Raw genomic sequence first — 121,896 nt, 5'->3', positions numbered from 1 at the left:
GAGACCCAGAAGAAGCCCCTGGCTCCTGGCTTCGGATCGGCGCAGCTCAGGCCGTTGCGGCTAATTGGGGAGTGAACCAGCGGATGGAAGACCTCTCTCTCTCTCTGTCTCTCCTCTCTCTGTGTAACTCTGACTTTCAAATAAATAAATCTTTTTTAAAAAAAGAATCCGGCCGGCGCCACGGCTCACTAGGCTAATCCTCCGCCTTGCAGCGCCAGCACACCGGGTTCTAGTCCCAGACGGGGCGCCGGATTCTGTCCCGGTTGCCCCTCTTCCAGGCCAGCTCTCTGCTGTGGCCAGGGAGTGCAGTGGAGGATGGCCCAAGTGCTTGGGCCCTGCACCCCATGGGAGACCAGGATAAGTACCTGGCTCCTGCCATCGGATCAGCGCGGTGCGCCAGCTGTGGCAGCCATTGGAGGGTGAACCAATGGCAAAGGAAGACCTTTCTCTCTGTATCTCTCTCTCACTGTCCACTCTGCCTGTCAAAAAAAAAAAAAAAATTTCCATGAGAAACCAGCCTCTGGTTCAAATGATGACTTTTGAACAAGGGACATCTTTAAAACCTGGAAAGGAGACGTTGACATAGTTTCAAGTTTGTCCTGCTGTTTGGCATTTTAAAAAAGATGTATTTATTTGAAAGGAAGAGTTACAGAGAGAGATCTTCTATCCGCTGGTTCACTTCCCACATGGCTGCAGTGGCCAGGGCTGGGCCAGGCTGGAGCCAGGAGCTTCTTCCAGGTCTCCCACATGGATGCAGGGGCCCAAACACTTGGGCCATCTTCTGTTGCTTTGCCAAGCGCATCAGCAGGGAGCTGGATCAGAAGTGGCGCAGCTGGGATTCAACTCTGCACCATATGGGATCCAGTGTTGCAAGTGACGGCTTAACCAACTGTGCCACAACGTTGGCCCTGGTTTTTTATTTTTTATTTTTTATTTTTTTTGGTCTTGTTTTTCTTTCCTTTGAATTGAGGTCTTCACATGGATAAAACACTTAGAAGCAGGGGAGACTCAATATCTCTTTAGAATTTCTGTTAAGTTCCCCTGTACAGAAGGGTGGATGTACAATACAGGAACACCTCTACGCTCATCCAGGTGATAAGCTTGTTCCTTGACTTCCCAGCCATGACTTGGGCGCTTTCCTAACATTGATGTTTCCACAATTGCTTGTGAGTAACAGTGCTGTGCTTTGTGTACTGAGGTCTGGACTTAGAGGTGACAGACATGTCCGTCTCTGCCCATTCCCTTTGGAGACGGTCCCAGGACAGTGGAACCCAGGACAGTGGTACAGCCTGCGAGGATGAAGTAGAGCAAAGCTTACAGAGCCACAAGGGAGCGGGGCCCGACCCTGGGCTCATCAGCTGCCTGCTGACGGCAGGGCAGCCACACAGTTGGCCGGCAGTGCACACTGGGCGAAGGTCGTCAGAATGGTGGCAACTGTCAAGGGCGAGACTCTGTTTCCCATTGGGCTGCAGTGACTTTTAATGATCCATGAGAGTCTTTGAAAACTACAGCTTTTACTTGACACTGGAGAAATGTTTGCTATTAAGATTTTTTTTTTCATTTGTATTTGAAAGACAGAGATGGTGTGTGTGTGTATCATCTGCTGGCTCCCAGGGTGTGCGTTAGCAGGGAGTTGGAATCAGAAGCAGAGTAGCCAGGATTCAAACCAGGTACTTTGATATGGGACGTGGGCACCCAAAGTGACAAGCTTTTTTTTTTTTTTTAATTAAAAATTTTGCATGCTTTAAATCTTTGCGCATACCATGTGTCTCCTGCAACTAGGACTTTTGGTTTGGTGTTAGCTTGATGTTGGTGTCTGTTGTTTTGCCTGTTGGCCTTGACTCGTTTTGATTGCGGTCTAGGACTGGGTCACAATGTATCTGTTGTACTGTACCGGGCCTCTGCTTCCTGTGCCTTGCAGTGAGACGTGTGTGTGGGCATGCTCGTCTCCCGTTACGCACCTGCAAGAACTTCTCCTGGGTGTGCAGCCCTAGTGGTGCCATAGCGGGTCCCCGGATGGATGTGTGATTTTGACCATGTCCAAGTTCATTTTTTTAATTATTTAATTATTTGATTGAAAGAGTGACAAGGAGGGAGAAAAAAAAAAAAAAACAGGTGGAAGTCTCCCATGTGCTGGTTCACTCCCCGAATGAGCCCCAAAGGCCAAGGCTGGGCCGTGCCCAAGCCAGGAGCCTGGAGCTCCATTGAGTTGGTGAGGACCATGTTCTTTGGTTTCATGGAGATGGAGGCCAGCGCCAGGCACTGGGAAGCCTGCCCCTCGTGTGCCCGTCTGCCACGCTGCTCTCAAACTCGGTCTCCCCCCGGGCGCGGAATCCCGGTGTCCATGGCAGGACTCTACTGTGTTGGTCTCCGTGTGGTTTCACAGCCCCTGCTCCCTGGTGGGGCTCTGCCCTCAAACGTGGCCCTTGAGCAGTGTTCTGGCCATTCCTGGCCCTTTGCCCATTGAGTTTATAATTAGGTAAGGAAGACTGATTAAAAAGTTGTTGCAATATTTGGATTAGCTCAAGTGAGAGAAACATGTTTGTTTACATGTATTTTGCTTGGTCCTAAAAATAAAGTTTACAGGGGCCGGCACTGTGGCATAGTGGGTAAAGCCACTGCCTGCAGTGCCGGCATACCATATGGGCGCTGATTTAAGTCCCAGCTGCTCCTCTTCTGATCCAGCTCTCTGCTATGGCCTGGGATAGCAGTAGAAGATGGCCCAAGTCCTTGGGCCCCTGCACCTGCGTGGGAGACCCAGAAAGAAGATCCTGGCTCCTGGCTTTGGATTGGCCCAGCTCTGGCCATTGCGGCCATCTGGGGAGTGAACCAGCAGGTGGAAGACCTCTCTGTGTGTCTCTATATCTCTCTGCCTTTCAAAGAAATGAAAAAAAGTTTACAGACTTGTGAAATGAGAACTGTTTGGTGCCCAAAAGTGTTTTCTTTATTGTGCAAGATCTACACAGATTCATACAGATCTGAAACCTGCTTGGTTGGCTGTGCTGTTCTTAATCACAAATGTAATTAACATTGAACTTGGACCACTTCCCTGAGCAGTAAGGCAGATGCTGCCTGGCCAGTGAAGTCGCAGGAGACTATAATTAGATCTCATGAAATAATGCTCCCAAATTATTTTAAGTGCTTGTCATTTTTAGTCCTACGCAGGCGCATGAACTAATATCCACAGGGAAGCTCAGCGGGGAGTGTGTGTGTCTGCTGCCGCTGGCTGTGGCAACAGGGACTTCTCATGTACACATTCAGCCTGGGAAACTTTGCATTGTTTATTAAATCAGAGAAAACAAGAGCGGAACCGCCTCGCTGGGAAGTAAGGTCACCAGATAAGGCTTGTTGGCTCCTGGGTTTCCTGTTCTGGGCGGCTCCCTCCCCATCCACTAGGGGAGTTTCATTCCCTTTACCCAGATTGCACATTTCCCATTTCCTGTCCCTTGTCCCCGCCACCTCCCCCCATCCCAGAGCTGCCAGGCCAGAGCGGTTCTCACAGATAAAGACCCAGTGAGTCCTCGGAGGAGCACGGAGCTCGCCAGTGGCAGCTCCTTCCTGGGTGTTGCTGTGTGAATGAGTGGAGCAGCAGCGGAATAAAAATTGCATCAACTCAGTATTGTTCTGCCTCGATGGCACCTGCACCCCTGCAGGGAGTCAGCTCAGCCTAGGTTTACTTCTATGAATGGGCTGGAGAAACTCTGAGAAAATGGAACTAACATTTGAGGCGTGAGGGTTATGCGTAGGGTTGAGGACAGCCGTGTCCCACACCAGACTACTCGGGTTCCAGTCCCAGCTCTGGTTCCTGGTTCCAGCTTCCTGCTAATGTGCACCCAGGGAAGCAGTGGTGATCATGGATCCAGGGACTGGGTACCTGCCACCCACATGGGACACCTGGATCGTGTCCCCGGCTCCTGCCTCGGTCCAGCCCTGGCAGTCAACCTGTGGCTGGGAGTTCTTTCTGCTTCTCAAATAACTTACTTGAAAATGATTAATGGCAGGAGATGGGAGGGCTGCAGGAGGGAGGGAGGTTGGGGAGGGGGGGAGGGGAAGCCACAGCAATGCAAAAGTTGCACTTTGTAAATTCGCATTTATTAAATAAAAAATGGCTAAGTTCGTTTTGAGATGAGCTGTTTGATCGTCTCCGTTTGTTTGAACTCTGGGACTCCTGGTGTATACACGCAGAGGGCGTGACTACAGTGGCTGCAGACACATTTTGGGGGCAGCAGGATGTTTTTGATGTGGCGTCTACATTTGTGGAATAAAGTTCACACAGACAGCAGCTACAGAGCTGTGCGTCCAGGAGAGGCGCCGAGTGTGTGCGCCCACACAGAGTCCAGAGAACCCTGCTCTCAGGCCTTCTGAATGAGCACATGGCAGGATGCTACCATTGACGTTTTTCTTAACGGACACGGGACAGTTCATGGGATACTATGTGTCGCCCCGGCAGGAAGTCACAGTTGCTAGTGCCCAATCAAGGTGACATCTGTCTCTTCAAACGTTCATCATTTCTTTATGGTGAAAACATCCAAAATTGTTTCCTGCACTATATTTATTTATTTATTATGTCTTTATTTGTTTGAAAGAGTTAGAGGGAGTGATTGTCCCTCTACTCACTGGTCCACTCCCCAGATGGTCACAATGCCCATGGTTCACAGGCTGAAGCCAGGAGCTTCTTCCATGTCTCCCAGGGTGGGGCCCAAGCACTTGGGTTCATCCTCTGCTGCTCTGCCAGGTGCATTAGCAGGGGGCTGGATCAAACCTGTGCCCATATGGGATGCTGATGTTGCAGGCAATGGTTTTACCTGCTATACCACAGTGCCAGCCCCTGTATTTTTTGTTTTTAAGATTTGAAAGAGTTAAAGAGAGGGGAGAGGCCCAGAGAGATAAGGTCTTCTATCCGATGGTTCACTCCCCAATTGGCTGCAACAGCCGGAGCTGCGTTGATCCGGAACTGCGTTGATCCGAAGCCAGGAGCCAGGAGCCAGGAGCCAGGAGCCTCCTCCAGGTCTCCCATGTGGGTGCAGGGGCCCAAGGACTTGGGCCATCCTCCACTGCTTTCCCAGGCCATGGCAGACAGCTGGATCAGAAGTGGAGCAGCCGGGTCTCAAACTGGTGGCCCCCATATGGGATGCCAGTGCTTCAGACCAGGGCGTTAACCTGCTGTACCACAGCACTGGCCGCAACCTTTTTTTTTTTTTTTTTTTTTTAAAGATTTATTTATATGAGAAGTAGAGTTAGAGAGGGAGACAGTGTTGTCTTCCATCTGCTGGTTCACTCCCCAGGTGGCCTCAACGGCCAGGGCTGGTCATCTGTGGTCACCTTTCTGAGCAACAACACCCCAGAACTTCTTTCCACGGAACTGTAACGTAATTCCCACTAAATAACCTTCCTTGTCTCTCTCTCCCCACTCTTCTCCCCAGCCTCTGGTAACCCTCATTCACTTTGCAACTTCTGTCAATCAACTTTTCTTGTTCCAAGATGTATTTATTTATTTGAAGTCAGAGGGGTAGAGAGAGGTCTTCCATCTGCTGGTTTACTCCCAGATGGCTTTAACGGCCAGGGCTGGGCTGGGCTGAGCTGAGCTGAAACCAGAAGCCAGGAGCTTCTTCTGGATCTCCCACGTGGGGGCAAAGGGGGCCAAGGGGGCCCATGCACTTGGACCATTTTCTGCTGCTTTCCCAGGCCATAAGCAGAGAGCTGGATCAGAAGTGGAGCAGCTGGATCCCATCCCATATGGGATGCTGGCACTGCAGGTGGCAGCTTAACTCACTATGCCACAGCACTAGCCCATGAGACCAACTTTTTAGATTCCTAGAGTGAGACTTGTCTGTGCTTATTTTATTTCACTTACCTTATGACATCCAGTTTCATCTATATTGTTGCAAATAATAAGATTACACTTCTTTTTAAACAAAGGATTTTATTTGAAAGAGAAAGAGCATTGCTTCCATCCCCAAGTGGCCCCGGTAGCTGAGGCTTGGCCATGTTGAAGCCAGGAGCCTGGAACTCCATCTGGGCCTCCCACATGGCTGGCAGGGACCCAAGCACTTAGGCCATCCTCCACTGCTTCCCCAGGCCATTAGCAGGGAGCCGGACGGGAAGTAGAGCAGCAGGGTCTCGAACCAGCACTTATGTGAGACACCGACCGGCATTGCCAGCAGCGGCTTAACCCGCTTTGCCACAACGCTAACCCCGAGATTTCACCTTCTTAAATAGTCTATTCTTTACATATACCACATTCTCTATCTGTTCGTCAACTGACAGGCACTTTAAGCTGTTGCCGCTTCCCGCTGTTGTGAATGGAGCGATTGCATTTCCACGGATACGTACCCAGGAGTGGGGCTGCCGGCTCACGGGGTAGCTCTGCTCCTGGTGTTCTGAGGACTCCCATCCTGTTCCCCGCCGAGGCTGTACTAGCCTACGTTCCCACCACCACTGCTCCAGGTTCCTTTTTCCCCACATCCTTGCCGGTACCTGTGTGTGTGTGTGTGTTTCTAATAGTTAATCTAACCAGAATAGTGATACTTGACTGTGGCTTTTTTTTTTTTTTTTTTTTGACAGGCAGAGTGGACAGTGAGAGAGAGAGACAGAGAGAGACAGGTCTTCCTTTGCCGTTGGTTCACCCTCCAATGGCCGCCGCTGCAGCCGGCGCACCGCGCTGATCCGTTGGCAGGAGCCAGGATCCAGGTGCTTTTCCTGGTCTCCCCATGGGGTGCAGGGCCCAAGCACCTGGGCCATCCTCCACTGCACTCCCTGGCCATAGCAGAGAGCTGGCCTGGAAGAGGGGCAACCGGGACAGAATCCGGCGCCCCGACCGGGACTAGAACCCGGTGTGCCGGCGCCGCAAGGTGGAGGATTAGCCTATTGAGCCACGGCGCCGGCCCTTGACTGTGGCTTTAATTTGCATTTCCTGCCAGTGAGTGATGCTGAACACTGCTTCATGTACCTGTTGGCCATCTGTGTCTACTGAGTAACGTCAGTTTAACATTTTTCGCTTTTTAAATGCAAGGACTTTTGAGAGGCAGAGACAAAGAATGACCCAGATGCCCACAAGGGCTGGGCTGGAGGTAGAGGCGGGGAATACGCCTCCCGTGTGGGTGGCAGGAACCCGACGGCTCGAGCCATCACCGCTGCCTCCCAGGCTCCGCGTTGGCAGGAGCTGGAGCGGGGAGAGGAACCCACGCTGTGTGGGACACAGGCATCTTAACACTGGCCCTGTTTTAAAGTCAGATTGTTGAGGTATTTTTCTGATTGGGCTCCTTGTGCATTCTGGTCTTAATCCCTCGTAGGATGTGTGGCTTGCAAACGGGTTCTACCATTCTGTGGGCTGCCTCTTCACTCTGTCGTTTGCTTTGCCGTGTAGGAAGGCTGGGGTCATGTTTTTAGGGATTAGTCTAAAAACAGCTACATCACTTTTCAAATGTTAAGTATGATGGGTAGGAATGACTGTAAAAGGCATCGGCTTGAGATGTATTCCAGAAGACAGGAGGAAGTAAAAAAAAAATGCACAAAATCCTCACATTTTACTGAGAAACCATTATGTTCACTGTAGCTACAGTGTAGAGGACTTAAGACATTTCACTGTGTGGTGTTTTTCAGACAAATTAATGGCCAGGAATCCGGGTTCACTTAATCCTACTACCTCAATAATTAATTTAAGGCGTCCCTGAAAGACTCGAAGATGAGAGAGAGTAGAAGGTGGGTACAGGGAACAGGGGGAGAAGAGTCTTTGTCTTGGGCTGTGACAGAGCTGGAGAGCCAAGAACTCTACGTGGCTTTTCTCCTGCAAAGTTCATGTTTCTAGCTCCTTGACTGAAGTTCAAGGTTGTGGAGAAAATATTTGTTGTGAGTGAGGATTACTAATTAACTACACCAGGGGCCTCTGGCAGGTCTCTAACCCGCTGCCCTAAGACAAACAGTTGGAAGGGAGCTTGGGCCGTGTCCAGTTGCCTGAGCTTTGAAGTCCACGTGAACCTGAGTTGCCAACGACAGAAACGGGAACCTAGGTCTCCGCAATGTTCTCGTCCCAGGCCTGCGTGAGCTCTGTAGAGAAGCCACTGCCAGTAGGTCTGTCTGTAACACAGCTAGAGAGGGAGCTGGAACCCTGGCTTCCCCCTGCAGCTCTGCCTGGGCGCGGGTTGGAGCGGTGTGACTGTAAGCAGTCGCTTGGCCTCTCAGGCCCTGTCTAGCAAAGGGGGAAGCTCCAAAGTGAGACAGGATAGAAACAAGCCTTGGAAACATCAGTATATCCATCACCGACCACAGGCTGCTCCACCCAGTTCCAAACCAATTGGGAGCAAGGCGTGTCCAAACCCTAACCACAAAAGACCCTCTACTGCCTGGCAGGGACTGTCCCAAGGCTTGCCCAGAATAGCCCAGTGTGACCAACACGTGACCCTCCTGGGGAGGCGGCAGTGAGCAAGTGACAGTGCCTGCACCAACACCGAGCCCGGCGCCCACTGAAGCCGCATGCTGCAGGGGATGAGCCCCAGAGGGTGCACACGTGCAGCTCCAAGCCAGCGAGAACCGCAGTGCAGCTCCTTCCGGGAGCCCAGCGGCAGAACTTCTCTCCACCTGCTCCTTGGGGCTCCGGCACGCCCCTCCCATCACCTCGCCTGGGTTAAGGTTTGGCCCCTTGTCAATTTCTATCACAAAGGAGTCGGAGAAGCTCGAGTTGGTATCAAAAGCACTTGGTTCCCGTCCTAAGCACTGCTGGTGTGCAGCTAACGGCCTCTGTATTCAGCTATTCTGAGGCTGTAGAAACATGTAGTCAAGTCATTCCTGGACTTCCAGAATAACCGTTCTATTCCAGAAAAAAATGGAGTCCCTGGCGTCTTTAGGGAGTTGTCTCCAGCACTCCTCGGGGTCCCAGGGCCCTCGTATGAAACGGTGCCATACTTACATGTAACCTACATGCATTTTCTATGTCATCTCTGCACTACTTAAGATACCCGACAAACATAAGACACGTAAGTAGTTGTTGTATTGTACTGCTTAGGGAGTAAGAAGGAAGGGATACAAGTTCAGTACAGGTGAAACTATTTTGGATCCTCCGCGTGCACTGTGAACTCAGGTGGGAGCTGCGGTGCTCGGACCAAAAGCAGTAATTTACTGAGGGCAGCAGGGTGCCACGCGCGCCCCGCAGGTCCGTGAAGGACCCACCCAACGGCAGTTCTGAGGAGGGGGAATTTTGGGCTGCAAGGAAATTTCAGTTTCAGGAAGGAGAGAGTGCTTTGAGCTCTTTCAAGTCAAAAATGCTCGAGAGATCTGAACCGGTGGAGGCTGAAGAAGGTGCAGGGATAAGGACACCCCCCGCTTGAGGGCTGGCATGGGGGTGGGGTGAGCCCTGTCGGGGGATCAGCTGGGAAGCCACAGACCCTGCAGGGACCTGATGGGGCTCCTGGGCTTTGCGAGTCATGAGTTGAGACACAGCCAGGGCTACGCTAGGCCTGAATAATCTTAAAGTCACTGGGAGGGCAGTGAGGCAAGCCGGTGACAGCCCACGCACGGGGTGTGGCAGCAGTGGGACTCCGGAGCCTCCGGTCTATTTCGGGCTTCTAGCAAGTGACGCCGGGGAGGAACTCTTCCATCTTGGAGCAAGGCTTGCTCCGAGTGGCTTCTGAGTGCAAAGAAAAGCAGAAGAGACTGGATTCAGAGGGAAGCGACAGTGATGAACGGACCCACAAGGCCTGGTTCTATGCAAGCGGTAAGAATAACGTTTAGGACTGAATTTTGAGCCTGAAAGAAGACTGATCCGCAGATGGCTCCACGGCCAGGGGAAGGCCAGGCGGAAGCCAGGTGTGTCATCCTGGCCTTCCACACGAGGGCAGAGCCCCAACTACTTGGGCCATCGTCTGCCGCTTTCCTAGGTGCATTAGCAGGGAGCTGGATCAGAACCGGAGCAGCTCAGACGCAAACACGTGCTCCGCTATGGGTTGCTAGCACTGCTGCCCCACCACCCTAGCCGTTCACTACATCTCTGAGGCTAGAACACATGAGGGCTGCTCAGCGCAACTGAGAAGCCTTGGCGGTGAAGCCCCTGTCTGTGTCACCGTGCAACACGGGCCACACGCAGCATCCCGTGTCACTGTTTGCATAGCTTTTTAGAAATAACTGCCAAAGAAATGTTAAATAAAAGGTTTTGCTTTTATTTAAAATAAAATGCATTTATACAGTCTTTAAACCATGGATTATTGGACAATACTGGTAATCCTCCCTCCCTGGCACCCTCGTGGGCTGTGTGAGCTCAGAGTTTTCTGACTAGCACCAATGCAGATTGTAACAGCGCAACAGACTCGGACAGGGCCAGTCCAGGCATCAGAGTTAAGGACACTGTGGCAAATCATGACCATCATGAAGTAGTTCTTCATTTAGCAGATATTAAAACTGCATATTAACCAGACTTTTAAAAGCATTGAATTAATGCAAAGATGCTGTTGAAGCCACTTGCTAGTTGAATAGTTTTTAAAAAACTGTACAATTTTATAAAATTTGTGTTTGTACATTAGTTACACAAAAGGCATACTTCATAGACCTTACTTCATAGTATAATGCAAAAGTTGCATATTTTATGCAGACAGTGATATGCTGGTGAATACTAAAAGTGTCATAATACAGTATGGTGTAAAAATAAAAACAAGACAATATACATACATGCTTCATCGAGGACAAAAACAAACCAAGAGTAACAGACAAACAGCATTTTCCTTCAAGGTCAAACATTGACGCTATTAAGTAACAGGCATCTTTTGCAGGCTTGATTTCTACTTTGGGGGGCGGGGTGAGGGGCCACATGGCTACCTGGGAGTAGGATATATTAAAACATGACATCAAATTAAACATACATTAAAACACATGCATTAAACATGATAAATAGACTTCATATCGGTTATGCCCTGGATAGCTTTAAAGTAGATGGCTTTTTCTTACAGTTCGGCTAGCTTAAATCAGTGACCATTTGTTCCTGATTTGCCCACTATTTCAGTTTGTAATTCATGGCCCTAAGGAATGTGTGCCGTATTCCACAGTCCATATACTGTATCAAGATAGCAGATTAATAGTCGTGCTCGTTAGTGCACATATCAACCGGTCTAGTAAGGCAAAAAGTTTTCATGATAAAATAATAAAGTTCAAGCTTACTTTATTAAGCAGCATATAACAAACAACAGCTTTTAAAGTTAAATATTGTAATGGCCGTGGTGCTTCAATACACGTATTTCTATTCACACCCAACCACTGGTGAGTTTGTAGAACATTTCTTCATCTAAACTCTCATTTTGGTCTTTTGCCCGTGTTGACAGAAAGATGTAGCCGCCAATGAATTCATGAACGACTTTGCAGTCGACTTCGGTACAAATAAAGGACAACCGTACTTCATCTGCGAACTCCACCGTGACCTGGACCGGGGACAGAGAAAGGAAAGAGGCGTCAGCGCTGCTGCAGGTATGCTGCCACCGAGCACTTCTCCAAGCTTTGGCCAGCGTAATGCCTGAGTCCACAGGAGCAGGCTTACGAGCTCCTCCTACGAGCTTCCATGCTCTGGAGAGGAGGACTGGACGCGGGGGCTTTAGGTCACTATGTTCCCAAGGGGCCTCTGAGTCAGTTACTGGGAACTTCTCCCTTCAAGTCCTGGGAGAAAACCTACTTCCTGTGGTTTAGCTCATATTTGCTTTAGGATATTCGACCTTTAGGTATCATGGGTGAGTTATTTGGGAAACCAGATTCTATCAAGTGACAGAAATTGATACCACAAATCCCACGTGATTCCGGACGAGCAGATGATGCGTATTTAGCATTAGTTATGCATCATGAAGGCAACATGATTCACGGGGTAAACGACCCAGGTTTTAGAGCCTAAGCCCCGAGTGAGAGTCCCGGCTGTCACTCAGCCGAGGGTGTGGTCAGGGACCAGGAGGGCTCTTTGTTTCCGTGTCCTCATTGCTAAAGCAAGTGTGACTCCATCCACCCTGGAAGACAGAGTGCGATGGAAACAGCCGGCACTGAGGCAGGCACGCAGGCGGGCGTGTGGTAGCAGCAGCTGCTACTGGGAGGGGAGTGGAAGGTATTTCTCCATCGCAGGGGGGAAGCACAAAAAGATAACTATTCTAAGCACACGATAACGAGTGCAGTGATTAAAATTCTAAGGATATAAATAGGCACGGTTAAATGAGAGTGAACACCAACCACGGTCTGTACCGTCTCGTCTCAATTTCCTGATCTTGGCAGAAGGAGGGTTTAGCTAACGTGGAACGTACCATCTTAATTTCCCAGTTTACGTTCCACTGCTTCATGTTGCTGAAACGCCATGTTTTAATAGCATCTCCCGTGCTGGCATCCATCCTAATGAGCCTGTTGTATGCAATTCCGATGAGTTCTTCCTTTTTGCCCCCTTGGAACCTGTGGCATCAAAACAAACATTTAGGGGCCAGCCCTGTGGCGGAGGAGGTGTGGCACCAGCATCTCATATGGATACTGGTTCGAGCCCTGGCTGTTCCACTTCTGATCCAGGTCCCTGCACCCACGGAGGAGACTTGGAAGGGGCTTCAGATCAGCCCAGCACTGGCCATTTTGTTTTCAATGTAAAAATTGAAGGTACACAAAATAGTTGCACATTTCAACACTGCTTTACTGTACAAGTTAATGGGTGGAAGCAGGAGCAGCAGAAATACATACGTTCAGGTGCACACGTAGACGCTCAGTGGGACCACTGACCTTGCAATGAAGTGTGTGATGCCAAACTCAGGTAATGACTGCCAGGCTTGGATAAATCGCATCTTGGCTTCAATCAGACTCATCTGAGCTACATTCTGATGGGCCTCCAAGATTCTTGCTGTTATCTGAAGGAAAATAAATAGCACCTTTTACAATCAAATTATTCTTTCACGGTAGAATCAAGATATAAACATCAAGGGACTGAATTATATATCAACCTGCACAGATGTGAGAGGCCTTCAGAAAGCATACGGGAAAATGAGTACTGCACAAAAAATACTTTTTGAAGTACCCCTTTGATACTATGTGTCAACTAAATACATCAATTTTTTGTTTAGGAGAGAGTCCCCCCACCACCACCAATTATGCAGTGTTTCCTGCACTTGGGGAACTCGCAGAGGTCAGCACATCTGGGGGGGGGGGGGCAACGGCTGAGCCTCGCCCTGGGAAAGCCACCTTCCTGATCCTGGGATTGCCCTGCCCAGCAAGTACTGAGGAATAGGTGACCCTACGCATTGTAATGAGTAATATGCACTGTCTAAGCATAGCACATTCCTGCTTACTGTGTATCAAGAGCACTGGGAGGTGTCTGTAACTGCTCTGTGCTGAAACGGGCCTTCTGCTCCACACACAGGAGTTTAAATGGAGCAACAACGCACGGATCAGAAGCAGCCCCTGGAATACAAGTTTCTAGCGGTTCGTTACAGCTTTAAGGTACTTAAAAGCACAATATACTGATCACTTTATAATTTTAAAAGTAACTTTAGAAATTTCTAGTAATTATATTATTCACTTTGAGGACAGGCTGTGGCTATGGTTTTAACATTTCATCTTTCTTGTTGTAAAATGGAGAACTTACCAAATCTCTTATATAGCCTGGCTGTAGATGGCAATGCGAGGAAAGAAAAAGGAAGCGGAAAGAAAAAAAAAAGAGGCAATCAGAAAAAAACGGCACTGAGGCAAAGAAAAAGCTGCGGTACCTGCAAACCAAAATTCCAGCCAAAAACCATGCAAAAATTACTGTAGGTGGAAACCAAGCAAAGTAAATGCAAGAATGAAAATGGAAATGCGGAAGCAGCAATTACTTTCCCTCTAGAATACCGAGGCCCAGGCCCACCCGACGTGATTTTAGAATGTTAAGTGTTACTAGAATTCAGGGTAGACATCTGTAGGGCGAAAATAAAAAGAGCAAGTACACCTCCCTCCTCCAGTGGACCAGGTTCTTCTGGTTAGGGAGAAGCTAATGATTTTAGTAGTGACGGAAGCTGCGCTCGCCACAGCCCCGCCAGTCTTCTGAGATTTAGTCAGAGTACGCTCCATGCACTGCTTCACAAGTAAGAAAACGCACAACGCGAGTGCAGGGCCTGTGCTGTCTGTTTACCCAAACACAAAGCTCAGTTACCATCTGCTTTTTGCATCCTTTTTCCTGGAAGGGAAAATACAGAGATGCCATACGCTACCAACAGTGGCTATGAACATAGCAGGCGTTCATCTGGATTAATAGATAAACATAAAGAACAAGCCTTTTATTTAGAAAGAGCCATAGCACGTTTAGCCCACGTATGTGTAACCGGAGAAAGTGAAGTCCGTGCAGTCTAACAAAGGTTACACTGATAGACCAGCGAGGGAAACGCCTGGAGCGTGCGGCAGCACTCGGCCGGCTGTGCGGTGGCCAGCGTGGTGCCCGACACAGAAGCCACAGGTTTGTCTCTAGGTACTGGCTGGGTGCCAGCCTCCAGGGAACAACCTGTGAGCCTAGCTTTGAAAAGAATGCGCACTTGGGGAGACGCCAACATGGAGAAGGCTCATTAACCAAGGACCACCCACGTGCTGCTGACCAAACACCCTCCTTAACCGCAGGAGAATTCTCAGCAGAGAGGGAGCACTAGTTTAAAGGCGTCTGAGCAAACAGGCCCGTGCATACGCTGAGAACAAAACCAACACTGGGCACCCTCCATCTACTCTGCGCGCTCTCATTCTGGTATCCGACAGTGAGTGATGAAATTACTAGGACTTGAAATTATTCCTTGCCTTTGAAGGCCGACGGATTCACTTGAGAAACAAGTACTTGTTAAGTGAAACATCTAGTAATAAAAAATGAGAACTAGTGCTTGCTTCACTCTCCCTTTTTAGCTTCCAATCCACATTCCACGCATCTCCCCAGGGCGGCACCGCCTCCACACTCCCGCGTGTCATATGACTGAGCTACACACGCCCCACGCAGCTCGCAAACACGCTGAGTATGACATCTGAAGACTTCCAGCTAAATAATTTCTGACCCATGATAACCGTTCCAAAAGTTAAGGAATCAGTTAAGTGTTCTTGGTATTTCAATGAACATTTCTCATATGTCTAAAAATCATTCCTGAATGAAGATAAAAACAAAACTAGAGAAAAAACCACCTTTAAAGGCTTTCTCTGCTCCCACCCCAGCCTCAAGTTCAGGGTTTGTTTGGGGCCTGCTGCTTGGCCTACAGGGTCCTAGGGCCGCCCCTTGGGGCAAGTCTCCTGCAAAGGACTCTTCTCTGATGTTAGGAAACCATTTTCCTGAATAGCAACCCTTTTATGGATTGAACTGAACAGGGTGGATAAAGCAAGTTTCCTTATAGGCTGTCAACTATTGCTCAATTATCTGTCCTATTAAATTGATATACAACTGGAAATTTTCTATTCTAACCAGCTGATAGGAAATTAAAAAATTTTATTTGAGGGGACATGAAACAAACCAGCACAAAACAATGGAGAAAGTGCGCCAGCTACCTGCTTGTTCTTGTACTTCTTCAGGTAGCGAGGGGACACCAGACACTCGGGGTTGATGTCGGTGGTGATCTGCTCCGGTATCAGCTGAGGGTCTGGGTTCAGGTGCTGCATCTTCAGGAAGGAGAGGATGTTCTGCACCTCCAGGTTGTAGGAGCTGTCCGCCATGGTCTTGCCCTTGGAGGCCAGCCTGCATGCCGCCATCCAGTGTGCATACTGCTTTTCCTGGTGGGAGGAAAGATCCACACAGCCAATCACTCATCCCGTGTGCACCCCACGGTGGGTCGCTCATGACTCGGGAGAACACTGAGGTTTATTAAGCTGGGAACTCACGTTGTCACAGCGTAGCCAGATTTCATTCATGCCCTCTGCCACTGGGATCAGGAGTTTAATGTTAAATTTTTGGCCTGAAATGTTTACATCTGGGGTAACTTCACATCCTGTAAAAAAAAATTAAAGTGCATGAATTTATTTTTAATAAGAAACCCAAGCCTACACAAGGAGGCTTACTGTGTGGGGTTTTAACCTGTCCAATCTTGCCGTAATTGTGCAGGCTCAGGTCTGGGGATGATGACCACTGAGCACGTCATTCGAGGCCAGCCCTCGGGAACCTACACACTCACAGCTGGTCGGGTCCCTAGAGCTGCCACTACGAGGCATCAGCTCAGGCTTCAAGGAATACAATCAGGCACCCGCCACAGCTCCCTAAAGGTTATTCCAAATGTCTGTGCTTAGCTCATGCCCCTCAGCGAGGGTTCCCAGATCCTCCGGCCAGAAACATCACATGGGGAGAATGATCCTGTCCCCTCTAGGTAAGTACAGTGCTGAACACGGAGGAGCCGCGCACCTTCGGCTACAGCGGGCTCTCTTCAAGTGCCCTCGAGAAGCAGGTCCTATCATCACCTTGCTGGGTTTCCACCTGCTTGAGATTCCTGCAGGACCACTTACTAAACAGCCCCTTTTACACAGGCTTCAGGAATGCTAAGACAATTGTGCAGCCATTGTTTAACCTGCAAAGTTCAAAACAAAGAGACGCCTGGTGAGGCAAAATCTCCTGCAGAAATGGCAATCACTGAGGAGGACCCAGAGTGCACAGTTCTGTAATAATTAAGGCTCTTTAGAAAAACCAGAGCAACTACACCGTGAGTGGGAACTCAGGGGCTAGCGTGGATACGAAGGCACTGAGCGGGCACCCGGATGACACTCGTCCCACGTCAGCCTGGCTGCCTGCTTCCACAGCAACACACCACACTGCTGCCGGTACTCGGCTCTGTAGCGCTGAACGCAAACAGCCCCTCCTGGTGACCCTCGCCCATCCTGACGCTTTCCAAACTAAAAGCTTTGAAACTTCATTTGAAAGAGAGATCTTCCATCTGCTAGTCCACTTCCCAAATGCCTCCAACAACTGGGAATAGGAAAAGCCAGGAACCTACAACTTCCTCATGGAGGGCAGGGACCCAACCACTTGAGCTGTCTTCACTGCTGCCTCCTAGGGTATTCAGCAGCAGGAAGCTGGACTCGGAAGCGGAGCTGGGACTTGAACCCAGGCACTCCGATGTGCCGTGTGGACGTTCTCGTCATTCCTAACCACTGTGCCAGAGGCCCATCTTCTTCATACCTGACGGCCTGTGGCCCCTCCACTTTCTCCCCATGTCTGTTTCTCCCTTCTTCCCAACAGAACCAGGAACCCACTCGCCAGACAACACAACACAGCCAGCTCCCTAAACTCGCCCGCCATCTTTGCATTACAGCCACTTCCCAAAACCTTAACTGTCTCAATCCAACCATCCAGATTTTACTCCCAAGAGATATCCCCAGGCACCTAAAGGATCTCAAAGTCCAGCTCATCATCCTTCCCTTCATACCCAGCTCGCTCTTCTACATTCCAATCTCAGCATCATGCTCTCTACTCAACTGCACGAGCCAGAAACATGTTCTCCCCTCCCTGGCCTCCTGCCGACGCCATCCCCCGTCTGTGGAGTGAACATCCTCTTGATTGAGTTTTCTCCTCCCCCCACTTCTCCCATATTGATTACTGTTATCTGGATTATTATCGTCTCTCTCAAATCACAGGAGAAGTACAGATCCTGCCACTTTTGTGTTAACACTCTTGCAGTGTTATTGCACTGTTACCAGTTAAAAAAAACATCCACCTGCCATTTTTACCACCCAATTCCTGCCTAATTGTCCTCCTGTGAGCAGGAATGCTGCAGTAGCTGCTGGGGGAGTATTGGCCCGCCCTCTCAGGGGCTGCGTCCCGGCGCCACACCCACCCCTGGAGGCGCTCAGCCCTCCCCGCCAGCCTCTGCCTGGAGGGCTTCCCCTCCCTTCCTTCTACAGAGCTGATTTCTCTGCAGATCGGAGCTCTCACATCACTTCCCCGGCAGTTTCCCCCACCTCACTGAGGACTAACGTACACAGAATCCTGAGCCCTCGGCCCTCTGAACCTCGTGGGGTGAGCGCTGTCATTCGTTCGTTCTTGTCTGTCTAGGACCTCGCACAGTTTGCAGCACAGGATTAATAATGTTAGCGGAACTGATTTTAAAATGTTTGCATTTTAAATCCCCCCAAGGGGCCTTAATCAGAGTTTAACATTCACTTTTCAGAGGAGGACACCAAGGCCCAGACCGGCTGGCTTCCCCAGATCACAGGGCTTGCTTAGCAGCAGAGTCTGGGCGCCGGGATTCCTAGGGCAGTGTCACTGATGTGCTGTGATGACGGCACCTGCAGGAGACTGGCAAGAACTCAGCGCCCAGCTTATCGCTCCGTGCCAGCACTTGACTTCGTGGTTACAAGGGATGAAAGCTAAGAACAAAACAGAGTCAGTGACGATGAGGCCGGAAGACACAGTCAAGTGTCTGAGGCAAGAGCGGATCATCTGAGCAGGTCCCGGGCAGCCCAAGAGGGAAGCAGGAAGGAAGCTACGCAGACTCTGAGAGTAATGAATAATGGTCAAAACCCAAAAGTGAAACTCCTGTGGCCAGGAGGGGAAGGAGGCGAGCTGAATGAGAAGTTTTGGGCAAATCACAGAACTCCAACATAAGGAAACAGCAATCCTCTCCCCAGGACAGAGGTTTTGTGGTTTTTAAAATGTGTAACTATAAAGCGAAAGCTCAGATGATGACTAGGCAGAGCTGACGCAGTAGCTTACACGTTTGGGTATGTTGCTGAAATACAATATTCTAGTGGACAATATACTAAGAAAAATTAAAACTTTAGATCAGCAAAAGTACATGTGTCTTAAGCTAAATTATTTGAGGAGTCATTTTTATGCAATGACTCCTAGAACATTTTCTTTCTATGCTGGTGCTGTGGTGTAGTGGGTAGAGCCACTGCCTGCAGTGCCAGCATCCCAGAGAGGCACCAGTTCGAGTTCTGGCTGCTCTACTTCCAATCCAGCTCTCTGCTATGACTTGGGAAAGCAACAGAAGACAGCCAAAGTGGTTGGACCCTGCACCCATGTGGGAGACCAGGAGGAAGCTCCTGGCTCCTGGTTCCTGGCTTCGGATCAACCCAGCTCTGGCCACTGTGGCCAATTAGGGAGTGAGTCAGCATATGGAAGACCTCTCTCTCTCTCTCTCTCTCTCTCTCTCTCTCTGTGTAACTCTGACTTTCAAATAAATAAATCTTTTTTTTAAAAAAAGAACATTTTCTTTGATGCTTCTGCACTAATGCGAATGCGAATGCTGTTAGTTATTACCATTGTTTCATATTATAATAAGTATGGACTTCAAAAACTGTTTCACACCAAACTAAACTTATCCATTTTCTACACACTTTCAGAAGTGCCCTTGTAGCTATCGGCAAAATCCAGAGAAAGTAGAGAGGGGCCAGACAGTAGGCATAACCCCTCAGAATGAATTCCAGCAGGTGCAGCTGTTGGGCCCAGAGCCCAGAATCACCTCACTTCTCTCCATTCGTTCTCCAACCCCATACTCAGCTAAGAATTCAGGCTTCACATGAGTGCATCTGACTGCCATTTCAATCACACTGGAAAGGCACCTGGAAAATGCACTTTAATCCTGCAGCCTTTGCCATAATGGAGATAGCGTGGATTCGACCACGAGGAGCCAACCCACTGCGTGCTCTGCAAGCACGCCAGACGTCAAGGGCACAGGAAGAACTGCGGGAGGCCCCAGGAGAGTGGTTCCCAGGAGACGCCCCTCCTAACTGCTAACCCGGTGACTTGAGTAACAGCAGCAGCCGTGTGCGTGCCCAGCGAGAGGCTCTGCCGAAGCATCACGGTGAGCAGCAGCACGGCATACACCGGCGGAACCAGATCCACCCGGGGAGTAACTTCTGCCACCCGAACCAGTGCATCCGCCAAACGACAGAGGTGCAGGCACAGTGGGAAGAACCAACAGTGCCACCAAAACAGGAAATAAAAATAACAAGCTAAGCAGTAAAGCTCTAACTCCCCAGACCTAAATTTAAAAAAATGAACAAAGCCAAGAGCTGAGCCCTCTTGCAGGCTAAGCTCAGACTGCAGGAAGACACACGGCAAAGGTAACAGGTGCCTCACACGGGCTAGCATTTGCAAGGACAACAAGAAATCAAGGAGACTGACCCCGAGGGTGCCAAAGGGACCAGCCTGTTTCAGTGGAGGTGAGGAAGAGAAGCAAGATGCCAACAGGGAAAAACCAGCAAAGCCTAGGAGATGACTCTAACACGGCTGAAAATGGGTGGAATCTGAAGCACCCATGAAGAACGAAGACAACCTAAATGTCCTCAATGCTGACGATCAGAGAAAAGACACCGTAAATTTACTTGACAATTGGGGAAAGCACAGTCACATATTTCAAATCAGACCTGCACACAAAGATTGCAACAAAATATTCATGTGGAGCTGAACACTCAACTTCAGGAAGACCAGAGTACAAACACATCTCAATATTTAAAACAGACCTAAACAGGGATGCTTGAATAATTCCTGCCCTTCCCCTCACCCCCAAATAAGAGAATTTAATAAATATCAGGCCAACAGATAGAACACAGGTCATTCAGAGCTTTCCTTACCTCTGAGGTTCATCTGATGAGCAGGTGTGCCACTGGATTCTTCTTTGCTCTTATAGCAAGAAATAGACGTATCTTTGAAGGTACACCAATATTGCTTGTAACCTTTTAGAGTCAGCTTTTTTGGTCTACGCATCATAGAAATAAGAGAAAAATCACTGTAAAGTCACTCTGATACCTAGTTTCACAATGTTAAAAATCCAAGGACGTGTCTCCGCCCTGATTAGTTCAAGTCCCACTGGCCAGTGTCTGTCTTTGTTCAATGTTGCTGTTATCGGATGTCCCTTCACTTCTCAGTCTACTCGAGAAGATCCCACCAACAATGAGCAGTGGAGGAGGAAGACAAGGGAACCTACGTTATAGAATTTCTCAGCCATAGCCATCTCATCCCTCATAATCATGTCACACGGAGGGAGAGATAGAAAAGGAAAAGCACTGTACATATCACTAACTGGAAGATTTCCAGGTCCCACAATTCCTTGCACGTTTCCAGGTGTCTACCGATTGCCTCTGGAGCCTCTGTGAAGTCTACCTGGCATGACTGGGAGTGAGGGACACTTTGCAATGGTGACATTAACTTGCCACTCCAATGCCAGTCACAGGCAGAAAAAGGTATGTAAAGGTGAAGGGAAACGGGGTGGCGTAAGTGGCACCTGCAGTCTTGCCCTTCTCTCAGAAATGTCAGTGTCTTGGAGCTGCTGCCTGTCCAGCTACAGTACGTGGTTATTTCATAATGGTTGATATCTTACACGGATACCAACTTACACACCACCTCCTTTTCTTGTCCACCTCTCTGCCTTAATGCCCAACTTTCTTGATTCATTCCACGGAATATAGCAGGATTGTTAGTTTTAAAAAATCAGGTAAAATGGAACCTTAGGTAATAGGACCTGGGGCCCTGAACAAGGAACACCAACTGCACTACTGGCTCATCACGTGCCCACAGGGGCTGTGCCACTCACTGCTAGGTTTCAGCATCTACACGACACAACCCAATCTATGAAAAATGTTTACCAGATAAAAGAGTGAATACTTTGATTTTAAAAATTTTACTCTCATTTAACTTCAAAGATAGAAATCTTCCATCTGCTGGTTTACTCCCCAGTTGCCTTCAACAGTCAAGGCTGGGCCAGACTGAAGCTGAGTACTTAAGCCATCACCTGCTGCCTCCCAGAGTGTGGGTTAATGGGAATCTGCATCAGAAGCCCAGGATGGGGAGTGAGGCACCCACTATGGGCGAGGGCCATCCAAGAGGCAACTTAAGCCCCCGAGCCAAACACCTGTCCCATGGTACTGTGAGTTCCATTTGGTAAAATGGCTATTTTCTCTCATTACAATTTAGTGCTGATCTAACTGGGGAATCCTTCCAGGGACTGATTTGCCAGTCACTAACAGCTGGGATCCTCCCCATCGTGTGTACTTACTTGAAGACTTTAATATAGTCAGCAAGCTCTGGAATGGAAGTGATGTCACCCTGGGGAAGAGGTAAATCGCATTCTCAGTTGTTTTAGGTGGAATTTGAAGTTCCTTCTACTATTTTATATTTGATATCAAGAACCAGCTTGCCACTTAACTGATAAGCAGAACTACATAAAACCTGGACTACATATATCCTTCTTGGCACAAAGGCATTTTCAAATAGCACAAAAAGTTCCTTTGATCAGAGTGGTAATTTACATAACCCACAAGAACAAACTGTTACTTCTAGTGTATCTGCATGCAGAAACTTTGCAAATCCTAACAATCCTGGGAAAAATATTTCTTCAGCAATAGCTGATTTCTAAGCTTTGAAACCAAACAGCATGTAACAACTTTCCTGAGATCTATTTTTTCCTTTTTCTTACACTATTTCAAATGTGCAGAGTAAGTGAATCTTACTGTCACTTGAGATTACGCGTTTCCCACCACGTGTAAAATGACGTGCAGGGGTATCAGGAGATCTACATTATGTTGGCAGCATTGAGACTAAGTACAACAGGACTTCTACAATACTTCCCTCAAAGTTCCTGGGGAAAAAAATCAGCATCTGACTTCTTCAAGCACTTAAATACTCTACATTTCTCTCTGTCCTGCCAAATACATTGTGAGGACCTAAATCCACAAAAAGGTACGCATCAATTTAAACGAGTAGCTAGAAGAGTCACCCTACCAAAATTGTTGATGTTTTGCCCCCTTCCAGAGTGATCTCCAGGTCTGAAAGAGCAGCGTCCACTTCATCAACTTCTTTGTCACTGTTGTTCAAATGATTCTCTGATGTCATGATTGACAGTTTATTGATATGATACTGAAATCAGAAATGGCATTTTATTAAAATGGCTGCTATAGTTGTAAAATTACCATTTGAATCTATACTGAATACTTTTCACTGTCCAATTTGAAAAGATAAAAGTCCAGCACCTGTCAAGGTAGGAAGATGAAGGGCACAGCACCTGACATCAACATCCTAAACCTGCTAATAAATCTTCATCCAAAAGCAGCAGCAACTTTGGATAAAGCGAATTAATTCATAGTTTGGGGGGTTGGAGTGGATATATGCATTCCAGGACTCAAGAAAGTTCATAGGTCAACATGAATCTCCAATGAGCAGAGATTTTTGCCTTTTTTTCCTTCAGTGCAGTCTTCCTTATGTCTAAGGACTTGGTATCAGTGATTACGGAATGAATGTAGATAGAACACTATGTAGAATATGCACAGATAACCACCCCCACATGTGGATTTTGATGTTACGCCTTGGAGATGTGTTATGCAGACCCTGTAACTTCAGTCAGCTACCCGTCAAAGCAGTACACAGCACCACAAATTCTGAAGTATGCATTCACTATTCATAGGGACATTTAATGAGGTAATCTAAGGTCAGCGATTACTGTTCCTCCGTGTTTTAAGACTGAGTGAGGGACGGTGTTATCGCGTGATGAGTTAAGCCACCACCTGCACCACCAGCATCTTGTATCAGAATGCTGGCTGGAGCCCTCGCTAATCTGCTTTGGGTCTACCTCCTTGAGGACGTGCCTGAGAAAGCCACAGATGATGACCCAAGTCATCTGAGCCCCTACCATCCACACATGAGACCAGGATGGAGTTCCTGGCTCTTGGCTTCAGCCTGGACAGGCCCCGCCTTTTCGGCTCTTTGAGGAGTGAATCAGCTAGGGAAAACCCGCTATACTGGTGTTACCAAGTGGGGTGAGTTGCAGGAAATGCAATTCCTGAGAAAACACATGTTGTATGTGTGCTCAGTCTGCTTTTTGGGACCTATTACGTGACAGACAATGCTGTTTGTGTTAAAAAAAAAAAAACACATATTTTTTAAAATTAAAAGATAAAGCAATAATATACAATAAAATCCAAGGTTTTCACATATATATTTCACACGTAAAATTATCCTGTGATTGGTGAAACTTCCACCAGAAAATTATGAGTCCACCTTCAAAATGAGAGGGATATAAGTAGAAAACTATAACCAAATGAGGGCTCCCAATAAATGACTCCAGTGTTTTAATTCAAGACAGTCTGAATCACGTAGAAACAATACAGAATTCTTAAAGAGTTGTAACTGAAAAATTTTCCTGGCACATAAAATGCTTTTAGAAGACAGAGCTTTTTTGGGGTCAGGTGTCATGGTGCAGTGGGTTAAGCCACCACCTATGCTGCTAGCATCCCATATGAGTGTCAGCTCCATTTCTGATCCAGTTCCTTGCTAATGCACCTGGGAAAGCAGTGGAGGATGGCCCAAGTACTTGGACTCCTGCTACCCATATGGAATACCTGGATGGAGTTCTAGGCTCCTGCCTTTCACCTGGCCATTAAGGCCATTTGGGGAGTGAACCAGTGGAAGGAAGATCTCTCTAACTCTGCCTTTCAAATAAATAAAATCTTAAAAAAAAATTATTCTTCTAAAAATACATCTATGCTTAGTACACTGGTCACTTCCAGTTATTTATGAAATTATGTAAAGAAGCTTCATTTTAGAAGTGTGATTTTTTAATATATATGTTTTCAAGGGAAAACTGAGTAGCTTTAAGCTAATACATTTGGGGATGGGAGGAAACTTAAAACTACTAACTATATCACTAAAATCAAGACAAAAAGTAAAACTAAATTCATTTATTTCTTTTGCTTAAGTGTCTTATTTTCTATATAGTAAAAAAAAAATCTACCAAACATTACTAGAATTATTATGCCCCCTCCCACTTTAAAAAAAAATTACTCATTTGAAAGTCACAGTTAGAGAAGAGATGGAGAGGCAGAGATCTTTCATGCACTGGTTCACTCAGGTGGCCCCAGTGGCCAGGTCTGGGCCAGGCCAAAGCCAGGAGCTTCTTCGAGGTCTCCCACATGGCTGACAGGGGTCTAATGGGGCATCTTCCATTGCTTTTCCCAGGCCATTAGAAGGGAGCTGAAGAGAACTGGAGCAGCCAGAACATGAACTGGCGCCCACACGAGATGCTAGCATTGCAGGTGGCAACTTCACTTGATACGCCACAACGCCAACCCCCACTATGCCACTTCACTATAAAAATATCCTCCTACCCTTTCTCCCAACAGCCCCATCTCCACAGTCTTTCAAGTACCTGCAAAGCTGCAAACATCATCATTTCTTCTTCTGTGCACTCAATTTCTTCCAGGAGAATAGCCCATTTGGCCTGCTCATAAAGCTGATTGATTCGAATGGCATCATACTGTGCCCCAAAACAAACAAACAATAATCAGTTCTTTTGTAATATTTCACCTTCACATTAAGAAGTTTTGCAACTCTTATTATTCACTTTTAAAGCTTGATAGGAAAATATAATACTTTTTTTCTGAGATTTTTAATCATTATCAAATACTTGATTATGAGTTAGTTATAGTGTTAGATATACATATACAGGCTCATATCTAACTTTCCATTAAAAATGACATTAAAACACGACAGAAGGTAATTTCTTCTTCTTCTTTCATCCCTAAAGATTTATTTATGTATTTGAAAGGCAGAGAGAGAAATCTTCCATCTGCTAGTTCACTCCCCAAATGGCTACTATGACCAGGGCTGGTCCAGGCATAAACCAGGAGTCTCAAATTCCAACTGGGTCTCCCACACTGTTGGCAGAAGCCCAAGCACCTGGGCCATCTTCCACTGCTTTGGGGAACTAACTACCAGATGAAACATCTCTCTTTGTCCTCCTCCTCCTCCTCCCTCCCTACCACTCTTTCATAGAAATAAACACATCTTTAAAAAAAAATTCTACATGCTATTTTTCCAAGGAAATGGCTACTAAATATTATAACTTTAATATAAGAAATCTAACTTGAAGATAGTAAAGGACTGCTTTTCAATAATGTCACTGTAACTGGCCAAACTAAAATGCGATCAGTGGGTAAATTAATCATTTTATAAACAATCTTCCTTGCTGTCCTTGGCAAATATTTTAACTTTTCCAAACAGAGGGTACATATATACTTGTGGAAAGTAGATTTACTTATATGTTACTGAGTTATCCATTTAATTATATTAATAAAAATCAATAGTAACAAACATCTTAATACTAACAATGTTAAAAAAGAAACCTTGTCCCATAAATGTAACTGTTTCCCAAACAACTTTAGTTGAGTTGTACTGAAAGTAGCTTTGATGTGACCTGAACATTTTATTATTATATACAAAATATTTAAGTATATAATAAAATATGATAAATACATGCTTTAAAATCTAGGCATGAAAAGGCTGGGAAGATATACAAGAGGTTTCCCCCAGGATGAAAGTAATGAAAGATCCAAGCGGCTGTGCCAAGTGTTTTCCAAGTGAGAAAATACCAGATCTTTGTAACAAAGTTAAAATCTTACCAAAATAGTGGCAAAAATGATGCTAATTATAAATTAAAAAGGTCACACTGTTTGGCTACTAAATTGGGAAGAAATACTTTTAAAAAGCATGTGATATAAAAAAATTTGAAGCAAGATCTTTTGGCATATAATGTCATCTAAAAGCAACTGAAAACGTCATTTTCCAGCAAACTTTCTTTCAAAGTACAGTTAAACCTCAGGGTTAAATTAAACTGCCATTACCAATTCTGTATCAAAGAACTAGTATCTTTAAAATACTAAACAAGACAATACTTACTGGAAACACAGCCTGTGCCTAAGAGCATTCTTCTCTTGCCATACACAAACAATTCCTCACCCTACTCAATACTAACATGTAACAAACATCCAAAATGATCAGAAAACAAACAAAAGAGAAAAGTTGTCCCTTTAAAGCCCTTGGTACCTTTGGATTCAAATCAAAAAAGCTGTAATACTTGAATCGGAGCAGCAAGGCCTCATTTTCCTTCACATCTTGCTCCATGAGAGATCTAGAAGAATCAAGCCACCTGGGCAAATCGGTAAGAGGAGGGGAAAAGCAAGACAGAATTACTCAAGTACTCTGCCTCCACGTGGAGTAAGAAGTTCTTCAATTGTATCTTCATGCTAAACATACCCTTGGTTGATTTTTGCTTTATCAAGAAGAGCTTGAGGCTTGAACATTTTTGCCAAGATTTCTGGTGATGTGATTGGCTGACTGACAGCAAGTATACCAGGATTGCCTTCTGACAGAGCACTGTCACCAAACCATGCTGAAGTTGGTGACAAGGGGCTTCCATCGTGAGCATCGTAAGTGGGGGTCATTGTCTTACTATACAGTCCTGGGCTTGAATATATACTACCTAATAAGTAACATGAAAAAGGAAGTAAGTATGAAGTACAGAATCTTAGTCTTCAGTAACACACACTATGATGCAAGGCACACAGTGAAACATACGCTTTGTTTTGATAGGAAAGCATAGTACATTACTTTACCTGTCTTGGAAACATGTGATGTTAACTCCACTTCTATACTATTAGAACATGTAATTACAAAGCCATGAGAATACTGAAGTTGGCAGAAATTTAAGGAGAAAAATCAGTTCACAGGAATTAGAAAACAAGGACACGGCTGCAGCAGACAGACCAACACCTGTGTTTAACTGTGCAAGGCTCACCTTTCAGAGGGCCAATGTAAAGAACGTCAGTGCCTACAGGAAAGGAAAGAGAGGAGTTCAGAGGTACAGGAAAGGCAACGATAGAGGACAGAAACAAAAGAATGGAAATGAAAAGAAAACGGGAAAATGAAGAAAAAGGTTCTTCCTAATTGCAAATCATTAACTGAAGTATATATTGTAGGTACATTTAAGAGTAAAGAATCTTATAGTGCTACAACTTAAGTAAAACAAGTTTTCTGTCCAACTTAAAAGAACGAGGTTGTACTCTAGGCCAGCATACAGTGACAAATGTATTTATAACACGGGCTACCATCTGGAATCCGTACCTTGTCCTATGATGGCTCAATGTAATGAACAAATTCACATAAACAGAAAGAACACTTTTATGTTAATGTTTCTCACTGAATAGTGAAACTGGTTTCAATATACTTAGATTAAAGCATTAATACGACAGGGTGGACAACATTTTGCTCTAGAAAAAGACCAAGAAAGATGTATTTTATAATTACACTCCTGAAGGCAGATTTTTATCTTCCAAGTCCCTCATTATTATAGGGCTAGGCATACAGTAGACACTTCATAAATAAAGATTTGTCAAATCACTCAACCAATGATATACTTCCTTTATTTTATAGAAACTAAGTAGATTTCTAAGACGTCTAATAAAGTATAGAATGTCATTAAGCACAGACCCCAAGTCTTAACTGTTCAATTATATTTTGTCCTGTAGTCATAATTTTTAAAAGAAAATGTGTGCTGGCGTGACAGTGTCAGTGACACGGATGCGGACAGAAAACGGCTTTTCCACCTCCTACCTCGGAGGACGCCCTCTCCTTTCCTGACTCTCCCCCATGCAATGCCAGTTTCCTGGGAGAAAGTGGTGCTAATGCTAGGGAGCTTTGCAGGCATCATGACCTAGTCTAGGACGAGGAAAAAACGGGATTTCTTGCCAGCCACAGGACATCTGATTTGACATCCGTGATATGCGTCCTTGCAATGCAGGACTAAAACAACTTGTAATATCTAAATATTGTTTGACTGACATGCAAAGAGGACTGGGAACTCTTCTTTCTCAAGGTTTAAAGAACACTGGGTTAGTCTTGAGGTTGTGACACCCTTGTTAATGAGATACCTCAGCATCCCACATTCCCTAAAAGGGCTGAAAACATTACCGGACTCGGCTTGGCAAAGAATAACTCCGCAACAGAAAGTATAATAAATAAGACAGTAAAATCAATAAGGTGTGCACGCACACCAGCAAGAATCTGGTTGTTTATTTCAAAGATCTAGTTAAGTATATATTTTACTAAGAATGTCAAGACATATTGGAAATCTGTTCCAGAAGTGAGTGTAGAAGCTCTTAATACAGAAAATATGTACCCGGAATCACACACTTAGTACCATCAGCCATCCTCTCTTCAACTTCCTGTAGTTTGTATAGTCCACATGTCACGCTTTACCAAGTCCTTGTTGCACTGTGTTCTGTGGGTACTGTATGGCAGTATCCATCTGGTGTTCCAAACAAGTCTACTGTTCTCATTTTAGAGGAGCAAGTCAGGCATGGAGAGGTTAAATAACTGGGCCAGGCTGAACCAAGGAGCCAGGAATGCCACCTGGGTCTCCTACACAGGTGGCAGGGACCCAAGTACTCGAGCCATCATTTGTTGCTCTCAAGGGTGTACATCAGCAGGAAGCTGGATCTGAAGCAGAGATGGGACTCAATGCACTCTGCTATGCGATGCAGACATCCCAAGTGATGGTTTAGCCTACTATGCCACAAGGCCGGCCCTCTTAAAGAATCTTGACAGTGCTAAGAACATTTATCTTCAGTGTTTAGAATCCAGATCTTTAAGTTTAGCTGCCTTTAAGATCCTTAAAAGAAAGTTTCCAATGACGTCATTTGCTATGTATACAGTAACTCCTAGCCCAAGCTCCTTTGTGAGTCTGTAACTATGCTGTAAAATCTGTTATTTGAAGCGGTTTTCCCCAGTCTTGGGATAACACTACAACAGTTCGACTGGTTCCCTCCTCTCAGAGAAATAGGGATTAGATATTGACCTGCTTATGGCTAGGAAGCGGCAAAGTATTCGACAGCAAGTCACCTACTAGCCCTGCAAAGCAAGGTATTTAAAAGCTCATATTTTATCATTATCCCTTTTAAGAATGTTTCTGAGAATCAGTAATTCTGGAAATCATTAATTCACTCATGACCCTTTACCTCGTCAAACATCACTGAAGAAGCTTTACTGAGATACAATTTACACACTAAATTCCTATTAGAACTCAAAAGACACTTGAGCATTATTTTTAGAGGGATGAGGTTATCTAATGGTTAGAAGCCCAAGCACTAAAGCCACACAGATCTGATTTTGAATTCTAGCTGTTCCTTATTAGCTTTGCAGCCCTGGCGAAATTACTTAACTCATGAAGGGTTCTCTTCTCAGAAGCAAAATGGGGACGCCACCAACATGCAGGAGTTTTGTGAGGATCAAGTGAAAGTAGTATTATGTGTTAACTAGTAGTCATGATTTACTGTGTTTAATTGTTGACTGTGAGTGAAGGAAAGCGTGACATTACATATGTCTGTTTAATCCTATCTGACTATTTTTTCATCTACAGTATAAATTCTTAAAGCTTATTTTGTTTATATATCAAGGATATATAGCTATCCTTCAACCACTATAAACCAAGAAGAAAACGACACAAACTCTAGGGCTAACTTGGAATTTTTTTATTTTTAAGATTTCTTTATTTATCTGAAAGGCAGAGTTACAGAGAGGGAGAGACAGAGACAGAGAGGTCTTGAATCTACTGATTCATTTCCCCAAGTAGCCACATGGCCAGGACTGAGCCAGGAGCTTCATCCGCGTCTCCCACATAGGTGGCAGGGGCCTATGTACTTGGGCCATCTTCTGCTGCTTGTCCCACACCATTAGCAGAGAACTGGATCAGAAATGGAGCAGCCAGGACATGAAATGGCACCCATATGGGATGCCAGCATTGCAGGTGGAGGCTTTACAAGCTATGCCACCACACCATCTCATCGTTCTGTGTTGCGGCCCACTTTGCTAACAGAAGCACCTTCGTGCAGGCATTTGCTCTAGTGGTGAAGACGCTGGCCGGGACGCTGTCTGGGTTCGACACTTGGCTCCAGCTTCTTTCTGGTGCACACTGTAGGAGGCAGTGATGGTGGCTCAGGCAGCTGGGTCCCTGCCACCCAAATGGAACACCTGGATTGAGCTCCCAACTCCAGGCCTTGGTGTGTCCCATCTTGGCCACTGCAAGCATTAGTGGAGCAAACCAGCACGTGAGAGCTCTCTGTTTCTCTCAAAAATAAAAAAAGCAAGTGTGGTGGAATGAGAAGGCCGTGCCACGATGGCACTGTTGAGCGAGCGTCAGTTACTCAGGAAATGGCTTCGGAAGCCACCTGGCAAAAGGCAGTGATTGGTTACGGCATTAACCAATCCTTGAACGGATTGGTTGCCTCGGCTATATGGCTACATAAGCTGCTATATCAACTGAAATAAACGAGTCTGCGCACTGCTCGCCTCTGGCCTGCTTTCACCCGACTCCCAGTGTCTGTGTCGTGACTCTGCACCTCTTGCCCCCACTGCACTTCTCTCAGAATGAATCCACAGCAACAAGCAAGCCAAAAAAAAAAAACAAAAAAAAAAAAAAACCACACACACACACACAAAACACCCAGGAAGTACCTTTAAAATATGGATTAATAATTCATATTAGAAGTGATTTCCAAAAAAAGGGAAACATGTATTTAATTGTCCAACCTAGATTACTACTAATATTTACAGTAGCTCTAAAGCATAAGAATTACATACAAAGACTGATGCTAATAACTTAATTGCTATTATTCATTAGCTGAAGTTATATACTAAGCTAACAGGATAGCTAGTTTTCCCACATTTTGTCATTATCACTACAGGTGAAGTGAAATAGGAGCAATAAACTACAGGAGGATAAACTATTACAAAATTATCCAATGCTTCCAATTTTGCAGTAGCTTCTTATCCATTTTATTTGTAAAATATAAATAGACGATTTTCTTTTTTTTGTACTCCTAGCCATTTCTGGGTAAGCTAAAAATTTCAAGGTTTCCTGCATATTAGATCTGTTCTCAAACACAGTGGTCTTTGCTCATGGTTTTGGGCAACAAAATTCTAGCTTCCCAAGTGCTAACTGTCTAAAACTCATAAAACCTTCAAGGTTACAGGTTCTAATTTGGAGACATGAAGCTATTCTGACTGCCACTACATATGTAGAATACAGTGTAAAGACCTCTTAGGGAATTGAAATTTTAACTAATTTTCCTGTTTCTTTATGGTTTAAAAAAAAGCTATGAAAATTAAATAAAAGCTAGTCTGTGGCTCTGCTCGCTGATATAACCACTGACATTAGGGATCTGTGTAGTACTCATCGAGAGAGCAAGGGCGAAAGAGAAAGGTACAGTGCGGTGCGATGGTCAGGGCTCTGGCTTCTGAGCAGGACAGACGAGGTTCACAGGTCAGCGCTGCCATTTCCCAGGGGTCTGCTCCCCGCCACGGGCCTCAGCTGCACTGCGTTTCAGAACTGCTGTGAGGACTGAATACGGTCTCACACATGTTGTAGGCTGAAGCTGCTTGATACACGTGGTTATTTTTAACAGCAACCTTTTAACACAAACATGGCTGTTCCTTCCTGAAAATTATGAGGTATCCCTGGGGGCACTCAAGCTGTTCCGAGGTTAAGCCTCTGAGGGAGGAGCCAGGAAGGGCACACTGAGCAGCTGCCCGACTGGGGAGGATGCTGCTCGCAGGCACAGCTTGGGAACAGCTCAAAGAACCACAGCGGTGCAAGTTAGCACCAAAAGTAAAGGCTGAGGGGCCGCGCTGCGGCGTGGCAGGTAAAGCCGCTGCCTGCAGTGCTGGCATCCCACACGGGCGCTGACTCGAGACTCGGCTGCTCCACTGCCAATCATAGCTCTCTGCTATGACCTGGGAAAGCAGTGGAAGATGGCCCAAGTCCTTGGACTCCTGCACCCGCATGGGAGACCAGGAATAAGTTCCTGGTTCCTGACAGGCCCGCCTCCAGCTGCTGCGGCCATTTGGGGAGTGAAACCAGTGGATGGAAGACCTCTCTCTCTCTCCCTCTCTGAAACTCTGCCTTTCAAATAAGTAAATCTTAAAAAATAAAATAAAATAAAGGTTGGTTAGATTCTGAAAATAATGGATATAGTAAAACGGTACAACCAAAGTTATCTTTGAAATCTCATGTACAGCCATAATACACCCTCCACCTCTGGGCACCAGATGAAGTACAGAGCTCAGTCATGCAGCAGACTCGCCCGTGGATCTGTCCACCTCACTGTTCCCCTCTACATCTGCTGGAACACCTTGAAATCTGCTGCTTGTAAATGACTCTCTGTAAACCCAACTATTTATGTCACTTTTATCTGAGATTAAAGTAAAGCTGGGAAATATTAATGAAAAATAGAGAAGAGTAGATCCTATGACAACTGAAGGCAAATGTTCTGGGAACTTAATAAAAAAGACTAGTTAAACCAACTTTTTTTAATCAGTTGAAGACTAGCAAAGACAAGAAGAGATGGTAAAAATCTCGGCTTTAGACTTTGCATTTAAGTTGTTTAGACTTTAAATTTTTACTCTATATACTTTAAATTTCACTTTAAAGACACCACAACTAGAAATAAAAAAGCACGTGATGTGGTTTATGCAGAAAAGACTCAGAACATCAATCAGCAGACAGCAGTACAAGAAAAGGCCCTGGGGCAGGTGTGTGGCCCAGTGGGATAAGCTGCCCCTTGGGACCCCCACATTTCACACTGGAGTCCTAGCTACTGTGCTTCCAATACAGCTTCCAGCTAACAAGCCTGGGAAGGCAGCAAAATATGGCGCGAATACTTGGGTCCCTGTCATTCACGTAGCAGACCCAGATAAAGTTCAGCCTTCTGACCCCAGCTGTTGCCAGCATTTCTGGATTGAACCCGGAGTCTCTTCCTCTCTCTGGTCACTCTGCCTTCCAAATAAATACATCTTATAAAAAACAAAAGGAAAAAAAAGGTCTTTAGCTGACAAAATGGAGTTGTCTCTTACTTGTACTTATGCTTTTAGGATACACTCTTCAGGATATTAACTTTTTTCTTGCTCTTTTAACTGACTTAAAAAAAATTAACCAAAAACTATCCCTTTGGGTTGCGGGGAAAAACCTTCTGATGTATCTTTAAACATAACTGCTTGCTTGCACTTCAAGAAGCATGCTAGGATGAGAAAACTTGAGTGCTTCCCCTTGGTAAAATGAGGATTACTCCTCACCCTCACCGCAGCGCTGCAGTAGAGGAACACCTGCAAAGCATCGGCCAGTCTCTGACTTTTTTTTTTTTCAGGTTTATTTATTTATTTGAAAGGCAGAGTTATAGAGAGGCAGAGGCAGGGAGAGAAATCTTCCATCCACTGGTTCACCTCCCAGATGGCCCCAACAGCTGGCAGTGCAGGTGGTGGCTTTACCCGCTAAGCCAGAAGGCTGGCCCCAGTGTCTGACATCTTGAAGCTGTGCATTGAGATAACATGCATCTGCTATTCATCATGAACACAACATGCAACTGATCATAATTAGCAGGTGGTACGGTGTAGCAGGTAATGCCATTGCCTGCAGTGCTGGCATCCCATATGGGTGCTGGTTCTAGTCCCAGCTGCTCCTCTTCCAACCCAGCTCTCTGCTATGGCCTGGGAAAGCAGCAGAAGATGGTCCAGGTCCTTGGGCCCCTGCACCCGCATGGGAGACCCGGAAGATGCTCCCAGCTCCTGCTTTCAGATCGGCACAGCTCCAACCATTGCTGCCAACTGGGGAGTGAACCAGTGGAATAAAGACCTCTCTCTCTCTCTCTCTCTGCCTCTGCCTCTCTGTGACTCTGCCTTCAAATAAATGTCTTTAATAAACAAAGAATTTAACATTTATTTTAAAATACTATTTTGCACAGGGGTATGGCACTCAGTGGACTTTTCCTCTACAGACTGTCAGTCCTTCATAGAACACTGGTGGACTTTTTTAGCATTTCATATCAACTTCTTAGTATCCTCAAATGCCTTTTTAAAAAAACACTGGGTTCGAAAACAACTTGAGTGTAGACAACCAAAACTAAATTTTTAAAATTTCCTCATTTAAAGCATAGTAACTTCACAGACATTAGACAGCACACAGTGTTATCAACCTACCCATATGAGGTTCAATAACAATCTGTGGTAATAGCAAACAGTGGGTATTTGGGGAAGGGGCATTATGGACGGGGTAGAAACATGTATGACAGCTTTACCTCATCGTAGTTCATCGTCCTGTACCTCTGAATCACCTTTCCTAACAGCACTGGACAAAACCTCTTATTTGCTATTCCAAGACCAATCCTGACTGAGTACAGCCACTCTGAAATCATCTGCCCCATAAAAACTTCCATGCGGCTCTATGTTCTGAGTATTAAATAGATTTCCATTTAAACTATCAAATCAGTGAAGACATACTCCAGCTTTCTGCTCATGCAGACCCTGGGAACAGCAGTGTTGGCTCAAGTAGCTGGGGCCCTGCCACCCAAGTGGGAGACCCGGACTGACCTCCCAGCTCCCCGCTTCACCCCCTGACTGTGGGAGCATCTGTGGAATCAACCAGCACATACGAGCTCTTTTTCTGTGTATGTCCTTCTGCCTCTTAAATAGGAAATAAAAACCAACCAAACAAAAACCCTTATTTTAATGACAAACTGTAAGAAAAACTTTTTTCCTTCTCTATTACTATTTCCAGTATTTCTTTTCTGACACCAAATGAGTGGGGTTTTTCCTCCATCAAGTAATTCTTCAATTATCTGCTGACACCAACTAGAGTGTCCTACCATGTCCCTCCATTTTGACACTGTCTACCTGAAGCTGGTGCAAACCAGAGACTGAGGGCCCCTCAGAGGCCAGTCTCAAGCCCATGCTACCACCTGAGCCTCTGACTGGCTAGGAACCAGAAGTTCCCCAACCCTTTCCTTGATAAAGAACAGGCTAAAATGGCTCAGAGAACCACAGAACAGTTTCCTTATCTGATTATGGGCTTATTATAAAAGAACACAACTCAAGGACAACCTGATGGAGGAGACGCACAAAGCAGGCTGGGGGGAGGGGCGTGGCACTTCCAGGCCCTCTCCATGGACAGCACCCTCGAGGTACCTCCATGATTCACCCACCTGGAAGTCCTCTGAATCCATGCTTTGGGATTTTAATGAGGCTTCACTACACAGGCTGACTGCTGAAACAACTGTCCAGTGGTCATCAACTCATCCTCCAGCCCCTCTCTGTCCACCACACAGCCTGGGGAGTGGGTGGAGGGGGAGGGAAAGGACCCCACCTCCTCTACACATAGGCTGGTCCCTGTGACAACCAGCTCCTGTCCTTAGGGGCTTCCCAAGAGTCACCTCATTCATGTCTAGTCAGCCGTTGCTGAAAGGGACTTGCTATGAATAACAAAAGATGGCTCTCCCACTTAGGAAATTACAAGAATTTTTGGAACTCTGACAGGAAGACCAAACTATGTTTCTTATGTCACAATATCACACAGACATCATCTTTCATTCCCTGCTACTTCCTTTCCCTGTGGGCTCACACTATTTAGAATCCCTTCTCCACATTCCTTCCTTTGTAATGACCGACTGGAAACAAACTGGATACTCTTTCTAAAATAATGATTTGCTCATTTTGTAACATAATTAGAAACCAATGGCTCTATAATACACTTGTCTAAATTCCTCAACATGGGGCCGGAGTTCTGGTGCAATGGGGTAAGCTGCCATCTGCAACAGTGGCATCCCATGTGAGTTGCAGGGTCGCATCCAGCCTGCTCTGCTTCCAATCAGCTCCCTTGCAATGCACCTGGGAAAGCAGCAGACGATGGCCCAAGCGCTTGGGCCCCTGTCACCCACATGGAAAATTTGGATCAAGCTCCTGGCTTCGGCCTGGCCCAGGTTCAGACCAGCCTGACCACTTGAGGAGTAAACCAGCAGACAGAGATTCTCTCTCCCTTTCCCCTCTAACTATGCCTTTCAAATAAGTAAATTAATCTATAAAAAAAAGAGAAAGAAATCCTTTAACCTGCCAGTGAACACCTTTCCCAAGTGCTATCCTGAAGTACCTTGGAGGTCTCGCACTCACAAACTGACCTAAGTCATTGATTCACATGTCTTGTGTTTTTCTCTCGCCAGGATGTTTGCTGTCAGTATCAATCTTTCTGCCTAGATTACCTTTGCCTGCCACTGGGACTCAAAAGCTTAATTTACACACTTATTTTCCTAACATATAACTCTGAAGATACAGGAAAGCACACAACAGTTACAGAAAAATTACAAAGTTTATGGCCTTAGACTCTGCTCATCTTACTGTGCCATAATTTCTTAAGTCTCACAACTTATGAGAGAACACCTAGCACAGTGGAATTAGGTATTCAAGCCAGGGAAGTGATGGACAGGAATCAGAAAATTTCTCAAAAAGTACAGGAAAAAAGGTAGATGGGACAAAGAAACCAGCACTTACAAAGCACAGTAATTTAAATAAGAGGTTAAGCAACAATATATTAAATAAACCATAGTTTGGGTTTTCACTTCTCATACAACTAAAGAATTTCCAATTTCTTCAAAGAACTGAGTCTAGTGATTCTGATGGTCTAAACAAGAGAACCAGGCTGCTTTATTAGTTCAACTATTGACACCTGACATGATATTTACATATAACAAACATAAATGACACTGATGGTGAAAGTGTCATTGGGGAAAGATACTGAAGGAGAGGTGGTTTTGTTTGTTTTTTTTAAGCTTGATCATTATCTTGACCTACACGTTCGTTCACCCTCTACCAAAAGATATGTATAATCTACAGTTTTCACTGTGGGCCCCTGCTTAGTTCAAATCTCACCTGATCCAGGAGTGATAAGTGGCCCTTCTAATTCAAGTGCCTCATCTTCGGACTGGTCATCTAGTTTTTTCTTTTTTTTCTTTGTTGGATCCCGGGGTTTTTTTAACAGAGAAAGTTCTTCAGGGTGTCTGATATCTGTTAAGACAAAAATGTATTATTTTACAAAACCAAAGAAAATGTAAACATATTACGCTTAAATTTGCTTATTAGTCTACTTCAAGATAAGAATCTGTAATTTCTTTCTGTGTGTGTCTGAATTTTGCCAGACTCATACCATGCAAAATACTGTAGTATGACACTTCTTTTAAAACACTCAGTAAGTAGAGAGACAAAACTCATGCCCCAAATGCTTGCAACTGTCCCCCAGCTAGGACCAAAGTCGGAGGGAGCCAGGAACCCAATTAGTTAAGCTACCTCCATAGCCTCCTAGGGTCTAAATTAGGAGAGAAGCTGAAGTTAGGGGGTCAGAGCCAGGAGCTGAACCCAGGTATTCCAACGTAGGACATAGATATCTTTTTTTTTTTTTTTTTTTAAGATTTGATTTTACTTATTTGAAAGATTTACAGAGAGGTAGATCCAGAGAGAGAGAGAGAGAAGGTCTTCCATCCACTGGTTTCACTCCCCAAATGATGGCAAGGGCCAGGGCCAGAGCTGAGCTGATGCGAAGCCAGGAGCCAGGAGTTTCCTCTGGGCCTCTCACGCAGGCGCAGGGGCCCAAGGACTTGGGCCATGTTCCACTGCTTTCCCAGGGCACAGCAGAGAGCCAGATCGGAAGTGGAGCAGCCGGGTCTCCAACCAGTGCCCATATGGAATACTGGCGCTGCAGGCCACAGCTTTAACCCGCTGCGCCACAGCACTGGCCCAGGACACAGACATCTGAATGGGTATCTTAACAAGCAGGCCAAATGTCTGCCACCTGACACTTAAAAAAACAAAAACTACAACAACAATATCTACCCAAACCATTCTTAATTCATACAGTAAGTGTAATGATTTCAAATGACCCACTAGGCTATAAAAAGAAAATATTAGAGCTTTTATCTATGTATTATTATTTACCTAAAATTGGAAGAAATTAAGCTTTGTACTATATGGCAGCCCTCATTCACTTTGAGCATAAGGTACACATGATACATGAAGTAAATGTAATGATAATTTCACTTCATTACCAAGTCTCAAGTTTTGAGCCTTGTAACAAATGGCTAAGAGTTGCTAAATTTTGAGTAGTCTGATGGGAGGCAAATGGTTAAAGGGACAAGAGAAACAAAGGAAGACTGAAACAGACGTATTACATTACAAATTTTAGAAACCACGTTCACAAACCTGCAATTTTCTTCCCAAACTGAGCGATAGATTCAATGGGTTCCCAGTCAAAATGACAGATTTTTTTTGGTAGAAATTGACAAAAAGCTTTTACAATTTTTACAGGAATCAGAACAATCCTAGAATAATAAGACAAAAAAATCACAGGAGGAGTGGGTGTCAGCGTACAGCTGCTTAAGATGCTCCCATCACGTCCGAGTAACTCAGCTCCAGCTCCTGATTCCAGGGGACCCGGGGAGGCGGCAGTGATGGCTCCGAGAGCTGCAGTCCTGCCGCCTATGTTTGAGCCATCCTGCTGCCTTCCAGGGTCCCCGTGAGTAGGAATGTTTGCGGGCACTACACTGTATGCCAGAGTGTGAAGAAAACAGACAATACAACACACATCGCACACGACTTGCAAAGCCACAGATGGTGACCTTACGGGGTCAAAGTTTCCATGTGGCAGATTACATCTTCAGGAGCCCACACAACCTCCAGAAAGAAGCAAGCTGACATAAATTCAGGAAGCTTTTTGTTGTAGAAAACCCAACACTGGAATCCCTCATACTGCTGCAGACAGAGCTGCCGAGGCACAAGTTAAGGCAGAAGTGTATCGTCAGACCACCTGGATTCACCTCCCAACCCCACTGTTTATTAGCTGTGTGACTGGTCGAGCTAGTCAGTCTGTCACTGCCCAAGTTTCCTCATCTGTAAAATGACAACAGTACCTGAGAAGGTTGCTGTAAAAATTAAATGACACATAACAAGTGCCACCAGTAGTGCTCCTCATCTTGGGGATAAGACCCCCAGGGGACGCCTGAAACTGTACACACTCAGTGTGGTACTGTATATATTAACTTTCCCTCCACACAAACACACCTAGAATAAAACTAATCAGACACAGCCAGAGCAACAACTAGTAAAATGCAATATATTATAGTAAAAATTATGTCAGTATGGTTTCTCTCTTTCTCTATTTACCTTACTGTACTACACACTCTTCTCGCAGATGATACTTAAGGGAGGAACTATACTGCCTCTCTTTCGTATATCCAAATTGCCAGCATCACTACCCCGTGCTTTGGGACTGGCCAGTACAGTAAGGGTTACTTGGACACAAGCACTGTGCTAGTTAAGCTGGTAACTGAGATGGCTACTACGTGACGAAGGAGCGGAAGTATATACATGCTGGACAAAAGGATGATTCACCCCCCCTACAGAAACGGCCCAAGATTTTATCCTACCACTAAGATCACATGTACTTTTTAGAACTTGCGAATTATTTTTACAATTTTCCATGTAATCTTTTCAGATCATGGTCAACAACCAGTAACTGAAATCATGGAAATCAAGACTGCAGATAAGAGGGAAATTTCTGTAAACTTTTTCTGAAATTATATAAAACAGACAATTATGTTAAAACATTAGAAATATATAACCCATTTAAAATCCATTTTTTAAAAAATGGAGTAGGTAGGACACATTATGGCCTGCTTAGTACACCCACACCCTATACCGTATGTGCTGATTCAACCCCCAGCTACTCCACCCTTCTCAACTAGCTTTCTGTTAATGAGCCTGGGAAGCACCAGATGATGGCTCAAGTGTAGGAGCCCCTACCACCCATGTGGGAGGCCTGGGTGGAGTCTGGCTTCAGCCTGGTTGTTAGGGGCATTTGCAGAGTGAACCAGTGGATGGAAGATCTCTCTCTGGCTCTCCCTCTGTCACTCTGCCTTTCAAACAAGTCCTTTGAAAAAGAAAAGGGGGAGGGCACGGATATGGACTAGGGAGGAAGTCGGGGGAACAACGCAGCTGAGAGGCTTCCAACCGTCTGTGTCCGGACTTGTAAGCCAATACAACTCACCACTTTCCCACAATGCACCTACACCACGTCCATCAGGAAGACCGCTCCACATGCACACAGGCACTGAGCTCCACGTGGAGGGGCAATGAAAACCTTTCCAGAGGACAAGACATGCACTGAGCACTGTCAATGCACTGGGGAAATCAGTGGAAGACAGCCCAAGTGTCTGGGCCTCAGACAACCTTCTGGGAGACCCAAATGAAGCTCCTGGCTTCACCCCCTTGTGTATATTCAATTAGGGCACCACCCCTACCAACACAGGGGACCACTGAACTGGCGGGCGTGCATTCCTCTTCTCTTGGCATGCGACTCTCAAGGGACTGCCCACATGCACAGGTGACTGTGTACCTGCTCTCTACCTCTTTAAACAAACACTACTTCCATTCTGGCACTTTACCTATGACTCGGCTTTGAAGTCCTATTTCATACAGAGGCAAGAACCTGGAATAAAACAGCTGAGGACAACATTCCAGTAACAGTCTGACTATTTAAATGACTACTTTAGTAGGTACCTAACATTCTGTACCACAAGTTCCTAATTGAGCCCATTGGAAGTAAAAGTCCTACAAACACGTATGTGCATCTTTTCCCATAATGTGTTTCTTTCAGAATTGCCAGAGAAATTACTGGACCCAAGATAAAAACCATTTTAAGGCAAAAGTGGAAAAGAATGAGAGTGTGTGTCATTTTTAATTTTTGTAATTCTTATTTGTTTTTAAATAACAAAGAAACAAAGACAGAAAAGATTTGCAGATATGGGAAGAACATTCACTCCCCAAATGCCTACAACAGTTGGGGCTGGGCCAGGTGGCAGCCAGGAACTTCATTTGGGTGTCCCACGTGGGTGGCAGGAACGCAAATACCAGGGCCATCATCTGAGGGTTTCATCCCTGGGCTTTCGTTAGCAGGAAGCTGGAATAGGAAACTGGGATAAGGGCATCCCAGCAGTGGTTGTTTGTTTTTTTTTTTTTTTTTTTGGATAGGCAGAGTTAGACAGTGTGAGAGAGAGAAAGGTCTTCCTTCCATTGGTTCACCCCCCAAATGGTTGCTACGGCCGGTGTGCTGTGCCAATCCGAAGCCAGGAGCCAGGTGCTTCCTCCTGGTCTCCCATGCTGGTGCAGAGCCCAAGCACTTGGGCCATCCTCCACTGCCTTCCCAGGCCACAGCAGAGAGCTGGACTGGAAGAGAAGCAACTGGGACAGAACCGGCGCCCCAACCGGGACTAGAAACTGGAGTACTGGCGCCACAGGTGGAGGATTAGCCTAGTGAGCTGTAGCGCCGGCCTCCAAGCAGTGTTTTAACTAGTGCTCCAAATGCGTGCCCCTGTGTCCATTTTCTAAAGCTCTGCTTATTTGAAAAATCATATTTTCATCTTGTTTTAATTTACATCTTTCATTAGTAGTGATGTATATCTTACCATGTTTTTAGTCACATGTATGTCTTTCCTTTGCTCGTTTTCTATCAGATTTTTTCAGTGCAAAATCAGTCTGCATGGGAGTAACTACAGCAAACCACATGAGACTTTATTTTAAAAAGATTTATTTGTAGGGGCTGGTGCTGCGGGAGGGGGAAGGGGAAGGGGAGGGGGCGAGGGCAAGGGCCAGGGAGAGGGAGGTATCTTCCATCCACTGATTCACTTCCCAGATGACTACAATGGCTAGGCCGAAGCCAAGAGCCAGGAGCTTCTCTCTGGTCTCCCAAGAGGTTGTCAGAGGCCCACTTGGGCTATCTTCCACTGTTTTCCCAGGTGCATTAACAGGAAGCTGGATAGGAAGTGGAGCAGCCCGGACATAAATCAGTGGCCAAACATCACAACACCCCACACACTTTACACTGGATTTAAAAAATTTTTTTTTATTCTGGGACTGGTGCTGTGATACAGTGGATTGGGCCACCATGCATGGTGCCAGCATCCCATGTGGGTGCTGATTCATGTCCTGACTGCTCCACCTCTGATCCTCTTAACGTCCCGGGAACAGTAGCCAAAGACGGCTCAGGTGCCTGGCCCCTGCCACCCTTGTCGATAACCTGGAAGAAGCTCCTGCCTCCAGCCTGGTCTAGATCCAGCCACTGAGGTCATCTGGGAAGTGAATCAGTCAATGGAAGATCTCTTTCTCTGTCTCTTCCCTTCAAATAAATAAATCTTTACAAAAAATTTATACACACACTGTCCCATGTTTAAATAAGAAATCAAAAACAAATTACTTTAGTAACTATATGGCCTTTTTGTGTTTCTGCTGGTTATCTGAATGTTACTACTAAGAAAATTCTAGCATGCCTTAGGATTTTGTTTTGTTTTGTACTTTACAGACTATTTTTGATGTGGTGTTTGACACCTGAAAATGGAATTAACAGAAAAGTTATTCTATACAGATGTGTGATCACAGAATAGGTAAATATAACTACTTTTTGACTATTAATAAACTTAAGGTAAGCATATCTTAAATACTATGCAAAATCACATTAAAAAGAAATGCTTGGGGCCAGCACTGTAGCGTAGTGGGTAAAGACACTGTATACAGTGCCAGCATCCCATATGGGCACTGGTTCGAGTCCTGGGGGCTCTACTTCCAATCCAGCTCTCTGCTATGGCCAGGGAAAGCATACAAAGATGGCCTAAGTCCTTGGGCCCCTGCACAGGCATGGGAGACCTGGAAGAAGTCCTGGCTCCTGGTTTTGGTTCAGCGCTACTCCAGTCGTTGCGGCCATTTGGGGAGTGAACCAGAAGACGGAAGACTTTCTCTCTGCCTCTCTGTAACTCTGCCTTTGAAATAAATAAATCCTGTGTTCCCTCAGCTTTCACTGCCATCACTACCATGGTAGAAGGAAAAAAAAGGCATTAGAAGAGGTGGCGTTGTGGCACAGCAGGTTTAGCCACAGCTTGTGATGCCTGCGTCCCATATCTGTGTACTGGTTTGAGTCCTAGTTGCTCTGCTTCCAATCCAGCTTCCTGCTAATGTGCCTAGAAAGGTACTCGAAGATGGCAAGTACTTAGTCTCCTGCCAGTGTAAGGGAGACCTGCACCTGAGTTTCTGCCTCCTGGCTTTGGCCTGGCCAAAATCTGGCTCTTGTGGCCATTTGGGTAGCAAACACTACAGTGGATGCAAAATCTTTGTCTTTTGTTCTATTTAAAAAAAAATAATTTGGTAGTACAGGGTGAAAACCCTAAAAATACGGAAGGATATAAAATGATCACAACTGAGACATCTATCATGCTTCTATTACAACTCACCAGTCACCGGCTAGTGGGAGAAAAAGAAGCAAGCGTGTGTAATACGAGAAGTCCTTACAAGTGTTTCCGTTATGCTCACTAGGCTTAGGAATCCCTGTACTACATGACTCAACACTTTGACATTTTTGTTCCTAGGTCACTTCCTGTCCAGCTCACAAGCCAGTTATTCATAACTAGAAGAATGAATATTGTTAACCAGCTTTGCAGTCTAAGTATATGAGACCACTACTAACTAAATGGGCCCATGAGAATTGTTTATGAAGTCAATCGTAATACTAGCATTAAAAAACACATGCTTGGGACACACTCTCAGATATTCTTGGTAGCTCAGGGCTCTTGTTTTTAAAAAGTCCTGATTCCTATTTCATAAGAACTAGTACTGCAGGCAGGGGGAGTGGTTGATAGCTCTATACTGAAAATAGCTGGTGACTGTGCATGAAGTGTGAATAAGTGTTTTTAATTCACTGAATAACAAAACAGTAGAGTCAACCTATCCCTACACATAAGTTACTAACGATTCGACTGATAGGAATTTAGGACTTACTGATTTACTCTAAGTCTTATATCAAGAGGGAACTAAGCCAGTGATGTTAGGCATCTGAATCATGTGAACAAGACTGGGGCTGGAACACTGTCTAACTAAAAAGATTGACACTACTGCAAAACTCCAAAAGGTCAATGAGACATGAAAACCGTATGTGGACATATTAATAAATAGTGCCATCCCTTTATGCTAAATTGTGCAGTTCATTAAAAAAAATAAGCTAGAGCTTACGAGGCACTGCACAAAGAGAGCAGTGTGCCAGAGCCTCTTCCTAACCAAAAGACCCACTGTGTACACAGCAATGCACGTAACATTTGTTATAGTCGATAGGATGGTGGCACGCAGGACGGATTGCTGATCTAGGGCGACAAACGACATAAACAGGGTGAGAGCCAAAGCAGGGGCGCCGCTTCAGTGCAAAGGATTCTCGGAGAAGGTAACACTTAAGTTTTAAAAAACCCTCCTTGAATTTGATTAAACAAGTACATTGGGCTCTTGTGTTTATTTTCTTTCACTCCCTTTTAAAATCACGCAAAAGATAAAGAAATAAAACATAAATCTAAAGGATAAAAGGTGTGGGGGGGATATTAGATAAAAAAAAGTCAGAAAAATTTTGAGACAGAAACCAGATAGAAGAAACAGTAAAGGTTATACAATGTGGAGAGAGAGAGAATACCAAGGTGCTTGTAGTAGCCATCAAGGGGAACACACGATTCACTGTTCCATGCCACCAGGCATGATCAAACACCGAAAACACAGACCACAGCTCATGAAAAACCGCAGTCCACTCCATTATTAGACAAAAACTCTTTGGAATTCTTTCAAAAAGAACCCGAATAGCCCTAGGGAAAGATCTTTTAAATACTAACATTTAAGAAAGCTTGGTCAACATGTAAATACCTTACAGAGGTGGTGACGAGCTAAACTCCATACAGTACAGGGCATCTGATCAGATATTCCTAGTGTCCTATCACATCCAACCATTACTAGACATTTGAGAAAAGCCTCTTGGGGTAGGCAGAATTCTACTAATATCCCCAGAAGATTCCGACTCCTAGCTCTAAATCAAACACTAACCTGGCCACTGCTACGAAGAAGCCGCAAACTGAATCAAGGTTACTAGTAACTCGATGTTAGGGAGATTAGCCTTGATTATTTGGGCGGGCCCATTATAGTAACACTGGGCCTTACCAGCAGGAGACAGAACAGAGAATCAGAGGGGAACTGAGACAGGAGAGGTCAGATGGATTCAGTGGTGAGGAAACTTGCCGTTGCTGACCCTGAAGAGCGAGGCGAGTCGCCACAGCAATGCATGCAAGAGGTCTGAGGAGCTGAGAGTGACCCTTGGCACATGAGTCAGGGGAAACCAAAGCCCAAACCCACCTGGAACCAAGTTCTCAGCACAGAATTAACTCTCAGAGCCTCCAGGAAGGAACACGATCCGGCTGACAACTGGACTTCAGCTTTCTAAGACCTGAAGTAGAAGATCCAGATGGGCCACGCCAGTGTGAAGCTCTGAGACACGCAGGTGGGAACAGAGCGGTGCTAGGGACGACCCGCCTGCTTCTGTGGCGTATGCCTGCATGAGGGAGTCTTTGAAGGCTGCGGAGATGGCGGGTGTCAGGGGGAGCACACGGAGATTCAGAGGGGGATAATCACGGGGCCGTTTCGAACACGTTCAATTTGGAAGGTTGGTGAGAGAAATGGTTCTGTTACCGTACCAATGCTTTGATGTACAAGACTAGAACATCTAGGAAATATTAAGAATGGAGGGTCTCAATCAAGATGAACAGGAACCTGATTTACCCTCCTGCTTTATTTAACCAATTATGAAAAAAAGAAAAAGGTTTGGGGAAACTAGATAACAAGAAAGAGAAAGGAAAGGCGGAGAGGATGAATGCTGGGTTAAGAGAAGGGGGCTGCATACGGAACATTACGGAGGTCCACAGAGGCGTCCCTGGAGTCTGGCTAAATCCTGGTCTGGGCAGCTGTGAGAGGAAATACCCGAACTGGGAAAGGACTGATGGCTGAAATGGTTAAAGTTCCCCACAGGGAGACTGGAAAGACTTCTACACAGGGCGAGCAGAAGAATCCCAGGAACTATCACTGAAGTAGCGAGGCCCTAAGGTTAATAGCAAAACGATCAAACTGATTTCCAAGTAATCTGACTGGTGACTAAAAAAAAAGCCAATGCTACTTAAAGGAACTTTTAAAACAATCCAGTCGGGGCTGGCGCTGTGGTTCAGCGGGTTAATGGGTTAATGCCTGGCCTGAAGCACCAGCATCCCATATGGGTGCCGGTTCTAGTTCCAGCTGCTCCTCTTCTGATCCAGCTCTCTGCTGTGGCCTGGGAAAGCAGGGGAAGATGGCCCAAGTCCTTGTGCCACTGCACCCACATGGGAGACCCAGAAGAAGCTCCTGGCTTCGGATCGGTGCAGCTCTGGCCATTCTAGCCATTTGGGGAGTGAACCAGCGGATGGAAGACCTCTCTCTCTGTCTCTACCTCTTTCTGTAACTCTTTCAAATAAATAAAATAAATCTTTAAAAAAAAAATCCAGTCACCAACCACATAAAATCAATAGAGCTTTGCACTGAATCAAATAGTATTAGTTATAAAATGAGTCAGGAAAATGGGTAAAATAAGAAGCAAAGGAAAAGGAAAAGGAAAGGAGAGAGGGAGGAACACAGAAATAATTCAGATGACAGAACCAGTAATCAATGATATTGGAACAGATATTAAAGTATGCTCCATATGTTCAAGAAAGTACAGGGACATACAGACATAATAAAGAGAAACATTAAAGATGAATATTTATTCCAGTGGCAAAAAATACATCTGAAATGAAAATTACGCTTGACAGTTTAACAGTAGATTAGCAAAAGATCAATGAACTTGAAGAGATAAGAGACATTATCCAAAACACAGCCCAGAGAATGCAAACTGACACAGCCTCAGTGAGTGACCTGTGAACAGTAACACCTGCACAACACACACGAAACCGGAGTCTCACAGGCCGAGGGGAAGGGACAGCAACAACCAGCTGAAGAGCTAATGGCTGAACAGCCTGCAGATGTAACAATCCAAGGAACCGAAAATAAAATAAACCTCAAGAAAACTGTTGCAGAACACATCATAATTAAACTGTTAAAGCCAGGATAAAAGGATACACTCTTACAGGCCAACAAAAACAACCAGAGGAGCAAATAAAATGAAGGCACATTGAGACTTTATACACAAACAAAAGGTAAAGAATTAATCACCAATAGACTTGTATAATAAAAAGAAAGATCCACGAATTTTCTTTAGGTAGAAGAAAAAGGCTGGGAAAAGGATCCTTAAATAGAATACTGAAAAATGACCAATCTGTAGGCAACGACCGTTTTCCTCCTTTTTGAATACTTTATTGCTTTAGGGTAAAAAAACATATTGTGAGTTTTAGTATAAGTAGGCGTAAAAATGTATGACAGCAGGACAAAGCACAGCAAGGGTAAAATGGAATGAAATACTGGAGGTTATTACACTATGCTTAACGTGGCACACTACTTGAAGGTATGCTGTGAATACACTGAAGTCATGTATTGTAAACCTTAGAGCAACTCCAAAAAAGGTAGAAATAGAAACTGCTAGTCACAGCTGGAGATAAATGCCATCACAACAAACAACAAAAACATGGACCCAACAGAAAGGCAGGAAACACTGGAACCACAGACATCTCAGACTGGTCTTCATCAAAAATTAAAACTGTTGTACCTCATAAAGGACTGTTAACAAAAGGTATGCCATAGACTGTTAGAAAAAATATTTATAAAACATATCCAATAAAGTATCCATATCAGAATGTATAAAAATGCCTTCAACTCAATCGAACAACAAAAACAACCTAATTTAAAGGAGACTGGAGGGTGGCTGAGACGTCTCACTGACGAAGTCACAGGGTGGCAGCATTAGTCATTAGGTAACGCACACTGAAGTCATCCCACATCCACGCCAACAGTCAAAGCTCAAGAACTCTGCAGGGACACGGCGTACCTGCAACTCTCACGTACGGGACTGAGAAGGCAAAATCGCACAGCCACTCTAGAAAAGAACTTGACCACATTTTATAAAGTTAAACTGCTTATCACATGGCCCAGAGTCTTACAAGTACTTACCAAAAGCAATGAAAACCACGTCCCCTCAGTGACCTCCAAGTCGGCAAAGGCTTTACTTTTAACAGCCCCAAACGGGAGAGAACACAAATGCCCCTTGGCAGATGGATTATCACATTATGCTATCTGTGTAACAGGATACTACTCAGTAATAAGGTGGAATGAACTGGTGTGCACAAGAACATGGAAGAAGGGCAAGTGCATTCTGCCAAGTCGAGGAAGCCATACAGAAAAGGCCACACAAGTAGTGCTTTGACCCCATTTACACGGCATCAGAAAAGCCATAGCGACAGAGGCAGACCAGTGGTTACCAGGGGCTGGAAGGGTAAAGGGGCTTGTAAAGGCTATAAGGGAGTGTTTTAGGGTGATCAAACTGTTGTGTACCATTCTGCTGGCACACCTGTCCAAACACTAAGTTTTACCATTAAGATTACTTTATCTTAAATTATGCCTTAGTAAAGTTGGTTAAAAATGTAAGTAAAAGCAAAAGATAGAGTTTATATAAGCCCTTAGATACTTCCTTTAATCAAAAAATTTTTAAGCTTTTGAGCATTTTCCTCAGGTGACCTCAGATAACGGGGGCATGTGACATGGCAGTTAGGACGCCAGCTGGGACGCCCACATCCCATATCAGAGTGCCTGGGAGCTCCTGCTGCTGTGCATCCTGGCAGGCAACAAGTGATGGCTCAGGTTTTTGGGTGCCTGCCACTGATGTGGGAGACCAGGACTGAGTTCCTTTCTCCTGGCTTTGGCCTGGCTTGGTTCAGGCCATTGCCATTATTTGGGAAGTGAACCAGTGGATACGAGATAGGTCTATTTCAAATAAACTAAATAAAAAAAAAAAATTAAAGGCAAAGGGCATGTGGCAGACCTGCTGATGGGCTAATTCACCAGCCATCTGCCTCCAATATAAGGACATTGGAAAATTTAAATATTCATATTTCCTCAGTCTCTCTTGCAGAAAAAGGCAGCCATAGGATGCAAGGTGAGTCAATACTATGTGAGGGAAGCTTTGGGGAAATTTTTTGTTTTCGTTTCTTAAGATTTATTGATTTATTTTAGAAAGGCATGGGGTGGGAGAGACAGATCAAGAAGTTCATTCCCTAAATGCCTGGCGAGCTCTGGGCCAGGCTAAAGTCAGGAGCACAGAATACATCCGGGTGTCCCTCATGGGGGTACTTAAGACATCAGCAAGGAGCTGGATCAGAAGTGGAGCCCTCTGAACTTGATTTGATCTGGCACTCTGATATGGGATGCTGGCGTCACAAGCAGCAGCTTAACCCACTGCACCACAATGCTGGCCTCAGAAGTTTTGGCTTTACTGACACAGATGTGAGAACACAGCTCAGCAGACCCTCTGCCTGCGGAATGTGCTGTAAGCCTGAAGCTCCGGAAGGCAAGCATCTCACAAACAAGAGGCCCAGTAACACGCTGAGTGTGTGTGGGGAGCTGTGGGAAGCAAGGCGCTCAGACACAACTGAGTGACCACCCCAGTCCCACACACCACTTAAGAGTTTTCTGATAGCCCAGCGCCGTGGCTCAATAGGCTAATCCTCCGCCTGCGGCGCCGGCACACCAGGTTCTAGTCCCGGTCAGGGCGCCGGATTCTGTCCCGGTTGCCCCTCTTCCAGGCCAGCTCTCTGCTGTGGCCCAGGAGTGCAGTGGAGCAAGTGCTTGGGCCCTGCACCCCATGGGAGACCAGGAGAAGCACCTGGCTCCTGGCTTCGGATCAGCGCGGTATGCCAGCCGCAGCGGCCATTGGAGGGTGAACCAACAACAAAGGAAGACCTTTCTCTCTCTCACTGTCCACTCTGCCTGTCCAAAAAAAAAAAAAAAGAGTTTTCTGATATAATTTCTTGTGATGGGGAATAGGCCCTTACTTGTTTAAGGCCCTAAAAAGTCTGGATTTCTGCTACTTGTGGCCCAAAACACTTAACTGATAGTAAGCAAAAGAAATCTAGACCAAAATAGTTGGGAATAAAGTAATAAGAAGCACAAACCAATCTGCAGAATTTAAGGAAAGTCTCCTGAGGGCACAAACAACGGGCTATAGGCAGACAGGGGTAGCTGCTGAGATTCCTCACTTCTTTATCTTCATAGAAAAACCGGCCCTTATTTTTACCACAAAAAGAAACAGTTTCCATTAGAGTCCTTATAGATAGTTCATCTCAAATTACTTTCAAAATTAAAAAAAAATTTTTTCACTAGTGAGCTTCAGTTAATTTGAGTTCCGTTCCACTAGCGCTATGTGCATCTCTACCCCTGCCAAACACAGATTCTTTTCAGAAAGGCAGAGCAGAGAGAGAAAAACTGAATGAATTAGTGTATGTAGAATGCCACTAGCAGAAAGGCTCAAATTCCATGTCCTATTAATAATTCATAACCTAATCAGATTTAAACACTGAATACATTATTTTACAGTAGCTCTACTTTAGTTCTCAAACCTTTAGAGACAAAATTTCCATTTCCTTTGAATAGAGCTTTCTTGTAAGCCTGTGTGCCAGGACACACATTACATAAAAGAACCCAGCATGTTTTGCCAAGGGTTTCCTTCAGAAGGAAACGGAAAATGCAACTAAAACCTCATTTAGTCATTACACAGAGCATTTTCTTAAGAATTAAACTACAAAACGAAAATAATTTTTAGTAAGTAAAAAACTTGGAGAGGTTGCTGGTGTTCAGAAAAATTAGCTATTTCCTTTTAAATAAGCATAGTGTTGGTCTTGCATCATTGTCATTTTTTAGGAGTTGGCATATCCTTCACAATACTTGGTAATCTCAGGTATCAATATACTTTCGTAGCAAAAGAAAATACTCATTTTTCAGAGTTTAAATTCTACTGTTAGACACAAGAGTGTTACATTAATTGTCACAATGATCAGTACTAAAGTGAATTCATCTTAATTTGAGGAAATAGTCAATTATTTGGCTTCAATATTAAGAAGCCCAAAATAATTAACTGGATAGAAGTATTAGTAAGAATAGTTATACATTGTCATGCCAGTGTTCATTCCACTGATTTATAAAAAGGCAAAACAACAACAACAACAACAAAACAGCAACAAAAAAAGAAACCCACGCCTCACTAAAACAGTCTCCCAATAATTTAATTCAGGGATTGGCATTTTCTGTAAACACCTGGGCAAAAACTACTTTAGGACTTGCAAGTCTATTCAACTCTACTGTTTGTAATGCAAAAGCAACTTCACTGGATACTCAAGAAAAAGACCCTAGAAATACAATTCTATTTATGGGCAGAGGAATCTGAATTTTTATAATTTTCACTTATCACAAAATAGTCTTTCTTTCAACCACTAAAAAATGCCAAAGTCTAAGCAGTTCATGAACAGTCAGAGTTTGTCAACTTGATTTAATCACTCTGTGAATCAAATGCCTTTCCCACTTTCCTAATACACACACAAAAATTATGGCATTTCTGAGAGATTATTTTACAACAACAAGAAAACGTCAAATTACTGGGCCTGGCACTGTGGTGCCTCCAGTGCCGGCATCCCATTCAGCCACAGGTTTGAGTTCCAGCTGCTCAACTTCCAGTCCAGCTCCCTGCTAATGCACACGAGAAAGCAGCAGAAGATGGCCCAAGGGCTTGGGCCCCCACACCCATGCAGGGGACCCAGAAGAAGCTCCTGGCTCCTGACTTCGGCCTGGTCCAGCCTCAGCTATTGTGGCCATTTGGGGAGTGAACCAGCAGATAGAAGATCTCTCTCCCTCTTCCCCTCCATCTCTCCTCTCTATATATATATCTCTTCCAAATAAATAGTCTTTTAAAAAATTATTAGTTACTAAATATTTATTACATTATTATTTAAGGGCAAGGAGCTGTTTTAAAATTTCTATAACCATACCCCGACTTTACAGTTATTTAACTAGATTTCTATGTTCTGGTTTATCCCTGATTTTCTCCAAATGGGGGCCCTGTCTTGGGAGGTCTGTTCTGTGATATCCACCCTCGCCACACCCCCAAATTCTCCATGATGCTAAGGAGAATGCAGCATAGAGCCTGCTCAGATACCATACTCCCCTGTTGTGAGGCCAGCACACAGGCATATCTGTCTATTCCCACATTTCAAACACTCACTTGGACTCTCACCACACTTTGTGATCATCTAACATTTACAGACTTGGACTGTGTCTTTACTACCTACTACTTCACATAGAAATAACTGGTCCATAAAGCTTTTTATTTTGGAAAATTGCATTATCATGTATCTTAGTTCCTGGGGTGTTTTCTTAGTGTATCTACAAATAAAATTGCCACTCATTAAGACCCTCACTTTTCTGTAGTCAAGACTCAGTCTTAAAACCTTCAAAACACTATATAAATGTCTACTCATTCATACTAACAGTTCACAGACCCTTAATAACTGTTAAGACTGTTGAGAGGAAGCATAGTTTAACCAGCTCTCTGCTGTGGCCTGAGAAGTAGCACAAGATGCCCAAGTCCTTGGGCTCCTGTACCTGCAAGGGAGACCTGGAAGAAACTCCTGGCTTTGGATGGGCACAGCTGGGGACTGAAACAGCAAATGGAAGACATCTCTCTCTCTCTCTGCCTCTCTGTAACTCTGCTTTTCAAATAAATAAATATTTAAGAGAAAAAAAAAAAAAAAAGATGGAGGGGTGAACAAATCCATACTTGCACAGATGAGTGCTCTCACTGGAAGGAACTACGGCTCTTCTGTCCTTGGAAGATGGATGCTGCTGACACTTATGCTACCAGAATGGGTTGTCTGTTCTGCCGGCATATTTGAGACACCAGCTCCTGTTTCAAAAATCTAAGAGAATTTTCTGATGTGCACGGGATCTAGGCCAGGCCAACAGCCTCCATCCCAACAGGTGATAAATCACTGTCTCGACTTCTTGGTTTCTGTGGAGGGACATGGGCTTTTTCTCATACCACAATTTGTAAAGTATGAAATTTCTAGAACACAGGGCAAGAGGTTCAAATGCTAGGCAGTCCAAAATTGTAACAATAATAATAATGAAGACAATAATAATAATAAAAGGAAAAAACAACAGGGGCTGGTAGTATACTGCATTAAGCCACCCTTGTGTAACTCACATCCCACATCACAGTGTAGGTTCAAGTTGCGGCTGTTTCCTATTAATGCACCTGGGAAGGCAACAGCAGACGGCCCAAATACCTGGAACCCTGCTACCCCTGTGGGAGACCCGGATGCAGTTTCTAGCTCCTAGCCTGGCCCTGACTGTTATAGCCAAATGGGGAGTGAAGTAACAGACTGAAGATCAGTATCTCCCTGTCTCCCCTGCTCCTCTGTTGTTCTGCCTTTCAAATAAATCTTAAAAACATAAAGAAATTAAAAACCTCATTACAGGTATATTAGGAAGGCAGAGTAAGTGAACAATTTGAAAATCCTCTCGACATTTAACTTCACTGGATATAGTAGGGTGTGAATGAAGTACTACAGCATAAGATATTTTCCAGGAAAAGGTCTATAAGATTTAATGACAGCAATGCAGTCAAACATGAGAGCATGATTCATTTTAAGGTTTTAAGATAAAAGGTTTCTAAGTTAAGACACTTAGGTTGGTTCTTGTCACTGCATGCATAACCTTGGTCAAGTCACCCATGCGCTTCCTAAGTTCATGAATTAAAACCATTAGGCTGGCATTGTGGTGCAGTGGGTTAATGCCCTGGCCTGAAGCACCGGCATCCCATATGGGCACTGGTTCAAGACCCGGCTGCTCCATTTCCAATCCAGCTCTCTGCTATGATCTGGGAAAACAGTAGAAGATGGCCCAAGTCCTTGTGCCCCTGCACCTGTGTGGGAGAACTGGAAGAAGCTCCTGGCTCCTGGCTTCAGACTGGTGCAGCTCCAGCTGTTGTGGCCAACTGGGGAGTGAACCAGCGAATGGAAAACCTCTCTCTCTCTCTCTCTCTCTCTCTCTCTCTCTCTCTCTCTCTGTAACTCTTTCAAATAAATTTTAAAAATCTTGGAAAAAAAAAAAACACATTAGGAATTAAAATAAAGGAAACACGTGGCCAAGCACGGAGCAGTGGGGACTTGAACCGGCACCCAAGTGGGATGCGAGCACTGCAGGCAGCAACTTTACCCGAGAAGCCACAGTGCCGGCCCCTGCCCAGGGATCTTTACAGAACATTTATTCAAAATGCTGAAGCAACCAAGATGTCTTTTGGCAAGTGAATGGGTAAATAAACTGATGAGCGCTGTGTTATGGTACGACAGGTTTAGCTGCTGCCTGCCATGCCAGTATCCCATATGGAAGCTCCAGTTCAAGTCCAATTGCTCTACTGATTGAGTTCCCTCTCATGTTGCCTGGGAAAGCAGCTGAAGATGGTCCTAGAACTTGGGCCCCTGCCACTCCTGCGGGGGACCTGGATGGAGTTTCTATCTACTGGCCTCAGTCTGGTCCAGATCTGACTATTGTGGCCATTTGGTGAGTAAACCAGCAGTTGGAAGATCTCCCTCTCTCTTGCTCTCACTCTACCTTTCAAATAAATAATTTTTTTTATTTTTATTTTTTATTTTTATTTTTTTGACAGGCAGAGTGGACAGTGAGAGAGAGAAACACAGAGAAAGGTCTTCCTTTTGCCATTGGTTCACCCTCCAATGGCCACCGCGGCCGGCGCACTGCACTGATCTGAAGCCAGGAGCCAGGTGCTTCTCCTGCTCTCCCATGCGGGTGCAGGGTCCAAGCACTTGGGCCATCCTCCACTGCACTCCCGGGCCACAGCAGAGGGCTGGCCTGGAAGAAGGGTAACCGGGACAGAATCCAGCACCCCGACCGGGACTAGAACCTGGTGTTCCGGCGCCGCATGGCCAAATAAATAAATTTTTAAAAAGATTTTATTTATTTATTTGGAAGGTAAAGTTAGAGAGAGAGAGAGAGAGAGAGAGAGAAGGAAGGAGAGACAGATAGAGACATCTTCCAACCACTGGTTCCTCCCCAAATGGCCACAATGGTCAGAGCTGAGCTGAGCTGATCCAAAGCCAAGGAGCCAGGACCTTCTTCTAGGTCTCTCTTGTGGGTGCAGTGGCCCAAGGACTTAGGCTATCTTCTGCTGCTTTCCCAGGCACATTAGCAGGGAGCTAAATCTGAAGTGGAGCAGCCAGGACTGGAACTGGCATCCATATGGGATGCCAGCATGGCAGGTGATGGCTTAACCCGCTACACCACAGCATCCGCCCCAAATATATAACTCTTTACAAACTGTGGTACATCCAGATGATGGAATATTATACAGCACTAAAAAGAAATGAGCTCTCAAGCCATGAAAAGACTTGGAGGAGACTTAAACACATATTACTAAGTCAAAGAAATCAATCTGCAAAGACTATACAATGAATAACTCCAACTGTATGAAATTCTGGAAAGGGAAAAACATTGGAAATAATTAAAGATTAGTGGTTGCCGGCCGGTGCTGCAGCTCCCTAGGCTAATCCTCCGCCTTGCGGCGCCGGCACACCGGGTTCTAGTCCTGGTCGGGGCGCCGGATTCTGTCCCAGTTGCCCCTCTTCCAGGCCAGCTCTCTGCTGTGGCCAGGGAGTGCAGTGGAGGATGGCCCAAGTACTTGGGCCCTGCACCCCATGGGAGACCAGGGGAAGCACCTGGCTCTTGCCATCGGATCAGCTTGGTGTGCCGGCTGCAGCGCGGTGGCCGGTGGCGGCCATTGGAGGGTGAACCAATGGCAAAAGGAAGACCTTTCTCTCTGTCTCTCTCTCTCTCACTGTCCACTCTGCCTGTCAAAAAATAAAAATAAAATAAAAAATAAAAAAAGGATTAAGGAGAAGAGGGATGAACAAGCCAAGTAGAGAATTTTTAGGTCCTATTATTCTATACAATGCTACTACAGTGAACACATGTCACTGTATGTTTTTCCAAATCCAGAGTATAAAGGCTCTTCAAAATGTCCAAGGAAAATACATATTGTGAAAAAAAAAAAGCACAGATTTCAACTTCTTTTGCAAAATACACTTATCTTTCAATTCCATCTTTTTGCAAACTTTTTGCAGACCCACAGTGTAACACCAAAAGTGAGCTCTAACGCAAACTATGGGCACTGAGTGATAATAATGTTTCAATATAAATTCATCAACTTTAAAACATGTGCCACTGTGGTGCAGGATTTTGAGCGTGAGGAAGGCTGTACATGTGCCAGAACAGGGGACATACATATGAACTATGTGGCTTTTGCTTCATTTTGTTGTGACTCTAACTCTAGTCCAAAAAAGGACAACTGCTATAAACACACAATTCCAAAAAAGAAACTCAGATTCCAAAAATAAAGAAAAACACATTTCACTTGGTAAACTAAAATGAAATACTGGGTTTTTGTTTTTGTTTTCTTAGAGAAGCAAACTATTCAAGTGTTAACAAGGGTTCGAAGTGGTAAGCTTTCATATACTGCCAGATGGAATGTAAACTGATACAACCACCTGGGAGAACAATCTGATGGTACTCTATAAATGAAAGCACAGCAATTCTTTCAGCTTCCAGGAAAATACCGAACAGAAAATCTTGTGCACGTGTATAGAACTAGTTAAGAAAATACGCAGACAGCAATGGCAGTAACATGTCTCATTTATGGATATTTACAGAGATACATGTGTTTATGTATTTTTTAAAGTAGTGAAGGGATACACACTACAAATGAGACTCATCAAGTTATTCCTACTTTAAAGTTTAGCAAAATGGTGACGTAGCAGGAAGGGACAGCACCTGTGATGCTGGCATCCCATAATGGCACCGGTTCCTGTCCTGCCTCTCCCTATGTTCCCCGGCTCATGTATGAGACACAGTCCGGGAAGAACATTCACTCGTGTGGTCCAGCCTTGAGCTTAGGTGCTGGTGTCAGCAAGGAGGACTGGATGCTCCATAGCTACCCCACCAAAAAAAATGTTTGCGCTTTCAACATGGAGGGGTGGGGAAGATTCCTGTTGAAACATTTGCGCTAACAGTGCAACAATCTAAATACACATTAACAGGGCTGGCATAGTGGCACAGCTCCCTGCTAATGATCCTGGGAAAGCAGTGGAAGATGGCCAACTCCTTGGACCCCTGCCACCCTTGTGGGAGATCAAGACAGAGGTCCAGACTCCTGGCTTTGGCCTGGCCCAGCCCGGGCAACTGCAGCCATCTGGGGAATGAATCAGTGGCTGGAAGGTCTGTTTTTCCCCCTCTCTGTAACTCTTTCAATTAAATAAATAAATCTTTAAAAAAAAAAAAAAGCCCATTAACAGGGAAATATGGTGTGAATTAACAGTACATCTGTACTCTGAATTACTATGAAAAGCTTACTTGAGGAGATGCCATTGTGGCACATGGATTAAGCATTGCCAGCATCCCATACAGGTGCTAGTTCAAGTTCCTGCTGCTCTGCTTCCTAGCCAGCTCCCTACTGGAGCACCTGGGAAAGCAGCAGAGGATGGCCCAAGTGTTTGGGGCCCTACCACCCTGTGGGAGTCCCAGAAGAAGCTCCTGGTTTCAGTCAGGCTGGGCTGCTGCAATCATCTGGGGAGTGAACCAACAGAAAGAAGATATTTCTGTCTCCTCCCCCTTTCTCTAACTCTGCCTTTCAAATTAAAAAAGAAAAGTTTAGAAGAATAAAGCATAGGGCCAGTGTCATGGTGCAGGGGGTTAAGCTGCCTCTTTCGACATCAGCATCCTGTACTGGGATCACACGTTTCAGTTCCAGCTGCCCTACTTCCGATCCAGCTCCCTGCTAATGTGCCTGGGAAAACAGAAGATGGTCCAAATGCTTGGGACCCTCCCAGGAGCCCACGTGGGAGATGCAGAAGGAGCTCTGGGCTCCTGGCTTCAGCCTAGCCCAGTCCCAGCTGTTGTAACCGCGTGGGTAGTGAATCAGAAAATCAAACAGCTCTTTCCCTCTTTGTCATTACCTCTCCTGGTTACTCCGCCTTTCAAATAAATAAAATCTTTAAAAAGTTTGTATGTATATGTACATAGCACATGGAAAAATTTCCAAACCTCATTGTATAAAGGAACCAAAATGATCCTATTACACCTCAGATCTTGTCACACACACACACACACACACACACACACATGAATATATTAATGATTTAAATTAAAACACAGAAAAACACCAAACTGCCAACAACGGTGACCTATGGTAGGGAGATTTACCATGTATGTATGTCTATATTGCCTGATGCTTTTACAACTCTGTATGTTCATGGATGTGTAATATAAAAACTACAGCACAGGGGCCAGTGCTGTGGCCTAGCAGGTAAAAGCTGCCACCTGCGGTGCTAGCATCTCATATGCATGCCAGTTCGAGTCCCTGCTAGGGCCTAGGAAAGCAGTAGAAGACAGCCGAAATCCTTGGGCCCCTGTACCCATGTGGAGACTTGCAAGAAGTTCCTGTCTCCTGGCTTCAGATCAGTACAGTTCTGGCCATTCAGGAAGTGAACCAGCGGATCTCTACCTCTCTCTAACTCTGCCTTTCATAAATAAATAAATAAATGAAGAAATAAATCTTCAAAAAAAAAAAAAAAAAACTATGGCATAAAAAGCTGCATTTCTTCTACTTAGAATTAAATCATGAAAAGTCATTAAGAATATCTTTAATCAAGAATTTTTTTAAAGAAGGAATATGATAGCCCTGTCCTACTGGTAATGACAACAGTTCACATTTTCCCTGATAGCTGAATACTTCCTGTCATACCGACCTAACTGGGTCAGCCAAAAGTAATCCACATCTCATTTCAGAAAGCATAAATAGAATTACTACAAGGGTGCTCAAACTGGAGACTGGGTAAGGAAGACAACACTCATAGTCATTTCCTCAGAAGCTGTGTCAGGGCTTCAATGAAGGGAAGTGACACAATCCGTCTGATTCACTAAAATCAAATAGTGGCTTACATGAAGGAAGTCCTGCAAAAAGCCATAGCCCTCTAAAATCCTCATAACGCTCATTCCCCTCCCGTATTCACACAAATAAAGTCATCAGAATAAGGTATTACATAACAATAAACACATGTAAAATAAATATAAACTACATAAATGTAAGGGAAAATCGCTCCTAGATTCTTCCTGTTCCACCTTAACACTTCTTTATCTTAAATTTATATATAAAAAAGTGGAAAATTCACGAAGACATACACACTTACGTGGCTCACTCCAATCTCCACCCCCTAGGATAAGCTAAATGCCAAGCACCAGTCGTTTTTACATCAGTGACTTGTACTTTAATGAAGAAATGAGCAAATACTCACTGAAAGTCTTACAGATGTCAGACACAGCTTTGAAGACTCTATCAGAGAAATTCACCTTCACCTTCACATACTTCATGTTGGGCAGCTGCAGGCGGAGCAGTTTGTGCTGGGGGGTGAACTGAAGCTTGGCATCTGCCTGAATGCCGTACTTATCCAGGGTCCAGTGTGTCTTAAGCAGCCAAGTTCTCTTCTTTTCCCACCAGAGAGCATGGTCAGACCAATCCTTTTTTACATCTAAAAATCCAACAAACAAGATGAACCATTAAAAATTACCAGGATTAACTTAAGAGAATTTAAAAGTAGATTGAATACTTAATGATTATTAAATAAATTAACTAAACATTAAATATCTGTTCCATGATAGGGACAAAAGAAATACTAAGAGCTGAGAAAGTATATAATGCTAATCAAGTCAAATTCAAACTGGGACAGATAAGTGACAAAGTGCTCTGTTACCAGTGAACAAAAGAATGCTGGCAGCTAGAGTGAGAAGGATCAATAATAACTGCAGGCGGCAGGTTCTGGGCTCAGCCTAGACGAACGGACAGTAACAATCTGGGTAACAGAGGTGAAAAGGCTTGAGTTTGTGAGGCTGCAGAAGTATGTGAAGGTACATAAAGGGAGGGGAAATGTGGAGAACCAACACGAACAAAAGTCAATATCCTAGTTGAAGAGGAGCAGCGTGGGAAAGGTACTATCTCCAAGGAACCCTCTATTCCCAAGAGAAAGCTCTAAAACCAAACAAAACCCCTACATGCCAACCACATGCACTTTCTGAAGTACGTCCCAAGAGAAGCGATTCACAACGTCCTATTGTTGGGGCACAGCAGATAAAGCCACTGCCTGCAATGCTGGCATCCCATATCAGCGCCAGTTTGTGTCCTGTTGTTCTGTTTCTAATTCAGCTCCCTGCTAATGGCCTGGAAAACAGCAGAAGAGGCCCAAGTGGTTGGGACACTGCAACCCACACGGGAGACCTGGAAGAAGTTCCAGACTTCAGCTTGGCCCAGCCCTGGCCATTGTAGCCATCTGAGGAGTGAACAGCAGATGGAAGAGCTTGTCTCTCTAACTATGCCTCACTCTAACTATGCAAATAAATCAATCTTAAAAAAAAAAAAAAGTCGAACTGTCCATCTTTTCCCGCTTTAACATATTTTGTAACAAGTATTAGACAACACGCAAGCAAACTAAAATAAACCAAATATGAAAAGAACATAAATTACACAAGATCTGGCTATTCCTATATAAGGCAGACGCTAACATTACACATGCAGCAATAAAGATCTAGCTTCAGCTAACTTTCAAAGTAGCAATAAAAGTAAAGGCTTTCTGGCTCAATTATATGTTAAATTTATTAAGTACCAAAAAAGGGCCGGCGCCGCGGCTCACTAGGCTAATCCTCCGCCTAGCGGCGCCGGCACACCGGGTTCTAGTCCCGGTCGGGGCGCCGGATTCTGTCCCGGTTGCCCCTCTTTCAGGCCAGCCCTCTGCTGTGGCCAGGGAGTGCAGTGGAGGATGGCCCAAGTGCTTGGGCCCTGCACCCCATGGGAGACCAGGAGAAGCACCTGGCTCCTGGCTCCTGCCATCGGATCAGCGCGGTGCGCCATCCGCAGCGCACTGGCCGCGGCGGCCACTGGAGGGTGAACCAACGGCAAAGGAAGACCTTTCTCTCTGTCTCTCTCTCACTGTCCACTCTGCCTGTCAAAAAAAAAAAAAAGTACCAAAAAAGGGAGAAGTGTTATTTCCAAAAAAGAACAATGGCTTAACAAAGTCTTCCAGGGGAAGAAAAAAGACCTGAGAGAAAACCATATCGCAAATAAAGACTATCATACTTTTTATACGAACTTATGTTTAATACAGTTTTAAAAAGAGCTTATTAACTTTAAGACATTAATCTGTAACTTAAACACACACACACACACACATACACACAAATGGTTTACCAAGTAAAAGTCAAATTCCCACAGGCATTGTTTCTTTGCCTTTCAAATAAAATGAAAATTAAAAAATTTTAAAAATTGTTAAAGGAGAAGGTCGGGGTATCTTCCCCCGTCTTTGGTTTAGGGTTGTTCCACAGCCACTAAACTTCTAGCACTTCTGAGCTGCCTGCCAGAGACTGGACTGGCTCTCCCGCGCTGAGGCAGAACAGGCCGAGCGATGCCCATGCTTGAGCAGAAGCTGACAGATGCTGGGCTCTGTGCGCCACAGCTGCAGTGGAGCAGCGGTTGAGAAAAGGGTCTCGACAGCACCTGTTACAAACCTGAAAGATTGCACAGTGGTAGGATAGCAAAATCCACGCTATAAAGGCATAATAAATGACAGACTCAATCACTGTGGTCCAGCAGCAGGTGCTAAAACACAAAGGACAAAGACCAACCTGCCAGAGCTCTTTGGAGTACATGTGACAGATAAGCTTTAATAAAGAGCCAGTTTGGGGGGCCAGCGTTATAGCCTAGTAGGTTAATCCTCTGCCTGAGCACCAGTTCCAGTCCCGGTTGCTCCTCTTCTGATCCAGCTCTCTGCTATGGCCTGGGAAAGCAGGGGAAGATGGTCCAAGTCCTTAGGTCCCTGCCCCAGCACAGGAGACCTGGAAGAGGCTCCTGGCTTTGGATTGGCACAGCTCCAGCTGTTGCGGCCATCTGGGGAGTGAACCAGCAGATGGAAGACCTCTTTCTATCTCTCTCTCTCTCCCTGTAACTGCCTGTAACTCTACCTCTCAAATTAAAAATTTTTTTTAATTTAAAAAAAAAAGAGCCAATTTGCCACAAGCACATTAACAGCAATGTGCTGTGTGAAAGGACTATTGGCCAAAAATTGGACTTCAAGTCAAAATTATGTAACTGGACCCTTGTTACTGCAAGAAAGGAGTTGGCAAAGAGTGACTCAGGACCAAATCCTGTCTTTTGTCTTTGTATGACCCTCTAGGTAATAACAGTTTTTTATATTTTTAAGTGGTTGGGGATAGTGGGAATCAAAACTTCATATAACTTCTACATAAAATCCAAATTTGTACATAAATATTCTATGGGGTGTGGTCACAATCACCCAGGCCCATCTGTGTTTGTGACTGCTTCTACACTACATCAGAGTAGCATACTCTTGCCAGAGACCTCAGGGTCCACAAACTCCCAAGTGTCAACTACCTGGATTTTTACAAAATGACTCTGCAGGCCCCTGCTGCAAGCAATGTCATCTTAAGACTTCACCAGGTAATCGTGCAGTAAAATCTCAACTGTCCAGCCATTAAGTCTCAAACTCTGACCTCAGAAACACATACCTCCCCTGATGTCTGTCTTTCCCTTCAAAACCTGAGCCTCCCCATCAGTTCCACATGTTTTTCAATGAAGGATCAGATCACTTGCACCCAGCTAGAACACACAGGCAGGAAGGACACAGGGCTCAAAGACTGTGTACTAGATGCCCTACAGGTGGTTGTATGCCCAAAAGTTAGGAAGCTCTCCTGCCGACTAGCAACACAGCTAAGACCAGGCTTTTTACTCAGAGAAATAACAGCCAAGTAACAATATGGGGGGACTACACAAGATAAAAGCAGAAACAGACACCAGAAAAATCCCAGAAAGCAAGCAGCCCTCATGCCAAAAGACACAAACCAAAAACATTCTGATGGCAAAGTGAAAGATTATGCTGGGGGCCGGCGTGCCATAGCAGGTAAAGCTGCCACCAGTGTGCCAGCATCCTATATGGGTAACCTGTTCAACTTCTGGGAGCTCCACTTCTGATCCAGCTCCCTGCTGATGGCCTGGGAAATGCACTAGTGCTTGGGCCCCTGCCACCCTCCCTGGAGACCTGGATGAAGCTCCTAGCTTCAGCTATCTGAGGAGTAAACCAGCAGATGGGAGAAGCTCTCTATCTCCCCCTCTCTCTGTAACTTCCAAGTAAATAAATAAATCTTAAAAAAAAAAAAAAAAGATTATGCCAAAATATGGACAGATTGGATTGTGGGAGCTTGTGATACACGAAGGCACTTGAAGAAATGTGAAGAAAATGGAATTAAAAGGCAAGTTGGGGCCAGCACTGTGGTGTAGCGGATAAGGCCACCACCTACAGTGCCAGCATCCCATATGGTGCCGGTTTCAAGTCCCCGCTGCTCCGCTTCTGATCCAGTTCTCTGCTGGGGCCTGGGAAAGCAGTAGAAAATGGCCCAAGTCCTTGGGCCCTCCCATACCCACGTTGGAGATCCAGAAGTTGTTTCTGGATCCCAGCTTTGCAGCACAACTCCAGCCAGGAGTTACGGGTATCTGGGGGAGTGAACCAGTGGATGGAAGACTTCTCTGTCTCTCCCTCTGTCTGTAACTCTACCTCTCAAACAAATAAGTATTAAAAAAAAAAAGTAGGTTTATTTTATGCAAAAGTATTTTAAATCCATGCACTGTAGGAATCTTCAAAAAGTTCACAGACAATGCATATCACAACAAACTATGTAAGGCCTTCAAATGTTTCACATGAAAATAAACTTTTTAAATTCCATTTTCCATGAGTTTTTTGAAGTACCTTCCTATGTTCAAAAAGATTTTTGGTACCGTACTTAAGACTCAGCACACTACCAACCTAGCCAGCATTAATTTTAGAAGAAGCACTACTACACAGTATGAACTTTGAATAGTGCCTATAAAAATAGTCAACTCAACAAACAGCTATTCCATACACCTACTATGCACAAAGAGGCACACTATTCTAGCACTAAGGCTATTTTGGTTTGTGGAGAGGTATCTAAACATGTTCCTTGTGGAGGGATGAAGGATGGCTTCTCCTACTCCATCACCTTGGTGATTTCTATCAAACCAAATTATGTCAGAAGCTGGGAAAGTGTTTCTGGTGGCCAGTTTTAGACAGGGGTGATTGATATTTCAAAATCATTACTGAAAATTTTGAAAACTACAGTGATGGGATATGCAAGACTGAAAACCACAGAGTGTGCGCAAGAAGTTTGTGTGACAGTAGAAATGATGAATGCGGGCTTAACTAACCATGGCTGGGTGATAAGAAGTAGAGAAAAGGGGGCCCGCACTGTGGCAGAGCAGGTGAAGCTGCACTTGCAGTGCTGGCATCCCATACGGGCACCAGTTCACAACCTGCTGGCTCTCCTTGCGCATCAGCTCCCTGCTGTGGCCTGGGAAAGCAGTGGAAGATGGTCCAAGTGCTTGGGCCCCTGCACCCACATGGGAGACCAGGAAGAAGCTGCTGGCTTCAGCCTGGCCCAGCCCTGGCCATTACAGCCACTTGGGGAGTGAACCAGTTGATGGAAGATCACTCCATCAAGAGAGAGGTCATCAAGGAGAGGTCTCTTCCTCTCCTTCTGTAACTCTTGCAAATAAATAAATAAATAAATCTTACCAAAAATATTAGACAACTGAATGCAACACGCATGTGCAGGCACCCAGAAACAGCCTGACGCTTGCCACGGTAGGAGTCAGCAAGTATCGCCAGAGCACTCATTCATCAGCATTACACCACCACTCAAAAAGGAGATCAAGCTCAAAACACACTCCAACAGTCAATTTTCCCAAAGTCGTGATTTCTAGTTCTCCTCCAGGTACAGTACAAACTTCCTTCATCTGATAGACTGGACTTTAAATTTTTTTGATTTTAGAGTTTTAGAAGCAACCACCCACAAATACAAGCTTTCTTGGAGTGAAAGACTAAGGAAGAAAAAACTATTCTATTAGAAAGATAGTTTATTTTCCTTATTTGAGAAAAGATCTCATGATTTATGAGTAACTTTGGCATCTTTCATAATTCTTCGGGAATCAAGAAATACTTAGCTAAGTTCTTACTTTTATATTAAATTTTAATAAAACCCATTAATTCTTTAAAACATTTTGCCAGGATTCTGCTAAGAATTATTCCTGTGTCTCTTATTTTACCAATCTAAATTGCACAGTACTTATGTTGCACATAATATCTGATAGGCATTCAAACTCAAATAATGAAAATTGCAAATTGCTAAAACATTATTATTTTAAAGATTTAATTTATGTATTTGAGAGGTAGAGTTACAGACAGTGAGAGGGAGAGACAGAAAGGTCTTCCATCCACCAGTTCACTCCCCAAAGGCTGCAGTGGCCGGAGCTGGGCCATCTGAAGCCAGGAGCCCGGAGCCTCCTCCAGGTCTCCCACATGGGTGCAGGGGCCCAAGCGTTTGAGCTATGTTCTCTTCTACTGCTTTCCCAGGTAACAGCAAAGAGCTGTATTGGAGAGGAGCAGCCAGGACTAGAACCAGTACCCAATGTGGGATGCCGGTGCCACAGGATTAACCTACTGTGCCACAGCACCAGCTCCCAATTGCTAAAACATTATAACTGAATTAAGCAAGATTCCCTCCATCAAGAGGAACAGGATGCTCCTCAAATTCAGGGAGAGGCTGTATATTTACTTTACAAATATACGGTCTGTGGGGCTGGTACTGTGGTGTAGCAGGTAGAGATGCCACCAACCATGGCCCAGCATCTCTTATGGGCACTGTTCAATTCCTCATGCTCTACTTCACAGATCTAGCTCCCTGCTAAGCTGCCTGGGAAAGCAGCAGAGACTGGCCTACTGCACCCATGTGGGTAATGTGGAAGAAGCTACTGGCTCAAAGGTGTGGGCCATCTTCTTTTTTAAAGATTTATTTTATTTATTTTAAAGACAGAATTACAGAGAGGTAGAGACAGAGAGAGAGGTCTTCCATCTGCTAGTTCACTCCCCAGATGACTCAACAGCCAGAGCTGAGCTGATCCAAAGCCAGGAGCCAGGAACTTCCTCTGGGTTTCCCCCAGGGGTACAGGGACCCAAGGACTTGGGCCTCTTTCATTGCTTTCCCAGGCCGTAGCAGAAAGCTGGATAGTAGGTGGAGCAGCTAGGACTCAAACTGACTCCCATACGGGATGCTGGCACTGTAGACCGGGGTTTTAAACTCACTGAGCCACAGCACTGCTCCATAACTACATTTTATTTTTTATTTATTTATTTTTATTTATTTTTTGACAGGCAGAGTGGACAGTGAGAGAGAGAGAGACAGAGAGAAAGGTCTTCCTTTGCCGTTGGTTCACCCTCCAATGGCCGCCGCGGCCCGTGCGCTGCGGCCGGCGCACCGCGCTGATCCGATGGCAGGAGCCAGATACTTCTCCTGGTCTCCCATGGAGTGCAGGGCCCAAGCACTTGGGCCATCCTCCACTGCACTCCCTGGCCACAGCAGAGAGCTGGCCTGGAAGAGGGGCAACCGGGACAGAATCCAGCGCCCCGACCGGGACTAGAACCCGGTGTGCCTGCGCTGCAAGGCAGAGGATTAGCCTAGTGAGCCGTGGCCCTGGCTCCATAACTACATTTTAAAAATAATTATTTCCAGGGCTGGTGTTGTGGCACAGTGGGTTTGGCCACCACCTGTAGCGCCGACACCCCATACAGGCACAGTTTGTGTCCTGGCTGCTCTACCTCCAACGAAGTTCCCCGCCAATGGCCTTGGAAAACAGTGGAAAATGTCCCAAGGGCTTGGACTCCTGTACCATATGGAGACCAGGCTCCTGGCTTTGGCCTGGCCCAGCCCCAACCATCATAGCCATTTGGGGAGCGAACCAGAAAATGGAAGATTTCTCACTGTCTCTTGTTTTCTCTTTAACTCTGCCTTTCAAATAAATAAATAAATCTTTAAAACAAAACAAACAAATATTTCTGAGGTGGTCGTGATGGCAAAGCAGATTAAACCACCACCTGGGACACCAGCATTCTGTACTGGAGAGCCTGCGTTCCAGTCCTGCATCTACTTCCAATGCAGCTTTTCATTCATGTGCCTGGAAGACAGAAGATGAGGACCCCAGGGACTGGGTTCCTGCCACCCATATGGGAGACCAGATGGACAGAGCTCCTGACTCTTGGCTTTGGCCTGGACCAGCCCCTGCTGTTGTGGGCTATTCCAGCTGCTGGAAAAAATCTGTTTCTCCCTCTGCCTTTCAATAAATGAATAAAACAAGTTTCTCTTAAAAAAAAAAAAAAAGGATCTCTTATTGGTAAGTGTTTGGAAGGAAGAACTGGTTAGATGTACTTTTAAGTGGCTTGAATTTCTGCTTCCAAATGTTTTAGGTATACATTTATCTAAGATTCATTCAGGGCTGGCGCCGCGACTCACTTGGCTAATCCTCCACCTGCGGCGCTGGCACTCTGGGTTCTAGTCCCAGTTGGGGCATTGGATTCTATCCCTGTCACTCCTCTTCCAGTCCAGCTCTCTGCTGTGGCCTGGGAAGGCAGTGGAGGATGGCCCAAGTGCTTGGGCCCTGCACCCGCATGGGAGACCAGGAGGAAGCACCTGGCTCCTGGCTTCACACTGGCACAGTGCACCGGCCGCAAGGCTCTGGCCTTAGCAGCCATTTGGGGGGTGAACCAATGGAAAAGGAAGACCTTTCTCTCTCTCTTACTGTCTAACTCTGCCTGTCAAAAGAAAAAAAAAAGATTCATTCAGATGAGAAATGCAAAATTTGTTCAGCATTCTCAAGCTTCTATAAATCAGACACAAAGTTCATATTATGTAATACATAATAGATATAATATATAGTAATATATATAGTAAAAAGGTATATGTCCCCAGTTTCCATGTACTTACACATCAAAATGAAGTTTCCTGTCAAAGATTACCTAATGTAATATAAACGTTGTGTCTGATTTATAGAAGTTTGAGATATATATGCATATACAGTATGACATATATATGTAGTATATATTTAGTACATACATACGTAGTATATATACATATACTATTTTCATTTCACTTGAAAAAGATACAGATTGATCTTCCACCTGCTGCTTCACTCCCTAAATGCCTGCAGCAGCCAGGGCTTGACCAGGCCACACACCAAGGAGCCCAGAACTCAATATGGGTCTCCCACATGGATAGCAGGAACCCAACTACTTGAGACATCATCTGTTGCCTCCCAGGGTGGACATCAGTAGGAACCTGGATCAGAAGCAGAAGAGCCAGGGCTCAAATCCGACATTCTGATATGCAATGCAGGCAAAGCAGCATCTTACCCACTGTGCCAAATGCTTTGTTTTTGCTCTGTGTGTGTGTCTATGTATTCTGCTAACTGAAGTATTGTTATTTCTGCTGTTTCCTTTGTTTTAGGATCCTCTTGAACTCAAGTAAGATAATATAACTATTACCATATTCAAAAGTTTAGCTATGGGGTCGGAGCTGTGGCAACAGTGGGAAAAGCTGCTGCCTGCTGTACCAGCATCCCATATTTGCACCGGTTCGAGTCCTGGCTGCTCCTCTTCCGATCCAACTCTCTGCCATGGCCTGGGAAAGCAGTAGGAGATGGCCCAATCCTTGGGCCCCTATACCTGTGTCAGAGTCCTGGAGGAGGCTCCTGGCTTTGGATCGGTTCAGTTCCAACCATTGTGGCCAATTGGGGAGTGAACCAGCAGATAAAAGACCTCTCTCTCTGCCTCTCCTTCTCTCTCTGTGTAATTCTGACTTTCAAATAAATAAATAAATAAATCTTTAAAAAGAAAAAAAAAAAGCTTACCTTGTCTTTACTAATCATAAAGCATACTACTTACCAATCCTACTGTGCTGGTAACAATACTGCTTGGCAATTGTTCTAACAAACACTACCATAAGCAAGCCATGCAAACTGACCAGGGAGCTTTATCAAAGGCTTCCGTCTTCCATTTACCTACTCACTCCTCTTTCAACTTTTAGCACTCTCTCCCTCTCACTTCACAGCCAGATAGTAAAACAATTGCCCTAAGTTTACAATCAACAGGTCCACGACACAATGGGCCGATCCTACTATGCTTCTAACCATCACTATACATTGATCTTAACAACCTTCTTTGAATTTCTCAGAATCCTCTGACCTCAACAGATAATGAAGTACTCCACTGACAAAAAATATACAGCAGCCAACAGACTGAACTGCATTTACTTTCATGTCAACCTAACACAAGCCTTCTCGGATGTGTACTCAGAAGGGCTTCCTTACGTAGTGATGAAAGAAGCCTCTCTTCCTCTCTATCTAAGACCCACTCTACTACCCACGTTCTGTGGCCCTTCCCGTCTCCTGGTAACCACGTCCTGTCCTTACACTACCTCTCTAGGCACCTCATCCACTCCTGCAGCTCCAACACCCTCATTTATTTCTAGCCTCAGTTTCTGCTCAGAGTGACAGGTGTGTATCTACCGCTTGTCTCACGTCTCCGCCTGGTTCTATCACAGTATCTCAAAGCAGCTCAAACAACAGCTTGTCCTACGCTTCCTGCTACTCACTAGGATCACAATCAATCAGTTTGCTCAGTCCCGGAATCTAAAGTCACTTTCTCTCACTCCCAACATGTACCAGCAAACTCTGTCAATTCCACTTCTGAAAACCTCCCCCTCATTTTCCACCATCACGGCTCTAGTTCATCCTACCTTCACTGCTTCCACTGACCGTTACAGCAGCTCCCAATGGTCCTCCTTGGTTCCATCCAGCACTTTCCAGAGAACAGTCTGAGTGGTCTACTCAGCACTTTCTAATCATGCCTCTGCTGAAAATTCTTTTTAACAGCTTCCAGCTGTACTTAAACAAAACCCAAGTGCCTCACTACTGTCTACAAAGCCTCACACCACATGGCCTGTTCACCATCTAAACCCATCCCGTGCTACCCACGCTTCCTCTGTAGCCTTTGTTTCAGTTCTGAGATCTGTCTGGTAAGTAAGCTCATCTCAGCCTCAGTGCCCTTACTCGTGCTGTCTCCCTCTCACCCTTCAGATGTTAGCTTCAAGTCCATGTTCTAAGAGAAGCCCTTCGTAACTGCCCTACCTAAAATGACCCACCAGTGTTGTGTCATCCATTACTCACTACTTCAGTACACTGTGATAGCAGCTACAAAAATGTGTACTCAGGGGCAGGCGATAGATGGCCCACGTGCTTTGGGCCCCTGCCACACACGTGGGAGACCTGGATGAAGCTCCTGGCTCCTGACTTTGGCCTGGCCCAGCCCTGACTGTTGCGGCCACCTGGGGAGTGAACCAGCCAATGGAAGGTTCCTCTCCCTGTCTCTCTCTCTCCCTCTTAAAAAAAAAAAATATATATATATATAAAACAACAAAAAAACAATGAATTCCTTTGCTCAAGACAATACAAACTGCACAAAATACTTACATTTCAAAAGTTCAGTTTTAACTCTTAGGATTCAGATTCACCATGGAGAAACACTGTAAATAATAGTTGGGTTCCAAACCAGACTATAAGTTATCTACCCCAATAGAACCCAAAGTATATAACTGGCAATAATACACTATACTGATCATAATAAGGGTCTCTGTAGGATTTACATGGAATATTTCAACTTGAGATGTAAGATATAACTGCCAGGGGGTGGCGCTATGGCATAGTAGGTTTGGCCTCTACCTGCAGTGCCCACATCCCATATGGGTGCTGGTAGTGACTGCTCCACCTTCAATCCAGCTCCCTGCTGATGGCTTAGGAGAGCAGTGAAGGATGGCTCAGGTGCTCGGGCCCCTGCATACACGTGGGAGACCTAGAAGCTCCTGGCTCCTGGCTTCAGATCGGCCCAGCTTCAGCCACTGCAGCCACCTGGGGAGTGAACCATCAGATGGAGTGTCTGAGAGTGTCTCTCACTCTCTCTGTAATTCTGCCTCTCAATTAAATAAATAAATAAATCTTTTAAGGAAAAAAAAAAGAATATTAGCAGGCAGCGCCTGTGGAGTGTGGATCGCAAAGGGATGAAAGGGAATGTTGCTGGTCAGTTGTGAGGAAGACAAGCTTTCCTGCTAAATAAGGAATCTTTCCACAAACTCCAGGAATTAACCTACTTCCTCTTTCCCAGATACAATTTGTTGCCTTAGCGAGAGTTTCTTTCCTGTTCTAGGTTAATGACAACGGAAGAGTTTTTAGCTTGCTTTCCTTTTCCATTTCTGAAGCAAATACATAAATCTCCTGATGTTTATAGTGATACTGCCAATAATGTATGAAGACTGCAAGTAAAATTAATGTTTAAATTGATTTTTAAAATGACCTCTATTCTTACTGAATTGTAAAGGACATTAATCTCAGCATTCAATCATATCATCTTTCGTCCTTACTCTCAACTCCTTAGGCTCCTCTCCTCCCAAACTCCTCTTTCAGTTCTGACATGAGGACCGTGGAGCTGCCCCTGCACTCGGCCTTTTCTTTCAGGATGTACCCTTTTGTTGTCAGACTTTCAAAAATGGAAACAGGAGGCAACTGGATAGAGTACCGCTCCTCAGTCAATATAATGAATTCCCAGGCACAAAGCGAGGAAATGAAATAAAAAAATCAGTAAGATATTCACTTGAGAGGCATCTATAGTCCAAATGAGAGACAGACAAGGAAAATAAGCCGAAAACATTAAAGTTCAAAAATACCAGAGACAACCAGCCAACTTAAAAATGAAAGATGAAGGCCGGTGCCGCGGCTCACTAGGCTAATCCTCCGCCTTGCGGCGCCGGCACACCGGGTTCTAGTCCCGGTCGGGGCGCAGGATTCTGTCCCGGTTGCCCCTCTTCCAGGCCAGCTCCCTGCTGTGGCCCGGGAGTGCAGTGGAGGATGGCCCAAGTGCTTGGGCCCTGAACCCCATGGGAGACCAGGAGAAGCACCTGGCTCCTGCCATCGGATCAGCGCGGTGCGCCGGCCACGGCGGCCATTGGAGGGTGAACCAATGGCAAAGGAAGACCTTTCTCTCTGTCTCTCTCTCTCTCACTGTCCACTCTGCCTGTCAAAAAAATAAATAAATAAATAAAAATAAAATAAAAAAAAAATGAAAGATGAGGGTCTGAATAAGCATGCTTTACATGGGTCATAGAAAATTCCTGCTTCTCTTTCCTTCCCTGTCACTCTTTCAAATAAATATTTTAAAAAGTACTTATGATGGGGCTATGGAGAGAGAATTAAAAAGGGGAGGGTTTGGGGTCAGCACTGTAGCACAACAGGTCAAGCTGCTCCCCGTGATGAATGCAGGTTCCAGTCCCAGCTGCTCTACTTCTGATCTAGCTCCCTGCTAATGCACCTAGGAAAGCAGAAGAATATGGCCCAAGTATATCCTTGGGCCCCTGCCACCAATGTGGGGGACCAGGACAGGGCTGGCTCCTGGCTTCAGCCAGGCTCAGCCCTGGCCATTGTGGCCATTTGAGGAGTGAACCAGTGTATGGAAGATCTATAACTCTGTCTTTCAAATAAATAAACATAAATTTTTTTAAAAAGGTGTGTGTGTGTAAGTGGGGGGGAGTCTGGCATCAGAAAATTTACTATATTATTCTGGGGAGTATGGCTGGACCTAAGGCAGAAACTTTAGAAATCAAAGAGAAGGACATACCTTAGCTAGAACCATGGTCTCAATGACCTACTACAGACTAGGGAAGAAAGCTAGATGGTGGGTGGTGCCGGGGCTCACTAGGCTAATCCTCCACCTGGCGGCGCCGGCACACCGGGTTCTAGTCCCGCTCGGGGCGCCGGATTCTTTCCCGGTTGCCCCTCTTCCAGGCCAGCTCTCTGCTGTGCCCCGGGAAGGCAGTGGAGGATGGCCTGGGTACTTGGGCCCTGCACCCCATGGGAGACCAGGAGGAGCACCTGGCTCCTCCCTTCGGATCAGCGCGTTGCGCCAGCCGCATCGCGTGGGCCGTGGCGGCCACTGGAGGGTGAACCAACGGCAAAAGGATGACCTTTCTCTCTGTCTCTCTCTCTCTCACTATCCACTCTGCCTGTAAAAAAAAAAAAAAAAAAAAAAAGCTAGATGGTGACAAAGCAAAACTAGGAAGTTCCTAGAGTGATAAATGGATGATAACCATGGCCTCCTAACATTTGTTAATCAATATTTATTATATCCCAGGCACTTACTATATTCTCATAAAAATGCTTAGAAAGTGCTATTATAATCCTTATTTCATAATGGAAAAAACAAAGGACAGAGAAGTCATAACTTGAACAAGGCTCACAAAGCTAATACAAAAGAGTCAGAATTTAAATGTAGACCAGCCTGATTTCAGAGTTGGCATTCTTCAACAACACTAATCAAGATAACGTTATCAAGAAGAGAAGTTCGAGATTTTTTTTAATTTGAGGACAAAGACTAGTATTTAAAGATTCATTTACAATTCACAGTACAATCCTACTGATTATCCTTCATAGGTCTAGTAGGGAACAACACAGGTATTTAGAGTGAGAAAAACCAGAGGTTTTCAATAAATTCACAGAAAATGAGTATTATGAAAAAATCATGTATGTAACTCAAAAAAATTATGCACTAAAATAAATCTACCTTTAATTTCTATTTTCCATGAATTTGCTTAAGATGAACTGGGTAAAAGAGCTTCTGATGTAAAGACTGGAAATACCAAGTCTTGCCAGGAAGACTAATGAGCCCTGGAGGTGAGAGATGCTTTAGCATCAGGACAGTGCTGCTCCTTCCCTTCCTTAAAGTGGCACCTGCCTTTCTACCTCTGGGCCACGTGACTCGACACAGGTTAGAGGGCTCCTGTGAGACAGATCACAAGCATGCCTCAAAGAAAAGGGCTATAGCAGATTGACAGGAGAATTCTGGAGAGAATTCTAACAAACTGTAAGTCCAACACCACCCAATCTCACTGCAACTTGCCTGGTTTGTCTTTCCCCGTCAGCATTATAGGGAAGACATCACATTTGTGAAAATAAAGAATCAAAAGTGTGTTTACAAATCAACCCAATCTAAATTCTTCCACTGAGGTTAAGTGACTTCCCTGAGGCCCAAAGCTCTTCAGAGGCCGAGCTGACACACCAGCACCCAGTTCTCAGACAGATCTAACTGGTCTGTCAACCAAACAGGTGGCCAGCATGAAGAACTGGTTGACAGACTAGCTTTCTGCGGGCCAGGCTCTGCCCGCAGGCACAGAGACTGCTACTGTTAGATGGAGCCATTTCATTTGTTTCCCAAGGGCTACAGTGAAAGTCACTCAAGCTATCATTTCTCTGTTCTGATACTATCCCTACATGGGGCCATCAATCTAGTAACAAACGATAATAATTTATTAACATATAAAGGATTCTACACTGCACGTATCGTACTGGTGAAGTAACCAAGGCAGGTTATTCAGGCTGTTCCGGCTCAGAGTGTTGGAAGGAGGAGGTCCACACAATGGCACGGGCTCTGCTGTGGGGCCCACCAGGCTGCATTAGCTCATGGCAAGAGTGTGCAGGAACCCTCTCCTTAGACAGCCTCCACCCGTAAAACCTGCTCCGAGCCCACCTCTAAACACCACTGTCAGATTAAGTCCCACCCCACACCAAGACTTTGGGGTCTACACTCTGGCAAACAGTTTCAGAGGACGAATTATATTCAAATAACAGTATACACTCAGCATTCCATCACCAAGAAGCTCATCAATCCAACTTACACCCAGAAAGACAAGATATTACACCTCAAGTTTAAGGAGCAGAGCATGGAAATCGTAATTCCACAGAGGAAGGGGCTGTAAAGGCGGCCCTGCCTGGAGCAAGCCAACACTACATAAGTCTCAGCATTTATTCAGAAAACAAAACGTGAAGGAGTCTTTTCATTAAGTGTGTCTTTAACTGATTTATAATGGCAACTACAGACCATAAAACTCAAAAAAGGTATGGTTAATAGCTATGTAAGTGTCTGAAGAGTGCATATGCCAATATGCAAAATCAAACTGACTTTTTAAAAATGTTTATTTTTATTTATTTGGAAGAGAGAAAAATAGAAACCTTCCACTCACTGGTTCATGTCCCAGAATGCAAATATCAATGCAAAAAAAATTATAAAACAATGTAACAACTTTTGGTTTATATCAGATTTACTTTCATATAAAATAAATGCATACTCTATTATTTTAAAATAATGGGAATACCTTCCAAATCATGTCTCTCTCTCTTGTTTAAGACTGCTCATTAGTAATCAGATTATTCTGCAAAGACAGACCAGAAGTAAATTTGTAAATTGATCTTATTCTAGAGGGACAACTGTTCCTTCCAGAACTATTCATTCTAATTGAATAGAATTTTCAACAGCACACTCTACCACATTATCATCTAGGACTTACAGTTTTTATAATATGGTTATCAGTATATATCAGACATACATTACTGACTTCCAAGAGCTGCGAAGAACAGAAAAAGAATGGGACCAGTGTGGCGCAGCAGATTAAGCCACTGCCTGTGATGTCAGCATCTCACATCAGAACACTAGTTAGAGTCCTAGCTGCTCTGCTTCTGATCCAGTTTCCTGCTAATGTACCCAGGAAAGCAGGAGATGGGCCAAGTGCGTAGGCCCCTGCCACCCACATGGCAAACCAGGGTGGAGTTCCAGGCTCCTGGCTTTGGCCTGGCTCAGCCCCAGCTGTTGCACACATCTGGGGAGTCAACAAGCCAATGGATGATCTCTTTCTCTGTCTCTCCCTTTGTCACTATGCCTTGCAAATAAATAAAATAAAACTTAAACACAGGATAAGAATGCCTAGAAGTCCCCACTTTAACATCTGGTGAATCTCACTTTCTTACATGGATATATTAATCGACAGGATTTAATAAAAGGAAACATTAGCAATGAAGCATGAAAATATTTAATATCACTGTCCTCCACTCCACCTCTACCCAACATACCAAATCAAGGAAGACTATATTAAGACTAAAAAATAGTAATTGCATTAATTTAATCTTATCTTTGAAACTGGATGTTTCTGTTATATTTTACTTCTTCTCTCAGTTTTTCTTTGCATCCAAATACTATGGATTTTACCTCTTTTTTTTTTATAGTAGTAGGTACTCCATGTTTGTTTTTGTTAAGATTTATTTATTTATTTGAAAGTCAGAGTTGCACAGAGAGAGAAGGAGAGGCAGAGAAAGAGAAGCTTTCCATCCACTGGTTCAGTCCCCAAATTGTCACAACGGCCAGAGCTGTGCTGATCTGAAGTCAGGAGACAGGAGTTTCCTCTGGGCCTCTCGCGGGTGCAGGGGCCCAAGGACTTGGGCCATCTTCTACTGCTTTCCCAGGCCATAGCAGAGAGCTGGATCAGGAGTGCAGCAGCCAGGACTCGAACAGGCACCCATATGGGCTTTACCTGCTACGCCACACAGCGGCAGTCTTTTTTCTTTTCTTTTTTTTTTTTTTTTAAGATTTAGTGCTTTATTTGAAAGGCAGAGTTACAGAGAGGCAGAGGCATATAGAGAGAGAAAAAGAGAAGCTTTCCATCCACTGGTTCAGTCCCCAAATTGTCACAACGGCCAGAGTGGGACCAATCTGATGCCAGGAGCTTCTTCTGGGTCTCCCACGCGGGTGCAGAGGCCAAAAGACTTGGGCCATCTACTGCTTTCCCAGGCCATGGCAGAGAGCAGGACTGGAGGTGGAGCATATGAGGGTGTACTCATATGAGGGTGCCGGCACTGCAGGTGGCAGCTTTAACCACCCTGCCACAGCTTCTAGCCCCTGGAATCTACCTCTTGAGCAGCTATTAATGTGTCCCTTTTTTTCTATTAACACTGCCTTAGTTCAGGTTCTCAACACTACTAGCCTACCCTAGTACAATTCCATTTTTCACCAACATTACAGAGTTACCTTTTTAAAAATAGTTTTTAAAAAAAAGTATTTGAAAGGGGAGAGAGAGACAGATGAATAGCTATAGCTCCCATTTGCCTGCAGAAGCCAAATGTGAGCCAGAAGCGGGTCTCCCTCAAGGGTGGCAGGTACTCAAGTACTTGAGCCATCATCTGCTGCCTCCCACAGTGCAATGAGCAGGAAGTTGAAATGGAAGCAGAGGTTGAACTTTGATTCTAATACGGGATGCTGGTCTCCCAAGCTGTGGCTTAACCTGCCCATTCAGCAGTTATCTTTTAAAATGCAGATCTGATCATTTTACCTGTCTACTGAAAAACTTTCCAAGTTTGGGGCAGGAATTTGGGGCAGGGGTTAAGACACCCACATCCCGTATCAGAGGCCCTAGGTTTCAGTTTTCTCTCCCCCTCTCTCTGTATGTGCATATGTCTGCCTTGTAAATCAGCAAAATAAAATAAATTTTAAACAAGAAAAACCTTTCCAAGTCTCACTGTTGATATGTCATGTAACTCCTTAATAGGATTCACAAATCTTAATCATTTGTGCCTCCAGTTACCTCTGTCTACGGGTTCCCACCATCCCTGAATGCAGCTTTACACTCTAAATTTGTAGAACAAACTGGTGTTTCTGGTCTCTGTGATTGGATACTTTCCTTTCTCCCTTTATCAAACCAACAAAACCCAACACAAGACCCAGCTGAAACATTATCATCTGAGTCTTTGCCGACCCTCTTGCCCAAGCAGCTAAGCACATCCTAACACTCCAAAGAGTGTCACACTTCATTTAGTTCTATGCAACAACCTTTCCCGCTAGACGAAGGGTCTTTTATTATTGTATTCATTCTTTACCTCAAAGGCAGAGCCAAAGTCCTGGCACAAGGAATGAAGCAATAGATGTAATACACAGGCAACATGTAAAGCAATTGAAACAATGAATTGAAAAATTGTAATTGTCCCACACATTTTTATAAGATATCAGGAACTTTTAACTATCGGTCAGAAATGCATAAACAGAAATGAGAAACTAGCAAAAACTGGAAGTTAAAAACCCGTCCAGCTCTCTGCTGTGGCCCAGGAGTGCAGTGGAGGATGGCCCAAGTGCTTGGGCCCTGCACCCCATGGGAGACCAGGAGAAGCACCTGGCTCCTGCCTTCGGATCAGCGTGATGCGCTAGCTGCAGCGCGGCGGCCGTGGCGGCCATTGGAGGGTGAACCAACGGCAAAGGAAGACCTTTCTCTCTCTCTCACTGTCCACTCTGCCTTAAAAAAAGAAAAAATTTAAAACACTGATAAGTTTTTATAAAAGGTGTCTTTGAAAAACTCATCAAGAGTGTGTCTCGTAGTGTATGCCTCCCCCCCGTTACGCCCTGGCAAGCTCTCCTAAGCGTGGATCAACTTCCCATATTTTAGCCAGTGTACTTTCAACGCCATCAAACATCTCTGAGAGCTCCAATATCCAATTTTGCAGCACCACTTCCTCTGGGAAGTCTTCAACCCTTCTGGCACACCACTTCCCTCATTTATATCAAGTTCACCTTCACCAGACTCCTCCAGCTGCATACACAGTGTTCCTCTAAAGGCAAAGGCATCCGTGTTCTCACAATGAGTTATTTCTTTAAAAATTCTACCAAGGCTTAACCCAAATTTCACTTTCAGCATTTCATTATCATTTTGGTTCTTTGCATCAGTTTTACCTTTGTTAGTCAATTCTTTCAATTATCCATCTTTGTTAAATACCACAAGTAATTACTATTTAAAGACTATCTTTAGAAGTGGAAATCATCCTTTGACAAATGTCCTGGAGGGGCCAGAGCTAAGGTGTTGCAGGTAAAGCCATGCCAGCAGTGTCAGCATCCCAGATGGCTGTTTCAGGCCTAGGTGCTCCACTTACTATCCAGCTCTCTGCTAAGGAAGGCCTGGGAAAGCAGAAGATGGCCCAAGTCCTTGGGCCCCTGCACCCATGTGGGAGACCCCAAAGAAGTTCCTGGCTCCTAGCTTCGGATCAGCTCAGCTCTGGTTCACTCCTCTCTCTCTCTCTGGCTCTACCTCTCTCTGTAATTCTGTCTTTCAAATAAATAAAATAAATCTTTAAAAAAAGAAGATGGCCCACCCACATCTTTGGGTCCACTGCACCTGTGTGGGAGACCCAGAGGAAGCTCCTGACTTCGGATCAGCCCACGTCCAGCTGTTGCAGCCATCTAAAGAGTGAACCAGCAGATGGAAGACCTCTCTCTCTACCGCTCTGTAACTCTGCCTTTCAAATAAATAAATAAATCTTAAAAAAGACTATCTTTTCACTAAGCCGCAAGTTGAATGAGGGTAAGTGCTATGATTTGAATGTTTGTCTCTCCAAACTCATGAGGAGGAAGTTAGTCCCAAAGTCTTTTGTTAATGGCACTAAAAAGGGAGGGAACTTAATCCAATTTGGTATTTAGAGATTGGGCCTCAGGGGAATGACTGGATTAGGTCAAGGGGCTGGCGCTCCCATGACTGAATCCTGGTAGTTTTACAGGGAGGGAGAAGGACCACTCAGAGACACATACATGCTCTTGGCATGATGTGATGTAGCCAAGGAGGGCTGTCGCCAAAGCCTGTGCCATACTGTTTGAACTTGAACCTCCAAAACTGTGCGCTAAATCTGCCTTTCCTTCATTAGCAGCTTGTTTCAGCTGTTTTGTTACAGGAAGGAAAAGCTGGCTAATGTAGTGAAGAATGAGGTCATTTTGTTTGCCCCAGTGCGTTACACGGTACCTGGCACACAGCAGGTTCTCATTCAAAACACCAAGAAGGGGTAGGCTCTGTGGCACAGCAAGTTAAGCTGCCAAAAGGGATATCGCTTTCCCTACTGGAGTGCCAGTTTGAGTCCTGCCACCTCCACTTCCAATCCAGCTTACTGCTATTGCATCTCGGGAGGCAGCCGATGATTAGGCTGCTGTGCGTCAGGCTCCTAGTTTTTCAGCCTGACCCAGCCCCTGGCTGTTAGACATTTGGGAGGTGAACCAGTGTATGGAAATGCCTTTCCCTTCCTTCTCCCTGTCTTTTAATTGATGAAAATAAAGAAATATTAAAAGATAAAAACTGTAAATAGATGGATGAATGACGGTATTTCCCACCTAAGTATATATTTCCTCTCTGTAAGTTTCTCTCCTAATGGCCCAAGCTCGTCTACAATATACCATAAACACTGCAATCCCCAACCCAGAATGCCTTTCTTCCTAACTTTTCAACCTGGTCTTTTTCAAGTAAGGTCTTCATTACTCCATCATCTTCCTGCACTCAAGGGCCAATTACAAGGCATTCCTCAGCCAGACCATCAACTCGAAATCTTCTGTCCTCATTCTATTGCTAACGAACTACTGCCGTGGACAACAGAGACCCCACCTAATAAATGCCTGGCCCTCCTTAAATGCTCACTGCTGCTACTGCTGCTGAGGGCAAGTTCATGCCCCTCTCACTTCCCGCATCTCAAGCTATCAACTTCTGTAATCTATCAAGAACAGAGCATGAGGGTACAGAATTATCTTTATGCAGGCGTTTACTTATCATGCTCAATTTTACCCTAAGGCCTCTCTCTGCTGTTCTAAGTTCTTTAAGACATTTATTCTCCATACTACTAAGGTGACATACTTAGCAGGGAGATGTCCCGAGTCCAACAGATCCTCAATAAAATCACAACTATTAGAATTGCTTCAGGGGCTGGCGCTGTGGCGCAGTGGGTAAATCTGCTGCCTGCAGTGCCAGCATCCCAGATGGCTGTCGGTTTGAGTCCTGGGTATGCCACTTCTGATCCAGCTCTCTGCTATGGCCTGGGAAAGCAGCAGAAGATGGCCCAAGTCCTTGGGCCCCTGTACCCACGTGGGAGACCCGGAAGAAGCTCCTGGCTCCTGGCTTCAGATAGGCTCAACTCTGGCTGTTGCAGCCATTTGGGGAGTGAACTAGCGGATGGAAGACCTCTTTGCCTTTCCTTCTGACTTTCAAATAACTAAATAAATCTTAAAAAGAAAAACTGCTTCATGCCAACAAGTATTCTTGGTGTTTCTGTTTTGTTTTTACCGTACATGCATTTAATCCTCATGCTCGCACTAGGTATATACATTAGGCTGCCCATTTTGCTTACAAGGAAACCAAGTTACAGAGATGTTAAGAAACTTAACGAAGCTTCTGTGCAGAAAAGCTACTATTCACACCCAGCAGCATGACTTTTAGGGATGGTATGCAGAGACTATTAAACAAAATTCACAAAGGCAGGAAAATCCTCCAAAACAGTTTCAACAGGCGATTAAGAAAGAAAGGTTTCCAGTTAAACACTACAATTAGGATACTTAAAACTACAATCCAAATTTATGTTTTAGGTTTACACAGTATTTGAAGGATAACTGTAGATACCATTTAATTGACCTCTTACTAGCCTCACTCTAGTAATTACCAGATTTTGTTGATCCTTTTAACATCCTATTTAGTCAATACCCTAACACCAGAACAGGTTAAAAAATTAAAGTTAATTAGGATTAAATAATCAGGAGGGGTTAAAGTAACTTGCCCAAGGTCATGTATGTAACTAAGTGGCCACATCTTAGACTAACTTAACTACCAACAAAGTTCACCATTTAAGGAAGGCATTTATCTAGCCAGAATACTAAATTTAAGGAAATACTCTGTTTTAACACAACTGACAGTTTTGTATGAGGGCACCTAATAAAGTTTGAGAGGTGGCACTGTGGCTTCGCAGGTTAAGCTGCATCCTGCAATGCCGGCTTCCCATATGGAAACAAGTTCAAGTTCTGGCCGCTCCACTTCCAATCCAGCTCCCTGTTAATGCGCTGGGAAACCAGCAGAAGATAACTCAAGTGCTTGGGCCCCTGGATCCTAATGGCAGACCTGTAATGAAGCTCCTGGCTTTGGTCTAACCCAGTCCCAGCTGTTGCAGCCATCTGGGAAACAGACAAGCAGATGAAGATCTCTTTTCCTCTTTGTAAATCAGCCTTTCAAATAAATAAAATAAATCTTTTAAAAAAAAGTTCATGGAAAATGAAATTAAAAGATAATCTTGGTGCAAAAATTTTTCCAATCTATGCAGTCTTTTCATAACATACATCTATATGAACTTCTTGAAGATCCCTCATATATATTTGGCCATAAAATCCACTGCTTCTAAAGTATCTTCACACTTTTAGGATTTCTTTAAGTAAGAGGCAGAGTTGAAAGACAGATGGAAAGCCAGAGAAAGAGAACTTCCACCTGCTGGTCCACTCCCCATATACGCACAACAATCAGATTCGGGCCAGGCCAAAGCCAAGGGCCAGGAACTCCATCCAGGTCTCCCATGGGTGACAGGAGGCCCAAGTAGCTGGGCCTTCAACCGCTGCTTTCCCAGTTTCCATAGCAGAGAGCTGGACGGGAAGTCGAGCAGCCAGGACTCAAAACCAGCACATAGATACTGGATGCCAATGTCACAAGTGGCAGCTAAATCTGCTATACCACAAGGCCAACCCCATACTTAATTCTTTATAATATTACTCATCATGATGTGCAGGGCAGCACAATAAAGTTAAAATACATTCTTACCATGGTAGAGAATAAATCATTACTATTTGGCTTAACTTTATGAAGGGCATTCTCCATCTTTTATAAATACTGTTACTTCTCTGGCTCAGTATAAGTGGAAAATTTACAAACCACTCAAATTGCTTAGAATTCAATCAACATCATTCTCCTCCTTGCTACATTTAGCAAAGCTATTCTGAGCACTTCATAGGTTTCAAATAGATCTTATAAAAATCCTTCTAGTGGGGCCAGTGTTGTGGCAAAACAGGTTAAGTTACAGCCTGCTATGCCAGCATCCCATATGGGCTCCGGTTCCAGTCCCTGCTGCTCCACTTCCAATCCAGCTCCCTGGATGAAGCTCCTGGCTTTGGCCTGGCCCAGCCCCTCTGGCCAATAGTCACTGGGGGAAATCAACCAGCTGATGGGAGACCTCTTTGTCTCTCTCTTTCTCTGTAACCCTACCTTTCAAATAAATAAATCTTAAAAAAAAAAGAAAAAAAAGAAAAAAGCCCCTCGATCAAGGTACTACTAAGACCTCCATTGTACAGATGAGCAATCAGAGGCAGGGGCAGCAGTGGGTCACACAGCCAGTGCAGGATGAAGTCAAGGTCTGACACAGGCAGGCGGTCCCCTCCTCTGTGCTCCTGAGCAGGAGCAATCTACGACAGCAACAGAATCCGTCGTCTCCTTGCTTAAAACTTACAATTGGTAACAGCAAACATTTCCTTTTGTCAAGTAATCCTTAATATCAAAGATTGTGAAATCCTTAAATCTGGACCCAGGAACTGCATTAAGAGACATTAAGCTGGGGAGCACTTATCTAATAGACAACTTCCTCTACAATCAATAATGCAGGCACTTTATAGGTGTTTTATTCATAACCTTGAGTGTTCCATTAAGAAAAACATATCGAAAACATCATTACTCTGTTATCTTGAAATTACAATTGATCTTTTTAAAAAAACATGTATTTTTAAGTTACAGCATGATACAAAAACGAAAGAGTTGAATATCTGAGAAAAGTTTCACCACAGATTGTAAAGCAGATGATGTCATTTTCCTGGCTGGTGAGTATCAGCTTGATGGCCCTGAAAAGTGGGCAAGGGCGGCCCAAGGGTGCACAGATGATGGCTGATCCTTATAGGTATAGATCATGGATCTGTCTGGAATGTGAATCAAAGGAATCCAAACAGAAACCCCAGTTTTATCACCTACTGCTCAGCTTCTTCTATTCAAATAATTTATGCAAAAGCAGACTTACTGAAGTTGAGAGAAAATACCAGTAGACATCATTTTCAATTAATTCTTAAAATATTTTACAGACTATGTAACTCTAAATGAGTCACTATGAATAAGTATAACATTTTCAAAAAAAATAAGTAGACTACAATTTGGATACTCATCCTTTCAGCCACAATAGCACTGCTGCAGAGACGTTTATTTAAAGATATTTAGGTACTATATGACATTGTTTTGCTATCTTCTAAGTTTAGAGCATTACCATATTTGAAAAACGATCTTTCCAAGAATTCTAATATATGGTACTCTGTAAAGGGAAGGCAACACTGGCTATCTGCATTGAGATTCTGAAAACTAAAAACCTGCCTAACACACACACACACACACACACACACACACATACACACACAGTGCCACATGGCCAGGATCTGGATGCAAACTTAGATAATTTCCTCCTATAATGTTAAACCCTACAATCGGGGGCCTGTGTTGCAGCTTAGCAGGTAAAGCTACCACCTGCAGCGCCAGCATCCCATGTGAGCACCAGTTTGAATCCCAGCTGCTCCACTTCTGATCCAGCTCTCTGCTTGGCCTGGGAAAGCAGTAAAAATGGCCCAGGTCCTTGGGTCCCTGCATTCACATGGGAGACCTGGAAGAAGCTTCTGGCTCCTGGCTTCAGCCTGGCCCAGCCCTAGCCATTGTAGCCATTTGGGGAGCAAACCAGGAGATGGAAGATTTATTTCTCCCTCTCTAACTCTGCCTTTCAAATAAATAAAATAAATCTTAAAAAAAAAAAAACTTTGAAATCTTTCTTTGCTTATTCAAAGATGCTTTACAGGTCCACTTTTATGACTTAATTTCTGAAACTAACTTTTCTAGTGGAATCAATAATTTGAAATTTAGAATTTTAAAATTTTGAATTGACATGATGCAGTTACTTCTACTGGTGTAAAGCAATTATTTCCTTTCTGATACATGGTCACTACTACACCTCATACATTCGTCATTTCAATATATATAAACAAACTCTAAAATCCATAGGACAAAATATTTAGGACCTTGATTAAGCAAAGATTTCATACACATGGCCGTTTTTAAAAAGCTAATCCAGAAATGAGAACAACTGATACGTGTTCATGTCCTTGGGCCCCTGCACCTATGTGGGAGACCCAGAAGAAGCTCCTGGCTCCTGGCTCTGGCCAGGCTCAATGCTGGTCACTGCAGAAATTCAGGGAGTGAACCAGCAGATGGAAGATCTTTCTCTCTCTGCCTCTGCCCCTCTGCAACTCTGGCATTCAAAAGTCTGCAACTTACTCAAATGCTTCCACAAAAGGTGTCGGCATGTATAAGGGAATCAAATGCCAATAACTAGCCACCTAGCTGGAGATTATAGTGTTCACTAAATCATTCTTGAGTTTACAAGTTTGAAATTTTGAAAAACAAAAAGCTGATGAAAGATAAAACTTTAATATCTTCTTGCAATTTTCTTCAATAGATATTAGACATTACCAGTGAGGTCTTTTGTAAATAATTGAATAAGCAAATATATTCTTTTTAGTAGCTCTATAAATAAGTTAACTCTAACACCAAACCACTTCAGAAAATTAGGTATAAAGCAGAGCGGCAGGAAAACCACAACAAATAAACGGCAACAAACGCCACATGACCTACCCAAGGAACAGCTCACCCTTCACCAGGTGCTGTAAGGGTGACAGTAACATTTACATGCTGTTCTCTACTTAAAATCTGCTGAGAAACAGATGCATCTCAACATTCAGTTCCTATGCATCATCAATGGTATTCTAAACTCCGAGTAAACCTGCTATCAGATTTAATTCACGTTAGTACAACTTCCCAATAAAGTACTTCTCTCATCCATGCCCAAAGATTTTTAAAAATTTCTTACAATCTTTTTTTTTTGTTTTGTTTTGTTTTTTTTTTTTTTTTTACAGGCAGAGTGGACAGTGAGAGAGAGAGAGAGAAAGGCAGAGAGAAAGGTCTTCCTTTGTCATTGGTTCACCCTCCAATGGCCATCGCGGCCAGTGCACCGCACTGATCCAAAGGCAGGATCCAGGTGCTTCTCCTGGTCTCCCATGGGGTGCAGGGCCCAAGCACTTGGGCCATCCTCCCTGCACTCCCGGGCCATAGCAGAGAGCTGGCCTGGAAGAGGGGCAACCAGGACAGAATCCGGCGCCCCGACAGGGACTAGAACCTGGTGGGCCGGCGCCGCAAGGCAGAGGATTAGCCTAGTGAGCCGCGGCGCAGGCAAATTTCTTACAATCTTAATATACTTCACTATGAATGCAGTGAGGGTGCATGATGTGGATTTTTAATTTCCATGAATTGAAACATAAGCCCTCAGGGGATAAAGCTGAGGATTTCAACAGGGTGGTGACCAATGCACTAAATACACACATGCATCTCCAGGGAGCCAGCGCTATGCATGAGCAGGACCAGGGAGCTGTCCAGTTACACAGGCTTTCTCTCCCTGCACACATCTTGCCAGCTCTGATCACAATGTTTTCAGTACTTTAGGTGTCACAAAGCCTCTACATGCAAGCTGGCACCTTCATCTGGTACTCAACGTTAGAAACTTACTTTTGAAGTGAGTTCCTAGAAGAAAAATTGCTATTCTGCACCTCTGTGAGATAAGATGAACGCAATCCATAAGGGATTTTTTTAAAAAATAATGTTTCCAAAGATCTATTTATTTATTTGAAAGGCAGAGCAGCAGACACAGAAGGTGAGACAAAGATCTTCCCTCACCGGGTCACTCCTCAAATGGCCTCAACAGCCAGTGTTGGGCCAGGCTGGAGCCAGGAGCCAGGAATTTCATCCTGGTCTCCCACATGGATGGCAGGGACTCACGCACCTGGGGCATCTGTTGTTGCCTTCCCAGTCCCATCAGCAGAGAGCTGGATTAGAAGTGGAGCTGCTCCTCTTCCAGGCCAGCTCTCTGCTGTGGCCCGGGAGTGCAGTGGAGGATGGCCCAGGTGCTTGGGCTCTGCACCCCATGGGAGACCAGGAGAAGCACCTGGCTCCTGCCTTCGGATCAGTGCGGTGCACCAGCTGCAGGCTGGCCACAGCAGCCATTGGGGGGTGAACCAACAGAAAAGGAAGACCTTTCTCTCTCTCTCACTGTCTACTCTGCCTGTCAAAAAAAAAAAAAAAAAAAAAAAGTGGAGCTGCCAGGACTCAAATCAGCACCTGGTAACTGTGATGTTGCAGCTGCACTGCAACACCAGGGCCCCTTTAAGGAATCTTCAATGATAACTTCAAACCTCTTTCTTTTCTGAAACATGTGTGCTCATTTTACAAACGTTGCAAGCTAATGCAATCCCAACATGCAACTCTAACACGAATGCGCTGCACCCGCACTTTAAAGCAGAGGTGATTTCCTTCTAAAGCTCAAGTTCAGAAACAAAATCCTCAAGTTTGCTAATCCATGCACTTCTTTCTAGTTCCTCCTGAGTCCTCAACTCATGTTTTCTCCTCTGGATTATTTCTAATCCAACACGATTTCTGCATGCCTCCTCCTCCAAGAATCCGAGCAGTCAGAGTACTTCTCTAAGCACATGGAGGCTGGCAGCCGTGGACTTCCATTCAGGGAGCTCTGCATTACAGTAAAATCCTTACCTTCCATCTGAAATGCGCTTTACAGAAAGCTAAAAACTTAATTGTATGCAGAAGTCATAAAAAGGTAATTTTTATCAAGGGATTAAAATGCAGCAAACCTATTACTGCTCAGCACCTCCGTGACTCCTCACATTCTCAGCTCATCTCTGAACCCTCGCTGCTCACTAAGCTGAGTCCCACTGAGCACGGTGGTTCTCTCAACCTTCTCACGCCGCAGGATCTCACAAAGCTGGGCCTCTTCTTTACACCATGTGTTTAATACAATTCTCCTGCAGTCTTATTCTCTGATGTCTTTTTATAATCCTTATCCTTGGTGTTTTACATCTTAACATTTTCTTTAATAAAAACTATACATATTTGACATTTGTTTAAAAAATACAGTAAATTTTTTTTTTAAAGATTTATCTATTTTTATTTATTTATTAGAAAGTCAGAGTTACACAGAGAGAGGAGAGGCGGCGGGGGAGAGAGAGAGAGAGAGAGAGAGAGAGAGAGAGATCTTCCATCGGACGGTTCACTCCCCAATTGGCTGCAATGGCCGGAGCTGAGCCAATCCGAAGCCAGGAGCCAGGAGCCAGGAGCTTCTCCCAGGTCTCCCACGTGGGTGCAGGGGCCTAAGGACTTGGGCCATCTTCTACTGTTTTCCCAGGCCATAGCAGAGAGCTGGATTGGAAGTGGAGCAGCCGGGTCTTGAACTGGCGCCCATATGGGATACCAGCGCTTCAGGCCAGGGTGTTAACCCGCTGAGCCACAGCGCTGGCCCCAAATACAGTAAATTTTAAAAATTCTATTTAAAGCTTTCAATTCGGATTTTAAAAAACAGAAGGGTAGGAATACTAATTTCTCTCTTTCAGGATGAGATATAAACATGGAAGGATCAATCAAAGTTTCTATCACATCAGGATGTAATTCCCAAAAGCTCACTTCATGGAATACACTATTTTCTTTAAAAAGACTAATATAGTAGAACAAATATATTTTACACAAAGATTTAAAATCAGTCTTTCAGATTTCCGAATTGAAGTCAGAAACCTGAGTCATGTTTTAGTGACCTGACCTGAAACTGGACACGGCTGACAAGCCAAGAAAGCACTATGGACATTTGTACCTTGCCTAACTGAAGTGCCCACTTGGGGGTGAACACCAAAGCAGCACAATGAAGCTCACACTCAGGGCCAGACTGTACAGCTGTGTCATAAACTCCTGCTTACAGGCTTCTCTGGGCATCTAATGAAAGCCAAGAAGCCCCTGTCCAGAAACTTCCACACCTGCACAAAATATTGCAATGCAGCGCTGAGGGAGGGGCTCACGCCAGGATCTGTCAACTCCAGGGAATTAAGTGCTGCCACCTCCACATCAGGGGAGCCCGAGGAGAGCATCCGCCAAGCAGTCTGGAGCTGGGCGACGTGGGCGAGCGCTGCCCTGCCACAGCTCACTGTGCCCCACTGAGCTGCAATCCTGAGACGCCACACCTGTGCCTCTCAGCCCTTCCACCGTCTCCGCCACTCATCTGGACTCTGCGAGGGGCTTGCCACTGCAGACACGCAGCCATCAGTCTACCCTTTGACACCTTCCATGACACAGCCTGGCCTTCCAGTGTCCAGGTAACTCTGACAAACTGGAGTTCTCTCCGGATTCACAACTGTCTTAAATGCTGTCTCGCTCAATTTCTCCTCTATCTCCTGGCCAACAGTTAACAAAACAGCTTGCCATTCAAAATACCTCATTCTAAAAACCAGGGTGCAAGAAATCATTTAGCTCTACTTTTACAAACAGGAAAGTCAGGAAGTACTCTCCTGGGCTCAAGTCTCAGAGGGATCAGGATTGGTTAAATTAAAGGAAGAGGCAAGTTTTCCATATGCACAACATTTTCTATCCTGTTTAGACTTCTCTGTTTAAGAAATTAGAAGTGCATCAGCATTAAAAGATTAAGATATGCAGCACTTAAATTAACACATCAATTCTGATGGCAAATAGTTTATTCTCTATAGTTCTATTTATGACTGACTGTAATAGACGATTCTAATCAATGCAATACATATATAGTAAGACCATTATTTATTCATTAGTTAAAGCCTGACTTTTGGGCCTGCATTGTAGCACAGCAAGTTAAGCCACTGCCTGAAGAACCAGCATCCCTTATGGAAGCAGTTCAAGTGCTGGCTGCTCTACTTCCGATACAGCTCCCTGCTAATGTGCCTGGGAAAGCAGTGGAAGATGGCCCAAGTGCTTGGGCCCCTGCACGTACATGGGAGACCCAGGAAGCTCCTGGCACCCACATGAGGGACCCGGATGAAGCTCCTGGCTCTGGCCTGGCCCAGCTCTGGCAGTTGCAGCCATTTGGGGAGTGAACCAGTGGATGGGAGACCTCTCTGTCTGTCTCTCCCTCTCTCTGTAACTCTGCCTTTCAAATAAATAAAATAAATTAAAAAAAAAAAAAAAAAGCCTGGCTCTGGAGAACTACAGGTTGCCTCAGTCACCTTCAACAGCTCCTTCCACGCAACGTGAAAGAAACCGCCTATTGAAACCCACGTTATTAGTGAGGTCCACTTATCACAAACAAGGCAAGCTCTGACACAAACGCTCTTTCCCTTGAAAACAGAGGACACACGGACAATTATATTTGGTGATATTTCAGCCCTCATACCAGTGCTGAACTGATCCATGGACACTTTGCAAAGAGTCATCGATTTACTCAAATCATACAAAAAACACTGTTAACCCACAGAGAGCGGACTGGTTAAACAAACAATACAGCAAAATCTAGCTGCCAAAGGGCTGGGGGTGGGGGAAGGTCCTGGCCCTGTCTCAGGCAGGTAAACAGCACAGAGGCAACCTTGTGAGGTGCTTCTCTCGGGTCTGTGCATAAGGAAACTTCTGCAAAGCCACAAGGCGGGTGCTCCTGTGAACCCTGCCGTATTGGGCACAGCGCCCCAGAGAGCTACTGCAGTAAGTTTATATGGTAGGGACGCAAGGCTCCCTTGGTAAGAAACACATTTCCTAATCAATGCTTCTCCACTTTGGCAGTGTGGTTTAGAAAAAAAAAAAAAAGCCAAAAACACAAAAACACACACCCTCAAAGTGAAAAACCCAACCTACAAAGACCTGACCACAAGTGCATGATATGGAAAACTGGGGAAGTCTCTTCTGAACACCAGCTGTTTAGCTACCGCGGAAAACGGTTTCCTTCATGGCAGACAGAACGTGCACTGGGAAACCTCCTCCAGTTTCATGCTGTCAGAGACCCTGCCTTCAACCTGGGCCACCCGGTAGGGACTGGACTCGGGCGAACACTGTCAACCCCCAAGCAGCCTTCCCGTCTGCTTCTGAACACGGTTCTCCCACTGGCTCGTTAATGTAAAACCGAATGCTCCGAATAGCCGCGCTGGAGCACCGGGTGGGGACTCCAAGTCGCTCGGCCGCTGCCCACCCCTCGCAGGGGCGCACGGCCGGCCGGGCCACCGCCACTGCCCAGCGACGCCAGCACCCGCCTATCTCCCCGGGTGGGGGGCGGCTTTCTAACGTGGATTTCGCGTTACTCCCGATGCCAAGCGTCGCCAACACGCCAGACATGGGTAACCACACGCCCCGCACCGCCACCCTGCAGACCCTGCCCATTTCTTTCCACGTGAAGCCGGCGAATGCAAAGAATCAAGGAGCTCCCCGCCCCCAGCCCAACTACGCAATGAAGTCTCTAAGTAGGGGCTCCAAGCACCACATTCCGAAAATTCAGAGCTAGCCAAACAAAACGCCAAGGGAACCGCGTCGGTTCGCTTAAATATTGACAGATCTCACTTTTTTTTTTTTTTAAGTATCCAAGAGACGCCAAGATTTCCACACCCGCCCCTCCCCCCCGCGCCGCCTCCCTCCCACCCCTCCCCCACCCCGCCAGTCGCTTCCCGGACGCCTCCGGGATGCTACTCACCCAGCTTTTCCACCAACTTCAGCATCACCCCTCCGATGTGCACCTCTCCGGTCACTCTCAGGGTGACATCGCGGTTCAGGTCCGTCACATGCACACTCAGCTCCCACGTCCCGTCCGCGTAGCAGCCATCTGGCATCCTTATCCCGTCCAGAGCCATGGCTCCTTCCTGCGCGCGCGGAGGAAATGGCTCTCGTAAGCGTCACTCCCCCAAACGAAGGCAAAGCCCACCGTGCTCGCGGCGTCGGCCGCCGGGCTGGGGAAGCCGGAGGACCCGGTGTTGGGGGTGGGGTGGGGGGCTCCCGCGCAAACTCGGGAGCACCGCGGAGCCGCACTGGGCGCTCCGCGCTCCCGCCCCGGCCCCGAGCGGCCGCGGCCCCGCCCGCCCCACGCCGCCCCCGCCTAGCGGAGCGCAGCGGCGTCCCCTGCCTGCCGCCCGGCCGCGCCCGGCCGCGCCCGGCCCGGGGAGACGCTGCCCGGGGGCTCCACAGTCTTCGTCCCCACCCGCGCTCCCCAGCAGATTGCAGCCCCGTCCAGGCCCCTCACCGCGCGCTCCTCGCGCACCCGGCCCGGGGCTCGCCCGCAACAGGCGCGGGGGCGGCGTCCGCGTCCCGCTCCGCAGCCGGCTCAGCTCTGCCTCCTGGCCGGAGCCGCTAATGGAGTCCCGGCGCCGCGGCCCCCAGCCTGGCTCCGCGCGCTCCACCCCTCTCTCCCCGCCCCCTCAGCCCGTCCGGTCCGGGCTGGGCTCGCCGGCTCCCTCCTCCTCCTCCTCCTCCTCCTCCGCCCCGCAGAGCGGCCCGGAGCGCCTGGGGCCGACCTCGGCCCCTCCACAGCCCTCCCCGCGGCTGCGCTCCGGGCGGGGGCCGCGGACTCCGGGCTGGGGGCGGGGCGGCGGGGGGCGGCGGGGGGCGCCGGCGGCGGCGGTGGCAACCTCAGCCCCGCCGAGCGCTGCCCTTTTATGGAAATGAAGGACCAGGCGCAGGGATGGAATCCAACATCCGGGCTCTCGGCGGCGGGACCTGAGGAGGGGGAGTCCGGGCCGCTCCTCCGCCAGCCGGAGGCCGCGGCGTGAGGGAGCCGGCGGCCGCCCGGAGGATGGGGCTCGGCGCGGCGAAGTGGCCGCAGGGAATCCCCAGAGCCGTCAGATTTCGGGGAACAAAGTCCTGCCGCTTCCTCCCCAGGCCTGGAACGCGCCCCAGAGTCCCGGGGCGGTGAGGGGCGCCGCTTCCCTGGAGCCGGCGGGCCGAGTTGGGGATGTAAAAACTTTAAAAAGTGAGCGCCCAAGCCGGCTCCACGAACATGCCGCGACAGGAGGAGAAAACCCGGGGTGGGGGAGGCGAGCCACAAACGTCGCTGTGCCATGGGTGACCGGCACGGTCAGCGACTCCCACGGGACCCCGGGAGTTTGCACGAGGCCTTAACCCATTGGGAAGCTGCAGCCCGGGGCGAGTGGCGGGCGGGCCCCCTCGCTCGGGCTGAGGGCAGGGAAAACCCTTGGTGCCAAAGCGTGTCCCCGGCCTGTCCAGTCTCCGGTGCGAATCTGGACAGCTTGAGAACCAGCCGCCTGTTACGAAGATGGGTCCTGCACCGCACCGCGAAGGCCCTGCGGTGGCTCCTGCAGGGCCAGGGAAGACTGCACGGAAGGTGCAACGCCGGCCTCCGGCCTCCCTGCCTCCCCCTGCCCCCTGTGCCGACCTCGATCCCGAGGGAACTCTGTGCACAAACAGCGAACCAGGGAAACCGCTTCGCTGGCCAGTGCACGGCTCAAAATATATAGGTCAGGAAGCCTCGGGTAAGATCCGCTACGAAGGCTCCCGGTTTGCAAAGCCTCATGGCTTTCCAAACACTTCGAAGGGAAACCCGCCAGACAAAAACAAAACACACTTTGGTTCATCGACACCTCTGGGCCAGGAGGTGAGAGCCTTGAGAAAGGACTGGAACCCAAAAAGGAGTGAACGCAGCGATGCTGAGTCGGATGCCAGAGGTTTGTCACCAAAAAGTAGAGGGAACCACTGTGGGGTTACAGCGTCGTCGTCATGGAGAGACATGCCTGCAGGCTCTGCCCCTGCACTCCCCGGTTATTTCTACTGAAGGATGTTCCAGATCCTTCCTTTGGAAGCGATAAGGAGGGAGTGTTTATGTGAATTGTGCTGTTGAAAATAAACAGGAAAATGTTTTTAATAAAATAGAAAATGCCTTGCGAGGGTTTAAAAAAAAAAAAACTACATGCGACTGTAAAATCGAGAGCAAATATATTCAAAAGAAAAAGGCAGCAGGGAAATACAGCAAAACTGTTCAGAAGCTGAGCCCACTTGGTACTGCTATTTATTTGCTACAAACCACCTGACTTTGCATCCAGGTCATACCTAGAACTGGAGGCAGCATCGCAGCGTCTTTGTAGACACTCACGAGGATAGATGCTTGCAGCAGCCGCTGGACAGGAATTTCGGGGATTTCCTTTTGTGGGTTAGTAGCCCCAAAATAAAACTCGAGTTGAGAGCAAGGACTTCAAATTTTTGCACTGTCTGCAAATATCCAAGTAGCTTGGCACAAAGAACATGGAAAACATGCTGGTATCAAATCAACACAAATGTCAGACAGCCTGTCTGTCCCACTGGGGCTGTCTCATTGATGGGGAAATCCCCACTTTCCAATGTACATATTTATTTCTCCCACCCTATGCCCAAAAGATTTATAGCTACACATAAGGATGCATATACTATGAGGTAGCCTAAATTATAAGTGGCACAAAACCGAAAAAGAGACGGGCTCCGGCATTTAGAGGGGTGGGGTGGAGAGTTAGTGTAATATAAATGACATAGAATAACTACAGCTTCTCCAGCATGCCTGTATAGGACCAAATACCCATGTCCTTTCTGAAGATCACCTTCCCCTCAAAAGCTGTTGACGCTAACTGTCATGGCTCACAGACCCTTTTAATGTTCAGGATCCACATTCTAGTTCTTTCCTCACCAGCAGGAGTTACTTTCTGAACAATCTGCTGCCATAGTGCCTATGCTCTGACCCCTGGGCCAGCCTTAATCCACTTCTACAACAGAGAGGGCGTGGAATTTTAATATTGTAATACCGCCTCATTTCTAAAAATTTGAAGTTGTTTAATCACAGCTTTATAAGAGATCTTTCTAGCTTTTGGAATGCCTGCAGATTCTGTGTGAACAATGTCCAACTCACAGGAGACAGACCCTCGCCTGGGTCTCCCTGGAGAGATATTTAGATCAGGATGGTACTGCTGGTCCCTCAGGGCCTTCTTTGTCAATATTTCAAGCTGCTGCTTGCCTTGAAGATGAAAGAGGAGTCAGACTCAAATCTCTGACACTGGGATTTTTTTTTTTTTTTCTGGTTCATCAAGTGAGACCTTTAAGTGCATTTCTCAAATGCTTGCTTCCACCTAAGATTTTCCAGTGCATTCTAATGTAGAATTTTATCGGCAACCCCCCACTGGAATCTCTAAGACAATGCAATACTTGTGGTACTTACATCATACTGAAAAGGAGCCGAGAACTCCAGTGTTTGGAAGAACAGCTCAAGCTTTGAAAGCAGCAATATCCAAATAAGGTTCCAAGCACTGGACTTCGATGTAGACCGTCCGACACCTCGCAGATCTGCCGTCACATGCAGCGCTGGGGCTTGGTAATCCTCGGGTCCACTTCGGCTGTTTCTCTGTGCTGGCTTTGTGCTTTAAAAGGTGATTTCTTCAAGATTCATATACAATGTAATCCCTGCGTTTGGAAGCAGGAGCCAGGTTGGCAGCAGGAGAAACTAAGAGAGGGTTTGTATGAGTATAAATGCAGGGCGGAGGTGCTTAAAGTTGCAATATAAGGTCAGCCAAATGAAATGTATCGAATTATTCCTGTGCAATGCTAGGTGAGCAGAATTTGGTCTTTGGCTTGGAGATTGTCTGAGTGGGGAACGCTCTGATAAAACTAGGGAGCCCTTAGAAATCAAGGTGGGGGGGTGGGACGTGAGAAGGAGAGGAACGTTGCAGAGCCACTTTTTTTTTTTTTTATACTAGAAGTAGCAGTCCTTGTCGGTAGCACAGAACGGACTGGCAAACTGAGAAGCAAGAACTGCTTGGAACTGGGCTGCTCTCACCCAGACCAAAGAAGGCTCTGAGATAACACGGAAAGCTCTGCTTCCAGGGCAAAGAAGTGCACTCCTTGCATTTACTGCTTTGGGAACAGAAAGTTTTTGTAGGAAGCCGTGCTGGATGATTCTTGGTTTCCCTTCTAAGTTCGAACGTCAGGAGATACTGAGAAATGTTCACACACACTCACACAAGCGTGGTAGCAAGAAAGGCACTGAGGCAGACTTACAGATACGTACTCCACGTCACAATCTGTGCAGAAACAGCTATCTAATGTAGGAGGCTCGTATTTAAAACATCAGAGGAGGGCCTTTGGTGCAGCGGTTAAGACGCGGCTTGGGACGCCTGCATCCGTGTGCGGTAGCTAAGATGCGGCTCGGGACGCCTGCATCCTGTGTGCGGTAGCTAAGATGCGGCTCAGGATGCCTGCATCCCATATTGGAAAGCTTGGGTTCAAGCCCAGTGCTCTGCTCCTGACTTCAGCTTCCTGCTAGTGTGCACACGGGGAAGCAGCATGCGACGGCTCGAGTGCCTGGACTCTTGTCACCCACGTGAGAAACCTGGATTGAGTCCCAGTTTCCTGGCTTCAGCTTGGCCCACCTTGGCCATTGTGTGCATTTGGGGAGTGAACCAGTGAATGGAAGGTCTCTGTTTCTATCTTTCCCTTTCAAATAAGTAGAACAAATATTTTTTAAAATGTATAAAGAAAAAAAACCAGAAAGGATATCCACATATCGAAGAATGAAATTAGACCTCTACCACACACCATGTACAAAAACTAAAAACAAATCATTAAATATAAGATCTGAAACTATAAAAGGACTAAACTTTTGTGACCTTGGATTGGGCAGTGGCTTCTTAGATAAAACATAAAAGCACAAAAACAGAAAAAAGAGTTAATTTGGATTTTATAAAAATTTAATGCTGAGACCGGCACTGTGGCATAGCCGGTAAGCTGGTTTAAGTCCCAGCTGTGCCACTTCCAATCCAGCTCTCTGCTATGGCCTGGGAAGGCAATAGAAGATGGCCCAAGTCCTTGGGCCCCTGCACCCCCGTGGGAGACCCAGAAGAAGCTCCTGGCTCCTGGCTTCTGATTGGTGCAGCTTGGCCGTTGTGGCCATCTGAGGAGTGAAACAGCAGGTGGAAGACCTCACGCTCTCTCTTTCTCTCTCCCTCTCCTCTCCTTCTCTCTCTGTGTAACTTTGACTTTCAAGGAAATAAATAAATCTTTTTTAGAAAATATAATGCCTTTAAATTTCAAAGGACAGCATCCAAAATGGGAAAAACATAACCCATAAAATGAGAAAACATATTTGCAAGTCATCTATATTGTAAGGGACTTGTAGCTAAAGAATATAAAGAGCTCTAAAATTCAGCAGTAACTTGACACAACCAAGTTAACAGTGGGCAAAGGACATGAAGAGATGATGTTAACAGATACAACGGGTCACGGGTCCACTTGCTTAGGTGTTGCCAAATGGTTAGTCTCAAGGGGGAGTTGCTCATAGGAAAATTTTATTTATCTGGGACAAAAGAGACTGTGGCAAGGTATGATTGCCTGAAGAAGTGTGGGTCCTGAGAGGTAATTTGCTAGGACTTATATAGCAAGAGGTAGGGACACATCTAGGACATAGAAAGTGCATGAGTGGGAGGGCTTTTCTTGTTTGTGATACATTTCTTCATACATTTTATGTTCAAAAATCTGAATCAAATGGGTCTCCTTAAGCATTTCTTGTCTGTGATGGTCTAGCCCCTTCTGAGTGCAATGTTGCAAGGTAAGCTTACTTGGAACATCCTTTGAAAATCAAGCTCAAAGGAATAAACTGAGATTCTGTGCCTATGTTCCTTGCCTCACTTTTACCTAAATCCTACATTCTTGTTTCCAGTGGTTCTCCAAAGAAGATATACAAACGGCCAGTCAGCATACAAAAGGGTGTGCAACACTGGGTCAAGCAGAGATTTAAGTCCTTACTTGAGATGCCCACACCTTGTACTGGAGTGCCCAGTTTGGGTCCTGCTGCTCTGCTTCTGATCCAGCGTTCTTGCCAATGCACATCTTGGGAGCAGCAGATGCTGGGTCAGGTACTTTGATCCCTGCCCCCTGTGTCAGAGACTGGCTGGGGTTCCAGCTTCCTGGCTTCAGTCTCGTGCAGCCCTGGCTCTTGCAGGCATTTGGAGAGTGAAAGATCTCTATTTGTCCCTCAACCTTTCAAATAAAATAAAAAATAAATAATTTTTTAACAAGGCAATACCAACTTTGAAAAACAAAAAGATGTGCAACATCATTAATCATCAGAGAAGTGCACATCAAAGCCACAAAGAGACAGCACTTCATACCCACTAAATGGCTACAGAAAAAGATGACAGTAGCAAGTGTTGGCCAAGATGTGGCACTGCTGGTAGGAATGCAAAATGATCAGCTGCTTTGAAAAGCAGTTTGGCAGTGCCTCTAAAAGTCAAACACAGGGTTACCATTTGCTCTGGTGTGAATGTGTGTGTCCTCCCTAATCCACACAGGGCAGGTGTTTGGTGTAGAAGTTAAGATGCTGCTTGGGATGCCCCCATCCCATACCGAGTGCCTGGGTTGGAAGGCCAGGCTCAGGCTAAGTAAACTTGAAGGAGTGGACAGATTCAGGCCTATCACGAGGGGCAGTATGGGAAACCCTGAGGCAGAAACAGCATGGTCTGCTCGGCAGTCGGGAGCAGGAAGGGGAACAGCGCCAAGGAAATGCTGGGGCGGTGGGAGAGGGTGTACAGTGAGGCCACGCCAAGGAGGACACAAGTTTAGACTTTGACGTGGGAAATGGGGAGCCCTTTAAAAGCAGGTCCGTGGCAGAAATAACATGAGTGCAAGGTTCAGACAAGATTAATCCATGAAGATGTGCTTGATGGATTCAAAGTGCTAGGAATAGAATCCGGCAGGTGGGTTTGGAATCTGTTATAACTTAGATGTGAGAAAAGACAGCATTGGTAGATTAAGTAATGGGAGGTGGGGGGTGCAGAGGATTTCAAGAGAATTCTTAGAAGTGTTGTGTGATGCCTTGGGGACCGTGCAGGGCACTTGAAGGGTTCTGTGCAGTAACCCCGAGTTTCTTCCACTATCTTTGTTTCATGTGAGCTAACTGATGGCCAGATTACCTGGTTAGGTAACTTGACCTAAGTCAGGCACACAGCTGGTATGTGGAAGAACTGGGATTAGCGCCTAGGTCTAGAAAAAGGTGCTCATAGAAACTTCAAAGTTTGGACTTTTTCGTGACTGGAAGCACAGTGGAGCCGCTGCACTGGGAAGAGTTGCTTTCAGGGACAAGGCGAAGCTGAGTTTCGAAACAAATACTGAACTTGGGTAAAAGGATCCTATCCAGTGGAACCAGCAGAGATAGGCAAGGAGATAAATGAGCTGGCCCTCTGTAAGGTCTCAGAGCTCACAGAGAAGTCATTGACATGGAACGCAGCCTGGAGGAGGGAGCGTCAGCCTTCCCAACCAGACTGACCCCTGGGCAGAAGCAGGAAGAAGATTCATTTCAAGTAACAGAGAAGAAAGGATCAGAGTGGAGAAAGAAAGTAGGTTAGGACAGTATGAGCCAAGCCTTGAGAGAGAGAGAGAGAAGGAGGAGGAGGAGGAGGAGGAGGAAGGGGAGGAGGAGGAGGAAGGGGAGGAGGAGGAAGGGGAGGTTGGGGGAGGGAGCAAGGAGGAGAAGGCAAAAGAAAGAAACCACTTCAAGAAAGAAAGGCTGAGGCTGGCGCCACAGCTCACTAGGCTAATCCTCCACCTAGCGGCACCGGCACACCGGGTTCTAGTCCCAGTTGGGGCGCCGGATTCTGTCCCGGTTGCCCCTCTTCCAGGCCAGCTCTCTGCTGTGGCCAGTGGAGGATGGCCCAAGTGCTTGGGCCCTGCACCCCATGGGAGACCAGGAGAAGCACCTGGCTCCTGCCTTCAGATCAGCGCAGTGCGCCATTGGAGGGTGAACCAATGGCAAAGGAAGACCTTTCTCTCTCTCTCTCTCTCTCTCTCACTGTCTACTCTGCCTGTCAAAAAGAAAGAAAGAAAGAGAGAAAGAGAGAGAGAGAGAAAGAGAAAGAAAGAGAGAAAGAGAGAGAGAGAGAAAGAGAAAGAAAGAAAGAGAAAGAAAGAGAGAAAGAAAGAGAAAGAAAGAAAGAGAGAAAGAAAGAGAAGAAAGAAAGAGAAAGAAAGAAAGAAAGAAAGAAAGAAAGAAAGAAAGACAGACAGACAGACAGACAGGCAGGCAGGCTGGTCTGCAGCATCATACCATGCAGAAAAATTTACAAGGATAGTGACTGAAGAAAGACACAGTTAACCTTGCAGAGACAGATTTCAAAGAGCTAAAGAAGAAAACGAGAGAAAGTGAGTAAGAGGGTAAGTAAGAGTAAGGGTATTTGGAAGTATGGCAGAAGCAAAGCTGCATTTTCCAAACAAGGAAGGCTGCAGCAGGAGCAAAGACCGCGGGCGCATACAGGGGCAAGGGCTGCCTGAATCAAAGCCAACATCCCTCCCCAGGTCAATCCAAAGAGCCAGCAGGAAACGGGAGTGACTCTCGCCAAGTCAGGGGAAACACGCGCCAAGTTTCGAGGACAGGACTGGGTCATTGTAAGGCCCTCACCACCTTACAAAAGCGGAAAGGCCCAGCAGGATGGAGTAAATCGGGGCATGAACACATTTAAACAAACGCCGTCAGCACCCGTCCAAGGGAGGGTGGGGCTGGCTAGGGTATTGTGCTGCTGGGATGGTCCCTTCCAGGAGGTCAGATCTGGGCCGGAAGGATGTGATGGAGAGATTATGTCAGCGCAACTAGGGCAGAGATTCAGAGCCCTGTCGGGAACACCGGTGGTGACAGCACAGATGCGGACGCGCCCAGCCTGAGGCGCCACACCGGGAGGCAGCTGGCCTAGGGATGGACGGGACAGCCACTGCTTGTGAAAGCTGGGAGGAAGGTCCCGGGCTAAGCGGCCAGTCGCAAAGCTCCCTCGAATCCATGGCACCAAAGAGCCGCGTTCCTTATTAATACATAGGCCAGGCTCCTCCTTGACTCTCAGTGTTAGCTACTGTCCGGCTGTTCTAGTGGCAGGTGAATGCTGACTGCCAGCCCCTATTCTGAGAAATGACCGCTGCCCTTTGTCCTTTGTATCACAATGTCCTCTTCAAATGCATAAGCCCTCTGTTCTTCCCAAATCAGGAGTTGCAGTTCCACTACGAGCGCCAAACCAGAAAGTCACCTCCAATCCCAATTGCCCTGGGGCCAGCCCAGTCCAGCTTGGAAGGACAAACCGGCTTTCTAATCTGCTGGCTTTTAAGAAGGTGCTCTTAGATGACAGCATGCTGTCCAGCAGCTGCACATCGCCATCTGGTGCCTGGGAGGTGTCACAGCAAGCCTCTTCCTTGCCTTGAACTAAATTCACAAATCATTCATTAAGAATTTAGCAAGCACGTGGGAAAAGTGGCCCTGTACGTATTGAAAGATAAACTCTGGGTGAAAATATTCAGTATTATGCTACAATATGGATGAGCCTTTTTTTTCTAAAGATTTATTTATTTGAAAGAGTTATACAGAGAGAGGAGAGGCAGAGAGATAGAGAGGTCTTCCATCCGATGGTTCACTTCCCAGATGGCTGCAGTGGCCAGAGCTGCGCCGATCCGAAGCCAGGAGCCAGGAGCTTCTTCCGGGTCTCCCACGCGGGTGCAGGGGCCCAAGGACTTGGGCCATCCTCTACCACCTTCCCTGGCCACAGCAGAGAGCTGGGTTGGAAGAGGAGCAGCTGGGACTAGAACCAGCACCCATGTGGGATGCCGGCGCTTCAGGCCAGGGCGTTAACCCACTGCACCACAGCTCCAGCCCCTGGATGAGCCTTGATGACATAATTCTAAGAAAAGTAGTCACACACACACACACACACCCAAATATTGTAGGAGTCTGCTTACACGAGGTACTTAACTGAAATAGAAAGATGGGAAATTGAATGGTGGTTTCCAGAAATTGCAGGGAGGGGGTTAGGGAAAGTTATTGCTTAGTGGATACAGAGTTTGGGTTGTGAGTTTTAGGAGATGGAGAGTTATGGAAACAGAGGGTGGTGATGGTTGCACGGTATTTTCAATGTATTGAAATACTACTGGACTGCACACTTAAAATAGTTAAGATGGAAAAATTTATATTATGTGTGTTTTACCACAATACAATATTTGGGGAAAAAGAAAAGACGTAAACTCTTTGTTTCTGGACCCTATCCTCTTTGGGATGGCCTCCCGGGGTGTCCTATTACCATTTTTCCTGCTTCCTTTGCCTCTCCCATAGCTTCCAGATCATTCCCGTCACCATATGAACAGATTCCACTAGCTCCCATTTAAGAAAGAAAGAAATCTCTCTTGATTACATATGTCTTTCTACTCCAATACCACACAAATGAGATGTTTATGTGTAATATTGCTACTGCCTCAATTTTAAATTGCTTTTTAACTCAGCTCCAAATTGGCCTCTAAAAAAGCAAGAATGTGTCATCCCAAGATGCCTCCTTCGCATAAAAAACTATTCTTGAGTTGAAGGCAGCTGAGCAGCAGCAAATACAGGAAAAGCTGTCCATTCAACTCCTTTTCTGTCTCAAGACAGGATATAAATTCTCGTTGACTGGAGACAGCTCCAGACTCTCATCAGCTCAGATGTGGCACCAGGGGGATTCCCAGGAAACTTCCCTCCAGATACTTCTTCCTACATACGTCCCTTCCCACTGCTTCCTGACCTTCAAAGCCTAAAACTGCTTTCGCTCCTTCTGTCATTTCTCTACTGATTTGCTTTACAAATTTAATTTGTTCTTCATTAAAGATACTGGGAAAGCCACATACTCCGCTACTGTTATTACTTATTTTTCATTGATGTTTTGCCCATGTGATGTGCACTCCATATGTTAATAAACTTATTTTTCTTCTGTTCATCTGTCCTTTGTTACAGGTGTCCCAACTAAGAATTATGAGGTGTTGAGGAAAAAATATTTTTCTATCTGATACTTCAAACAATCCAATGAAGTTATTTTTAAATTAATTATTTGAGAGGCAGAATGACAGAAGGGGAGACACACACACACACACACACACACACACACACGGGGTGGGGAGGGGGAGAGGGAGAGGGAGAGGGAGAGGGAGAGGGAGAGGGAGAGGGAGAGAGAGAGAGAGAGAGAGATGTCTTTCATCTACTGCTTCACTCCCCAGATGTCCACATCAGCCAGGGCTGGGCCAGGCCCAAGTCAAGAGCCAGGAACTCCATCTGAGTGTCCCGCATGGGTGTCAGGAGCCCAAGTACTTGGGCAGTCAGGTACTGCCTTCCTATGTGCATCAGCAGGAAGCTGGATCAGAGACGGAGCAGCAGGGACTCTAACCAGCACTCTGGGGGCCACAAGTTCTGTCTTAATGCACTGTTCCACAACGCCAGCCCCTGAAACTATTTTTAATATCACAAAGACCTCCACATTACAAAACAAATGGTGTCTTTTCCATTCTTCTAAACTACCTCTCTTAGAAGCCTGTCTGCTCTAATACATACTCCTGTTAGAGTCTGGAAATTGATGTCTTGTTTTTCTTTTACATCTTTGCCTCTCTTTCCATGTTCCTTGCTGGTTTCTTCTCCTCTAGCTGACCTCTACATTCAGCATGCAAGAGAACTCTGTTCTTTCTCTCTGTTGTCTGTCTAGATCTCTCCTACCTGGAGTCTTCATATATTATCTCCGTGCAGAGACTCCCAAATCTCTGGACTAGACCTGCCCTTGGGGCTCCAGACTCACACATCCATGTGCAATAGGACCTCGGACTAACATGGGCAATGTGAGATTCTGGGCTTTCCCTCCGATATCTGTTCCTACTCTGGTAGTTTCCATCTTATCAAATGAGTTTCACCCTTTTGCTCAACCTGAAAACTCAGAGTAACTTGGATTTTCCACTTTCCTTTGCTGCCCTCCTCCAATGACTGTTTTAATTCCAAGTCCTCTTGGCTGTCTCTAAAACAGATCTCACATTGACCCAGTTCTCTCCCTCTCCTCTGTCCTGTGCAGCCGCAGCTGCTGTCTTCTCACTTGGATTATTTATTCAATAGCTCCCTAAGTGCTCTGATCTGTTCTTTCCTCTCCATCCGTTCTCTACACAATAGCTGCGATGATCCTTTGAGTCTGTAAATCTCCACACTTACTCTCTTCTAAGAACCATTAGCAGTTTTTTCATCACACTTGGAACACCACCCTAGGTCCTGACCATGGCTTGAAAGGTCTCACATGATCTGGCCCCAAGCTACCTTGCTGACTTCCTGTTTATCATCTTAGCACTGCCATTCCCCCCGCTGGCTGTTCCCTGTTCCTGTGGCTCTACCTTTCTCAGCTCCAGTGTCATCTGTCCCTGGATGCAAAGTCTAGAGAAGCCTTTGTCTCCACCCCCCACCACCCCAGTTATTTTCTACTTCTTCATCTCCTTTTCTTCTTCTGCAAAACTTATTAGGAAATTAGAAACTATCACAGATTTGTTTGCTGTCTCCATCCCACCTGACTTCCCTCTGCAACACTGGAATGTGAGCTCATCGGAGGGAGGGACCTTCTACTTCGATCCTGGGGCACCATCCCTGCCATGGTTTCTGTGGCTTCCTGCCTTCGTCTCCTTTGTTCACAGCGATATCTCCCCCCAGCACCAAGGACAGAGCCTGGCACAAGGCAGGTACTTAATAAGTGGTCTTCCAGATGACCCCAAATATGTCTTGGATTTATGCTTCCAAAGAAACTTAAACTAGATGACCACTAGAACCACATGTCTATTGATGTGTTTCTCGGGCCCACAGGCAGATTTAGGAGTGCAGTGCCTCTGGTCTTTGGGCTGTAAACAAGTACGTCAATGTATACAGACACTGTCCTCATCTTCCCTGTGTGGATACCATCTTCCCGTCTTCCCCACTTACCTTGACCCCTCCCAACCCCTAGCCTCATTCCTCATCCTTCCATTTTCTTCTTCATTTTCTATTTCCCACTGAAATTGAAGCCATTGGGATAATACTCCTTGTCTCACTCTCCCAGGCATTTAATCCTGCCCACATCTTCCCAAGAGACCGGCGGGCTCCCCGTCTCCTGCCATTAGGCAGAAGTGGCATTCCTTAACAAAGGTTAACCTCCCTGTGTCTGATTCCGTTCCTTCCTATCCTGGACCCCCATATCCCCAGATCTCCAGGGTCTGCGGGCTCTCTCCCCAACCCAGAGGCTCCTGGCCAGCATCTCAGTACCCTCAGGGCTCGCCCATCATTTGCAATGCTGAGTGGAGGAAGAGTGGGGAAGCCTCCGCTGAACGCCACTGTCTCCTCTATCGCTGTCCTCCTCTTCAGAGCCAAATCTGTCAAGACACATTTAAGCTTTATCTACTCTTTACCTGCAATTTCTCACTGCTTTTTTTAAAGATTTATTTTATTTATATGAAAGGCAGAGTCTCAGAGAGAGGGGAGGCTCTGAGAAAGAGATCTGCTATCCACGCGTTTATGCTCTAAATGGCCACAACAGTGGGGGCTGGGTCAGGCTGAAACCAGGAGCCAGGAGCTCTATGCTGGTCTCCCAAACAGGTGGCAGAGGCCCTGGCATTGAGCCCTCATCTGGGGCCTCCCAGGGTAGACAACAGCAGGAAGTTGGGTCGGAACTGGAATATGGACTTGAATCTCTGCACTCCGATATGGGTTACAAGTATCCTGAGAAGTGCCTTGACCACCGTACCAAACACCCAAATATGTCCTTTTCATTTTATTTCTTTGAAAGGCAGAATTATATATATATATATATATATATATATATATATATATATAGAGAGAGAGAGAGAGAGAGAGAGAGAGAGAGAATATGAATCTTCTATCCTCTGGTTCATTCCCCAAATGGCTATGAAGACCAGGTAGGGGCAAAGCCAAAGCCAGGAGCTTCTTCCATGTCCCCCATGTGGGTACAGAGGCCCAAGGACTTGGGCCATCTTCTACTGCTTTCCCAGACACAGTAGCAGGGAACTGGATTGGAAGTGCAGCAGCCAGGACTCGAACTGGTGCCCATATGGGATGCTGGCTTAACCTGCTACCACAACACCAGCCCCTCCAAAATGCCTTTTTAATGTAGCGATCTGGGGGTCATTCATGGCTTCAACACAAGGCATTTCATTGGAGTAAAGAAGCAGAAACTGGATGAGGTGGTTCAGTGCTAACATAGCAGTAAGAAATCTCTCTCTTGTCCTGCCTTTCAAATAAATAAAAATAAATATGGTAGCTTTGACACTGGTGATGTTTCTTGCTGCATTTTCCTTGCCTCTTTTGATACCACCTTTTCCTGGTCTTTCCTTGGTTCTCCCTTTGTCAGCTTATCTTCCTCATCATGACCATGATGTGGGGAGTCCTTGAGGCCATCTGAAGCCTCCTTCTCATCTCACTCAAGGGACTCTTCCCAGGCATCTCATCTAGGCTCATGGCTTCCAATATGTCAATAAGTCCCAAATTCAAATCACCATCCACCCAGATTCCTCTCCCTCTCCCTCTCCCTCTCCCTCTCCCTCTCCCTCCCTCTCTCCCTCTCCCTCTCCCTCCCCCTCTCCCTCCCCCTCTCCCTCCCCCCCCTCCTCCTTTTCTCTCCCTCTCTCTCTCTCTCTCTCTCTCTCTCTCTCTCGCAGCTCCAGTGTTGTATGCCTAGTTGCTTATTTCAGGTCTCTGGATGTCCCACATGAACCTCAAACTCAACACGCCCACCACTGAACCCGGGTCTTTTCTCATGAGTATGGTTCACAAATCCAGCTGCACAGACCAGACACTTAGAGGTCTTCCTTCACATAAATCTTTCCTCTTCTTACGCTGTCACCAAGTCCTGTTCATTTCTTTCTCCTACATGTTTGCTAGATCCAGTCGCCTCTCTCAACCTCCACTGCCAGCACGGTTCCCACCCAGGGTTGCAAGAGAAGCTGTTATCAGGGTCCCTAGTCCTTCCTCCACCCTTCCCAATGCTCTTGACACTGTAGCTGGAACAACACTTAAACAATGCAAATATGAGCAGGTCATTCTCTGTTTAAAACCATTCCATGGCTTTCACTCAGAAAAAAGATGAAAACCTTGAGCTTCCCCCAAGGCCCTGGCGGAGCTGGTCCTTGTACATTTTGCCAGCCCCTTCCTGTTCTACACTCCCTCCTTTTCAGTATATTCCTGGAGCTCCTCTAACCATAGACCCTTTCCTGTCTCTGGGTCTTTGATGAGGGTTTCCTCTACCTAGGCGGCTCTAGCATCCTTTAGATAGTAGGAGGTGGCGGACACCGTGGTACTCTGTCTGCAGCTGGTCTTGGAGTGTAGTCCCTCACCCGGCATCATCAACATCACCTGGAATCTTGTTAGAGCTGTGAACTCTCCAAGCCCACCGCAGACCTGCTGAATCTGACTCTCTGGGGTGGAGCCCTGCAGCCTGGCTTTTGCAGGTCTTCCAGGTGAAGATCTGGGCACCACTGGCCTGCAGTGTCCATACAGAGCTCCCATGCCTCTACCTGGGGGAAGGCTGCAACAGCCGAGGATTTAACACTCCTGGAGTGACCCTTAGCCAGTGAGGGCTGGGAGCTGGCGGACTAATGTTCCAACCTCGCATCCTTAGGGAGGCACTTCCGCAGTGTTCCTCGGACTCTGGGAGAACCTCAGTGGGATGGATCTCTGGTTATCCACAGACACCATCTGCTCAATGGTGGACGCTTTCCTGTCTCCTTTCCCTGTTCCTTCATGGTGTTTTCTTGGATCACCTTTTTAAATAAGTCACTTGTGCCCAAATGCTTATCTTAGGGTCTGCCTTTGGGGAAAGTCAAACCAAGATGCCCAGTGGAATGACTCCACACACAGGAAGCTCTCCCGCACTCCCACACCAGGTCAGGTCATTCCACGTTCCTGTGCTCCCTGTTCTTCCATGGCATGGTATTTCTCAGTTTGCTGGCATTTATTGGCATCATCTTTGATTAATAAATGTCATCCCCACCTGTGGGGAGCAACTCGGACTGGACTAAGTTACTGGAATTAAGACTTATTCTATGCATCTGCTCTCCCACAATATGGCGCTGGGGAGAAGTAAACTTCTATGCAGCTGCCTATCGCCAATTTGACTGATAAGCTGCAGGAGCTGATCCTGCTCCTGATTGGAGGAGAGCAGCGTGCTTGGCGTGTGGGTAGCAGAGTTGGGATTGGTGGAAGAGGACTATAAAGGAGGAGAGAGACAACATGCACCAGGAACATCTACCTGAGGAACATCTGAGCAGCCCCCGAGAGAGCCGGCGGCGGTGTGCCCCTCCTCCGCGGAAGAGGGGAAAGTGGCAGGGGGTGCCGCCCCTCCACGGAGGTGGAGGGGTCGGCAGCCAACCCGGGAAGGACCAGCAGCAAACCCGGGAAGGGCCGAGCAGATAAAAGAACAGCGCAGGGTCTAGTGTCGTTCCTCCGCGAATGGGGGAGCGACACCCACCCTGAAGAAATGGTGTCTGTCTCACCTAATCCCTCACTCTCGTTTCTCCCTCAACACTTACCAGGGCTTGGCACAAAAACAACATCCAGTAAATATTTGCTGAATGAATGTCTGGATGAATGGATAGCACCCCTTCATTCACGACTTGTTCAAGGGCTACCTGAAAACTCTCAGGTGTTTCACTGTCTTCATACCATCGACGTTTCAGCATATCTTCCATTTTGATTCCTTCTAGTCTCTCTCCTCTCATAAAGTTCCATTTTTCATGTTGTGTTTAGGACAGTGGCATTCTTTGTGGAATACTATTACTCTCCCTTGATTTTGTCCAAGTTTATCCTTTCTTAAAAAGTTTATTTATTTATTTGAAAGGCAGAATGACAGAGAAGGAGAGAGGGAGAGGGGGGGGGGGAAAAGGCAGAGAGAGGGAGAGGCAGAGAGAGGGAGAGAGAGCGAGAGGGAGAGAGAACGGGTGGAGAGAGAATCTTCTATCTCCTAGTTTACTCCCTAGATGGCCACAACAGCGAGGTCTGGGCCAAGCTGAAGCCAGGAGCCTGGAACTCCTCTTGGGTCTCCTGGGCCATCCTCTCTGCCTTCCCAGGCTCACTAGCAGGCATCTAGATGGAAAGCAAAGTGGCTGAGACTCAAACCAGCACTCCCCTATGGGATGCCTGTGTGTAGGCAGTGCCTTAGCCTGGTGTGCCACAATGCTGGGCCTGAAGTTTATCTTTCAGAATATATTAAAATATATACATTTAAAAGTATACTCTTCCCAGCCAAGACATTTGTCTTCAAAATCTAACCTTTGAAAAGTCTCCTTTGGTAAGGGGATTTTTAATTTTTTTAAAAATTTTTTTAATTTTTTTTTTTTTGACAGGCAGAGTGGACAGGGAGAGAGAGAGACAGAGAGAAAGGTCTTCCTTTGCCGTTGGTTCACCCTCCAATGGCCGCTGCGGCTGGCACACCACACTGATCCAATGGCAGGAGCCAGGTGCTTCTCCTGGTCTCCCATGGGGTGCAGGGCCCAAGCACCTGGGCCATCCTCCACTGCACTCCCTGGCCACAGCAGAGGGCTGGCCTGGAAGAGGGGCAACCGGGACAGAATCCGGCACCCCGACCGGGACTAGAACCTGGTGTGCTGGCGCCGCAAGGCGGAGGATTAGCCTAGTGAGCCCCGGCGCCGGCCTAGGGGATTTTTAATTTTGAAGCCACAGTCCTTGTATACATCTCTCCTTACAGCTTTGCAAGGCCTTTTTAAACTGCAGACTTCTGTCAGTGGCCTTCTCACTTCTGCAGGAGGTCAACATCTGAACACAAGTTAAATACACTTGCATTGCTGAGCGCTCATCAGCCTCATAAATAATGTGTGTGGATGAGAGGAAATGGGGAGGAAGACACACTCCTTTCTCTGCACACCTCCAGGTCTCTGCCTGAGTGGCCTGCACACCTCAGTGGAGGAGTTGCTAATTTTATTGTTTAGAGCCCAGATTGAGAGCTGGGCCAGTTTTGTTATCAGGAAGGCTTACTCTACCTTTAAGTCCATACCTATCTACAGCACAAACTGTGTGTGCGTGAGTGTGTGTGTGTGTGCATGTGTGTGCATGCGCGCGCGCGCGTGTGTGTGAAGTGTATCAACCTGGGGCAGGCTCAACACCTTCCTCTCTTAAGCAGCTTCCGGAGACTCAGGCATCTCCCACCTGAGGAAGGAAATGTGATTCTGTCTACACTGCAAGCAGAAGCCACTTTCTCCAGCTTGACTAGCCCCCCCCCCCCCCCCCCCCGGATCAAGTGCTGGCTCAGTGATTACTGAAGTAGAACTTGTTTTTGCATTTTGCAATTTCTTTTCATGTGCTTAGATCCACTGAGGTGGAAGGATTCTTGACGGTGCAGGCTCTGAGCCTTTCTGGATCTCTGGTTTAATATATGAGAGGATTTCAGGGCTGGCATTATTGCTCAGTGGTTAAGTCGCCTCTTATGGGAGCACTGATTTGAGTCCCAGCTGCTCCGCTTCTGATCCAGCTCCCTGCTATTGGCATAGGAAAGTTGCAGGAGGTGGCCCAAGTACTTGGGCCCCTGCCACTCACTTGGGGGACTGTATGGAATTCCTGGATCCTCATGGCCATTTGGAGAGTTAACCAACAGATGGAAGGTGTCTCTCCCCCAACCCCTCCTTCACTCTCTCTCTCTCCCTTGCCCCCATATCTCTGCTCTCTCCATATATATGAGAGGATTTCAGAAAACTTGTGGGAAATGGAATTAAAGGATAAGTTCATTTTCATGCAAAATTTTCTGAAATCCTAGCATAAATTTTTGTGATACAGGTTTTCTTGAATGTTTTGAAAACTTACATGCATGGATTTTAATTTTTTGCACCTTTTAATTCCATTTTCTATGAATTTTTTGCAGTACCTTCGTACTCAAAGCAGGATCGACACTTTAGCTCTGATCCCTAATAGCACAATTATTTCTGTAAGAAATCTAAAGAGCAGCTTTCTAGCTTATGCCATATGGCTTCTGCTTTTGGCAGAATCTTTAAAATAAATAATAGAAAAGCCCCCACAAGCCTCCCAGTCTGTCTCCCCAAATCCAGAACAGGATCATTTCCTACATTAGGCCCGTGTAATGCTTTATCTGATTTAATTTTTAATATTTTGGATGACGACTTTCACAATTTCCCTGAAGAGACCATTTCATAATTTAATATTTACCTCCCAGACAGGGAGTGTTTCCAGTAATCAAGCCAAATTTTTTAATTTCATCTTGTTCTCTGTGAAAGGTTAAAATTTTCAACATGGTATTAATATACCAACGATTTCCCAGTAGGAAGTCTATTTCTTCATTCTCTTCAAAGAGATTAATCCCCTTTCCATTTGTTTCCATTGCCTTTCATGCTCTTCTATCCTCGTATTATCTATATGAGCTCATTTCCCACTTGTGGTCTCCGCTTGTGCAACCGTCACCACGTGGCCTCCATCTCCACAACTTTTGCATCACCCCCAAGTGAAACTCTGGCCCATTAAACAGGAAAGTCCCTCTTCCTCCCATTCCCAGGCCTTATTAATTACTCTTCTATTTTATGTCTCTGTTAATTTGACTGTCCTGGGTACTTTATATCAGTAAAATTTTGTTTGTATTTCTTCCTTTTTTAATTTGAGAGAGAGAGAAAGGAAATGAGAAAGTTCACATCCACTACTTCACTTTCCAAATGCCAACAAGGGTTAGGACTGGGTTAGGCTGAAGCCAGCAGCCAGGAATCCAATCCAGGTCTCCCATGTGGGTGTGGGTGGCAGGAACCCAAGTACTTGATGCACCAGTGCTGCCTGCCAGGGTCTGCATTAGTCAGGAGCCAGAGCTGGGCATCTAATACAGGTACTCCAGTGTGGATCGTGGGCATCCTAACCACCGGGCTAAACACCTGCTTATATTCCTGCCTTGCTTCCTTAAAAAAGAAAAAGAAAGTAACACCTCTCAACTCTAACATGCAGTGATTTTAAATGACAAAAATACAACAATCTTATCACAGCTGTACTAATTCAAAGGTAATACTCCAAATATTTAACAACCGGCATGACAGGGGCACTGGGCAATCAGAATGACTCCCAGCCCAGTAGAGTGGCTGATGGATGTGAAGAACACAGGGGATGATTGGTGTGAACCAGACCAGGGCCCACAGCTGCGCGGCAACCCTTTATTATATAACTCATTCTCATGTTGCTATTGGCCTTGTAGCATGCTTAGATATTTTCTTCTCATGCAATAACTGTGGAGCTGACCTTATGGACTGGATTTTTTCAGACCTAAATAGAAGCATAAATCCCCTAAAAGACACGAGGGAGAGGGATATGGGACATTTCTCCCTATATATCCTTGCATCTTGAGGAAAATGCTGTCAGTGGCAGGTGCATAATGACACGATCCAACTGTATGACACTCTAGAAAAGATACAACTGTGGAGGCTGTAAAAAGGCCAGCGATTGTTAGGAAGTAGCAGAAGGAGAGAAGAAGAGGCAGAGCCCAGAGATGTGCAGGGCTGTCTGAGTCCAGAATGAATGTGGGGAGATGGGCAGATACCAAATCCAGAGGATTAATGGCCACTCCATGGATTGAAGTGATGGGAGCGGAGGAGAAGAGGGTGGATGTGAGAGCTATATAGGATATAAACTTGTCAGAACTTGGTGATGGGTTAAGTGTGGGCAACAAGAAAGATGGAAGTATTATAAGAAGTCTGAGTTTTCTGTTTGCATAGCTGGGTGAATGGGACCACCACCCACTGATATCAGAGCAAAGAAAGACCAGAATTTGAGGAGAGAGAACATGCGATCACTTCTGATGTGTTTGGTGATGCTGTTGAGACATCTAAGTGGAGTTGCTAAGAAGGCATTGAATGTGTGGATCTGGAGTTCAGAGGAGAGAGCTGGGTTGAAACCATGCATTTGGGAGTCACTGCGTAATATATATGCTCTCTCTATTACACGTGAGTGATATGAGACACGGAGAGAGTGTAGATACGTAGATTGGAGATATGTAGAGTATAGATTACTTAGGGAGAGAATGACCCAAGACTGAGTTGTGGGGCTTCCCAACAAGCAGAAGGCACAGAGAGCAGGAGCAACCCGTACACTAAAAGCAGACTGAGAAGAGGTGGCCCTGAGATGACAAGAAAAGCAGTAGAGTGTGGGAGACAAGGAGAGATGTTGTCGGGAATGTCTGCTGTGCTGAACCGAAGCTCCAGCCACAGCCCTGCACCACGCATCCTTTTTATCAGCTTCTTGGAGGTTGCATCAACTTTCTTCCAACTTGCTTTAGACTGCTCAGGCTTCTATAACAAGCTCCCTTAGACTTGATCTTTTATAACCCACAGACATTTGCTGCTCACAGTTTTGGAGCCTGTAAAGGTTAATATCAAGATGACAGCAGGTTGGGTTTCTAGTGGAGCCCATTTCTCAAAGACGGAGCCTTCTATCTGCACCCTCAACAGGATGGAAGGAGCAAGCCAGCTCCTTTGTCTTCTTCTTTTTTTTTTTTTTTTAAAAGATTTTATTTGGGGGCTGGTGCTGTGGTGCTGTGGGTTAAGCTGCCGCCTGCAGTGCCAGCATCCCACATGGGTGCTGGTTTGAGTCCATTTATGAAAGCAGCGGAAGATGGCCCAAGTCCTTGGGCCTCTGTACCAATGTGGGAGTGTACCAATGTGGGAGACCCAGAAGAAGCTCCTGGCTCCTGGTTTCAGCCTGGCCCAGCTCTGGGTGTTGCAGCCATTTGAGGAGTGAACCAGTAGGTGGAAGATGCCCCCCCCCCCTGTGTAACTCTGTCTTTCAAATAAAAGAAAGTTTTATTTGAGAGAGAAAGAAAAAGAGACAGACCAACAGACAGTTCCCATCTGCTGCTTCCCTCCCCAAATGCCCACAATGGCCAGGGCTGAGGTGAGAGCTGGGAATTCAGTGCAGGTCTCCCACACCAGGGGCAGGAACCCAGTGCCTGAACCAACACCACTGCCTCCAAGGATCTGCGTTAGCAGAAAGCTGGAGTGAGGAGTCGGAGCTGGGCATTGAATGCCGGAACCATGCTATGGGATGGAGGGTCCTACCTAGCATCTCCACTACTAGGCTAAACTTCCTCCCCTCTCAGGCCTCCTTTCTAAGAGCACCAGCCCCATTCATGAAGGCAGGACCCTCATGAGCAAAGCATCTCCCTAAAGTCCCACCTCTTAATACCATCACACAGGGGTCTAAGTGTCAGCGTAGAACTGCAGAAGGACACAAGCATTCAGACTACACGGCGTTACCTGTGCTGCAAACACCTTGACTTGCATTCTGTGTGCTCAGTGCTCACGAATGCAAGTCTACCAATAAAGAAAAAAAAAAGGCACAAAACAAAATAAGCTCCAAAGCCCTGGAAACTTGATGGGTGGCACCCAGGGGACGGGATGGGAAGGGTGGAAGAAGATGACAGTTACAGCCCTTGAGCATCTACTGTGGACGTTTTGGTACTAACGGCTGGTGACTCAGAACAGCGAGAGTCGCTGTTTGAGGGAAAGCATGTAAAATGGCAAGGGTTATTATTCTGTGACGCAGGTGGGCAAAATGGAGTGGGAGCACTGGAAAACTGAGATCGGCTCTCATGTGTTCGATCCATTTTGATGGAGAATATGAGTAAGAATTGGCCCAGCCCCCTCCTCTTCCCTTTTCCATTTTGCTCATTTTTGGTCCAGTGCTTTCTGGGCAGTGGGTCAAAGCACCAGCCATTGGGGTGGGCATTTGTCCTAACAGCTATGATGCCACTTCAGATACCCACATTCCATATCAGTGTGCCTGGGTTTGAGTCCTAACTCTGCTTCTAGTCCCAGCTTCCTGCTAATGCAGACCCTGGGAGGCAGCAGATGGTGGCTCCAGCACTTGGATCCTTATCATCCACATGAGTTCTGGGTTCCAGGCTTTGGCCTGGCCAATCCTGCATGCTGTGATCATTTGGAGAGTGAACCAGTGTTGCAGTTGATTTCTCAACAATGTTGCAGTGGACTCGTTGCCTGGATTCGTTTCTGAGAGGAGGAGCATGGTGGGGGCAAGAGGCTCAGAGTCACCACACAGACTCCGGGAGTCGGGTGAAACCAGGCCTGAGGCTAGCAGCCCGCAGACTCCTTTATTTGAGTTAGTACAACAGCTTATATAGCCAAGACCAGCCAATCCAGTCAAGGGGCAGTCTATGCCCCAACCAATCACAGCCTGTTGCCAGGCAGTTTCTGTTGTCAGCAGCCATCTTGGCACGACCTTTTCACCTCATTCCACCACAAACCAGCAGACTGAAGATCTCTCACTCTCTGCCTGCCTGTCTGCCTTTGAATTAAATTAAAAAAATGTTTTGTGTTTATCTGTAGTTATTAAAGCAAGAATTGTAAAAACTGGGTGGTAAAATTAGTTGCAAATGTCCTGAGGCTGGAACTTTGTTTGGTTCACCGGTATAACCATAATGCCAGGTGCAGAATAAGGCCTCAGAAAGTATGCGTTCTGTAAATGCAGGGATGAAATGAGAGATGGTCTTCATCAATTGTTATACAAACAGGGAAATACTATCAACAATGGGCACTGTGCCCCCGGAGAGGGATGCAAATGTGAAATCAAATGAAGAGCTTACCTGTTCCATTGATTCCCTTTGGCTTCCTGTTTGCCCAGGCTATGCCAGTGGAGGACTTGATGAACTCCATGGTTGATGCCACCCGTGCTACCGAGAAGGGACGACATCAAGCCAGCGAGGAAGCAGCTATCTAGCACAAGCTTTGGACTCAGCAGATGCTCAGGGGATGACTTTGGCTCACCGAGGACTACGCGAGCACTGCCAGCGGAGTTAAATCCACGATAGCTCGTCTCTGGGATCCATCACAAATGAGTTAAGGTCACCGTGGAGCTGCCTCGCTTGCGGCAGCTCCTGAGGACTGATAAATCCCCGACAGCTGGCAGAGGGCCAACTTCACGTCCTCATGAATGAAGGATGAAAGATATGACCTTGAAAGTCATTAAGCTTGCAGCAGTACCTTGAGAAGCAGTGCAATAAATCAGCAAAATATCCATTTGGAAATGCTGAGAAGAGAACAAAGCCCAAGGTATGGTTTTAGAATAAATGATCCTTGTCTGACTTATCTAATTTCCTGTGAGGCAGATGGTTAAGCCGGGCTGAAGGAAAGGGAACAATAAATTAAACACTTTTTTTTTAACCTACCAAAAATTTTCATTTTGTGTCGTTTAACAATTTGAAATGAGAAAAGCACACGATGGGCAGATATATTGGTAGGACTAACTTTCAGAAAAAGCATCATCAATTGTATAATCAATGTGTTTCAAGGGGATAATGTTCTGCCAATTCTGTCTTCAGTTATCCAAAACATATTTATTGAAAACTTACTGTTTTACAGACACTCTTCTAGATGCTGGAGACACAACACGGAACAAAGCAAACTGAAGGCCTGCTCCCAAGAGCTTACCTTCTACAGAGAGTAGAAAATACGTACATAGTCTCTTAGGGGATGTTAAATGCTAAGGGCAGGGGGAAGCCAGGAAGGGATGTAGGGTAAGAGATGACAATTTAGATACAAGGGCTATGGAAAGGTCTTTTGAGAGGTAGTATTTGTTTAGAGACTTGAATAAAGTGAGAAAGGTAGTCACATCAGTATTTGGGGAAGAACATTTCATGAAAATAGCGTGGGTAAAGGCCCTGCAGCAGGAACATGTTTGGGGTTTTGCACTCAGTGTGGAGTTGAGTGAGTAGGAATCGAGGTCAGAGAGGCAGCTGGGGTCAGATGCTGATAAATCACTCTTTTTGGAAATTACAAATATTCAGTACAGGGCATCTTTTTGAATTTGGGGGTAATACCCCATGATGTAAGTTTTGGTAGGAGATAGAGAATCCCAAGCCCCAACCTTTGAAGTGGAAGGGACCCTCTCCCTACTTCCTAGTTCAAAAGGGAGCAATTGGTTGTCCTACCCAAGATTCGCAACCATAAGGAAAAAAAATCAAAGCCAGTTTTGCTCACTGATTCAGGCCGCTGGGCCTATCACATAGGTACTCACTGGAAACTCATGGCAGGAAACAAACACACAAGAAAACTGCAATATAAATTTAAAAGTTTACTTAATAAATATCAGAAATATATAATTTACTCAACTTAGAGTTTCTAAACTGATGACTGGTGAGGTGGGAAGAGGTAGGGTGAGTTGACTGGAGGGAGGCCCAATAACCTATAAAATAAATATACCACCACTAGCTGAAATGCAAAAAGGATTAGGAAGGCTAAAGCTCAAAACAAAGTCATGCTATTTGAAAACTACTCATAAAGCGCAATATTTTTAAACAGTATTTCCCTCTAATTTAGACCTTTAATTTTACCTGCATCTTTTCCTTTTGTTTTATTTTTCTAAATTAGAGAAAGATCATCTAACTGAAAAATACACGTAGGGGTGTGTCTAGGCTATTAAGATGCACATTAAGACTACTGTATCCCATAGAACTTTCTCTAGAATAGACCACATGCTAGGCCATAAAGTAAGTCTCTGCAAATTCAACAAAATCGAAGTCATACCATGCATCTTGTCTGACCACAATGGAATGAAGCTGGAAATCAACTCAAGAATATTTAAAACATATGCATGGGGCCAGTGTTGTGGCACAGTGGGTTAACACCCTGGTCTGAAGTGCCAGCATCCCACATGGGCGCCAATTCTAGTCCCAGCTGCTCCTCTTCTGATCCAGCTCTCTGCTATGGCCTGGGAAAGCAGTAGAAGATGGCCCAAGTCCTTGGGCCCCTGCACCCACGTGGGAGACCCAGAAGAAGCTCCTGGCTCCTGGCTTCAGATTGGCGCAGCTCCAGCAGTTGCGGCCATCTGGGGAGTGAATCAGTGGATGGAAGACCTCTCCTTCTCTCTATGCCTCTCTCTGTAACTATGTCTTTCAAATAAATAAAATAAATCTTAAAAAAAGAACATATGCAAACACATGGAGACTGAACAACATTCTCCTGAAATAATAATGGGTCATAGAAGAAATCAAAAGAGAAATAAAAAAATTTCTGTAAATGAACGAAGACAACAATCCAACATATCCAAACTTACAGGATACAGGAAAAGCAGCATTATGAAAAAAGTTTATAGCAATTGCTACCTACATCAAGAAACTGGAAAGCCACCAAATAAATGAAAATCTCAAAAACCTAGAAGAAAAATAACAAAACAAACACAAAACTAGTAGGAGAAAAGAAATAATTAAAATTAGAGAAGAAATAAGCAAAAACTGAAACAAAAAATACAAAAGCTCAGTGAAACAAAGAGCTTTTTTTTTTGAAAAAATAAAATTGATACACCATTGGCCCAACTAACCAAAAAAAAAAAAAAAAAAAGAAGAAAAGAAAAGTGGGAAAAGACCCAAATTAATATAATCAGAGATGAAAAAGGAAATGTAACAACAGACACCACAGACAGGAATTACTACAAAGAGCTATATGCCAACAAGTCAGGAAACACAAGAAATGGATAGATTTCTGGACATGTACAAGTTACCGAAATTGAGCCGTGAAGACATAGGAAACCTAAACAGAACAATAACAAAGACAGAGATTGAATTAGTAATAAAGAGCCTCCCAATAAAGAAAAGCCCAGGACCGCATGGCTTCACTGCTGAATTCTACCAGACATTTAAAGAATAAACTCAAATTCTTCTCAAACTACTCAAAATAATTGAAAGGGAGGGAATCCTCCCAAACTCCTTCTACAAAGCCAGCATTACTTTAATTCCTAAACCAGAAAAAGATACAACAGAGAAAGGAAACTATAGACCTATCTCCCTGACGAACATGGATGTGAAAATCCTCAACAAAATACTAGCCAGTCGAGTCCAACAACACATCAGAAAGAACATTCACCTGGACCAAGTGGGATTTATCCATGGTATGCAGAGATGGTTCAACATTTGGAAATCAATCAATCTGGTACATCACATTAACAAACTGAAGAACAAAAGCTATATGATTATCTCAATAGATGCAGAGAAAGCATTTGATAAAATACAACATCCTTTCATGATGAAAACCATAAGCAAATTGGATTTACAAGGAACATTCCTCAACACAATCAGGGTAATACATGACAAACACATGGCCAGCATATTATTGAGTGGGGAAAAGTTAGAAGCATTCTTACTAAGATCTGGAACCAGATAAGGATGTCCACTCTCACCATTACTATTCAGCATAGTCCTGGAAGTTTTAGCCAGAGCCATTAGGCAAGAAAAAGAAATCAAGGGGATACAAATTGGGAAGGAGGAAGTCAAACTATCTCTATTTGCAGATGACATGATTCTATATATAGGGGATCCAAAAGACTCCACTGAGAGACAATTGGAACTCATAAAAGAGTTTGATAAAGTGGCAAGAAATACAATTAAAACATAAAAATCAATAGGTTTTGTATACATAGGCAATGCCTATGTAAGAAACCCTGTAAGACATTGGCATAGGCAGGGTTCTTAGAAAAAAACCCAGAAGCACAGGCAATCAAAGCCAAAATTGACAAATGGTATCACATAAAATTGAGAAGCTTCTGCACTGCAAAAGAAACAATCAGCAAAGTGAAGCGGTAACTGACAGAATGGGAGAAAATATTTGCAAACTATGCAAATGATAAAAGATCAATATCCAGAATATATAAAGAGCTCAAGAAACTCAACAACAAAACAAACAAACCAGTTAAACCACTGGCAAAGGACTTGAACAGATATTTTTCAAAAGAGGAAATCCAAGTTGCCTATAGACATATGAAAAAATGCTCAGGATCACTAGCCATCAGGAAATGCAAATCAAAACCACAATCAAGTTTTACCTTACCCCAGTTAGAAATCAACAAATACTGGTGAAGATGTGGGGTAAAGGTACCCTAATCCACTCTTGGTGGGAATGTAAACTGGTAAGGCCACCATGGAAGACAGTATGGAGACACCTCAGAAATTTGAATATAGATCTATCGTATGACCCAGCCTGGCACTCCAGGATCTTTACCCAAAGGAAATGAAATCAGCATATGAAAGAGTTATCTGTACCCTCACATTTATTGCAGCTCAATTCACAATAGCTAAGACACAGAATCAACTCAGATGTCCGTCGACTGAAGACTGGATAAAGAAATTATGGTATATGTACACTATGGAATATTGCACAGAGGTAACAAAGAATGAAATCCTGTCATTTGCAACAAAATTGATGCAACTGAAAAACATTAGTTATATAAGCCAGTCCCCAAAAGACAAATACCATATGTTCTCCCCGATCTGTGATAACTAATAAAGTACCTAAAAATTAATCTATAGGAGTGAAATTGACACTTTGAGATGGGATGACTTTGAACAGCTCTTGTCTTGACTGTTGAAGAACAGTTTTTTTTTTTCATACTATTTGTTGAACTCTTTACTTAGTCAGGGTTAATCTTATGTGTATAAAGTTAATTGAAAACAGATCTTAGTAAAAATAAAATAAAGCTTGGAATAGGAGAGGGAGGGGGAAGCGGTATGGGAGGGTGGGTGGGAAGAATCACTATGTTCCTAAATTTGTATATATTAAATGCACAAAGTTGGTATACCTTAAATAAAAGGTTTCTAGGTAAATAAACAAAAAAGACCACTGCATCCCGTATCAGATCACCTGGGTTCAGTATCTGGCTATAGCTCCTGACTCCAGTTTCCTGATACTATAGATCCTGGTAATAGCTCAAATAGTTGTGTCTCTGTAATCCATGTGGGAGATCTGAGTTGAGTTCCTGACTCCCAACTTTGGCCTGATCTGTCTCTGGCCAAGGTGGGCATTTTGGGGAGCAAATCAGTAGATGAAAATACTCTCTAACTTTGTCCTTTTTAAAAAGATTTATTTATTTGAAAGACAGAGTGACAGAAACAGAGTGAGTGACAGAGATAGTGGCGGGGAGAGATAGAAAAGAAGAGGAGAGGAGAGGAGAGGAGAGGAGAGGAGAGGAGAGGAGAGGAGAGGAGGGGAGGGGAGGAGGAAGGGAGGGGAGGGGAGGAGAAGAGAGAGAGAGATCTTTAACCCACTGGTTCACTCTCCAAATGGCTGCAACAACCAGGTCTGGACGAGGCCAAGCCAGGAGCCAGGAACTCCATACAAGTCTCTCATATGGGAGGCAAGGGCTCAAGTACTTGGGCCATCTTTTGCTGCCTTTTCAGGCTTATTAGCAGGAAGCTGGGTCAGAAGCAGAGTAGTTGAGACTCAAATTGTTACTCCAATATGGGATGCTGGTGTTGTAAGGGGTACCTTAACCCCAGCACCATAATGTTGGTGTCTTTCTCTCTCTCTCTCTCTCTCTCTCTCTCTCTCATTCAAAAATTAAAAAAATAAATAAATAAGAGATCAAAGAGATTAAGCATCTCACCTCTCATTACTTTAGATGAGTTTAGGTCTCTGGACCTGCACAAGAACTTTGGCTGAGGGTATTGTGGCCTTGCTGAGTCCTCAGGTGGACTGCAAATGGAATTGCACAGTGGAAATGTGCTCTCAAAGGCTTAGTGAGTCCCAGGGCTGTCCATGGGCCGTTTCTAACCCATCTCGCTGCCCTAGAGCAGATGTAGCTGGGGTGAGGGCTCCCCCTTCACCAGACAACCCAACCAACCAGGCCACAGAGGAGAGCATAGTTGGATGGAATTTTCCCATTGCCCAGTGGAACACCAGCCATCATAGCAGTAGGTATGAGGGAGCTTCAAAAAAAATCTTGCAAAACAAAATTAAAAGATAACTAGGTAGTGCAAACATTTTTAAATCCATGCATATGTGGGCCTTCAAAATGTCCACAGAAAATGAGTATTACGAAAAAAACTGTGCAGGGATTTGTAAGATAAAACACACAGAATCCCACAAGTTCCTGTTCTGTGCTGGGGAGTAGTCAGGTTATCAACAAGGGGCCTCCTAGCCTCTGGAGCGAGCAGAGTCTTGGAACTGCCGCAATGTGCCTTCTCCTCAAGGTTCATCGTTCTCGCAGGCTGAGCCCTACTCCTCTGTATTAACCTCTGCTGCACCAGCAACCCCAATGAAATGCAAAGTATTATTGATCATCTAAAGTACCAAAGTGATTGAGCTTTCTCCCCAGGGCAGGGGCCGCGGGGGGAGGACTCTGGAATGCTGCT

At 45.6% G+C, this 121,896-nt stretch overlaps 1 protein-coding gene and 1 long non-coding RNA gene across 7 annotated transcripts; one reads left to right on the top strand and one right to left on the bottom strand.

Moving 5' to 3' along the window:
* Positions 1-10,130: 10,130 nt before the first annotated feature.
* Positions 10,131-92,497, bottom strand: FERMT2 (FERM domain containing kindlin 2). Of its 6 annotated transcripts, XM_051822198.2 has the most exons (18): positions 92,205-92,497; positions 91,662-91,827; positions 59,758-59,991; positions 37,427-37,561; positions 27,480-27,512; positions 26,939-27,164; positions 26,729-26,831; positions 25,053-25,160; positions 22,634-22,768; positions 21,909-21,958; positions 20,488-20,612; positions 15,805-15,911; positions 15,475-15,696; positions 14,117-14,140; positions 13,574-13,594; positions 12,715-12,839; positions 12,258-12,399; positions 10,131-11,399 (listed from the first exon to the last, which is right to left on the bottom strand). In XM_051822198.2, the coding sequence occupies exons 2-18, from the start codon at positions 91,816-91,818 to the stop codon at positions 11,226-11,228; spliced, it is 2,121 nt and encodes a 706-aa protein (XP_051678158.1). In that variant the 5' UTR covers positions 91,819-91,827; positions 92,205-92,497; the 3' UTR covers positions 10,131-11,225. The 6 variants fall into 6 exon arrangements, with proteins under 6 accessions (XP_051678158.1, XP_051678159.1, XP_051678160.1 ...); XM_051822199.2 differs by lacking the exon at positions 14,117-14,140; XM_051822200.2 differs by lacking the exon at positions 27,480-27,512.
* LOC127483720 (uncharacterized) lies at positions 11,304-13,725 on the top strand. Its single transcript, XR_007910260.2, has 4 exons — positions 11,304-11,445; positions 13,053-13,198; positions 13,349-13,428; positions 13,590-13,725. It is a non-coding gene; the product is annotated as an uncharacterized lncRNA (long non-coding RNA).
* Positions 92,498-121,896: the final 29,399 nt, after the last annotated feature.

This window comes from Oryctolagus cuniculus, chromosome 12, assembly GCF_964237555.1.
Source record: "Oryctolagus cuniculus chromosome 12, mOryCun1.1, whole genome shotgun sequence".
Taxonomy (NCBI): domain Eukaryota; kingdom Metazoa; phylum Chordata; class Mammalia; order Lagomorpha; family Leporidae; genus Oryctolagus; species Oryctolagus cuniculus.
Note: the sequence above shows the minus strand (reverse complement) of the source record. Positions and strands in the feature narration are given on the sequence as shown.

Bases quoted from the DNA above. Each gene is read 5' to 3' on its own strand.
- FERMT2 (XM_051822198.2), bottom strand. From the start codon at position 91,818: ATGGCTCTGGACGGGATAAGGATGCCAGATGGCTGCTACGCGGACGGG. The intron at 25,161-26,728 runs GTACCAAGGGCT...TTTGGGGCACAG, and splicing joins TTTTTGATTTGAATCCAAAG to TATGATGCCATTCGAATCAA. The intron at 15,697-15,804 runs GTGAGTTCCCAG...TCCTCCCACCAG, and splicing joins TCTGGCTACGCTGTGACAAC to GAAAAGCAGTATGCACACTG.